General features: G+C 37.8%; 1 protein-coding gene across 2 annotated transcripts; it reads right to left on the bottom strand.

Annotated features, from left to right (window-relative positions):
• Positions 1-936: 936 nt before the first annotated feature.
• On the bottom strand, positions 937-120,856 carry COL5A3 (collagen type V alpha 3 chain). 2 transcript variants are annotated; one of them, XM_072399637.1, is made up of 66 exons: positions 120,619-120,856; positions 83,645-83,812; positions 82,555-82,768; positions 73,633-73,795; positions 55,076-55,207; positions 50,939-51,139; positions 47,431-47,574; positions 47,193-47,351; positions 45,397-45,438; positions 45,265-45,306; positions 43,439-43,501; positions 38,196-38,270; positions 36,558-36,638; positions 36,239-36,295; positions 35,724-35,777; positions 35,204-35,257; positions 34,865-34,918; positions 33,979-34,032; positions 33,762-33,815; positions 33,072-33,116; positions 32,350-32,448; positions 31,578-31,631; positions 30,562-30,606; positions 29,830-29,883; positions 27,344-27,388; positions 26,781-26,834; positions 25,680-25,724; positions 24,329-24,382; positions 23,835-23,942; positions 23,702-23,755; positions 23,560-23,613; positions 23,131-23,175; positions 22,720-22,773; positions 22,376-22,420; positions 21,526-21,579; positions 21,106-21,159; positions 20,611-20,664; positions 19,997-20,104; positions 18,800-18,889; positions 18,651-18,704; positions 17,942-18,049; positions 17,197-17,304; positions 17,050-17,103; positions 16,458-16,511; positions 15,677-15,784; positions 15,279-15,332; positions 15,129-15,182; positions 14,997-15,050; positions 14,401-14,454; positions 12,973-13,080; positions 12,615-12,668; positions 12,468-12,521; positions 11,571-11,624; positions 11,434-11,487; positions 11,242-11,349; positions 10,430-10,483; positions 9,377-9,430; positions 9,025-9,132; positions 8,886-8,939; positions 8,138-8,173; positions 7,149-7,202; positions 6,688-6,943; positions 6,475-6,587; positions 5,873-5,941; positions 4,967-5,200; positions 937-4,248 (listed from the first exon to the last, which is right to left on the bottom strand). In XM_072399637.1, exons 1-66 carry the CDS (start codon positions 120,701-120,703, stop codon positions 4,102-4,104), a joined length of 5,424 nt encoding a protein of 1,807 aa, XP_072255738.1. In that variant the 5' UTR covers positions 120,704-120,856; the 3' UTR covers positions 937-4,101. The 2 variants fall into 2 exon arrangements, with proteins under 2 accessions (XP_072255738.1, XP_072255739.1); XM_072399638.1 differs by lacking the exon at positions 50,939-51,139.
• Between the last annotated feature and the right edge of the window lie 23,323 nt (positions 120,857-144,179).

Consider the following 144,179-nt stretch of genomic DNA (forward strand, 5'->3'; position numbering starts at 1 on the left):
TAAAAGAGAATCATAAAGATGTATTAATATTATTGTTATTATTAATAATAAACAGGATTTTTATAGCCCCAACATATCACGCAGCACTGTACATTAAATAGGGGTTGAAAATGACAGGCAGTGACACAGTAGGAGAGTACCCTGCCTTCAAGAGCTTACAATCTAGGAGGTGGGGTAAGTAACACACAATGGGGGGGTATGGAGTGGTGGAAAGTAGTGAGGGTTTTAAAATACAGAATAAGATGGGTAGGTGAGTATTAAAAGATGGATTTTGAGTGCCGTTTTAAATGAGCAGAAAGTAGTAAAGAAGGAGAAAGTCTTGGAGCTGTGCCTGTGATGAGGTTATTAGTGAGGAAGTCATTAGTAGGCCATTGAAGGAGCAAAGAAAACGGCTAGGGGAGAATTTTTTTAATTATATGATATAAACAAGTGTAAGTTAGGGAGTGAGATTTTTTCTATTATCCTTGTGTAATCAAAAGCATGGAATCAAGATCCATTTACTGGCAATGAAACCTGCATTGTATCCGAAGCATCAAGTTGTTTTCTTCACTTATATTTCAGATTTTTATAATGCAAAGAATCCTGATTCAAAGATCTAGCTCCATACACATTGCATTGTTTCCTTACCTACACTGTATAGATAACTGGAGAAGAATCCATGGCATTGGTGGCTCAGTGGCTAGCATTCTAACCTTTGCAGCATTATTGTCCCAGCTTTGAACCTCCATCATGCTGCTATCTGGCATTTGTATGCATTTTTTTCTAGGCATTCTGGTTTCCCATCACATCCCCAAAATATGCTTTTAGGGTAATAATAATACCCCCCAGTCCAGGTACTGTTTCTAAGTGTAGCATGGCCATTGGAGACAACCTTACTCTTGTAAAGCAAGATATCTAGCAAATTCATAAAATTCACACAATGACAGAAAGACACACTTTAGTTTAAAATCTTATTTATTCTTATAATACAGATTTGGTATAATCGTTCTAGCACCATATAAAACATTTGTTTTATTTATAAAAAATAAACAACCAAAAAAGTTGTGTTTTGGTCAGTAATTAGTAGCAACATGGAACAAAAGAAAACAGTGGTCAATGTTCTGTTCAGTAAAAGTCAGCAGAACCAATCACAGTGCTAGCTTTTAGAATCATGTGACCTATAGACAGTAACTATACAAGACTGGGTCCTACTTAAACGTAAATTTTATTATCTCCAGCAAACTTGGAAGCAAACTTTCTTAAACATCTTTTGCAATTAGTTAGTAAATGGTTTCAGTCCTAGATCAGATCCATTCCAGGTTTGCTAGGATACCCAGGTTACCCAAAGATAGTCCATTTCTCCAGTCTTGGAGATCTTTATTAAATCAGGCCCAATCATTCAATACTTTTAACAAATTAAAGAAGTATTTTGGGCGTGGTTGAGTGGATCTGAAGACAAGCTAAGTTTGTCAAACAGCCATAAAATAATTATTTTTGATATGTTGGGTCATCTATTCATCTTTTTCAATAAAATCAGACTTGTAATGTCACTGTGATAGGTCAACAGGAAGAAAAACTATAGCTAAAACATATTTCTGTATGAAACAGTCTTGTTTTTAAAAAATCTATGTAGTTTGAGGCATTTATTTGTATCCCATAGCCTATTGCACTTGGTCATCATCATTGGGCATCAAATGTAATGAAGTCAGAGGGGTCATTTCAATATTTAGTCCTTCATACTTTTTAAAAAAGTTTTAAGAAAAATGTTTTATATTCCTGTACACAAAACTAAGCTCTTATTTCTGTTTTCAAGCTGATCAAGCAAGAACAGCAAACCATACGTTTGTTCATAATGGTACAAACACCTTTTCAGAAATTGGATTTTGGGGGGTTGTTGGCAGTTTGGAGTTGCACTTTTTTCTTTTCTGGGCAAACGACCTTAAAAAAAAGATAAAAACCTTTCAGGGGGTGGCTGTAAAAATTAAATATACAAGGGAAAATATTTCCACTATAGTTTTTCAATTCCAAAAGCTAGGGTTCTGTCCTATGTAAGCACCATTGATGGGGACAAAACTCGAAAGTAGTATAGTGGTCATCCGTAGTTCTGCCTCACCTCTTGTTGCATATATTGCATTTATTCACACCCCGCTTCATAAATTATTTCAGTTAAAGTGACCCGTAACATATATACCGCTGGGGCAACCACATCATTCTGCTCTATATTGATGCCAATTTTTTCACTTCCTCCACAGGCTGCGGTTGACAGGCACATCATTTTCTATGGAAGAAGCCTTGATGTTAAATATAGATTTTCTACTACGCATTTTAAAGATGGTTTTAAACAGTTTCTGATTACCTTTATCAGTAGTGTGTACCATACAATGTCCACAGGTTGGGCACCATTTAATAACATATATAATTCAACCGATGAACACAAATGACATGAAAATAAAAATGTAAAACTGCGATCATGAACACTTAATCCTGTCCTCCATCAATTTGATATCTCTCTGGACATTTTTGTTCTTCTATTTGGTTAATTTGAAAATACAAACATTACATTTTCATGGTCTGTAGAGATGCCTCCTTTAAAAGTTGCATAGGCAAAAATAACATTGAACAAAGGCTTTACCTTGGTATGAATATTTATCTTTACAATGCCCTCTGGTTTGGCTAATGATAGTTTATTCCAATCCTAGCATATTACATCGAAGAATAATATACACTGAGCCATAACTTGTTCAGTGTTATGAGCACCTAAAGTCCAAATTATTGAAGGGGGAGGATTATAACAATGTAACCAAGTATACAATTTCTTACTTTACACAAACCAACTTTTGGGAAAGAGTCTCTAACTTTTTAACCAACTTCCTACCCATAACATTTCTTCTCAGTTCTTCTAAGTTGTCTCCTAAACCTTCTGCCATTTTTCTTGTTAAGGTTTCTTGTTAAAGTTACAAAAAGTTTGTGGGTGTCTGTTGGGTAGCTGACGTAGCCCCCAAAAAATGGAAGGCAGAAATGTATTCTTTGCATGATGGCAGTAGACAACCTTTCAACCACAAATGATGAAGTATACAAAGATGAAGCTTTGGATTGCCAATGACAGCAAACATGGCCATTCACGGAAGGCATCTGTGTATTAATGCAATTTTTTTGGTGCAAAGAACATAGTTGATGGGCTAAAATATCAGTATTATGAGTCTTTTAATATTTCAGTAGAAAATATAATGAAAAAAGATTTATATAGGACAAGTTATAGCGAAAAAAGATCAGATCTGGGTTGCAGATAAAAGTTTGACACTTAATAGGAGCATGAAAAAGAAAATATTTAATAGTCGTAATAGTTTTCCTTTACCTTAATACACAGAGCCCATTTTTATGATTTAAGGGAATTTAGAAAGTTATTTATATATACACAATATACAATAAATTTACTTTTTGATCAGGAGTTTCATCTCAGCCTAATGCATTTGGTGTTATTCTCAGCCATCTACAGACCGGGGTCTCAAAATAAAATAACATGATGGATATTTGACATTAATAAAAGAATATATCCAGTATCTGAAGAAGAGACAGTGTTCAGTGTATGACTGACAATGGCCTGAGCCATTTGGAAAACTTTCCATGGAAAGGGTGCCATAAGAAACATCCTGTTTGATCGATGATGTTCCAGTGCAAAACCAGGAATGCTTCATATTTCGGGGACAGAATATCCTAAATACTGAGCAGAAATGATCCATATGAGCTCTTTCAGCAATTGCGCAGTGACCGTTGTACTGTAGACCTTTTCTCACTTTCAGTGTGATGGCTTGTCCACTAACAGCCATGGTCGCCCAAGGGCCAAACTTATCCTCTTTTATTTTTTATTATTTGGTTTAAATGAAACCCTGCAAGGGTGAGGAACACAGATCTAGCATCCCCTGCGTTAAAAAATAACAACAAAAATATATAACACAAAATTTAAAAATAAAACAAAAGCACATAAGATAAATCTTTGCCAGTGGCGACCAGTGGAAGTGTCTTAGTTAGTTGGCCATGAAATGTAAAAGTTCTTCTTTCTTGGGCTGCAAGATGTTTAAGGAGTTTTTTTATGTTTTTCATTTTTTTTATTCATTTGTTTTCCTAGCCATTAAAGCAGACTGGCCCGAGCTCAAACCCAAATTTCTGGTTGCTGTCTCCAAAGTCGCTGACAGCAACGTCCCTGAGGGGTAGATGTTCCACCTTGTAGGTGTTGATCTCGAGTACTGTTCGTTCTACACCTTTACGAAGCTGTGACAATGGAAAGGAAAACAAAAATGGTTACAGTGATTGCCATGCAAGACTCCCACTCAATTTTTCTTAGCAGATCAGCTTTTTCTTTCTAGGTAGTTGACTAGTTTGTATCTTCGGGGTATTTTCCGGTTAGTCTAACCCTTTTCCCAACCAGGGTTCCACAGAACCCTTGGGTTCCTCCAAAGGTTGCCAGGGGTTCTATGAGCATGGAGCAGATTGTTCCTTTTATGTAGTTTACCATTGCTTACACTATTAATATTATAACTACTTGCAGGGGTGACATGCGCTCTACTGGCTAGCAATATAAGATGCATTGTTCCCAATGACCACCATGTTGTGAGCTGTGGCTATAATAATTATAACAGGGGTTCCCTGAAGACATAAAAGTTTTTTCAAGGGTTCCCCAATAGGGTGGTCTAACCCTTTTAAGTTTGAATATGCTGTGTTGTATTACCCTGCCTTCAGCTGTTTACTGGTAATGTTCTAAAATTTGATGAGCTGATGGTAGGCCTTCTGATCCAGTCGAGATCCAATCCTGATTTAGTCTTCCACATTCTAATGCTTAAATAGGCTATTTTTTGGTGTTGTAATTTAAATATTTTGATATCTTGCATGGCTATGTAAATAGTATAATGTTCAAAGAACAAGGTATTAACCAAACTAAATTTTTGCCCCCACATCTTGATTTTAAATATCCATCATCCCAGATACTTACTTGGCACCCATCATATAAAGCCTGTATTTGTGGTGTGCGGATGTGACTAAGCTCCTCCTCATTGTCGGCTCTCAGCTTTATTGACCGGTCGTAATTTCCCTTTGACATGTCGTACCACCCCACAGACTGCTGGCAGTTATAAGTTAAATTTTGCCGGCCTACTGCACTTAGTAGCTTGAGGAATGTCATTTGTACCACATGGACGGGGTTGCCATCAGCGTCAATGTACTGGAACTGTTCAGAAAACAATAAGAAATTGTGTGAAATTTTGGCCACTTAGGCGCAAATAAATTATAATATTGGTAATAGGAGCAAATCTAACAATAATACTATGACGCAAAAGAAATTTCTTCACTTGTGACCACCATGTCACACATGTAGTGGCCTCAGTTTGTGCTGTTCTGTGCTAAATAAAGTGTTACTGAAGTAGAATGATAGTGATCTAACAATTTAAGGAAGTGGATTAAAAAAAAAGCATGTGTGACTTGTAGAGGGGGGGATGTGGTGAACATTTAAGCCAAACTAAAGTTCTATTTCTATGAATACATGATCAGGCAGATCATTTTTGCATAAAGGTCATGCAATGTCCCTTCTGCAATAAACTCTCCAACTTGCTGGATCGCCAGAGTTTCACATGCGTAGCGTCAGCTATGGTTGCCAGCTATGGTTGCTTTTCCTGCAGATTCATCATGCCAGCCCAACCAATCATTATGGCCGAAGATCCTTTAACAAAAGAGAAGAAATAAGAAGATGCTGGCGCCCTGCAAGGGAATGGGGTCTGGTGACTAACGTGGGTTTAGTTCTGCTTTGAAACAGACCTGTTGCTTTGCCCTGCAAGGTTTTTCGGTAAAGTTGCACTTTAGCAATTAGCATACAATAGCAATTGACTTAAAAAAGCAAATGTACCTTTTTTCCTCGTTTAAAGGTGCTGTACCACTCTCCCGGGGTCTCTTTATTCCAAGCTGCAACTTTCACCTAAAAGAACAAGTCAAGATGTCCATTAGTAAAACCTCCATCAACCAAACATTCTAAGGCCTCAACCTATAAAACAAAAAATCTGACATTGCTTTAGACATTCCCTGATGGGAATCAGTTACTGCCATTGAAACACATGGACCTGGAAGGTTCTTATCAGGAAATGTTTGAGAGAATGCTTAATTCACTGCTTTATAATAAGAGTCCCAATTATCATAAAGTGAACATTCTCATATTAAATATACTGCATTTTTTTGCACAAACTAACTCGCTCATAGTGGAAATGTAAAAATTGCTTTGATCTATAAGATCAAATAAGATTTAGGGATGACTGTGAACCATAGGAATTTCTCAGGATCCCAGTTTGGGTATTTCAATTAGTCTCTATTCCTCCTCCGATTGTGGATTACAACCCACATTTAGTTTATTTCTATCAAAGATGCTGTTTTATCTCTAAAACTGATCTATTTCTGGGAATGTCTTCTTGAACTGCTGTGAAGGCTGCAAATACAATTTTGTATATTTCTACTAACCGATTCAAACTTCTTATCTGGGTGTAGACACGTCTCTCCACCAGCTGTGAAATTGCAGAACACTTTGAAGGCATCTCTGTTACATCCCTGGTTTGGATCAATCCAGTATTCACCTGTGAGATATAGCAAGATTTATCAACCTCCTAAATAGTAACTTTCATACATTCATACAACTCATATGTCTTGCATAGGGATGCATACAGTCTCACTCACCATCTTTATAATCGGGGTGACACATCTGCAGCTCTTTACAGGTTCTTGCTGGGCTGTCTTTGGTGCCTACAGGCCACCTCATCTGTTCAATTTCCGTTTTAAGTGATCCGAGTGTAGCATAGATTTCTTCCATGCCATCAGCCATGTAATCGATTTCTCCTTCATCATTTTGCTGACCTTCAGAATGTCGTCTTCTTTTCTTGGTTGTCTGGTATGCTTCATATGGGAGAGGCTGGATAGTTTGTGCTGGTTGACCCTGTTAATGAGATCAACAAGCTTTGCATGATTTTATTCCCTGACATGTGACGGGTACCATATTGTGGGTGAAAAGGACAGCTGCTTCTATGAACAGCCCATGTTTGGCTTAATGGAGTTGTTTTATTTGTTTAGCGGCTTTACTTTTGTTTAAACAAAGTATTTACTAAAGGTGTGACCAAGGAAATGAAATCCACATTACTTACTGGTGGGCCGGGAGGACCTGGCAGTCCGGGATCTCCTCTCATGCCAATTGGTCCCTGAAAAGAGAAGAGTGATGAGCAGTGGTGTTTCAAAGTTTTCTGAATGAGATGAACGGGACTACATATACAATAAGCTAATGCTACCGGATCGTTATGGCTTTTATCAGCTTATTACTTATTAAAATAATAATAAAAAAATTAATTGAATGTACACTTCCTTGCTTAAAATGGCAAAAAACAACCATTTGGAGCAGTAAACCCAATATTAGGCTTAGATGGGCCCCAAGTATGTTGGAAAATCCTGCATGGAGTTTGCAGGTTCTCCCCATGTCTGCGTGGGTTTCCTCCGGGTACTCTGGTTTCCTCCCACATCCCAAAAACCATGCAGTGAGGTTAATTGTCTTCCCCCCAAAATTGACCTTAGACTACATTAATGACATATGACCATGGTAGGGACTTTAGATTGTGAGCTCTTTTGAGGGACAGCTAGTGACATGACTATGGAATTTGTACAGCGCTGCATAATATGATGGAGCTATATAAATACTGGGTAATAATATTAATAATAATAATAATAATAATAATAATAATAAAATGGGTCTGTTTTGCTTTTCAAATAAAAAACTAAAGCATTTCCAACCCTACTATTACAGTCGAAGTTGTGAATAGGGATGGGAGGGTATTTCCAATACCAGAATTCTCTTTTGTTGAAGTATATGCCTATGTATGGGTTACTTTATTTTGCAGACAAAAAAAAAAGGTTTACAATTCACCATAAATGGACGGTCTGTAGGTCGAAATCCCCATCTATTAGTTTTTGGATTCTCAGATATGCCGGACATTATAGTTATGTTATTATTGCATTTGTCTGGCAAAGAAAAAATGAGCCCCCTGAAATTGATATGGTAAAAGTCTGTTCATTTCCTCCGTGAGAACCATTGTAGTACAAGATATAGAGATCTAATGTAAATTATCTTTTTCACAGTACTTACTGGAGCTCCTTTTGAACCTTTTTGTCCTACAGATCCCTGCAAAAGAAAAAGCAAAATCATTTACCAGAAGTGTTCTGAACTTTGACACCCTTAACCATGTCCAACAGCTTTAAGGACAAAGAACCAATATGACATTTGATTTTGATAGGCAGATAGATATTGGACAGCAAGTGCCCACTTTTTTTGGTATCAACCACCTAAAGCTGTGACTTTAAACCTATTTCTCCAAATTTCAAATGTAAATTCCAATCTATGTGAAAGGTCAAGATTTGGATATAAATTCAGCTACCTGTGAATCTGGACCCAACTGTCATTTTCACATAAGGGGTTCACATGAACAATTTTTTCACTATAGGTTTACTTTGTATTTTTGGTTTACTTAATAAGTTTGTTTCTAAGATCTTCACCCAGAACTGCTTAAGGATACGTTCTGTTGTTGGAGAAAAACCATTCAACCATGGTTGCTGTAACATGGAAAAAAATGGAGGGGGCTTAGTTTAGGTTTGGTTTGTAGGCAACAGGGCCAATGTGCACTTTTCCTTTAAAATTCCAACAGTGTGGATGTTTAACATGATTGAGATGCATCCCTCACTTTAGAAGTGGTAACCTAGAGAACTTTTAACCATCATGTGACTCTTAAGTTGTATTATATATTAAGATGACTGCTGAAGCAGGTATCTTTCTTTGCCCAGCATCCAGATCCTTAATAATGGCATGATAATGTCTCAATAAAATAATGAGTGATTACCCCCAAGCCATTGGGTCCAGGTGGTCCATTTGGTCCAGGTGGTCCAACCGGTCCCTTAAAGACAGAAGAATTATACGTTATAATTATTTTCCATACAGATAGTAATGTGACTTCATAGTCATCACCATGGGGTACTTACAGAGTCTCCTTTGGGTCCCTGTACACCCTGATTTCCAGGGGGTCCTCTGTCTCCTTTCTCACCCATTTCTCCTGGAGGTCCAATTAAGCCAATAAGACCAGCATGGCCCTGCAATAAAGAAAGCATTTACCATTCAGTGATATGAATTCTCACATACACTTTCTTTCCCTATATTCTCTTATATTAGTTTAGCAAATTATCAATAAAATGATCATCCAGGTTATGCTGATACATAGAACAAATTCCACCAAGCAAAACAAAAAGAATGGATTATGGAAGTTCAACTTGCTTCCAACTGTTTAGCCATGCTAAGATAACAAACAGATAATTAAAAATAAGATGGAGATCTTACCTTATCACCCTTAGTTCCAGGATCACCTTTAAGGCCGGGTAGTCCAGCAGGACCCTTTACAAAGAAAGTACAGTCAGTACAACAAATAAACTACATAGGCCATGTAACAAGCCCAAGTGACTCTTCCCAACTTAAAATACATTAATATTTGTCCAAGACTTGTGGCACAAAAATATAGTTTTTAGAGATTATTCATCATAAGACCTCCCTGTAAATCACTGTTTCATATACAAGCACACCTTTTCATATGATATCATCCAACTGGCATGTCTTCAACAGGATCACACAGGCTATTAGCACTCTTTAAGTTTAGCTGTCTTTTTTTGCCTTAGTACCCTGCCACATTCATTCACCACTCCATGTATTTCAGATGTACCTTGACAATCATAAAATGCACAACTGGCAGTTCATCATCATCACTGCTCTGGTTAATCCAAACCCATGCCAGTGCCCATAATCAGTTCTGCAACCTTTCTTGCGGTGATTATTTTTAGAGAAATTAAACAATAAACAAGAAAGCTGCCTTCTCATAGGCCTCCTTGGCCTTTGCTGGTCTTTCCCTTGGCCAACATATTAAAATATCAGAAAAATAATTCCCCAGTTTTCTTATTTCCACTGTTTGCTTCTTAGATAGTTGCCTTTCTCTAATAATCCACTCACGGATGTACTCTGCTCATGAATTACTGGTATCTAAGTCCTTCTCTTCTGCTGAACTTTCTTCCTGTTTTCTAGTTGTCTCCCAATGTCTGGATTTTCCCATGCGTTTTGTTCAGGTGTGTTTGACGGGTAACATTTGCACAGTCACTCTGGTGAAGACCTGAAACACTGGCATTGTGCCCCAGTGAGAATTCCATGGCCGTACTGTTACAGTCCACCCAAACCTGTGACGCATTAATTACCATAACTGAAGAAAAGCCATAAAGATTGGTAAATCAAAAACCTTGTCGACTAACCTTACTCTTCTCCAACACATGGCAGCAGTCAATAATTTCACAACACACTCCTTAGGTAAACAATTGTATGTTCAAAACTTTACTTTATATGTGCACTTACCATGGGCCCAGGAGGTCCAGTCTGACCAGGTGGTCCAAGTAAGCCAGGTTCTCCCTATAATTGCAAATACAATGTTTGAATACATGATAAATCTCTGATTATAATATAGCCCCACTTTTACTGATAAGAAATGGATAAGTAATTCATTGTTCTAGTGAATATGTCAACCCAAATGTTACTTTACTGCAAGCAAAGAAAGTGATCAACAGATTACACAACACGTGTGTGGGTCTCCCTTCCTCCATTCTCCTAAACCGATAAGCAGTGTTGAACCATCCAGAAGACAATCTTTGCAGCAGTCTTGGGCCCATTGGTGCCCAGTGGGACCAGTTAGAGCCAACATGCTCTTGAAGTAAGTTTAGAGAGAATGGCTTAAATGGTCAAAGTTGTGTATTTGTCTATCTGTCTATCACTAATTCAAATGTAATGGGACTGTGCTAGTACAGACAATGAAAATGGGTAGATTCTTTGCTCCTTACAAATGTCAATTGAATGAATGGAGGAAAGGAAAGGGGTTATCAAAAAAAGCAAAATCTCCTTAGATCCCTTCTTCAGGGTTTATACAACCCTAATCCATCTTTGCTCTCACGCATCTAAATTGCTCCTATTATAGCAAACAATTTTCCAGAAAAGGGATTGTGGGAATTTTAGATTAAGTAAGTACATTCTATAATGTCTATTGCCAGTTTTAAAGATACCTAGGTTTTATATTTCCACTGTGGATCTGACCACCTAACAACCTAACTAGGTTTCTAAATACTAAAATTCCACAGTAAATTGCCATTTAATTTTGTCCCTGAGAGGCTACTTACAGCAGGTCCTGGAATGCCTCTCATACCCTCGGGTCCAGGTTTGCCAGGCGATCCTTGTGGCCCCACTGGTCCTGTCTTTCCAGGAGGTCCATCAGTTCCACGTTCACCCTATTACACAGGAAGCATTGCAAATATTTATTAAGTGTTCTACCTAGGTTAAGGACACTATGCTTATTGTTTAGTGTAACACACCTTTGTTCCTTTTTCTCCTTGACGACCTTCTTTACCAGCAGGCCCCAGTTGTCCCTGAATATAGGAGAAATATATTGTTTAAACAGCATTCCAACCAGGGGCTTAGAAAGACAGGCAACACAGACACTGGAACTCACTCTTCGTCCAGGTGGACCGGTTGGGCCAGGCTCTCCTGAAGGTCCAGGTGGTCCCTATAAAAATCAAACATACGATTGCTTTCCATCACTGATAATCACTTATGCTAACATTCAACAAAGAGTTTTTTAAAGTACCACTAACCAGAAACATTAAACTTAAACAAAACATTACAAACCACCAGAATAACATTTCAGGGCCCATCTTTTCCCAACATCATAATCATCATCTTCTTCAGACCTTCTATAGTGCGTATTAAACTATCCAAATGTGAATCCCAACAATGGCTTATCGCTGTACATACATTAGTTATTTATTGAGCATTGCTCACAGGAGAATTTTGGTGATCTAGCAAACCTGCAATGAATTTCTTAAAAATTATTTGCTAATAGTTGGCAAATGTTTTCAGTCTATTCTAGGTTTGCTAATTCACCTAGGTTTTTCCATGCTAGTTTATCTTCATCAGTCTTGGAGAACTTTAATAAATCAGGCCCAAATAAGTCACTAAAGTTGGAAATCTAGCCAACTTTTGGCCAACATTTTTTAGCTTTTAAGTGAGGAAGCAGTAGACCCTCTGTTCATTTCTTATTTCCATCCATAGATCTGTTGCTGAGATGTACCATCACTTCCTGTCATGGTGACCATTCACAGGGACAACAACTAAGATGTAACAAATACTCAATCAAGCCGTAGAGTAGCAGGAACTACTAAAAATGTTTTACTTGCTGTCTGCCTCTCCACTGGAGAGATTTCTTCCTTGATTCTTACTAAAGTTTTATATTAAGAAATTAGGGAAAATGCCCCAGTGGTATGTAGGATAACTTCATCCCACTTCCTTTTATATATACCCCTCGTCAAATAGACACTCCCATGTACACAGGGAGGAATGCGTAACTCACCGGATTCCCACTTTCTCCAGCATCACCCTTCTCTCCAGGAACACCATCAAGTCCCTATGTATCGGAAAAGACAATTATTACCATGACAAAAAAAAACTCAAAAAGTGTATTAAATAACTGTCCTGTATCAAGAAAAAAAAATCATACCGCTGGTCCAGCTTCTCCCTGTGGTCCTGGGTCTCCTGGAAAACCTATAGGGCCCTGGAAGAGGAATATACATTTATTAAAATAAAAATATCTGTGTTATTAGTCAGCTATAGTTAATAGAAAACGTTCATCTCACTTTCGAGTTTCTATTTAAATGTACATCTTAGGATGAATGATCATTCAGCAACACATTAAAAGAGCAAAAAAAAAGTCTAAGAGAAATGCACTATGGATAGTAAAGAAAAGTGTATTGAGGATACTTTATTGCCTCTAGTTCAGCCCATTTAGCATAGTCAATATTAGCATTAACATGTGTACAATAAGTTTTGTAGGCTTTGTATGTAATATTAAAACTCACCATGTTTCCTTTGGGTCCATCTTCTCCCGGACGTCCCTTCTTCCCAGGAGGTCCAGCTGCACCTGAAGCTCCAGATTCACCTTTTTCACCAAAATCACCTTTGGGTCCCTGAAATAAACCCCAGTATTTAGTTCTGAAAATATTGTTATTTATCCATGTTTGCTGCCAAGTTCTACATACACATATGGATCCCTTAGTACCTAAATTATGTAGCTGCTGCAAACTTTGCATTCCGAAACATATTCGCTGGATATCAAACAACTTGAATTGATAAAATGACTTTACAAGGGTCACACTCTCTGTTCTGGGTGCTTCTGTCCATACTTCAACACAAACACTTACGTCATATCTGACATGAAAAGTGTCAGGTGTCTTAATCATCCCAAATGATGATAACTTTACACAAGATGTATTCTGATCTGAACTTTAAATGTGTAGAGCTAATTTGATTTAGGCTACTAGCATCAAACCCAATACTGTAATGTATGGAAATAATGATACAATTATTGGTTTTAATAGGTTTGCACTCAACGGTGACAACAGAGGGAGAATTTGAATCAAAGTTTATAATAATTAGATCATTCATTTTGCCAGATTTCTGTTCATTATTAGGCATCTATTCATATTAGGTGCCAATCATGTCATGGGGAACCTGAATACTTTAATTGTTATATATATTTCAAAAGAAAGTAAGAGTCTTATACTGTGGTAACCATTGGGTAACACAGAACATTCCAAGTTTGGGGTGTAAGCTAAATGTGTAAGCTTTGGGATCCCTAGGATCCTTTCTTCAAACTTTATACCCTTGTATAAACCCTGAAGAAGGGATCTAAGGGGTCCCAAATGCATGAATATGGAACATATTCCCTATTTTGAATAAAAGAAAAAAAGGTTTAAAAGAATCTTCAGGTTTTTATTGTAGTTTTGTTTCTTTTGTGAAGATTTCATTTACCATGCTAGTGTGAGTGTTTATTACAGAGGGGAACCTTGAGTGTTTATTGGTCTTGAAGACATAAAATGTATGAGAACATCCCACCACCAATACTAGTCTTATGCCTCCTGTATTTTTATTTAGGTCCTATGTCCTATGTTTCTACGTGGAATACAAAGTAGGGCTTCTGATACCTATTACAGATACTCAGAACTAAGCATTAGGACACCGTAATGAGCATTGAGTTGTGGGCTGCCAACACATTAAAATAGATCAAAATATGCACACCACCATTTTTTATGGCAGTGCAGCATACTATATAGAAGAATCACACATTACTGTATAGTGTGTTGGGGGTGGCTTTACAATGAACGGCACCAAACTTTACAAAGAGCGTTGCCATACTTTCCAGGAATGTGCATAGCCTCAACCCACAAGGATAATATTCATTAATGTAACAGTTATATTGCCCCATTTTCTTTAGACCACATACTCACAGGTGGACCAGGTTCTCCTGGTGGTCCTGGATCTCCGGCCTCTCCTGACTCTCCCTGTAGACACAACAAAGAATCATTCAATAAAACATACATATAACCTGGATCACACAACTAAATTAAACATAACTGTAACTAATTTATATCTTTTTAACTTTTGAAGAAGATAGAGAAAATGTTGACTGTTTTTTTACTTTTTTTCTGCCTATCCTGTTAGGAAAATTTCTTCCAAATAAGGAAAGACAATTATTAGACATTTGGATATATTTCCTCACACATTTCTCTCCAAGTAAAAAAAGAATTTAGATAATTGTCTAGTTAGTTATACTCTAATACCAATAATGATGATAATATATTAAAATAATAAACAACATAATAAAAACCAAAATACCAATATTTAATCAACTTAAAAATTATATTTTTTAGGAAGATTATGCAAAAACTGAGCCCAAAGTGTTAAAAAAGGCCTAGTGACCAAGGCCCTTGAGTACATTGAGATGCACTAATTCCATAAAAAGATTTTCACCAACTCTACATTCTGTTACTACTTCACAGAAATGTAAAACAATCAAGCAAATGTTCAAATGAACCTCTATTACCTTTTCTCCAACAGCTCCGGGCTGGCCCAATCCACCTGGTTGTCCGAGGGATCCCTGAAACAACAAAAGTGAGTGGTCAGAGGTGGTCTAATCCTGGCCTTCTGTTCTAAAACAGTTCCTCAACTTACTTACATCACCACCGCTGGGCCCCATGGGACCTCTAGGACCTAATGTACCCGGGGGACCCTGCAATTAAAACATGTTTTTTTATTAAACTCGAACTTGTTTATTTATATCATTTTTTCTTTTTTTTGTATTACAGACAATACATGGAGTACATACCATTGGTCCAACATGACCACTTTCTCCCTTTTCTCCAGGAGGTCCAGGCATACCCTATGATGGGACAGAGTAATGTTATTTTTAAGGTAATATATAACAAATCAGTATTAAATGAATACTATAAAAACTGATATATAAATGCTATATATACATTGCAAAGAGTTTGCTTCAAAATATAGAACAATCCATGAAGTTACATTATAATAAAAGTGAAAACTAAAGGATTAGGTTAAGAAAATCATTATTCAACTATGACTCAGATAATGTGATAAAAAAGGAGAAATTATAAAACTGTAGCAATGTAAATAACTTATAACAAAAGATAAATGTAAAATGTGCTTCCCTTTAATGATATAAGAAACTGACCAAAAACTGCCATTCATAACTCTATGACACACCTGAAGTCCCCTGGGACCTGATACACCAGGAAAGCCTCGAATTCCTTCATCTCCCTTTTGTCCTTGCATTCCTGATTGACCTCTACGACCAGGTTCTCCATCTTGACCCTGCATGGGAAAAAAAAATAAATGTCAGCACAGATGAGGAAACATTTTCAGTTTTGAGGTTGGGGAGTTCGCCATATAAAAAAATAGTTCTGATATGGCCCAGTGCAGTCTGCTGTATTACCGGGAAAATGCCAAACAGATAAAACAGCCAGCTGCTAACTGAGGTTAGAACTTCATAGGCAACAATCACCCAGGGAAGTGTATAGATCACAGAGCAGCAATGCATAACAATGCAGAGTTCAAAATATGTACAAAACCAAAGAAATGATTGATCATTATTGGTCTGCTGTTGAACTGACTGCAGATTCCTCGGCAATCATATTGGTGGATTGGAATAGCAAAATGCGTACTAGGCTTTACATAGTGTCTCCCATCTTCAGGAATTGTCACTTCATGTGAATGTTTCAAAAAATATAAGGAAAGACTTATAAAATAACAAAGGAGTTCATACACTAATTATTAGTATACATGTGTTAACTGCCCTTTGTCATTGTACTATTTTTTGCTATTATTATTCACAGCTAGAGTTTTGATGCTATCTTGATGCAAAATCTTTTCAAAGCTGTAACTTCAACTGTTTGTTAGTTGAAGAAATGGATGTACAGAAAGAAATGGTTGTACTTGCAGCAAGCCAAGGTAAATGGGCTGGCAGCTAGTTTTTTGCAATACTTACGGCTTGACCTGGAACTCCAAGAGGACCTTGTATGCCAATAGGCCCGGGTGGACCCTATGAAAAAGTAAATAAGAACATATTACTTATCTTTAAAATCACAAATTGATATGTTGTCTGCATTGCTTATCACCCAGAGACTCTCAGGGATCTATGACTCAGGTTTTCTCAGATTTCCTACAGTCTTCTTGTTTCATTTTTGACTCATCTACGATTCATCTACGATAAGTTCCCCATGCAGTTTTTATGGTCAATTGTAACCACCCTTCCCGAGAAAAAATAAAAATAAATAATACTAGAAATATAATACATATTGAAATTACCTCTAGTGAGGCAGGGTGCTTTTAAAGAAGCTACATACAGCACCCTGCCAGCCCCTCTCACCAGCCATATTCTGTTTGTGTTGCATAGGAAAGCCCAGATACCCAACGATGAGGTCACTGGGTCCAAATTAGGGCATGGAATGAAGTTGCATTTAATAATTTTATTAGCATTTTGATGAAATGAGAAAAGGAGAAACAAGGGAACCTGAATTAAGGGAAGGTTCAACTTTTGTTTTTTCCCCTGGGTTTAGAAGAAGGCATTGCGTTCTTACTCTGTCTCCTTTGTCGCCTTTGCTTCCCTTCTGCCCAGGACCTCCAACTTCTCCCTAAAATAAGGGATAAAAGTAAAAGAAAAGATTAAAAGAATTATATCAGTCAGAAGACCCAGAACTTGATCCCTTGTCTACCATATGTATTACCTTGTCTCCATCATCTCCAGCTGGTCCGGGAGGTCCAGCAGGTCCTGGTGGTCCAATGCTACCTTGGGAACCATCTTGTCCAGCAACTCCAACAGGTCCTTTTTCACCCTGTTTATTTATGGAAACAGTATTTTTTACAGGGATTATTAAATATTACACTATATCCATTAAAAATATCTGTCAAACATGCAATCAAGTCTTAGCTAACTAGATGACTACTTTAGGGTTGGAAATCTATTGATTATTTAGCAACTAGTGAGAGCATCAAGATAACACATATTGTAAGTTATAGACCACAGTAATAGCATTTACTCCTTATTTGTGTATAGCATTACCAGTACTAATACCAGTCTACAACCCACAATGGTTTCCACAATGTGTGGCTGATGAGAACTTGTATACTGTACAACAACAGCAAAGCAGTGAAATGCATAGTTGTCCTTTTTCTTAATCGTACCCCATCTTCTATATGGATGAGCTCCTAGTACAGGAGCCTAACTTCACCGGACTGGATTTGTGACTTAATAGTCTCTTGTAGACAGTCAAGAACACTAACAGCTGAAGACCAGAGAATGCAGAAAGGTAATGTGTTGATCACACCTTAACCATCACTATGCTGCAATATGAATGGCTGCCCAATAAACTTAAGTTCAAGGCAGTTCAATTGCAATATTTGCTTCGATATCTTGACAGTTAATTATGGTTGCAAAACTATGTATGAATTTTGTGCTACTTTTTTACTTACAGGATTTCCCTTCTCCCCTGTTGGTCCAGGAGGTCCTTGTGACCCAGGACGTCCTGGAAGACCAATTCCTCCAGCTGATCCAGGAGGACCTCTCTCTCCTGTAGGCCCCTGTAAAAATGTAAAGCAACATTTTAAAAAAATCTTGTAATACATGGAGTAATTCTAGAACAGAATGGCAATGGGAAGTATACAAATGTACAGTTATCTAGAAATTAATACAATATAGCTTGTAAAAGTCATATTAATGTATGGTCAACCTAAACAGCATGTTGACATACATGTCGGTTAAAATACTGTTGTTGATCCAAGTATTGGGATTGGGAGATGTTTGGTCTCACCAAATTTAATTGTGGAATATCGTAGAAACAGCTGACCTTCATAGTTCACAGAGAATGTTGCAAACAAAACAAAAAACCATTTGGGGAAAAGACTTAGATACCTAAAGAGGTCAAATTTTGTCCACTAAACAAAGACAAGACATAAAAGAAACTTTAGAGAAAATTTTAGGAACCTAAAGAACATATAGACATGATCAAATGTAGACATAGGAACAAAAAAGTCATAAGTAATTAACAGAAAAAGATGATGTATGGTTCTGTAAAACAACTAATTAGACTTTTGTAGTAAGTTTAGATACTGTAGGTGACCTCTATTCTTCTTTTATATTATTATATAACATACATTAAAACATCAGTTTAGGAATACATACTGTGGCTCCTGCTGGACCGATTGGACCTTCTCCACCTTTTAACCCAGCTGGACCCTATAATGACAAGAACATTTTTTGTATAGCCTATATTGTGTTCTCTACGTTATTCTAATTTTTTACCTTAGGACTGATATTTAAGTGGGACTTACTGCTTCTCCAGGAATTCCTCTTGCACCTGGAAATCCTCGAAGCCCTTGAGGCCCAGGTTTTCCGGAAATGCCAGCTGGACCAGGATCTCCCTGTCATATAGATTAACATTTACAATTTTACTCACACATAAAAATTATCATCTTTTAACAAAAATCAATAAAAAGAAATACATCAAAACATTAGATCTACAAATCCATAAAGTATAACATAAAAGCATGCCACATTTTTATGGTAAAGGATGGTCTGAGAGTAGAAACAACCAATGTGAACTAAAAGTATCTCAAACCTTACTGAATGTCATCTGTTGGAATAAAAGGAACTAATGGGTGTGAAGAGGGCAATAGACCTATAGATACAACATGGTTTGGCAACCATTTTGGGGAATGACTTTAAGGGATAATAGGGAGGACTATTTTCAAAATAAGTTTACTTCAAAATTTTACTACTTCTGCAGTTGGTAGCTTAGATATATTTTCTATTTTTATGGCCACTATAACCACTTCTATGGCCATGTCAAATTGGCCATCTTGTTGCTGGTGACTTTCCTTACATCAATGTCTATTGAATCATTCCCCTCATTTGCTAATGTCGGTTTTCACACAACAAACTAAACTTTTCATGGTAGGGAGAGATTTCTGTGAACCAAAGCTCAGTGCACATAGGCAGACTTTTTACCTTTGACTAATATATATTATGATAAAACATTCAGAGGTGAATCTGAAGTTGACCAACTTCATAACCAACTAATTTTCTTCTTTTCAATTGATTATTAGGCAGTTAAAGGGATACAAAGGAAGCTCATGCTGGAGTAAATTTAATGTTCAACATGGGCCACTAGTCCATCATTTAAATATTAGGCTAGGAGATGAAAATCCTCCTCCCCTCAGTGCAGTTCTCATTATTGTCCATTAGACAGAAAGAAAAGCAATTAAAAAGTTTTTCAATATAATTTTTTAGAACTTCAGGGGACATCAGTATTTGGCATTCTTAGAAGAAAGAGTTTTGGATCATTAAACCAAGAACTTATCTTTAGGTTTTATTAGGGTCTTTGGCATCTATACAGGTAAAGTTGCTGTATGTTGTATTTCTCCAGTCAGTTTACAAAATGGAAAATTTCATCACCTACTACACCACTGTATTTACATTTTATCTATAGAATACTATGGTAAATTACAGACCAATACATTGAACCATACCTTAGCTCCTTCCCGACCAGCTGCTCCTGGCAATCCTTGTTCACCTGGAGATCCTGGTGACCCTGGATGACCTCTTTCTCCCATAGGCCCGGTTTCACCTGATTTGCCCTATACAAGATTAAAAAAAGTTCTTAGATCAAGATCTTTCACAAGACCACCAAAAGCAGTTGACAATTTATTGTGCTTTGCTTCCTGTCTCTAAAAACAGACAAAGCACTGTAGAAAGACTTTTGTCAGGTCTAATTATGTAAAACATTGCAAAGATTACTGTACATATAACTCACAATACCTAATAAAATGTAACTGACTGGTACTGAAATTGATTAGGTACTACAGATTGCCCATCAGTGCTCTTTATGCTGTTGATAAACTTGATAAACTTTATCTACTTCTAAAACAAATTCTCCATCCCAAACCCACAGCCTCTCTTTAGGTTGATGAGACATCACTGTTTTTTCTACCAATATTTGCTAAAATTTCCCTTCTGACCCTGATATTAGAGAAATGCACATCTATTAGGCTCAAAAATAGTTGAAATAGGAATATTTTTTTTACTACAATATTTTTGAGACAGACCAAAACACTAATATTTATTTACAAAATGACATACATACCTGTGGTCCAACAACCCCAGTTGGCCCTGGAAGACCTGTCTTTCCTTGGAAACCCTAAAATGTACAAACAGTTGTCAGTTTTACAAATAGAATTCAGGAAGAGTTCAACAAGTGATCTTTCTGTGTCAAATCTTATGTAAGAGCCTTGAATGCCATTTGTGTTTAGTGCCAGGCCTGATCCAAGTGCCATAGAGCAATGCGTTTACAATGGCTGGCCTGACACCACAGCCATGGAAATTGCATGTGTTCAAAGGCTGACCTGACCCCAGAGCCATGAAAGACATCTGGGTTTAGTGCCAGGCCTGACACAGGATCTTTGAAAAACATGTATGGTCAATGCCAGTCTGGACACAAAAGTCCTGCAAGACATGTGTGTTTAGTTCCAGAGCTGACACAAGAGCCATGGAAAACATGGAATAGGGTCCCAGATCCTAAAGGGCTTTTGGCCATTCATAGCTATGCCCCAGACTACTATATATGAAACAACAAACTTACTGGTTCTCCTCGTGCACCTGCATGCCCAGGTAACCCGTCCTTTCCTGAGGGTCCCTGTTATGCAATAAACAATCAAAATATATTGATAGACATTAGTAAAGCAACATAAAAACTTGTGAAGGATTTTATAGTCATCATAATGATACATTTCAGTTGTGCAGTTGAACAGTTGATTACACTGCACTGCATGGTACCATGTACCTATAGACTAACAATAATCACAGTGTATCATTTAATGATATTGGGTATCTATACATTAATAGATGGAACGCTGTATAATACCTGAATACCTGAACATTAATACTAAAAAAGATAGTACATGTACCATATAATGACGTGATGTTATTAGCACTTGGGATAATCGTAACAGATAAGCTATGAGTTAGAGTCAAACTTCATTCAGTGCACTTATTAACTTACATTAGGTCCTTTGGGTCCTGCAAATCCAACTGGTCCAGGGGGGCCCATTGGTCCCTGAAAGCAAAGATAAAAAACTAGATTTGTGACCTCTGTAAAATAAAAGAGCTGTTGGAGGGAGCTATATAAAGAACAGAAAATCAAAAATATTAAGTGAATAAGATAATGAAACGAGATGTTATATGATGCGAAACAATTATTATTACTTAATAAGTTAAAACAATTTAGATTGGGAGACAATTACATGTCTGTGGGCAGTCGCTGACCGGTGCAGATACACTACCCCAGCCAGTAGCCAACCATGCAAACCTATTCTAGAACTTGTCTTTTTAAAGGATCCTGTAGAGTTCAGAGCTGCTGACCTCCTTTTAATGCATTTGGGTTTCTTTAAGCTGAGTGTTTCAAAAAATTTAAAAACAGAATGAGACTTCTAGGTAATGGGTAAAAATGATAAAGATGGACATTATATTTGTTCCTTTAATTGGTTCTTATAATAAATCTTGGAATGTTTTATCTCTGTATGTTAATCTGCTAAAAATCCAATCAGCCCCCAACTTCTTGTCATCCTTGACCTGATCTCTTCTTCTAGACCTCACAACATTTCCCTTAATTTAATTCCCTGTAACACAAGAGGAATGGTTGTTTGTTTTCCAACACAAGGGAACTGGCCAGGGCTTAAAACAACTGACTGTGGGAGCACACATGCTTTTGGCCATATAGTGATTGTAATATTTTACTAATCCCATACAAAAGATTTTATTATTTTTTTTTATTAGATATATTGTTCCCTTTTATTATAAATCATTATCAATATTGCTACAGTAACAGCAAGACTGTATAGGAAATTACCAACCTTATCTCCAGCAGGTCCAGCAACACCATCATTACCAGAATCTCCCTGAAAAATGGAAAACAATTAAATACTGTATATATACTTAAAAAATCAAAACCATGCCTTTACCAGGATAACTGCCTCTAAAAGACAGAACAAGATATGGTAAATCACAATGGGGAATTATCAGCTGCAGGGAAATCACAGTACTTGTAGTAGTAATGGTTAGTACCACTGCCTCTGCTTTTTTGGCCACAGCTTACACATTGAGTTCTACTTTAAATGATATGCATTTTTGAAAGTAAGGAAATTCATAGCAAACCTACATGACAAAAAACAATATATAAAAGAAAATGATATGTCACCTTTTGTCCAGGCTTTCCAGTTGGCCCCCTTTGACCTCTTTCACCTCTTGTACCCTAAAACCAAAAGGAAAAGAAAGTGATTGTAATTTAAATGGTGGGTGACGTTGGCAGGTATTCTTTGGGGCAGCAAAAAAAAAAACATTGGAAGGGCATCTTAGTGGCAGAGCAGTATCCACTCTATTTTTCAATGTAATACCTTTAGTATATCTTGCATTTATCATTTTAAAAAACTTTTGTAATCCCATATGGACTAGATATATTAGTTATCTAATATAATACTGTTATATCATCTACTAATTAGTATTTTGATACTTGGTTATCAATATTCATTGACCTGTAAGCACTACAACAGAGTATAGTAAACTTTATTGATTTTGTTGTTAAAAAATATTTCATAATAAATTTACTTACGGAAGGGCCCCGCTGTCCTGGTGCTCCAGGTTGTCCACCTCTTCCCTAAAAATGAAAGTAAAAAATAACATAAATGAAATGTAAATATATGTATAATATATGTGAAAAGAAGAGTTTTTTGATAGATAAAATACAGATAAAAAGATAAAAGCCGAGAGTGACTGTAAATAAAGACTTATTCAAGTCACTTATCACTTAAAATTATCACTTGAATCACTTAAAAAAGATCTTTTTCTACTGATTCTTCCCACTTTAGACTTTTGAACACACACAATATTGAAATGACCAAGTTTTCCCAAAACTGATTATTTCACTTTCCAAGGTTTCTCTGGGTTCTCTAAAGAAGACTTAACCATTATCAGACAGCCAAAAGTAGTTTGGGTAAAATGAACTTTATAGAACAGAACTCTGTGTGGACTGAAAACTCACCCTCTTGCCCTTCTCTCCAGCCAAACCAACTGGCCCGGCAAATCCCGTGGAACCCTGGAATAAGACACATCTAATCAATGCTGTCCCAAAGCAAAATTCCATGTTGTCAAGGTTGAATGTAGTAACTATCAAATGGGCTTACCTTTGTACCTTGACGTCCTGGGTACCCTGGAAGGCCAGGAACACCCAACTTTCCCTGGTGATACAAAGGCAGATCTATGTAATATCAAGAATGAAATAAACATGTAAAACATCCAATTATCTGGAGGTGCTACCTTTTCTCCAGGGATTCCTGATGCTCCTATTTCTCCTAATGGTCCAGATTGTCCTTTTGGCCCTTCAGGACCATCCTCTCCACGTACTCCTACAGGCCCTGGATCCCCCTACAATGGCACAATGAAACATAAAGACATGGATAAAACTTTGTGTAAGACACTGAAAACTGAGCAACCAAAAGAAATTCCGTTACTGGATCACATTTCCCGTCTTAACTGTCCTGATAATAGCAGGATAGTCACAATTGTCTGGTTTTCTAAGAAGTTTGTGAAATGTATGTGCTATGTATGGCGGCAACTACTGAGTTTGCAAAGGTCAGAGGAAGGGTTTTAAAGTTTTGATAATCTCAATGCCTAATACTCAATGTTTAGAATGATTCTAATGAATGAAGGATGTTTTTAGGCTTATGAGATTTAAAGACAACCAAGATTAATTTAAAATTAATAAAAAACTGAACATTTTTTTCACTATTGTTATAGTTTGTTGGACTTACTCTGTCTCCTTTGAGTCCCATGTCTCCTTTTGTACCTGGAAAACCGTCTTCTCCCTGTTAAAGATTGCAAAAGAGTAATAGTGAGTAACACAATTGTATGGTGCTTGTAATCTCATTTAGGTATTTCTCTGACAATCAAGAATATACTGGTAAGGTATAACAGACCTAAATCAAATACATTACTAGCCTTTAGGCTAGTTTTAGGAACTTAACATCCTTCAGTTGTCCACTACTTCCTGGCTACTGCTATGGCAATAAGTAGGCTCATTAAGGATGTTGGGATGGAGGGGGACAGAGAAGCCAGACGATGGTTTTGTTTAAGTTAAATGGATGTTAACCAAGTAATTTACTATGCTCCGCTACCCCCTTCCCTTAATATTCAGCAACCCCACATACTTTTCTATTATCAGGATTCACCCAGACTAGTTTATAGATGACCACATTTTTTCTGCCATGGAATAAGCTAGAATCTGTGTAAGAGGGTAGAGGGGGTCAGAGGAGCAAGGGGATGGAGGTATTGGTCCTCGACCTGGCTATGCTTCATTACAACAGTTTTTACAGCACAAAGTAAGCAAAAATATAAATCATATGCCAAATAAAGTAAATCGATGCGTATTTCAGCTATGTGTTTATTTCTGTGAAACTCAGTTTTAATATTTAGCAGGGCAGCATTAAAATGGCCACAAAAGATCCAGATAGGTGTCCGTATCTGTTTGTATGCCATTTCACAGATATCAGTGAGATTCTGTCTTTCAATACAAAACATGTTTTTGTTTGATTCATTTTCAATTTGATGGTCTTTCTTCATATAAAATGTAACTATTGGTTGTATGAAAATGGGTTCTACTTGAAAATTTCTGTAAAAATGGATGAGCAATCCTTTTGTATCAATTCATTGTAACAATCAAAATGTAAAATAAATCAATATCCTTCCTCCTGATCAAGAGGTCTTCATAACTCATCAGATATTTATTAAGACCTGACAATGATCTTTTGGATTCTAAACTCCATGTTGATTGCTTTAGGTTGATTACATTTGGGAGTAAAGAATCAGTTCATGACTAAAACATTTTATGGTTGAAACAATTGAATACTAGTATGCTCAATGGAATAGGAAAATGAGTCTGTGAATAATCAGCTTAAAGCTGCATACGCATGTGCCATTATAGTCGTAGCTCTGCACGATGCATGAACTAGGGCTGTACAGGGCTGTGCCAGATTCTCGTCCGATATCGGCCCTGAGCCGATTATTGGGCAGGAACCATTGGACATGTGTACGTAGCTTAAAGAAAGTGCTAGATAAACATCTCCTAGACATCTGTCTTCTACATCAGAATATGTATTTGCTTACCTTTTCTCCTTTGCTCCCTTTTGGTCCTCTAACGCCAAAGGCTCCCTAAAAAATAATTAAAGATAAATTAAAATGTATTACATTTAAAAAAAATGATTGCCTAATTCTAGGCCTTTGGCTTGTTTTGACTAATTAGAAATTACCATGCTAATGATAGATACAAGACATTAAACACAAAAGGATGTGATTGAATGATATGAGTATGGCAGAAAGAGGGGACATTTTACATATAAAATCATCTATGGCTGGACATTCAACAAATGAGAGATACATAGTTTTGGATTTCCCACTGCCACTTCTGAAAATGCTAGCTATGGATGTACCTGTGATACTTTAAATTACTGATCCGGAGTAAGTAGGAAAGTCAGAAATCCTGATTACCATACTTATTTTGGGCAAGACAATTACCATTTTCAGGTGGATTAACAATGCAAGACTACATCTATGTCTAGTTGATGCTTTCTTCAAGGCGCCAAACTTTGATTTATGTGGGCTACAGAAGTGTAAATTCAGCTTGGCTCAAAGTTAAAGCACATTGGTACAAGCATTGGTAATTAATATATTACCACTGCGCCGCCAAACGCAGACGGGATAACACATGGCCCAGGATCTCTCTTTACTTCCTGGACTCCCAGTTTGGAGTGTTATACAATCTTTCTGATTTTATCAAACACTAAACACTGGCATATCAGCAGAGAATTGAAAGCCAGCTCTAGAACCAACCTGACAGTGCTAAAAAGAGAATGCAGCAGCAAAGTGGCCATGTAGAAGAGGGCAATGTAAAATTAGAAGGTCATGTAAGTGTATTTAGTGTGGACAACACAGCAAAAGGTAACAATTTTTTTTGGAAATGGTATGGAAGTTACTCTTTCACATACTTTTTGTCCTTAGTTAATATTTCTTCTCCACCATACAGTATGGTGAATACGTGTTGTCATCCTTGGACATTAAGTGTGTTGCTAGCATGTTCACCAGGAAAATACAGTATTATGGGTTGCTGTACTGGGTTTAATTATTGGTGTAATCTTAACTTGTAGTCACCAACATGAGCACCCTTCTCCAATTTGTCGTATCCGTAGCAATGATGCATTTTTAACCTACCTTCACTCCTCGAGAGCCAGGATATCCAATTGGACCAGGTGAGCCAGGAGGTCCCTAGTGATCAAAATTATTTTTTTGAGTGAAGCAACAAAGAAAAGATTGTTCAACAGACAAATCTATCCTCATAAAATAACTGTAAGAATGAGATGTGAATAATCCCATTACTCTAAAGACTACCCATGATCCCATTACCGTAGACTGGGGACTGTTCAGAGGAAATTTCATTTGGGTGGCCTATACATAAATAAACAAACCCTTTAATGATACGTTGAGAAGTTCTGCCAATGCCCTTCTCCCTCTTTTATGATAATTTCCAGTTGGATAAGAGTGATAGATGAATGAACAAGGGTTGTACCTAACCATTTGTATTGGGCAAAAATCATCTCATGTGTGTACATAGCCTAACATATGATGGAATGAGAGGAGCAGTTAGAACAATGTGTATACAAAAAATTCCTATAATCATCCTTAATAAAATCATTATAGGTCTTGCCTCAATTTCAAATTAGCCACCTTAGATATTTTTAATTTTGGATAATAAATTGAACTCATTGAACACTTACCTGATTTCCCTTCTCTCCAGCAGGTCCCTCTCTGCCTGGATGTCCCTGAAAACAAAGAAGGAAATAATATTTTTAGGGTCAAACAGACATCAATCATAGAAATACTGTGGGATTTTGATTATATTGCACAAAGATCACAATGTTTTGTGTCTATATATAATGCTTCTTGCGCTAATGCTGGTAGATGGCCCTCAAACTGATTTATTGTTGGGTCCCATTTATCATGGTCTGGCATTGACAAGAATGCACACCCATTTACAAAGTATTTTATATTTAGCTGCTTCTCGTATTAAAACAACCATTACAGTTGAAGCCAAATGAAGTTATACTGGCACAGATTGTGGAAGGAACTCCTGTAGATTTAATAAAACCAGAACATCAGCCAAATTGGCAAGTCCATTTCAGTGCCGTGTACCAAGAAACTAATCCCTCAGTTATTCCCATTAGATCAGTCTGGGTGTTCCCCAGTGTCCTCATTATATAAAGATGTATAAAAATATTGGCTACATAAGCTTTAGATTTCTTTTTTTTTTTTCAAGGCGAGTGAACATATGGTCTCATTTCCTGGTGCTGACGGATCACAAAACCGGAGACTGAATTTATTACAAATAATGCTAATTACATTGAGACTAAAACAAATCTGTCAAATGGACTCATGGACAAGTTACTGGATTTCCAATTATGTTTTTTAGTATAGCCTGTGTGAAAAAATTCTATTACATATTGGGGGTTCTTGATATATATACAAGCAGCTATGTTAAAGAAATACAGATTTTTTCACCAAAGTATGACTGGTGAAAAAACTAAAAATTGTTCCAAGGTATTTCTCAAAATTAATCTGAATTCAGAAAAAAACACAATCAGTGCTCTGACTCTTGCATTTATCTATGCTGGACAACCTTGTATAGCAGACAAGGCCTCTATTAGGGCAACAATCATCATTTAATGAACAGTAGCAAAACATGGGATGGAAGAGGGACTTCTGCTTGGACCAAAAACCATTGATGTTTGTTGTACTCAGAATTTTGTTTTCATATACTTCTCAACTGTCTTTAGATAAGAATGGCATTAACAAAATGTCTATAGTGATGTTTGAGGATGAACAGTGGACAGGGCTATATGGACAGTGGATAGTATAGACAGACCAAAGTTGGTTTGTGCATAAAACATGATTTTAATTATGAAATAGTGTGAAAAACTGGGGGTAGCATATTAAGTAGTTCTCTTTCCTAATATGTTTTGTCTTCTATTAGCATACACTAGCTAACCAGTTTCTAGAAGAAAAAGCCTTGGAAGGAAGGAGGGAAAATACTGGAATCCACCTCAATGTAAACCTAAAACAGATAATGTCAAAGGAAAAGAAATGAATGGTTTTTGTTTTTTTTACAAACATTTAGGTGATATTGATTTCCCAAAGTCCATCATAGGTCTAGCCCAGAAAGAACAAATCAACTTTCCTTGACATGTCTACAGGCAATGAGAATGTCCACTAAATAGTTCAGTTAAAGCGTACCTATACTCAGAATTTTCACTTTACATAAAAGGATACAGAACCCTTTGTTTAGGTGCAACACCTTTTTTTTAAAAAAAAAAAAAGGGTGCAGCACTACCCCCCTAATCCTTAGCCGCCTAGGCAATTGAGAATGAATGGGAGAGCAAAGCCTCCCAGGATACCTACGTCAGGTATCCCGGGAGGCTCTTGGGCGCTCCTTCTACTCATGCCCGAGCATCCCAGGCATGCACAGAAGGAGCCTTTTTTGCTCACTGCTCCTTTGCAGTGAGATCTGCAAATTTTTTTTCATCCTTTGTCACCCGATCTCGCGCCTGGGTCGGGTGATGTAGGATTAAGAACCCGAAAGAGAAGACGAAAATGGATGCTCGGAGCGCCGGCTGGGTGACGGTTGCCATGACTACGAGGGACCAGATGCTGGACCCCCCGGAGTAAACAGTCTGCCCTGTGACATTGAAGGTAAGTCTGTTTTTTGTTTTTTTTTGTGTTTTTAGTATAGTTCCTCTTTAAGAGAAGATCATCTGTAGGTCTTTCTTGATACCTTCAAAAACTGGCTCATCCATTTGGAGGGGACAAAATGTTCATCTAATAACTTTTTATTTCTCTCTGACATATCATGGGGCCCCTTTCCTCTATGGATCAAAGCATGCACGTTTTTTAATGTGATTATGTTTGTATATTGATATTTTATCTTCTGGTCAACAAAATAACTGAACAATGCTGCACAACCAGCCACCAGTAGATGTCTTTTGATTGCAATGCTGTTCAACATTTTATTTTGTATGGCCATGCCTTGCATCATGTAAAGATCAAGCAGAATGCTTGGTTCAAGAAAATTTAGAAAGAACAGGGCAACCTTTTCTCACTTCATCGTCTTTAAAGCCTTCTTCTAATTATCTATATTTTTGGTTGGCTAATATACACTACACACTTTATCTCTGTATAATATACAATATTGTTCTCAATTATTACTTACCGGAGGGCCATCAGATCCAGGAATCCCAGGTATGCCTTGCTTTCCCAGTGGTCCCTATGGGGAAAGAAAATTTAAAATAAAATATGGTACCTGTCAATGGTTTAAACAAGGTATTGAACAAACCCTTTTTATGGCAATATGAATGAGACCTCAAAGCCATCAGGACCACACATGTACATATTTTTGTCAGTTGGTCATTGGTCACAAATGAGGGCTTGAAAACGTATTGACAGAATGGAGACTGATTAGTATGATTATAAACAAGAGAATCTTGTTCTCTGCAATTGGCAATTTAATACAATTTATTAAATTACATCTGTATACACAAAAAAGGGTAAATGGGTAATCCCCATTATAAACAGAGTATAGGTATTTATTGTATATGTCTGGCTCAAACCTTTTATCTTGAGCTTTGGATAGTATGGGACACCCTGTTGGGGTTTTACTGTTCTCCGGGGGAAGGTTACAGCAAAACTCAGTTCATTAAAAGACAAAATACCAAAACCATGTAATATCTGTAAATCTGCAATATCTAACATAAATAACATAAATCCAAAAAGTATCTTTCACAGTATCTTTTTGGATCTCTAAAGATCTCCTTAGTCTGATGGTCAGCATCACTCAACACATAATGCAATTCTTCCCTATTCTATCACAAAACCCTGTAACCAAACTATATATATTTAGCAAGTTAGCTTCCATGGACATATTTTTATGGAAGGTTGGAGTTACCTTTTCTCCTGGCATTCCAATAGGACCCTGAGGTCCAGGTAATCCCTGTAGAAAGAAAGAGACGGTATCATTAATGCACTTCCAGTTAAAAAGATATATCAAACAATTTCTCTACTGGGTCTACATTTCTTCACACACACACACATATATAAGATATGATTGTAGTGGTTATACTGGTACCCCCAAGACAGCATTTCTTACTTCTTTTAGAAGTACTGGACTGGATTTCTTACTTCTTTTACACATTTACTTGCACAGTTCTTGGTTCTAATACTTCATAATATATATGGTTTCAATAAACAGACACTCCTTAAGTGTCTATTCATGGAACAAAAAAAAAGAGAAATCTCAAATGCTGACACGTTTCGCAATTTGACTTCTTCAGAGGATAGCAAACTATTTAGCCATCAATTTTCCAGCAATATTCACAGGGCTTTGGTGAAAATGTGCTTTTAGAACTGGAGGAAGGTTTTCACAGTGGACCATTGGTTGAAGCTGCAGGGCCGCTGAAAGGATTCCACGTTGCTTGAAGCAGCTTCTCCACACAAACATAAACTTTTTCAATTGTAACAGTTGAACTACGTATAGAGCATTTTTGCAACATTGAATAAATCTTCTTTTGTGCCAAGAAACAGCTAGTCCACACCCATCCATGATAAGGGTTCAAACACCTCTAGGGGTTGGCCAAATCAAAAGCTTCCTTTACTATTCACTTAGACACTCCTTAAGTTTTGAGCAATCACTGTGCAGAAATGCTCATATGATAGGACTTTTACAGCCTCATGAGTTTCCCTGTAATCAGAGAAGTTCATAGATATAAAAAGGTAGGTCCAAAATTTAAATAAGTGATCATGTCAGGTCAGCTCTGATACTAATACTACTAAACCCTCTTAGCAGGTCCCTATTAGATATAAAAGAAACAGAAGAAAGTGGCACCCCTTTTGTTAAGGCTATGATAGGTGGGAAAAACAGGGAACATAATCTTAAAAATATGAAAATGGTGGGAAAATTCTTACATGAGGTCCTGGGTTTCCTTGTTGTCCATTTGGTCCAGTCTCTCCTTGGATACCCTATTGGATTTGAAGGTAACAAATTATAAGAAGGTATTCAAAGCAAGAAGTTAAGCCACCAGCAAACTTTTAATAATAATATTAAAAATAATAGTAATAATAATAATAATAGTAGTAATAATAATAGCAAACACAAAAAATAATAATAATAATAACATAAAACAGACACAAAGACCTGGTTACTGAATGATCATTTTGTAGAGTTTTGGCATAAACATGCACAGTCCTATGACAGAACAAATGAAGCTGGCATCCCTGGTAATTTTCCAAGGTTTCCCACCTTCCTTGACATAGGAACGCTGCATATCTAAAAGAATGCTGAAGGTGAATTAAATGGGTATTTTTAGGACAGACCCTTTGACTTTGTGGTGAATTTAAACAATTAGAGCATGTAAATTAGAATGATACTGGGATCCCCACATCAGAAGTAAGCAAGGATCTTCAATAGACTTTACAAAAATTCTTGTGCTTTATATACAGTATGGATGGCCTTGGTGGTATTTTTTTTCCATCAAAAGTGAAGGTAGGCATCCGGAGATTATAAATTTATGTCTGGAGTCACTTTCACATAAAAAGGTAATAATACACTGAAATCGAGCACAATTTGCCACCCACACAGACCCTTATGACTCAGAAATGGCCAACGGTAAATCCCAAATTCCATATTTAACAAAAACCAGCAAGAAACACTTACATGTGTCATAGGCAATTTACTTACTTGGTTTCCTTTTGAACCTGGGGCTCCATCAATACCATTTACACCTTGCTGACCTGGTGGGCCAGGAGGACCTCGTGGACCAACCAAGCCACGTGCTCCCTGTAAGAAGAAACATAATGCTTTTGTACCTAGTATGAGATAAATTTGGGTTACACTACATGTAAGTTTTTACATGTAGTAAATTTGCCCTTTAATAAAATAAATACAATTTGCACCCATTGCTATTGAAATTTAGGGGCAGCACAGATGCTCAGATGTTAGCACTCTGACCTTTGCAGTGTGGGTCCCAGGTTTGAATCTCAGCCAGGAGAATATGCATGGAGTCTGCAGGTTCTTCCTATGTTTGCGTGGGTTTCCTCCCATATTCCAATACCACACAGTTAGTTTAATTGGCTTCCCCCAAATTGACCTTAGACTGCATTAAAGACTTATGACTATGGTAGGGACATTAGATTGTGAGCTCCTTTGAGGGACAGCTAGTGACATGACTATGGACTTTGTGCTGGTTTGGTCTAAAACTGTGCCTCATTCTCATTGTGCCATAGTATAGGCATTAGTGGAGACTAGTCCATTGGTGGGCCCTCCTGTCTATCCTAGACCATAGCTGAGAATATTTGTGATCTGTATGGTTAGGCATATTTTTTGAGATTCTCTGTAGTTCAGGATAAGGTAGGTTATAGATTATTGCAAATGCATTGGTAAGTGGAGATTAAGATACTTACAGCTTCTCCGGAAGAACCAGCAGGGCCAGGAGGTCCAGAAGAACCCTGAAAGAAATTGATATTTATTACAAACCTAACACTATAACCAAAACATATACTTGTGTATAATATATATAAGTGTGGTGTTATATATTCTTTATTGCTAATTAGGACTAAAATGTTTTGAGAAAACCTGGCTCGTAGTCATCATTTCAGTTCATCCTAAATGTGTTTGGAGAGTTGAGGCCAGGGTTCTATAGACGTCACCATAATTCCTCCGATTCAAACTTTGGTGCAGTCATTTTAAAACACTAAAAGGCCATACCTTAGTTTGAGGCAATACATTGTCTAAAATTAATTTTTGCTATTTCCTCTTTGTTATTACCTGTTATTAAATTCTTAACCCTCACATCAGTGTAACTGAAACCTTACTTGGTGTATGTTAAGAAAATGCAACACTTTTTCCAGGCAGATTGTGTAAATCTACCTAAATACTTTCAGGGCACCATAAATTAATCACTCTTTCTTACCCTTTCTGTAGGGCATTGTCAGGCCCATACTGCTGTTAGGGTGATTTAGATAATCAGGCCTTTAACTGTAATTGAGTTCCAACTATATCAAATATGTTCATGATACATGAATGCCACAGTTGCAGCTGAATTGGTGTATACATAACATTATTTAAGTTATTTTTACTCTAATCCAGCTTACCTTCTCTCCATTTCTTCCAGGTGGCCCAGGAAGGCCATGGCTCCCCACATCTCCCTGTAGCAGAAAAAAAAAACAACATTGTCATCATGGAGGCCAGGTTGACATTGTTGCTTCCATATTTCAAGCCAGAAAAACTCATATAATGAGCTTAGCCATCACAATAAAATGTAATATAATTTAATTAATATATATTTATATAATAAGCTCCTGTACTTACTTTGTGACCTTTCTGTCCTGGAAGTCCTGGCAAGCCATCAAATCCACGATCTCCCTATATGAAAAAACAAATATTACTGAGATGTATACAGATAAACCAAGCTTAGAATTAGAAATGTCAAACACTAGAGCAATCTCCGACAGATGTGTCATATACACATATCACCAAATATACTTGTAGACTGCCTGGCAAAAAAAATAAAAAAGAAGAAAAAACTTGCCACCTGGATCTAACTTACTAACTAACTAATATTATCTGCCCACAAATGAGGTCAGCTGACTAGCTGAATATACTAAATTATCAGATTTTCCCATCAATGGATTATTTCCACTTGGAAATGGCATGGACGTATTCCCAAAAGACAATGCCAAGATTCATCGGGCTCAAATTGTGAAATAGTGGTTCAGAGATCATCATTTTCACACATGGATTGGCCACCAGACTCTAACCCTATTAAGAATCTTTGGGATGTGCTGGAGAAATTTTTCAGAATAGTCAGAACCATCATCAATACAAAATAAAAAATCTGGATGGAATAAATGTTGGGACGTTGCACAAGGCTATTGAAATGAAACCACAGTGAATTTGTGTGTGACTTTATTTTTGCCCAGGCTGTGTATAATCTGGTCTTCATCACTCCTCAAAATCCCTACCAAATGCAGATCAGGGCTGGCATGATCTGCTTGTACGGGATAGGGAAGCTAGGAGACTCAAATTATGGCATACCTAGGCATAAAACAAGGTAAATAACAAAAAAATGATTTTTTTTTTATTTTAAAAGGCATAATAGGTGGGAAATGAGAAACCAGGAAGGGAAAATATACCAGATTAAACTTTAGAAAACCGAAAATTCTCAGTACAATTACAGAAATTATTCTGGTCTCACCTTAACTCCTGTTTCTCCAGGCACACCACGGCCACCATCTGCTCCACTACGACCCTGAGACAAAAACATTTTTTTTTCATCACTCACACAGAAAAATAAATTTTATAGGATAAAATAAAAAATTGGCTTAAAAAAGGCACTGTGACAAGTAGATAAAAAACATGATGTGAGAAAATGGATAAAAGTGGGGATAAGATGAACTAATACATATGTTAGATGAACAAAATGGGAACAAAGGGGATAACATGTAAGTCATGCAACATGACACAACAAAGAGATAACAAAACCTTTAAGTTAGGCATTATAAAACAGAGGTCATGCACCTTGTCTAATACTCACTCTTTTACCAAGCTTTCCTGGAGGACCTGGAATTCCTTGAAAGCCACGCGGACCCTGTAAATATTTATTGATTGAATAGAATCAATATTCAAATTGACATACTTATTGGTATAGTCAAGTCAAACCCTGTGCAATAGCATTGTACTGGGGGAAGGAACTATATGGCATGTAGTCTATCTTCCACCCGCAGGGTGAAAAAGACAGGAAGAACTTTATGATATGGAATCCGTACCTTCCACCATAGGAAGAGATAGAAAGGAGGAGCGTTGTGATATGAAATCTGGCCTTTCTACCACAGGGTGACACAAAAAGGAGGAACTATGAAATAAATTATGTGCCCCTATCTACTGGGTAACACAAGAGCAGCTATGTATCATTGATTCTGTCTTAGACCACAGGGCGACACAGAATGGTCCTATTAAAAGCACATGCACCTGGAAGATTCACTTGCACTTGTTTCTGAATAGCAAAAAAACTGCTTTACAATTACGCCTTAAAAAATAAGTATGGAAGAACTTACCGGAGGACCAGATTCACCAAAATCACCCTTTAGACCTTGTGGCCCAGGGGGACCCTAGAAAAAAAAAGAAATAACACTTATTTTAGGCTAATAATCCAAGTTTTCACAGCCATTTAACATATTGTTCTGAGAACATTTACAAACTGTAATACATAAGGAAAAGATGAAATGTTGTGTAATAATTGTATAATTAGGTATGTTCACATCAGACACTTTCAGGGTGGATCAGTGTTTCTCCAGAGGTTGCTAGGGATCTCTGAGCAATGGGAAATTTGTAGCTCTCAGGTCAATTTAACTGACACCAATGAACTTTTTGGTTATTTGTATGGGAGACATTCTACCCACTAGCTAATAAGCAAATACAATGTGATCTGTGGATATAGTAATTATAGAAGTGGTTCCCGGAAGACCTAAAATTTATTTCAAGGGTTCCCCAATGGTAAAGGCTGAAAATCTTTTATTTTTTTTTATGCTTACAATATTTATCAGTGGAAATAGATCTGGAAGATACTTACAAGGGGACCAGACCGTCCTGTCAGACCAACTGGGCCAGGTGGACCTTTCATAGCCAGCTGAAATGAGAAATAATAAACAATGCTGTAAAAGAAATAACCGGAGTCCTACATGCTACACCATACTACCCTCTTGTAGTAAAATACAATTAGTGTTGAGTAAGATTAAGACATTTTGGATATTTAATCCTTTGTGTCTTTGCTCTGTAACCAAAGACAATATTTAAACCTAAAAGCTAATTGGAATGTAATTGAAACATTCAATAGATCCTAATAAACTGAATGTGTTCTATATAGATCAAAATAAATCTTAATACTGTACCTTAGCCTGCTGCAAGATGGATTGTGCCTGAGCTTCCTGAAAGGACACAGTGTGTGACCTGTAATCACCACCATACTGGAACTGTGTAGGAAAGAATTGTGAAATAATATTTAAAACTTATAATCAATATTAAGTCAGTCACTTATCACCCCGTCTCTACTGGGGTTCCTGCAGAGGTCGGTAAGGGTTTCTAGAGCAATGGCAGATTGACCTCCTGGTTCGGGGGCCTGCATAAGTAAAGGATCAATGATGCTTAGCAATTGGAGCTTCCTTGTCCGTCTCGTAGGTGTGTAGCCACTGAGTATATATTTATTTTTAAGAGCTATTATCTCTTCAGTATTCTTTATGGGGACTTTTTTTTACTACTGACAATCAAGGAGAAACTATAATGACCAACAATAAAACAGTTTGTCTCTTACTGACCACCATTCTAAGAGGGTGTTTCTTCCACTGACCACCAATGTTAGGAGGACCTTCTCCCTTTTACCACCAATGAAGGAGTCCTTCTCCACTGACCATTAAGGAAAAAGGTTCATCCTTTACTGACCACACTGTAAAGGGGCCCCTATTCATGGTCACCAATGTAAGGGGGTCCTTCTACCTTTAACTGAAAACTCAAAAGCTCTTCCCCACTGACCCCTAATGTAGGGACGCACTTCCACCAAGGGTCCATCTCCATTGACCACCAAGGACAGTGGGTTCCTCTTTACTCACTACAATGTAAAGGGACCCCTCTTCGTGGTCACCAATGTATGGCGGACCTTTAACTACCAAGGTCCCAATAGCTCTTCCCCACTGACCTCAAATGCAAGCAAGGCCTTCTCTATGGACCATCACATTGTTTATTCTTTTGCTATAACTACAGCTTAATTATAATGGTAATGCACAGTGATCTGAAGCTATAAACATTTTTTGAAAGGACCCTGAAACCAATGGACTGCTATATCTATATTGTTAACTTTACTTGAACATGTTCTCTTTATTCACTGACCCAACACTGCTAACCCCATTCACTGGGGCTCATGCTATTACCCCATAAACAGTGTACTGTATTCCCATACTTTTTGTTTCTACAATTTTTTTTTGTTGAGATTGTACAAGCAAAGCTTTTTCTAATATTGTTTAGCTATGCATTTTATATACTGTTCATATTTGACGTCTCTAATATTTTTTTTTTTTTAAATAATATCATAATTCTATTTAAAAATATTTTTTCAGTCATCATTTGTTGCTGCAAATATTGCTTCAATTTGTATTGCCATTCTTTCCTTTGTGATTTTTTTTTTTTGGAGGAATCAGTTCCTAGTTTCCATATATTACTAGCAGCTCCTCCTACACCCCAAAAAAATGAACTATAATGCAGTTGTGTTCGAGGTATTGCACAATAATAAGCCCATATTTTCAATGACATAAAAAACAGATGTGCAACTAATTTATTTTACAAATAGCAAGACATTGGTTCTAACATCCCTATGGACTCCTATGTAAATCACTAATAAAATAAATATATAATCTCAACAGGATGAATCATAGGTTCAATGGGAGATGAGTAATGCTAATCATATAAAGTTCTTCCATGTGTCTACAAGGCCAGTTGTCCGGTTCCCCAGAATCCCATAAGATGTGACAGGTACTCACAGGAAGCATCACTGTATTCCCAGGAGGTCCAGGTATACCGTCAGCACCATTAAGCCCAGGTCTTCCTGGGGGACCCTGTCAGAGAAATAGAAAGAAGGAGGAATGTCATTCATAGAAGGGATGCTGAAGAATCCAAGTTGTCGTGTATTGACACGCAGTGAACGGTGCATTGCTGGAGGGGAGGAAAGAAAGATTAAAATGGATTCTCTGGCGAACATATATTACATTACATCACAGCGCTGATACTGATCTCTCAGCTGAAAGTCATACATCACTCATATACCCCAGATCAAAGCCTTCTTACAACAACGGTGACTTACTGGTCTTCTAATCTTCAATAATTAAGTTTTTAGCATGTAATAAAACTTTTTAAAGACAGAGCTGTTTAGATCTTTGCGTTGAAAGTATTACCGACTGTCAATTTCTGAATCTGGAAGCGCTTTTAATATGGTAATCAGCCAATCTCATAAAACAGACACCCATGATAATTAGTTATCCATGCCCATTCTCAATATCAATCATCCAAAGTCAATTGAAACCATGCTGCGTGTGTGTACCACCAAACTATCCCTGACACATGAAGTATAGGAAATCAAATACCTATAAGGTAATAAGAATAGAACTTGTCTTTGCTCAGTGATGACATACTAAGGACATGAAGTTCTCTTCCTATACCTTTCAAGGGACTCTGTCTTTGTGATGATTTCAAGATAGCTTGGAATTATATATGAACATGGGGCAGTCATATTTGCACACTAGCTTTGCAAGATCTTCTTTATTTTGCTGTCCTTGTCTCCATTGAAGACACTTCCACTCACCTTCCATTCCTCCATCCTGCCCAGTAAGTAATAGGTTCTCATCTTTTCCCACTTCTTTCCCAATACTAAAACAATGAAACCTTGGAAGGTTTGCTACTGGGTAGGCGCAGTGATAAATGTGATAATAAAAACAATAAACTCTAGACAAGAATCATAATCATGGGACGTTATTTTTATAGTATTGTTCTGTTGCATCATAAAAATCTTGAAGCAACATAAAAACCATAAAAACATCTTGTTTAAACAGTCATCCCAAACAAAACATGGACTTCCCTTGTGGGTAGATGTTGGCGAGGTGAATCACACAGTGCTTACTTACTATCTCTTGGGGCTTTAATCTTTGCTTCCGAATTTGTGAATTTGCATCAACTCCCATCTGCTACACTCATTAGGGGTAGGGCATCCTAATCTGTTAAAGCTGAACTTCAGGCAAACAGCTAAATAAGTGAAATACATGTTTTGGAGATATTTTACCTGTCAAAGGATTTGTTCTTCAGTTTTGGGATTTACACAGCTCTGCCACACCACAGCGCTCTGTCTCACATGGAAGGAGCCCTGATTCTTCCCCATCACAACTCACTAATACTTACAGGACTAATTCCAAACCAGGGGTGGACATAGGGAGGTGCAAATTGTCCCCGAGTCAGTTCTGCACAGGGGCCCACTTTTAGCTATGTCCACCACTGTTCGAAACCAAGAGCCTTTGGTTGGGCAGTGAGAAGGGAAGCAGCTGAATAATGAGCTCTTCTTGCTGTCTCTTTGCTCGCTTTTTGCACTTAAGCATACTGGCTCCTAGTGCTGCTTCTCCCTCCCCCAGTCTTACATTTCTAGTACATGGACTGAAAGAGGCTAATATCAGCTCAAATTTTGCAAAAATAAAAAAAGATCAAATGATTAAAGAATGTAATAATGCATGCAAAGTTGTGTTTGTTTCTTTTATATCATTTTTATATCAAGCATTTCATATATCATTTCTTATATCAGCTTTCATTTCTTATTTTATGTTATGTTACAGAGAATGCTGCTTGAGGAGTAAGAGTCTGTGATTGTTGGGTCAAGTGTTACAAATTCTAGGTTCCCTAGCTAGAGATCTCCCTAGCACACATAGCAATCTAATAAACAAGGTGTGAGGAGGGTGGCTTGCAAGACTTACCTTCCCCACTTGACATCTCCAGAAAATCCATATGAGCATGATAGATATAAAAAGTAACTATACCATATGTGGATACATGACTAGCTCACCCTACCCATAGACTGGACAACTCCAAGATCAATTTAAGGTAAAGAAATGACCAGCCATGCTGGATATGAAAATCCACAAAATAATTTTCTCCTATATTTTAAAGGCAGTTTTTGGGGGAATTCAAAAATCCAATGAATTTTGAATTGAAAAATGAATTTGTGTCCCTAAACTGCCTTTGGAGTATGAGAGAAAATGATTTTGTTGTTTATCAATAGTATGATGGCAATGGGATTGGGCCAGGAGTCCTAATTAAAATATTGTGGATTGTATATTTCAGAAAACCCTTGTACCCCCTAAATAAAAAAGTCATGCTGTATATGATATATTGATCTTGTGATTTTCCCCAAACTTCAGCCAGCATGGGAAGCAACTATTCTTCTCCTCTCTGCTCCATAGGCGTAGACATGCGGAGTTATTAGGATCACGCATGCCTATATGGTTTCTCACACAAAAAGTATCTTCCTGCTTGGTTGTTCTAAACCTGCACATTTAGCCACCCATTATGGCCAACTTGGGAAATAGTTACACCTCATTAGGACTAGTAAATCTCTTTTTTCACAGAAGCTGTCCTTTGTATATGCAATGCAATCACATGTCCACTTTTATGTTTACATAAATAGAATATGTATTAAATAAAAGTAGATCTTACTATAACACTTGCCTTCTTCTGGGCACTGTCTTTTACATACTTACCCTCTCCGTAATTTAACATCATTCTTCCACTAAGTTTATTGAATCCCAGCGTCCGCAAGAAGAAATGAGCACCATACATCCTCAGCAGCCTATGGGAATACTTTGTGCCTTCCCTACAATATCTGTAGTCTAAGTCGGTCTTTTAGTGATCCAGCATGACAGATCATTAAATACCAGAAGATGGTTGTACTACCACTAGATTGTCATCTGATATAATCAATAATTGTCTCAGGCAAAAAAAAATCTAGGTGTTTGTTTTTCGACCAGGGACAAGTATGCAAATCAGAAGTGCTAATTTCTTTTTCAGTTTTGCATTCAATATTATTCAAAATTAAGGTATGGACATCACAGCTAGCATTGTCAGAAGAAGGCATAAGACTCAGCCTCCATATTTCTTTCAGTGGTGGCTCCCTTTAAGAAACCTATTTCTGCTAAAATGTGTGATTTTTTTTTGTGGTTGGGGAAAGATCTATCGGGAAAGTATAAAGAAGACAAAATATATATAAAGCCAAAACTTTAAAAAATGTTTTTGTGATAAATTATTCATGGACTTGTATGCATTATATTCACCAACATATAGGAGTTGGGTGCCAGTCATTTTAATAAAAGGATCCAATAATATTTGCAATATATCTTTGCCGCAATCATTGCACAATGGTCACGTTGTGATAGGCCTCCACATTTTTCCTCTACAGATAACATTACAACACATATTGTGACAATGTTCTTATAATTGTTTTCATGTGACTGCTATGTCCCTAAAGAGACTCGTGTATTATCATGTCCAAATGTTAGTGAAGTGTTTTATTGTTTGGTCTGAGTTCTTTCAGCCAAATATCCTAAAATCAGCGTTTGTTTCAATCGATCTTTAGCCACGAGGGGGAGCCGCGTCACTGAGCCCTCATAATATGCAACAGCTGTTGTGATTTGAGTCAAAGTCCCTTAAAGTACAAGTTTATGCCTAACCTGAAACTCATAAACTATCCGCCGTCTTCTAACCTAATTTAACCTATAGCTCTCCCCTCCACGACATGTACCATTGGTAATTACCTCTACATGACTGATTGCTCCAGTAATATAATCTCTGGCACTGGCTGCACCTATACATTGAGTTCCCATAAACCTGAATGGGACTATACTCCATCACTAGGGGCCCTATTCAAGTCTATAGGGAGTTACCGCACAGGCATAATGTTAAATATAGAAAGGTAAGTGTGAATCCGGATAGTGGTTGTAGGGTAGGGTTGGCGTCTGGGTTTAAACTGAAAATGTATTTGTCCTTTAAATCTAGCCAAAATGTTTCTTTTTTCTTTTAGATAGAATTGAAAGAGATTGATCATCTGGTGGGCTGTTAACACTGAAAAGGGATAGAACCTCCCATAAAAGCCAACATGGATAGTTTTAAACACCTAAGGAATAAAGCACCTGTAGAATAGAGCCAGAGTATTGACCCGTATTACCTATATTACTGTGAATTCACCATCCAGATAATTCCTGCAACTCATCCTGTAAAGCTCATATTTAAAATCTGGAATTCATAAAAATTATCCAGGTTTGTAGACTCCCCCGGGTGCTCACGAGGTTTACCACCAGTAACAGCTTTTAATGGATATCTGAGCAATATGTTAAAGCTATACTCTATTGTGAATGATTTACCTAATATAAGGTTTAATCTTCTGTTCAGCCACCACTGACTACACATCTGATTCATTATCCAGAACATCTCAAAGTCCTACTACTTCTTCCTGCACAAAATTTCCAAAATATATCCTATCCTATACCTAGAAACCACCACACCTGATACACACTCTCATTGTCTCACTTTGACTATTGCAATATCTTTTTATCTGGTATTGCATTAAATAGACTTTACAACCCACTATAGTTATTGCAGCTAAACTTATTTCAAATCAATATCAATCAATATTAAATTCAAGCTATTAAATCATCCCAATGCTTCTGCCCCGTTTACATTCTGATCTTGTATTATGGATATTGGATAATAATACTGTATAGTGTATAGCTGAGCTGCATAGCCAAGAAGAATACTTTTGCATGCTTGGTGCAACCTAAAATCTTTCTAAACTGCCTATTCATTGGGCAAGGAATTCATTTGGTGTGATGGTGATTATTTATTGGGGAATAAACTGGCAGGAGGTAGAGAAGATATACAGGAAACTACAAAGCTGAACCAGAAGATGGATGGATTGGATACAAATATATATATATATATATATATATTACCATTGTAATTCTGGTTGAGTAGCCTGTAAAAGAGTTTGGTATTATTGGGAAGTAAACAAACTCCAGACAAATGGAATCTTTCTCTAGTTCTCTGCAGAATCATCTCCAAACAGTTATGTCTGACATCCCTAACTACACCACAACCAAATTCCCTAGAGCTGCCTCAGTAACAGGAAAATTAAAACTAATTTTACCACAGTCAGAAGATGAAATCCATATAAATATGAATTTAGGTGGATTCTTACCCTTTCACCTGGATCTCCAGGTGGTCCAGAAGGTCCTATAGGTCCAGGTGGTCCTGGTTCTCCCTAGACAGGAGACAAAAATGGATATAAGTTACAAAGTGATGTGTTGAATATGTAAAATCCAAGTAGAGAGTCAATAATATAATCACAGAACAAAGAATGTTATAGCCCTTTATCATGTATCACTAGGAATGCAATATTCTAGTTTCAGTTGAGAGAGTTGGCCGTCCCTTCACCAATTTCTGCAAACTTGTACCTTTTTGAAATGTTTATAATTAAAAGTACTGCTTAAGAAAAGGTATCACTATTGCTATTATAAGCCAAAAAGCTCTAAGCATGGCTCCTACACCTAAACCTTCTCATACATTTTGAGGTCTCCATATATACAGATAAAGCTATACTGAGATCTTTAAAAAATCACTTTATGATGTCTCTACTGGAGACTCCACTTACGGTTTAAACATACCTTTGTGTAACTGTGTGTTGTGATAACATGTCCATTAATATAACACACAAAAATGTCAAAGTGTGAATTGCCCTGAAGGGCTGTGCGTGGCTTGTTACAGCAATACTGGGGATTTTGGAAGACTTCCCACTAAGGTATACAAATAGCTGGACAAGCTTGTTTCACTCAAAGTGAAAAAGTAAATGTGACAATAGTCACAATAGTTTCTTGTGAGCCAAGATTAGGCCATATTTTGAAGTATATCACCTGAACCCCGTATGTATACATAGAGAACTTTTTATTGACCTATCACTACCCCTGAGGAAGCCCACTATGGCGAAACGCGTAGGGTACTACGGTTGATTTGAATGGGTTCATATATACTTAACCATTCTATGGTGATGTATATTTGTTCAATATTCGCTGAAACCTGTATAGTGCCACAGCAGGCCTCAACAAAACCTTGTATGTATCGCAAGAAACTATTGTGACATACAGAGAAAAGGTTGTAATTGTTTTTTGTAACTGTATGTGAAAATTGATCAAATGCATAAAGACCATAAGAGAATTTTGGGACTTATGGGTAAAAAGGATATAATTCTTTCATAATTTTGTATGTAAACTTGTACTACAAATTATATTTTCTAAATTTATGTTGAAAACTCTGTCTTTCTCTGTCTTTTATTTAATTACCTTTATATAAACCAGAGTTAGGCACAATCAAAATATATAGATATCTAACACACACTACTCTAATGATATAAAAAAATTATTTAAATAGGTTCCCATGCTTTTGGTAAATACACAGAATATAAAGCACATCATAATACATTTAAATAGTCTAGTATAAAATAATGTTCATGCTTTTCTGGGATGTATACAGTTTGATCACCAACATCATTTTATGTGATAATTGTGACTCCTATTGTATGAAAGTGTCTCCTCTGTGATGTTTGTGTAGTAATGTCTTCTATCTCATAGAGATGATTGAGTTGGGGTCCATGTGCTGATTATTGCATTTCATATCTCACATGGATGAGTGAGTTGGGGGCTGTCTGTACATGAAATTGCATTTCATGTCTCATTTGGATGATTGAATTGGGGGACAGTCCATATGTGCTGGTTATTGGCATAGCGGGTCCGAAACTGCATTTATTTGGCAAATTGTATGCATATGTGAACATTTCGATGGAAAAAGAATAAACAGATTTTATTTACTATAAATTCTCAGAAAAAATATACTATCCTATACATGGAATAGTTCTTATTTATGGCCCTGATGAATGAAATGTTCATGTAGCAGAACTGTATAAAATGTAATAAATTGATATTTTTCAAAAATGAATATTTTTAATGACAGTTCCAGTTTTTTTATACATACCGGGTGCCCAGGATTTCCAATTGGACCTTCAATCAAGGTTCCCTGTAATAAACATAAAAAAAAAAATCACCATGACTTATATTCAGCATGGAAATTCAGAAGCCATGGTGCGAGGGGTAAAACTCTACTTACAGGCTCAAGTATAGCAGGCTCTCCTTTCTGTCCCTTCAAGCTCTAAGCAAAAAACAGCAAAAATAAGATATGAGACCATAAAAGCAAATACATCCCTATGCATGTATCTAGCATGAAACATTTTCTAAATGATAATACATTACATTTTGATTTTCGATGGTGGTAATATGGAATCTCTGTATTAACAACCAAGCCTTTGGTTCTAGAGGATAAGTTAGCCATGGGGAAATATTCTGCATACTTGAACCCATTACTCAACTGTCTGGTTTATGCATCATAGAGGGAAAGATTCTAACTTTTAGATTTCTTATGAAAGTATTTTACTTGAGGTTGATTGCTCACCAGAGGTTGTTGAGTTTTGTTTTTTCCAAGTGTCTACGCCACAGAAGCCATGGCCTTCAAATCTTTCACGGAATAGAAATTACAAAAAGGTATAACCCAATATATTATGGTGAGATGGATCAGAAGAACCTAAAAAGTCCTTTAAGGAATACATGTAAGGAATCCTGACACTATCTTAACTTCTATCACAAATTCCCGTTGGCCCACTTCTCCATAACATGTTGGGTTTTACCTTCTAATAACTGTTCATGTCCTACACTGGGGCAGAAAGGATTGATTTACTTAGTTCTGTTCACCTTTACTATAAGTGAGATCTGCAAATATCTTCCATCTTAAAAGGTCTACACATTGGGCCTAATTTATTAAAGTTATCCAATACTGAAGAAGATAGACTATCATGGGTGAACATGGGTGATCCAACAAACCATCAGTTTGGTAGATCACCCAGTGTCACCCATTATAGTCTATCTTCCCCTGTCTTGGAAAGTTTAAATAAATCAGGCCCAATGATTCACACCAATAACAATGAGAAGATTTGAAAGCTCTGTGTGCATGTTGGATAAATTACCCTATATAAAGACTGTAATGGTGCAACAATTCAGTAGTCCTGGATATATAGCTAGCTTTGGGAACATAAAGAACAATTAACATGACTCCACCAACATATTTATGAATATGTTATAGAAGCAATGGTGTCAATATTAACTTCTGCTTTGAGAAGGCAATACTATATCCTACTCTGTCTGCAGAAATACATATTAGCCTTATAGAAGACTTTATAGAAAACATGTATAGCCTTGCTTCTCTTTCAAATAGACTTTCATTGGATATTTAAAAAATTCTGGATAACCAAGGAGACCCAGGGTATTTATATTGACCTATCCAGCTTACTGAGGGTACTGAAGGGGCGCATGGAGTTACACAGTAGTATGATATATATATATATATATATATATATATATATATATATATATATATATATATATATATATAGATGTATAGCCTTGCTTCTCTTTCAAATAGACTTTCATTGGATATTTAAAAAATTCTGGATAACCAAGGAGACCCAGGGTATTTATATTGACCTATTATATATATATATATATATAGATATATAGAACAAACCCTTGAAATAAATCCAAGGAAACAAAAAGTGAATAAGCTTAGGTTCAGACTTTTCAAAAAGAGGGGTCTTTTTGGTTCATACTAGAGCAGTGCAAAAAATTAACAATTTTATTTTTTCTATATACGATGAGGTACAACTAATACAGAAGAGTTATACATACATTGATTTGCACTACTCTAGTATGAACCAAAAGGAACTCTTTTTTTTAATAGACAGAAACCCCGAATTCTATCCAATCCTTATTTTCTTATCCAGCATACTGACAACTTGAATTAGGAATTTTATAATGTCCTGGAAAAGACTTAAAATGTACCGTAAATACCATTACCTCTGGTCCAGTCTCTTGGGTCTGCACTGTACCACGCTCCTGAGGACCATATCTGTTCTGTTCTTCGTCAAAGTCCTCATCGTCATACTCCCTTATTTCATAGTCTTGTTCTCTTCGGTTGTCTTCCTCTCTTTCGGTCACATATTCTTCTGTCATTTCCTATTAGGCACGTAAATGATAGAATCATCAGACTGATGGTAAATAAGTCACAGCACATAGAGGTATGTCTATACCTTACCTCATAGTCAGTTGCGTTGATGCTGACGGTTACGGTGGAAACATCAATGTCTTCTTCGGGAGCCGGTGTGTAGTAATAATCTGGAAACTCGTATTCTGATACAAGGGGGTCTTCTGTAGGCTGCACCTTTGGTTTTGTTTCTGTCTTTGGTGATTTAACAAGAAGAAAAGTTATTTTTATTGAGTATGAAAAGATGGAGGCTAAACAGTTTCAGGCTGGAGCGCAGCTTGTGTATCAAGGTGACCTCAGCAACAAATGATGAGACAGTTGGAGTGACTGGATGTAGAATGTGTGCTACCTGTCTGTTGCATCTGTGCTACACTCTGCATTTCAGATCCTCCTAAAAAGAATGCTTGCAGTGATGTTGACCCCTAGTTGAACCCTATGAGAATCGAAATAGTTGTTTCTGTTATAACTCCAGTCTATCGATTTAACGTTCTTGGATCACCTTCTACTGTTGATTATGACTTGATATTAGCTGTTTACTGGAGACTACTCAGCACACCCCATTGGGTGGCTCATGTTACCTTCCCTTTGTAGATAATGTTATTATATAGTCCAAAAAGATTAGATTGTGGCCCCACAACAACAACAATTTGACTATGAGTATAAAATGTTTTTTCCCCAAGAATGCAAATGCTTGGCCAGACCGGTAATCACTGTGTGCCAGAAGAGCGGAACTATATCTAAAGCCAAAATCTTTTTCTACTTTATCCAAAGCAAAAACGGAAAACAGTTACTTTAGATACACTTTGATGAACTCGGTCCACCCCTGGCTCACTTTTAATGGGTGCTTAATGAGCACTAATACATTTCTTTTAGGCAATGCAATGCACCACAAGACACAGGGTATTTAAGTATTTGAATTGCAGTGTATTGTTGTAATGGAGAATTTGTTTTTGCCACAGTATTTGTGCTGGAGTGCCATTTAGAATGAATGGTAATTAAAGTAACAGATGATTAGGACTCCTATATCTATAGCCATATACCAACAATAAGCCATGTTCTGCTTGTTAATACATAAAGTGCAATATGTATGCATAGTGGGGTATTTTTATGCAAAGTCAAGAAGTATTTAATCTCCAAAGTTAAAGGAAGTATATAAATGAGCCCAATTGTGTGCATTAATCTTTATTTTAATAATATCATAAAATAAAATTATAGCCACTCCAGCCAATCCTATAGTAATTTTGGCAGACCTAAATGCCAATGCCGACTGTTTGTTTTTGGGCTCACCACTGTGTTCCCTTAGCTCTAGATTTTATAAACAGGTCATCTCCTGGTGGGAAGTTTATATTCCATGGCATTCTTCATGAATGTGTCAGTATGAGTGTCACTTTACTGCTGTGCAATAGAAAGAATTACTGTACTTGCTATGGTAACATCTGTGTCTTTCTAATTTTTCCCCATTTAGGAAAAGGTTTATTGCAGTGGAAAATGATCAGCTGCCAGTTGTTGCAGAGGTGACCAGAGTCTTGTCACAACATGCTCCTTGCAGAAACGGCCCAGCCCAAGACGCGGGACACAGATAGATCAATGGGTGTCATGAGCACAAGGATGAAATGAGATGAGGTTTTAGCTAATGACATGGGAATTCACAAGCTTTTCGGGAGCAGTTAGTGCCAGGATGAGAGGGTGGAAAACAGATGTCACATGTTGTGAAAAAGCAATGTTATGGATGTAACCTGGCACAAACTGCGATCATAAATCCTGGATTGGTCATCTTAGTCTGCCAACCCCCGTTTAACTCTTTGCAGGTGGTCTGCTAATGAAAAGCTGGCCTTAAATATAAGCATTACACCTAAGGTCAATTAGTCAATCCCATTTATGGTCAAGATACCTGGAGGGAAGCTGGAGAAACTTTTTCTCCTTTGGCCTATTACTATTTAGCAAATTGATTAGCATGATTTTAATTTATGGGTATTATATTGGTTATTGTAGATATCTTTTCTGCACCTGAAAGTTTTTGGTTTTTGGTGTTAGCAGGAAACAGAATTTTCCATAGGAATAACATAAGATACATCTTAACATACTACCTATGTTAGTAGAAACTATACTACCATCAAAAACAGTTGGGTGACATCATCTCGCCATGTCCATATTAGTTACACCATTCCTTGGAACTTTGGACACTTTTTTATGATGTCCCTGTTAAATTGATTCCTAATTTAATCTTGAAGCTAAGAGAAAGTTTTTCCACTGAGATGTCTTATTCTTTTTGAGCAGGATGCCTAAGTATTTAATGTGCAAATTACAATGCTAGGCTGGTTTGCCAGTTTTACCGGTGCCATGCACTTGGACATGGATGTGCACTGTCTAGCCAAAGGTCTATGAGTACATTAGATGAGGTCCAAAACACTCCTGTTTTTTTGGAGTGTATAAAGTAGGGCAGATATGCCTGAAGCCTATACAACCTCATTTTTAGTTCCACTTTTTTTGATCCTGAAGGTAGCTTATCATGTTGACCCGTTGCTGAGAGTTGTGAGCAATCTGCACATGGTCTACAGCTTACTCCTCCTCCCTTGGCTTCTTATTTGCTTTCATATCTGACCTTTTAATTTAAACTTGACTTGGCATTAGTCTTACGCTTTGGCTAAAGCTAACTTCCTCTAATATCCCAATTTTTCATGTACCTGACTACACATGGCCTGCCAATTGGGAGCCATACATTTTATGGATGATACTTTCCTAAAGGCTAAGCTTTTTTTCCTGGCTACACCTAGATGTGCCACACCTGCACCAACACACCTGCTGTTTCTTACCTTTAAAAAAAAATCACACATTTCCTGAATCTCTCCTAAATTGGCCCCATTTAGAAGGCTAAATGTAGTATCACATCAAGAGCATCAATTATAGTAACCAGCGGCATATCGACTCAATATATCAGTACAATCAAAACTGAATAAGAAAAATTGTCACTCCGTTCTGCTATCAGTTTTTGTTCTGTCTGTATAAATGTGGGCCATCTCAAGAAGCCCTATGCAAAGACCTATACAGAAATCTGCTCATATACACTGACACAACATCTTTCCATAGACATGAATGTAACCGCTATTCTCCCATGACAAGTAAAATCTCTTTACAATCTGATATTTCCAGACACAAAAGTGCCTGAAAAGGCATACAAAAGGAAGTGAATTATTAAATACCAAGGTTTTAGTTTAAAATAATAATATAAAATTTAACTCAGAACTAAAATTTAATTTTTACATGCCCTAACTTCTACACTACCAGTATGATTACTTCAAAATCACAATTCTCAAGTCACTTTGGCCTGGTTACAAAAACATTATTGAAAGCAATTTCTAATGACATAAACACAGCATTCCAGAATGTCAGAACATTTCTTTAGATGATGTTAGTTCTGGATGAGATCATGGAAAATGTTTTGCTAGCTGTATGTTGTTAATGAATTATATCAGGGACAGTGATGGATTGCTGACAGTCTCTAGAGGCACAATGGAGACTGGCAAGTATGTTGGCATCATGCGGGCATAGAGGTGGTTACCATAAAGACAGTCAGTGGCTCGGTAACAGTTGAGGTAGTAAATCCTTGTGTTGTGCTTATGACAGTAGTGGGCACCAGCTCTGTCTGCTCAACTATAGACTTTTTCCTCTTCTTTTTGCCCTTACGGTCCTTCTTTTTACCTTTCCCCTTGCCCTTTTTGCGAGGGACAGGCTCTGGAGTGGACTGTTGGGCCAAGAGAAGCTTGAATAAAAGGAATGTGAAAGGGAGACACCGGAAAAAGAAATTGAATATAAACCAAGAAAATTACATACAATATACACCAAAAAAGAATAGCATAGACCCAACCACAAAACAAAAGAATATATAAAAGATGCAGATACAAGGATTTAAAGGTAGACCGAAAATAGAAGAGAAGTGGTCAGAAAAAAAATTAACTTTAGGAGGAGCCATTGAATAATTTGCAATTAAAACTACCTTTAGTTCCATACCCATTGATGGACCACAAAATTTTTAATAAACTTTAAAATTAGGACTATGAAATGGACATTTGTTACAGATTTTTTTTATAATGATACAGTGATATTGACTCCTTTATTCTATGCAGGTAAATGTATGGAATTCCTGAACAGTTTAATTGTGGATACATTGGAAGGCAAATGTTGGGGAGCAAGTTTACAAATCTGCCCTCTGACTGCACAGGAACTTCTACAACCAGCCACAGATCATCAACCTGAAAAAACGTCTATGATTGAGACTGAAAGTTGACTACCCATCCTAACAACTAGTTTTGCAGAGCAATAGGAGGGCTGAGAGAAATGCAAGAAGTTAATGGTAGGTGGCTAATGATCCTAGAATTGAATTTTATTGTTCATTGAAAAAATCCATTCTTTTCCAGTGGGTACCTGTTTAGTTCTAGCCTGGACTTACTGTTTTCTACTTTCACTTTATTTTGAAGGTTTACCCTCAGCCAAGTTTTTTATCTGATCTTAAATAGAGTGTGGAATGGGTATTTTTTTTATTTTCAGAAATTAAAGAGCAATCTTCCCAGTGGAGATGAATGCAGCCATACAAAGCCAACAAAGTCCTAACCTTTTTCCACTTTATCCAAAGCCAACAAAAAGTTGTGGTTGTAGTCTCACTTTACCTGTCCTGACACCAGTTCATTTAGCAGTACAGAGGAGACAAATATATTTAGAAATAAAATATACCATGGTTACAGTGGAAAGTATAACAGTAAACGAAGCAACAAAATGATAAGTGTCTATGATCCACAGGAGCTGAACAGAGGGAACAAGGCTGGCTCAGCTCTGATCTGGGATATTTCATACATAATTCTTGGCAGGGATGATTCCCCAGTGCATATCTAAAGGCGTGCTAAGCTGAGATCCAGAGAAACCCTTTCCTTCATGGCCTGTACCCAGCAGGTGCAGCCGCGAGATTGACGGTGTCAGCATGTGAACGACATCCTGGCTTAGCTATACATTCTACAAGGGTGACTTCTACTCTCTCAATACAGCTTATATACTGTGCTTGTATGACAGGAGTAATGATATAGCTCCTCATACATCATAATTCTGTTTACAATGGACTCAGTTGCTCAGATTTGTTGAGGCCTAAATCCAAGAGGCAATGAGTACCACACAGGGTTATCCTTTGGGTTAAAACAATATGGGAGCTCACTTTAGGTCTCTAAATTGAAAATTTAAGGTTGTGCCTTCCCTGGCCTTTAAAATCTGATTTGATCAGAACTTCTACTGTGTGTGTAAAGCAACATAGGTTTCCAGTGTCCCCATTGGGAAGATTTCACTTGATTCTTTTTCTTGTCTAACACCTGTCAAATAGACAAGACATTGGTAAAGATTTGACAATCGCTGCATGCAAACTGTGTGCCAGAACTATTTAAAGCGTACCTAGGCTCAAAATTTTTACTTTACATAAAAGGGTAGACAACCTTTTAATGTAAAGTAAAAAATTCTGTTTGTCTTTTTTTAAATGCATTTAAAAAAAAAAGGGTTAGTCACTGCCCCCTTATTTTTGATCGCCTAGGCCAGAGGTCCGCAAACTTTTTCTGGCACTGGGCCATTTATGGGGTGGGCAGGAGCACACTAGTCCCGCCCTAATGGCTCCACCTCACACCAGGAACGCCTTCTGAAGGGTAAATCCTTCTCCTCTGTATGCATTGCGTAGGAGATGGATTTCCCGTCAGGGGGCTTTCCTATTTACATAGTGAAGAGAGTCACAGCAAGAGGAGGCTCAAGAGCGACATGCGGCTCCGGTAGTTTGTTCTGGCCTAATCCCAGCCGGCATCCCGCGGCTCCGGAGCTGCGCGTTGCCAGCTGGCATTAGGCTGGATCGGCCAGGGGGAATTAGGTCAGAACAATCTACTGGCTAGGAACAGTAGGAAGATGGCGGAGCCTGGCGCACCGGCCCGAAGACGATGCAGGACCCGATGGAATAACCCTCCAGGCGGATTGACTGCTCTGCAGGATTGAAGATAAGAGTATTTTTTTTTGTTTTTGGGTTTACCTCCTCTTTAAGTGGCAGAATCAGTATAATATTAGGCTTAAGAAGAGCTATGTCCCATGTTTGTAATAATAATGTTCATGTGTTTATCTGCACATTGACTGGTTAAAATACCATCACAGATCATACTTTTATATCTGCAGGAATTCATTCCCCATTTTTCTTATACATCCTAGTTTCCCCATCCCCATTTTAGCAACTGGAGCGGGGGTCATGTTAACAAGGGAAAGCCAAGTGCCCCAAAAACTGACCCAACTTGTCCCTATTTGATTTTCTTTTTGGAATTGAAACCAGAGATTAATACAAAGATATTTGTGAAAGTTCACTTTCTAGGGTTATTGAACCCTACTAATGCTATCTTAATCCTGCATTAATCTGTTTTTCCATTTATGAATGTTTGTTGTTTTTGCAGCACTGACCCAGTTTTGTGTGAATTCATCACTGTGATGGATAGACCATAGGGCCTGAATAGTGCTGAGCTATGAGAAGATGGGGTTTGTTCCCCAGGGGTGCTGATGACACATCTGCCAGGCCTGGTTTTCCTTGCTGCCTCCACAGCCGTACATGCCAGTGCTGTGAGTCACGCTCATGTGAATGATACACAGCTAGACCCAGCCCTTTGGCCCAGCTGTTACTCTTCCAGCTGTGGCGGCCCGGACATCCCATCTGCTGAATGAAAATCCTGGCGCAGAGCAAGGGGTTCACCCCTGCCAAGAACCTTTTCCATTTCACGCCTGCACTGCCTGGTGGGAACCTTGCTGCTTAACCGGGCGTATGTTGGCTGCCGATTGCACGCTTGCTTTTTTTTTTGTGTGTGTTGTCCACTGTTTCCATGTCAGTCGATGTTTTTATTTACCAAGTACACATGTCTATGTTTTTTCTAAAAGGACTATACATCAAAATTAATACTTATTAAATCTTAACTCAAACCATTTATTATACTGTACATATTCGGCCAAATTATGTGCAATTCTGTTCAGCCAGTTGTGTGAATTGTATATCTGTGTTAGACAGCATAGTACGGAGAGTGACAACACTTTTTGTGTTGCCTCTCCACCTGCAGCCTACTGATTGGACAATGAAGAAGAAGCAATTCTATGTTAAATGAATCTATCTGTTCACATAAAGTAAGCTATCCCCTTTAAGGTATATAGAACTTAGTAAATAGAATGAAATTGGGCATTCTTTGAAAATTGAAATCACCACATTCACTTAGCTAAATTAAATATTTCTTGCAGAATGATAATTCACCCCAATTAGTGAACAGAATTACTTTAATAAAATACCCCCAATAGATTGACAAAGTCATTGGGGTTGATTTACTAAACAAATTCTCTAGCAAGGGATTATTCACACTTAACCTAGTGAAACGTATAAATGTGGCTCAAATGTGGGAGTTTAGTTGGAACTGAATGTTGTATGTGCAAAAGTTTCAGAAGGTTTCAGATTTATTTACAGAGGTACACAAGCTCAACCATATATTCATTCCATGGGGCATATGTATGAAAAGTGTGCCAACAAGAACAGTTTTAGCTGCTAGTTATAGTTGAGACATAAAGTCAATATTATTACAGTTATCAAAATGTAGCAGTGCAACAGAAATCCACGGTAGGAATGTTATGAACGTTGTGACCTTGTGAGGGTATATCTTACCTGTTCAGGGAATATTGGGTCTTGTGCTTGTAAGCCATACAGTAGCGCAGATTCACAGCTAGGCATATATGTGCTACAGTATTCACTGGCAGCCCTGGGGTCAGGGACTATCATCAGCTGCTGGATGTCACCCTGCAGAAAAAGAAGACGATTAGTATATGATTATAGAATTGTATACCTTTTAACTCAATTATGTAATATGCTTCATCAGTTACTGTATTTTTATGTTATGGAGCCGTTAACTTTTCCAATAAAAACAATATCAAGATAAAAAGAAATGGAGTGTGCAGAAAATGAGGAGACAAGGGAACAGAGAAAAGGAGAAGAGGATAGCGGAGGTGTAAAGGGGAAGGGAGGAGTGATTATAGAAGTATATGGGGAAAAAGAGGAAAGGTGATTAAAGTGCACAGTAAAAGGGAGAGGAGAAAGTATGAGAAAAGTGACTAAAGGAGAGGAGAAGAGAAAGTGAAGAAAAAGAGAAGAGAAAGAAGAAAAAGAAAGTGTATAAGGGAAGGGAAAGAAGAACAGATTTAATGAGGAATTATTAGGCACGGAGAGGAAAAAAAGGAGTTGGCAGGTATAAAAATAGGTGGAGAGGTGAAAAAAGGAGAAGAGAGTAAATAGGAGAAGAGAGAGGTGGGGATTGGCGGATAGGGGAGTATATAGTTGGGGGAAGGATATAGAGAAGAGAAATGGTAAAAATTGCAAAAAAGAAAAGGTGCCAATGGCAGGAAAAAAGTGGAAAAGGTATAGAGAGTAGAAGGAAAAAGTAAGGAAACGATCGAAAAGGATGTAGAAAGTAGGTGTGGAGGGTAGATGGAAGAAATGAAGAAACAGGTCAGGAGAGAAGAGAACAGAGTGCACACAAGAAGTCCGAAAAATGGTGAATAGGGGAGGAGAGTAGAGAAAATAGTGAAAAGCAGTATTGCGTTGAAGAAATTCATCAATGCTCTCCTGATTGCATATTCTTTGTAGGAGCTGAAGTACAGGAGAATCCCAGGTGATATTAGCTGGGAGGTGTAGGGAGAAAGGTAAATAGGAGAATGGAATGATTGTATAGGGTAAGGAGAGATTAATAGGAAAGGAGAAGAAGGATGCAAATATTGAAGTTTCTAACCTGCATTAGATATATTGGGAGTGGCTGAGTAAAGAGGACGTGTTTCATGAAAGGTGTTTGCGACTATACAAATTATTTCCCTGATTATCCCATACAAATGTCAAAGATAAAAAATCCTAAATGGTTTCTTTTCCCACCTGGTAAAAGTGAACTTGGGACAGATCATGAACTGACATGCTTATGAACTGTGAGTGAATCCCAATCATCTTTAATTTGAGAGTTTGACATGTTTTATATACATACAGTTACAGTTCACCTTCACCAGACCCTTCCCCAACTTTTGGCATTACAAAAAATGGCCTAATTCCAGTTTTATAATTGCCTTTTCCATGTACATAAACAACCCTCCATGAGAAAGGTACAATGTATATATCTTCATTAACAAGGACAAGCAAAGTTCCTGGGCTGATTTCACAGGCACTCATCATGTCTCCCCCCAGTATCTTCTATCATCTGCTCTGGGTCTCATTCAGCCTGATGTGCTGTTCCCATACAACACAGCTGCAGATGACAAACACGTCTGATTCGCCGTGGGCATTAAATAAAATAAAATAAAAAAGAGGAAGGGAGGGGGGGTCTGGAAATTTGGAGATTAAGCCAGAGCTGGAAGGAACAACTGAGACACAGTCATTAACCCCACTTGCAGCAAAATTAGCTAGTTTGTTCACTTGTAGTTCTGCCAGTCAAAAAGATGAGCGACAAAATTGATTGTTGTATGATTGCGTCCTTCTTCAGAAGGAGGGAACACCTCTATAATACTTAAAGCAACAAATACAATTCCAGCTCCCACTCCTCCTGAATAAAGTTACAGCAGTGGTGCTAAATCTCGTTAAGTCGTTGGTAAGATGGAATCTCACTGTTGGATCATCCAAGACATAATTCAAGAAACCCACCTGGCTTACTTATAAGTAAAATATCACTTTTACATAGACTAATATTTTACCAAAAGTATTTTTTGCAGGTGCTAGAAAAGAATAAAACCTTTGTCCTATGGTGTATACCAGCCTTTTTCAAACATTTTATGCTTGGGGAACCATTGAAAAATGTTCAGATGAAAACAAAAAATTTCAATTTATTGGGGATTAGTGTGAATAGACTCTTCCATTATTAACCCGTGGAAAGAATGCCCACCTCTCCACCAATACCCTAATTGGAGTCATGCAGCTGCTCAGGCTTCATAAACTGGGAGGTCAATCAGCCGCAGAACAAGGAACACCTAGCAACATCTTGAGGAACCCTGGTTAGGAATCTCACAAGAGCAATAACTTTGCCATTTATATACAACCATTCTAGAAATTAACTTCTCTTGTCTACTCCTGTCAACACAACCCAACTCTGCATCCAGGACTTTGCATGTGCCTGGCCTTTTGTATAGAATGCCCTTCAAAAATCCATGAAGCACCCAACATCCCTCAAGACCTAAAAACATACCTCTTCAAGCAAGAATATCATTTTGCCTGGGAAACTTGGCAAGCTATAGACACAAGGTCAAGATGGATCATGTTTGGCCTTGTCCTCTATTACCTAAGCAGGATTCTGCTACCAACTTGTATGCAACCCACCAAATACTTTTACCGGGGTTTTATCTCTTATTTTAGACTGTACACTGTCCTTGGACTAATCCGTGCTTGTATTGTTCTACATAAGGGAATTATATGTATTGCTCTAGTTTGTACCATGTAAGTAAATGAATAAATGTACCATATATATATATATATATATATATATATATATATATATATATATATATATCATATGAATATACAAAGCACCATAGAAGGTGCTGGTGCCATGGTGCTAATAATCTATATAATAATAACAACAAATTCTTTGTATGTATGGTCAGCTGCAGGACAAAAAATGTAAACTATGCATCAAAATGAAGCAAGATTTTTTCAGCTCCTTGTAAATTATCTGTGCATTTTGTGCAGACATCTGATTTAGAAGAAAGTAAAAACACATAAAACTAACATATAAAAATATGTCCGCATTTGGAAAAAAAACAAAATACTGAAATTTCCCCAGTGGGCAGTACTGAAAAATATGAAAAATGATATCGTTGGGAGAACAGCTATGACTGCAGTGATTTAGAGCCTGTGAGCGATTAGAGTGAATATTACTTCGACCCGGAATACGCTGCAGAGTAACTGGACAGCCAAAAAATGTAATTTGGTTTCTATCCTATATTCTCTGGGCTCTGATCCCTTCTTTCTGGCAAAAACAACTTTTTTCTCTGAGCATAAATAAAATAATGCAAAATGAACACAAGAGATAGTAAAATAAATAGTGGAACATCCATTCCTTTCATTTGGGTTTTGGAAAAGTGAGATTTTTTAAAGAGGCAAAGAACAATCTTAGGGGAATCCCTACTGACTTCATAGCTCTTCTTCACTCCAATGCTGCCATACCAACTAATGGATCCTGTTCTGTATTGGCTGCAGTGGCCAACCACAAGGTATTTCACAGCAGGAGTCCTCCTGTGTCCGACAGCCATCTATCCAATGGGAATGTGCAAATATCAGGTATTTGTAATTCCTAAAACTGTTTTTTCTATTGGTGAGAAGCTGTGACGGCAGAGGCACAAGCAAGTTTCACCTCGTTGGAGTTATGGACCGTCATGAAGTTTTTGTTTCTCCAGGGAAAGGAAGGACACTTCTCCCCCAGTGTTTGTGACATCTCAGTGTGAATGTCCTTTGCTGACTTTCCCTGGAGAAACAAAAACTTCCTAACTCCAACGATGTGAAACTTGCTTGTGCCTCGGCCATCACAGCTTCTCAATTATTACCAATTGTAATAATGGTGGGGGAACTAAAAATGCAAACCTTCCATGGGGAAAAAAATGCATTTTTTATATATTTTTGTATACATGAGACTAGAAAAACATCCAAGGAAAAAGACGAAGATATGAATTCAGTTCCAAAAGAAAAACAAGTGTTCCACATGAGAGACCGTTGGAAACTATACATGTGGCAGTGGAGCAATGGTGATGTAACCCAATGTAAGCAAAACAAGAAGATATATCATATTGTGTTTGTAAACCTTTACAATAAATTTCTCTTATTTGCTCCATTGTGCTCTGATAAATACGTCTTTAAAATATATTAGAATATCTAGAAAGGATAGCAAAAAAGCAGTTGAAGTCTAACCTAGGGTAGTTCTCCTCTACTGGATTACAGAACAACAAATGTGCATTACTTCTAGGGGCAAATAAGGAATGATTACCATGGCTTCACCCAATATTGAATAAGGAGGAATAAACTCAATGGGGTTGATTTACTAAAGGCATATAGGCTGGTAACCCATTACCATGGCTGGCAAAGTAGATTATTTCCTTGCTGATTTCAGCAAATGATCGTGTATTTTTGCAAAGTGAATTCTCACTTCATTCACTAAGGAAAGTGAATTATCATTTGCAAGATGATACTTTGTAATGCGTAATGGAAATGTAGATATCTTCTTTTCTAAGAAGGCCCTACTGTGCATCACACTAGTTCAGGAATGTTTTTTTTATTCCTTGTTAAGAAAGCATTAAAATGTAACCAAGCATTTCAATGTAATTAAAAAGAACCTATAAAACCATCTTTATACATATGGCTCAGAATTGTATCCTGTTTCTGGTTTAGTGGACCCTTAAATCACAGAAAAAAGATTTTTCTACATTGTAGGAGTGACATCACAAGACATTACCGCCAAGCTGCACTGACATAGAACATATCAGTACAGAGAGACCCAGAACAGGATGCTGGGAAACAGTCGACATATTTATTTTACTGTCATGTACATGTAATGTGAAAAATACTCAGCTCATTACATCAATCAAAAAGAACAATCACTTATCGGCCTGCGGAGGAAATCCAGGGAAAGGTTCTCTTAATTGCACTATAGTTAAATCAGAGCTCTCGTCCACTCTCCACGCCCTGCAAGCTGGCTACAGTCCTACAGAGGCGTACAAAAACTCAGATGCCAGAAAGAGTTTTGTTTCTCCCTGGTGAACCCAAGTATTTAGAAAAGTGGGTCAGGGAGGGAGGGGAGGGGGAGAAGATGGAGTGGACAGTGACTAGCTTAATATTTTTTTCATGGGTTGAGTTTGTATTCTGTTTCTATGGAAAGTTTCCCAGCAAAGACAGATTTTCTTTAGCATTGCAATGCATAGGAGTCTCATGTAGAGATGACTGTCTGGTCACTTTATTAGGTACCCAGAAAGACCATTATAAAAACAAAATCCTAACTCTTCTATTGGACACGATATGGTTACATTCAGGCCTTGCTTGGTGGATTTTATTGGCAGAATAAATAAGTCAGAATTTAAGTCAGACCGGGTTTTAGCAAATTACACACCCAAGAGTTATATTGTTCCCAGACCACCACTGAGGCCATCATGGAGACCACCATGGTTGTACCTTCAATATTCACTATTTAACACAATAACTCATTTATACTATTTTCTTTTACATTTACATAATATATAGCAAACTTCTATATCAATGTCTGAAAGTAGACCATATCCATCCACACAATACAGTAAAGTATCTGGATTCTATATAGAGGAAATATAACATCCTATGGTATAATGTACCCCAATAGGTGGACTGTCCATAGACATGAATAGACTAGGCAGCCACTATGTTTGCCTAAGCTTCAATTTCAGCACAGACTGCCACGTTGCCCTGTGTCAAAGCTGAGTTTCCTTGTGTTACTCTATATGTTCTGTAATTAAAAAAAGCTAATGCATGTCATGTTTTCCTTGTTACACAGCCCTAGACTTGCTGAGAACAGACCTGAGTGACCTGTCCTTCTCCACTCATCTGATTCCCATTCAAATTTTCTACCCAGACATAATTGTGCAAATTTTAAAATTCCTAGGTCATTAGCTTGTGGTTTGGTTAACTACCAAGTCTTATATAGTCAATGTCCCTGCACTAAGGTCTCACGTCTTTTGCTTTGCCACTTAACTCAAGGGAACATATCTCGGATGATTGGCTTGTTGAGGAACAACAATGGAGACCAAGTGTAGGAGATACACAATTGGTTCACCTATGAATGTCTATCTTCTCCAGTCTTGGAGAGCTTTATAAAATCAGACCTAATATGTTTAGTGAAGATTGTAAAATAAAGTGACAGCATTTACTGTGTGGTGAGAATTCAAAACTTGACACAAGGCAACAATTATTAGGCTGACTCATAATAACTAACATGACTAAGCTATTTCCCAGAGGAACCAAACATACTACATCAGCAAATGATTGGAATGAATCAGGAAATGTCATCCCTGGGCTAACTGACCTTGGGAAATAAAACTGGTTAGCTAGAATGAACTTTCCCATCCTAAAATGCTGCAAAGTCATTATGGCTCTGCTCTATCCATCATTCTGCCATGATTCCAGGGTGGGGGCATCCTATACTCACAGTAGGTGAGTTTAATAAAAATGAGTGTCAATTACTCCAAGAAAAAGAGCGGCACAACATTTTTGTATTGGTAAGTCTTTGAAGACAGTATCAGAAAATTGTTTAGAGCATTTTTACTGATTTGCGGAAGAATCACCTTTTAGTATTTTCAAGGAAGAATTGGGATTTACGAGAGTATTCAGTTGTATTTTACAGCATGCCACTGCAACGTACATGTTTTATCACACTACAATGAGTAAATCTGAGTCATCTGGTTATTGTGGTTTGCTGAAATGGTATAGGTATGTTCTTTAATTAATTGTGCTGCCAACCCAATCATAATGAAGCTATGAGCTTCCATAATGCAGCACGCCTCAATATTGGAAAACATGTTAATACAAAGCATGGCATGAATGGGCTGTAAAATGGAAGCCCCACGTTTCTGCTTTAGTTTCACTTATCAAATAGATTTAACAAAACAATTTCAATTATTTAAAGTCCAAACCGCTCCCTACCCTTCCCACGATCCCCACAAAAAAGTTTTGCCTTTAGAAACACTTTATTATTCCATTTCTATTCATATCTCCAAAAGGTTTAATATATACAATACATATATATTTATATATAATACAGCATCAGAAGACATAAATAGGATGTAAAGTGCCCAAGGCGTCATTCTAGTGCTGAATTATGTTTTCTTTTGTGATGTTGGATATAAAATGTTTTAGATATGGAATCTAAAAAAGCTCCTTCTACTTTAACTGGTCTAATGAAATTAGCTCACAGATGTTTTCTTTGGCTCAAGTATTGGATTGTAAAATGTCTACAAAAACGGCCTCTAAAATATTCTTAAAGGAGGCTTGTTTGCAGAAAGGATTCTGATGGATGATGGATTCTTAAAAGAAAACAAGTCACCTGGCTGTCTTTGGCTTCAGTACATTGAGACAATCCCGTCTGGGAACAAACATGATGATCAGGAAAGTCAGAACTCCTGATCTGTATACTTCTTCTAGGTCAATAATTATTTTATATATCAATATAATCATTTTTTTATTCTCTCTAATAAATATTACACTGAAAGTAATATCATTTAAATGAATTTAAAAAAATGGTTGGAAATTTGGTGCTCTCCTGTGCACACTTGCTGTGCTATGCCAAGGAACCCTTTCGGCCCTCCGGTTTTTGGAGTAGGTAGAGATGATGATGTGGCTTTATCAATTGACTTTTCCAAAAACGTCAAAATCAACATATCAGTGACCCAATTGTGTAATATGCACCTTTAGAGAATATATGAGTAGGTTGATACCACATTTGGTACAATTTTTACATGAATGTAGTGATTGGAAAGAGTCACATCAAAGAAAACTCATCATAGGGGGTATGTAGGCTGCCATCAAGGAAGTAACTAAACAACTAAAAAACTTGGGATTTACCAACTTTCCAGCATATTAGAGATCTTTCCCTGCAGCACCTAGCATTCTGCATTAGCAGCCAGTGGCCTATATTGCATACTTAAAAATTGTACTTTTTATGGAGTATTACCCCCTCATAAAATCCCCATAAACATAGGTAGGTAATTATTTCCACAGCACCCCTAATTAAGTTATCAGTCTAAAACTTGATGAAAAATCCACATATAGCAGCAAGCTGGAACTAAACTGATATAGGTTGGTGGTCTGATACAATAAAAGCAGTCCTAATACTCAAATCCATCTTTTAACAATGGAAAGGTGGTTGGAAACAAAGTAGAAGATCTTACCATGGCCCCTTTCCCCAGCTATAGTTATGGCCTTGGCTGCCATTGCTAACCTCATTTGGACAATGCTAGTTGGCCATCTCTGGCTTCAGCATTTTGTAGAATCATTTCAGACTTGTGGTTGACTGTACCTTTATACCGTAGGCTCACCCATGTTCCAATGAACCATTTCATGCTTGCACTTGCATTCACTTGCTTTGCCTTTGCAACGCAATTCCTGAAAGGCAGACATCATTCTGGCCATGCAGAATGGAGGAAAATCTACACAACCAGTACAAACACAAATACAATATGTGCAAACATATGCAGTGAGTCAAGTTTGAAAGCAATAACAATAAAACCAGATGTTTGGCATGACAACATTTTTCAGAAGGAGAGGTCCACAATGGCAGCCCATATATCTCTCTCATGGCAGGTTCCTTTCAAATGTACATTTAATGGACTTTCTGACCCCTAGTAAGGCCATGTTTCCTGGATAATAATAACAATTAACCGATGAAGGTCACATATTTCCTGCAGCTGCACATTGAGTTGTTTTGTGGTACTGGAAAGATTCATCACTAAGCGAGCTGTTACTAAATTTCGTACATAACATAACTGGGCTGATAAGCCTGAGAGGAGATTTCGGCTTCACAAATCATCAGAAAATACCCAAATGTCGTTAACTTTCACCATCCATGTGCTGAAGATAAGCAGTAATGCTGTAGATTTGCAACGTAAGCCAAGAAAAACTATTAATTTTATACTGTACATTTTTAAGATGGCTTTTAAACACACGGAGGATTAATGTAGGTATTACCGAGTCAAGCTTGACAAAATGAATGTCCAAAAGTCCAAAACCACTAATTACCATAGGGAAGAATTCCAAATAAATGTTTAATATATATGTGGGTGGTCTAGAATTGGTGCCAAGCATTTCTGTCTGCACGCTCAGTTGCTTTTCCGCATATACCCAGAACTTGGGCTGGCAGATAAAATAGGTGGCATGTCTGCAGGAAATTGGGCTGAACAGAACTTTTTGGACCTTCCTACAAAATACAGATAATACATTATTATTATGCATTTTTTTCATATAGAAATACCTGAATGTATTAGTGTAGAGGGCAATTGCTCCTCAGCATCTGAAGGTTTAGTAAATTTCAACTAAAAGGCCTACAAGGAACATTTCCTTACATTATTCCTGCAAGGACTCCATGTTTCATGTATCACTTTATATGTTATTGATTATTATTGGAAACAACATTTTTGGATTTTGGTAGATGTTATACCATAATATGTATTGTCTAATATGTATTGAAGACATTGGTTACATAGTTACATATTAGATCAAGTTGAAAAAAGACATAAGTCCATCAAGTTCAACCATTAGGGAAATAAAAATATCCCAGATAAAAAACTCTATTGGCATAGTTGGTCCAGAGGAAGGCAAAAATACTCCTGGTACAATTTGCTTCACCATTGGTGATATCTCTGTACTTGATTCCCTTGATCTGCTCAACTCTTGTATCCATTATGAGGCTATTCTACTTAACCTTGTAGGGTTTTTTTTATAATTTGGTATAGTCAATGTAACAGTAGATTTTGGAACATAGAAAAGTGGGCAATAACTCCCATAACTATGAACAGATGAACATGAGCTGGGTTAGGAATAATAAGAATAGGATCCTGGTGTTATATGTAAATGTCCAAGACATATAAGTTGCCAGGGTCTGACTTAGTTTTCAAGGCTCTACGTATAACTAAAATATTATGCTATTTTAAAAAGGGGTAAGATAACTTGTTCCTTTCCCACCTCCATTATTTTATATCATATGCTCAAGCTTGGAGATTGACCCAGGACTGTCACATGGGAGCCAGAAGAGTGTCCTGTTCAATTTGTGACTTGGAGCTTACACAGGGTTGTCAATCTTTGTTTTCAACAAAGCAACATTGGGGTCAAGGACTAAAAAAAACTAAAGATTAAAAAAATACTTGCACTTGATTAAATATAAAATATTTCATATGAACAAAAAGGAGCACTTATGACACAATATAAGTTTTCTAAAGGAAGAGCATGGCAGAAGCTGTTTTCTTTCAGACCATCCCTTTTGTTAAAACTCTGTTTGATCCGGTACTGAAAAGGGAGAGGGGTAAATAAGTCACTCCTCTGATTTATGTAACTGTGTATTTAAAATCACGTTGATCATTTATATAAGTAGGCAACAGGTGTTTTTAAGCAAAACAGGTAATGATTAAATAAATATATGTGAGTTTGTTTTTCTGAACATCAAGATTTATACATATGCTACACTGCCCAATGAAGACCTCCCACACTGCCCAATGAAGATTTTTCTCTGCTGCAGTTCAGTAACACTTACTTCCCCCAATGTGTATCTGGACAGTAAGAGACAACACACTGATGAACTCAACTCTGTGCTGATAAAGAAACAAAAGTTCAATCTTTGCTCTCCCCTGCTATAATTATCTCCTTGTATTTCAACACAACTGACTCGCTCCTTGTGTTGCCCCCTCCCTCCCATTACCTCACCTGAGTTCTATTCTAAAGAAAATTAATTCAGAACTGCAATTTATGCCTTTCTTATGTCTTTTACAGTTAAACTGATCTAAAAGTCATGAATCATTGCTCAGGGAACCCTTAGCAATCTCTGGAGGAACCCTAGCGTTCCACAAAACCATGGTTTTGAAACATTGTACTATGAAAAGGGGAAGGCCAGCGGGAGTTGTCCCAGCTGCGTCCTCTCCAAAGGAAACAGCAACATTTATTAACTGTCAGTTCTTTAGGGCAGATCACTGGGTGACATCGGTAAACAGTTATACAGATGCTGGACAATCACAAACATTTATCTTAGGCACTGGAAGAAGTGTCTAAACAAAGCTTAATATGTAAATTGAATGCCGCTAGCTAGTTGTAAATCATTAAACAGAAATACTCATATAAGTGTTTCATGTTTTACATAAGCAAAACTAAAGTTTTATTTTTAGTACTGAGCATGACAAAGTTCAATGTGTGTACTTTTAATTACAATAGAACAATTCCGACACACTTCACAACTTTCAAGCTAGCTCTCCATTCTGATCATCTCCAATCTGCTCACCCAGCAACATGAATCGGGCAGTTTATTTACAGATGTCATTTTAGCCTAAAACCAAATAAATGGTTCTTTAGTTAAGTTGTGCAAGAACAATACCTGTCCTGTGAGCGTGGATTTGAAAGCTCGGTACGGCACAATATATTTGGCTTTACTGGGCAATTTAAAATGTCAGTGGATGTGGAACAAAAGGGAAGGTTCCATCTTGTTTGCCTGCAATGCTAGGGACTGCTATGCTGAAAAGAAATTCCTGTTGTGCTTGCAGAGTGAATTGTTTGGAGGGGGAGCCCCATGGCCAGCTGGAGCTCTGACCCCTGACCACAAGGGAGATTTAGGATCTCAGCCAGAAAGAGTTCCTGCCAACATCAACAGAGCTTGAGAAGAATCAGACACAGGAAGATCTGAATTTTATAGTGAATTATATGGACCAAGAAGTGAATAACACAAGATCAGATACACACAGTAATGCTTTTTCACTTATGCATTCTTTATAATTTATGCATACACATTTTAACTGTGAAGACAACAAAAAGACCAAAAGCAGAATGTAGTAAACTAAAAATCTTTATTGCAGATTCTTACCTGCTTTTGTACTTCCTATAAAGACTTTTCTACTAACTACTTCCTTAAAAATGAAGGACAAAGTTGGGTTTGCCTGCTATAATGTAGTAATCAGTGCCAATGCTGGTGAAAAACATTTGCCAATCATATGGGAAACTGAGTTTAAAAACAGAAAGGGAGCTATTTATAAACGTTCTCACTCATGATTCATCCAACATGTACACATACTTTTAATTGGATTCAATAGGAAAAACATATAAATGTTCAAACATTTGGTAATTGAATTAAAGTATAGAGTTATTGATAGGCTCCTTAAGCTACGTACACACTTCCAATTATTATCGTTGGAAAACGAACGACGAACGTTCATGCACGATATATACGAACGATCGTATAGCACCGATCCTGCACATAGAGTTAACGACACGATCGTTCGTAGATATTGTACACACAATAGATACGATCGTTTGAGCGATAGAGGAACTATGTGCACGACAGGAAAGTGAACGGACGTTCGTTCATCACGCATGCTCTGAACACGGACGATCAACGAACGACCGTACACACGAACGATGTTCAACGATCGTCGTCCAATCCGATCCGTCAGTCCGGTCGTTCGTTTCCAGCGACTTTCCTCGTTCGTCGGCGTCGTTGGTTACTTTTTTACGAACGATTTTTTGCCCAATCGATCGTTCGTCGTTCGATTGGAACGATAAAAATTGGAAGTGTGTACGCACCTTAACACTCTCATCCTTATCCAGAAAGTATATGAATGGCTCCACATTTCAGGGTCTGACCCCTTGTGTCTTGGAGTGTTTAGACCACCATCACCACACCTTCATTGAATTAACACTTGCTAGGTAGAAGAAGTATCAAACACTTCATCGGTACAAGCGGGAGGAAACCACAATAGTTCCTGGTCAGTCATTTAGTGATCAAGCATGCCGGAACACTAAGGCTGTATTCAGACTGGCAATGGGGTTGTGTTGTGTTTAACGCTTCCTCCCACCAGCAAACGCTGCTGCTTGGCTAGCCCCATACAGAATGAATAGGGGCGACTAGTACCGCTCACTGCCTCAGCTGCCAAATGTGCAGGTGCTGATTCTTTTTGAACCAGCGCAGCCATACAAGTGCTTGAGCGGCTGGGAAGATACCAACTGAAGGGAAATTAGTAAAATTGCATGACTCAAAGGCAAGTGTGAACCTGGCCTAAGTGACATTTTGGGAACCCACTACAACCATGAATTTGATAAATATTGCCTGTATTATTCAATACTAAAAAGCACTTTTGCATGGCTTAAGCTGCATCTGTGCACTGCCTATATAAAGCAAAGCAACAAGTAAAGTTTACTCTATGAGCCATACATTTATTTTCTTTGTGTTCTCTTCTATGCTGCTCAGTCCACCACTGGTGGAACCAGGAAACATTTGGGGAACATTTAACACTCCCTGATTCCTTCCAAAGCATCACAGAACAATCATTTGCCAGGCCGAAGAGCTGCCACATACCAATGGAGAGTGTGCAAAGTCCCTTTGTTCCTTTTTGCATGTCATGCATCTCAGACTCATTGCTCAGACTCAGCAAAGTCTTGAAATCCTTATAGTGGGTTAATGGAAGATTGACACATCCAGGTAGCAAGCAGGAGGTAAGTACATGTACTATATTCTTCATGAAGTAGGATGAACGCGTTCCTTTGCCCAAGTTGGGCGGACAACATGTCCACCTAAACCAGGGGTCAGCAAACGTTTTTGGCTACTAGGCCATTTAAGGAGATCAAGAAGGCACACTATGCTGGACTGTCTCTCGAGTCCCGCGCTGATGGCTCCGCCCCCCACCCGGAACACCCCTAAAGCAAAATACCTCTCCTCTGCAATGCATACAGAGGAGATGGGAACCGCCCTGAAAATAAATCCCTCTCCTCCGCAATGCATATGGAGCAGAGGGAGTGTCCCCTTACCCAGGCGGAGGAGGTGTTAAGGCCAGCCGTGGTAAATAGGTAAGGGAGGCATAACAAGGAGGCTCAAGAGCCGTGGGTTGCCGACCCCTGCCGACTGGGATTAGGCTTGATCGACCAGGGGAGTGTTAGGCAGGATCGGAGTACTGGCTAGGCTGTATATGGCCTAACTCATGGGCCATTGATGACTTAAAATAATTTAATACAAAGAAGAATTGTAATAATATTGCATTCTATCATTGAACATAACAATGTCTAGCTACATAGGTTTGCATGCTTCCACAAGTCTGGTAAACTCTAAACATTTCCCAGTCATTAGTCTGCTCATTCTAAGCTCCCTGTCCAAAAACATCCAAATTTCATGTATTTGGCCTGCTAACCACGGAAGAAAAATAGAAATTATCTGCCCTTTCCAAGATAAGATGCAAAAAAGAAGCACAAAAAGGAGCCAACAGATAAAGAAATATGTTTTTTCAAAACCAACAAAAGAATATTTACAAGGCCATAAATAACATTAATGCACGGCTATTAAAGGATTTATCTACAATTGTGAAATGTAGAGGTTTCATGCTTGTTAAAACGGCTGCCTAAAGCGGGAACACCATCAATTAAAAACCGTAGCTAAAATATTATTCATTTGTAAAGAACTTGGCCCATTCCCAGCTGATTTTTCAGTATTTTTGTAAATGTAACCATTTTCTAATCTGCTAATTTTTTATGGCTCATAAATTAGAGAGGATCATGAAGATTTGTGGTCTGTCATAAATTGAGAAGAACTCGGCCAACCAAATTTCGGTTTCAATGGAATCTTGTGTGCTGTTTAACATGCTCTGTGCTCATGCAATGCTATCAAATAGAATTCATGAATTGTGTGGATATTTAATGTAAGTATAAAACTGAAATTTTCATGGAAAGTGTCTGAGTTTCTCAAATTGTTGTAAACTGGTTGTAACAGAAAACTCACCTAAAACATGTATTTAACTTTTAAAGTTGACCCCCCCCCCCCCCCCAGCACCAGCCTAATACCAGGTGGTTTAGCACATAACTGTATCAGGGGTCAGGTTTGATGTTCCCTACTGTATGAGTTTTCCCTTCCACTGTATTATAGTATTTTTGTATTGTACATCAAATGTTCTTTTCAGAGAATAAAAGAGATGAAGTGGGACAGCATGAGCTGGTGGTGGCAGGTAAAATATTCATATGACGTGCCAACATTTTATGCAGAGTTATACATTACATAGGTGTTAAAATTGACAGACACATACAAATAATGACACAGGAGGAGGAGAGGTCCCTGACAAAAAAAAAGCTTACAAAAGGGGGATATGGATTGGTGGGTAAGTAGTGATGGGTTAGGAGACAGTAGAAAGGAAGGCAAGTTTGAAAAAATGGATTTTAAGGGCTCTTGGATTTTAAGGTTATGAGTGGGGAAGTCATTAGTAGGTTATTAGAGGAGTGAATCTAGTGGATAGGGGTGTATTTGGGTATTAGGTCATAAAGGTAGGAGGGACAAGACCTGTGGAAGGATTTAAAATTAAAGCACAGGGGCTTGAATTTGATTTTTAGGTGAAATGGAAGCCAGAGTCGAAGTTGGCAAAGAGAGGCAGCAGAGGAAAAGGAGGGAAGGGAATGATAGATATCTATCTTGACCCTGTAAATTAAAGTACCACGGATACTTAATTTTTTTTACTTTTACTTTACTTTTTTAATTCTTTGTCCAAGAAAACAGATCCTAATTTGAAGGTTTGTATGCTGTTGGTGTAGTGTATTGAGATTTTGAAAATAATTGATGTTCATGTATGGGGAAAGAATTGGTTTGAAAGACAGAAGAAGGAAGATAATTGTAGGAACCTTGTAGAGAAAGACCCTTACATTCTCTTCTGAACATCGAATAAGGGGTCCCACTTTATACTGATGGTGGGCAAAGAAACGCCTAAATTTACACTGTTTTACTTCCTCACATGCCACAATATTTGTTTGGGGTGCATTTCTTTCTTATTTTTGTAGGTTTCATTGCATGACCCATTTCATGACCCAGGACAATGCTTAGGGGTTGCATATGGCAAAGGACTCCACAGTCCCCCCCTTAAAGGGCAGCTAATGACATGAATAGTCCAATTTGCCTTTAGCATTGCTATACATACTAGTGCTTCATATTAAATAAAATATTAAATACATAAATCTATTATAAGTGGGTATGGCTTGAGATGTGCTTCACAATGCTTATTTTTTAGTAGAGACAATGCTTTATTTTTTAGTAGAGACTTTCTAAAGTTCATCTAAACTGCTATGTGACCTCTGTGTTTGTGTGTGCCTTCTCGTGTACTACATCTCACTCCTTTTTTTTCCATTCCTCACCTCTTTACTAAGTTATAAAAATGTAGAAGTTTAGTCCAGGCAGATGGTAATTCCCATCCCACGCCTTTCCCTAGTGAGACACCCCCCAGAACATTGTCTACACCACAACAAAACATACAGTGCATGGGAAACGAGGAACAGTGCTCTGCATTGCTCCATCTCACTGGGGATTCCACAAGGCACAATGCTGATACTGAACATCTTTCCCTAGCAGAGATGTTAACAAAAACTGCTGATCGCTCTGGATTAAATGTTCTAATTTTGATTTGTGGTGAAAAATTGATTTCTCACAGAGGCTCGTCCAACCAGTCCAATACAAAACTACATAAACACTGTACAGCTTGTGGGTTATAAACCACTTAAAAGTAAACTAATTTTGGGAAACAGAATATTGTCCTCTAAAAATCCCAAATGTTCTCAAAGCCCAACTCTAGGCAATATTGTCTTCTGGATAGAGTGGGTAAAGATTAGAGTTTGTTGTTAGGTTTTTATTACTAGCTTTGTTCTTTCAGTCCCAACACAAAATCTCTATAACAGTGTTTCTCAACCAGGGTTCCTCCAGAGGTTCCTTTAGCAATGAGCAATTTCTGACTCTTAAGTCAGTTTAACTGATGCCAATGATCTTTTTGTCTGCAAGGGTGAATGGCCAGCAATTAAAAAGGCATTCTTCCCAAGTACCACCATACTAATGTTTTTTAACCCGTGGATATAATATTTATAAAAGTGGTTCCCCAATGGTAAAAAACTGGAAACCCTGCAGACAACAACACATTTTTATATAAAAAAAAGGTTTAGAACTTCTGATAATGTTTTCATTGCTTTCTGTTTATTTCTGTACCATCGTCAACTACACCTCCAATTTCTTGTGTGGACATCAAAGGGACAGGAAGTGAGGAAAACTCTTCTTTACAGGGAAGGGTGACAGGGTAAATGGTGGGCATAAATAAAAGTCTTATGGAAATTTAACTCTTACTCAATTAGTTTAAAAAACATCATTGTAGGCTTACAAGAAGTAAGTTTGGCGGGACATTCAAGGTTCATCTGCCTATTTAGTAAGGTAAGGGCTACAAGAACCATTACCAACAGCCATTTGTAAGGTTGTGAGCATAGTATGTGCAGATATTTAGAATAAGAACCCCTTAAAAAATATAGTCACAGCCACTGGGAATGACCAGTTCCTGCATTCAGTCTGACTTTACATAGCTGGCACCAGGGTCATGCCAGTTTCTGATAATAGGTAACTAGCCATATGCATATATCATAGATAAATTCTATTGTAGTTGATGCTGGCATTCTGTTTTAAAGGGTCAGTCCATATAAAGTGGATATTTCAGTAGATTTTGAGAAGTTGAACCTGCTAAGCGTTTTCTGTAGCTCTATGGGGAGCGGTGTGTAAGGTCTCTACTCCTATATTCCTAGGCTCTTTGCTTTTAGAAGGATGTCCTGCTGTCCCTGATGGAACATTTACTTTTTTTTTTTCTAATATTGAGAATGTAATAGAAGTCAGGGGCAACATGCAAAGGGAGGACAGGAACACTAAACTTTAAAATGACAGGAACAGGGCAGGACACGACAAAACTGAGATCTTAAAAGATCCGAAGGCCAGGCTTCGTATAACTAAATTATATTTTTCTTTTTTATTACAGGCTGCATAATATTCTGAAAGTTTAAAAATTATAATTATTATTAATGAAAAGTGACCTCAGAGCAGTGAAAATGTATTGCATCAAAACAGGTAGCCTTCTTCCCTGGTGTTCCTGAGATGTTTGTGGGCCCTAGACATCTTCACATACAATGCAGGACCACTGCTCCTGCATTGTACGTGATGACATCAGGGATTGCGACTAGCTGAGTGTTGAAAAAAGCAGCTTTTAGGGACCTTTGGGTGTACAACAGAGAGAAGCATACAAGGCCAATGATCACTATATGTATAGCTGCATTTTTCTCTACCCATAACAATTGTTTTCTGCTTGAGTTCAGCTTTATCTGCCGTAAAAACTCACCACCCTTCAAATTCATGAAACGTATCCAAAACCCATAAAAGTAAATTCCCTTATTCAGAGTGCATGTCAAGCCATAACTTTCTTTGGATTAGATAGCATGGGGAAGGATTACAACCCACGTCTGGTAAACTGTAGTCACGTTGATACGGAATAAAGGGAAATCTCGCTGATGGAATGCCAAATAGTAGCCTTCCCACACTGTATCCAAATCTAAAAAAAACACTTTTGGCTGGATATACACTACTGGTGTTTGGTTTCTCTTTGAAAGATGAGCACTGATAACCAGGAGTGAAAATAGGAGATGAAAGTGTAAGCACAGCTTACTAGTCCTACCTCAAAGACCTCCTCGTCAAGTAGTCGTGTCCCAAACAACGTAACACCTTCTGTGCTAATAGCGGCATCGTCCCCACGGTCTAGGAACTGGGTCTGCTTCTTCTCACAGTCCACATACATGGTCACATTTTTTCCTTCAATGCTCAGTGCAATCCGATGCCACCTGCCAGAGATCATCAGACACAGGTCATGGTTTGCATTATAGGGTGTTTATTACATATAAAACCATACAAGCTATAGATGACAAATCAGCACTAGGAACTGTTATTATCTTAATACAATTTTGTACTAATATATATCATTGAAAAATTACACAGTACTTTACAGATTCATGTCACTAACTGTCCGTTTGAGGGAACATTTACAATCTAGTGTAGTGTAAAACCAAACCCCATGCAGTGTCATGGCTGGAATTCCAACCTGGGACTTTAGCAGAGCAAGGTGAAAGTGCTAGCTACCTAAGATAGCCATGTATGAATTGACTTTAATTCAATAGATTTTTAAGTAAATTAATATAAATGTCAAACATTAAAAGAAAAGTAACTGATTGTATTACCACATACTGCAACTGATGCTACTTTAGTATTGATTCTTTGGGCCTGGAGAAGATAAACTATATTAGGAGAAGCTACGTGATCCAGAAAATCTGGAATGGATTTTCAGACATTTTTAATGTTTTTCAATCCCAGTCCAGATCTATTGTAGATTTGCTGGATTGCCCAAGTCTTCCCATGAAAGTCTATCTTCTCCAGTTTTGGAGAGCTTTAATAAATTGGGCCTGTTTGATCAAAATGCAAACAGATCATTATATTTTCACTCAATCTATCTCCCAATGAATGACGGTAAGTCTATGTGTGAATGTTAAATAATTAGTTTGAACAGAAATTGATCTAAAGCTCTTAAACCCCATCAGATATTTCAACGATCAATGGAAAGGTTCAGATCTGACCACTTAATGTTTTTTCAAGTCTGAGCTGGATATCAATGATTTTTGGTCAATCAATATGAGTAACAAATGAGTTTTAGTCAGTTCTTTGAAAGATTAAATGGACTGATAAGTGTGCGTCCAATATAAAGAGATACTAAAGCTCACAATGTCCTGGCTCACAAATAATTGGTATGCACAGCCAAGGTCAACATGATACTTTAAGGACACCTAATACATGAAATCACTTTGAAAGCTTGTGACAGATTTATAAGCCAACAAAAAGTAACTTTAAAACATTTTTTGGAAATGATTTGGTAAGGGTTATTGCTATCCATGACCTTACTGTGGAGATTTCCTGTACAATAACAATGTCTTGCTCTACAACTTCTACAAAACATTTTGACCAAGGACTACGTTAAGGTACCGGGGAATATTGAATAGCGGCACACTTGCTTGGGCCACCATCATGTAAAGTTGCACATTTTTGCCTATGGAGAAGAAAAGCATTGTAGAGGGTCTGGCCTGTCTCGGAGGAAAAAAAATGATGGACCAAGAAAGTCCCGTCCCAGTGATTTAACTTTCTCACACCCAAGGGACTTGACTGCAGGATTGAAGAAATGTTCTCCAAGGTCAGCAGTAACTTTTACTTAAAGTAGAATGACCCTGGTTAATGCACTTTTATAATTTATTCACAGTGTGTCAATAAAGTGTAGTTTATGAACAAATCTAAAGCCAAAACTGTTTTTGTTTTACAAGGGAATAGTTAAAGCCATTCAGTTTGTTTTTCCATCTGCATTCCACTGGTGGGATTTATATATACAGAATATAATAATTATTATTGGCCACAGTGACAGCTTTCCATCCCAGAAGTTTTATACACAAGGCTGTTAAGTACTATTACATTTCTGAGATTTTAGTTTTCTCTATGGATTTTCTATAGTAATACATGAAGACCACACTTTAGTAAATAACAATGGAGAGGCCATGGTCAGTGTTTAGTAATGGTCCCTTCAAAATAAGTTTTGGTTTATCTGTAAGGCACCCAATGCTGGACTGTGCCTGGCAGACTACACAGGGACCAATAGTCTCTTTATCTAGTACAGAACACATTGTAGTATTGCTAAATGCACACTTTTAGGGCCAAGTGTAAATATTCATTCAATACAAAGAATAATCATAGGTCACTACAATGCCAACATTTGCTCCATGCGGTTACTCTTCTTCACTGAATAGGAAGCATAGATGAGATATCTCCCCTGACTCGCTCACTCCACTTTCTAAGATATAAAATTAAAAAAAAGGTCATGAAGTTTGGGGCCTAAGAGCTGAAACCATAACACCCTAATTGGGCCCCCTGCTTTTTCTACACCCCACTTTTCTACACCTATTGACCACAATCCCTTCAGACACACTTCATCTGGTTAACTTTGTAAGCTTAAACCAACGATCTCATTACCCTAGACTCCTAATATTTCACATCCAATAAATCAATGTCACCTGCTGATTGCAGGGGGGGGGGGGGGGGTCGGCTGCAGCTCAAAGTGTGAGGGTAGGGGGATGGCAGAGAAACAAATTGTGATACAATAGGCCTGATTTCTTAAGGTTCACCAAGACTGGTGAATGACAGACTATCATTGGAGAACCTGTGTGATCTAGCAAATCTTCACTGGATTTCTTAAAAATCATTTGCTCTTAGTTGTTCAATGTTTTACTCCTAGGCCATTGCAGGTTTGCTGGATCACCCAGTTTCTTCAATGGAGATTTTTAATAAAGCAGACCAGTTGCATACAACCTACATACATCTTCTCAATATTCTTCTCTGGAAACAACCCTGGTTATGACCAAAACAATTGTCTTCATCCAAACATTTCCCTATTATTTTTGGTCTAGTAACAATGCAAAATTTGGGATTTTCCAAATATATGAAGTAGATCTTTTCAGTGGAGGCACAGACAGCAGTAAAAACTTGTAAACTTCTAATATTTTACTTTATCCAAAGCTAAAATATATATAACTTAAAACTAACCAGTAATAGACAATATGCCTATTTCCTGAGAAAATGTAATAATTCGTCCAATTTAGAAAATTCTTACAAATATATTAAATCTCTATGGGATTAATGGGCAGGAAATGTAATTATTTCCAAATGTTTATGATTTTATAATAATATGCTTGGACGTTAAATGATACATTTCAGGGGCCTAAGTCTAATCAAAATTGTATTTTTAGCTTTAGATAAAGTAGGGGAGGGTTACCTTGCGGCCTGTCATCATTTGGAAAATTTCCAGTCCTCCCTTTCTTTTTGTTGGGTGTCAGGAGAAGTGAAATCTCCTCTATGGGGACACAGCAGAATTAAAACCAGACGGGAGTTTTTTTAGCCCGTTCAATGTAAATAAAATGTTTTGGCTTTGACAAATGGTGGGTAGAGCCATATAAATGACTCCGTGACCCCAGTGCATTCAGATCTGCTGGTTTACAGAATTGCTAACAGGTCGTTTACCTATTAAAGCTTCATATAAGAAACTTCTGTTAGTGATCACTGATATTTGGGTTCAGGTTTGTTTTTATTTCTGATCCCACTGCTGAATGTACTGCACTGGGTTTTAGGTAGCAAAAACTGCCATGGTTTCAGGACCCACATAGGATCCATTGTCCTTAGAAGCTTTGGGATTAAAAAACAGTGTTTTTCATTGGACTGCAAACTGGCTTAACAATTTACAATTTCTTTTTTCATTCGCTCTTCTATTCTGATTAGAAGATACTTTCTCTTTAGTACAACTCCAGCCAATTGAATTCCCCAATTAAAATCTTTATGAGCAGATTCCCATACAAAATGTGACTTATTGAAGCCCAATTGCCATAATATATAAAAACTGGCTCTTGTAAGCGATAGCAGACACGCACAATAAATGAGTTCACATTTTTAAGTTGGAAGGTATACAGTCATAGAATTCATCTTTTTTCTCTATAGTTACTTGTCTCGGAACTCTGTGGGAAAGTTGTGCCAGATGCAGAAAACTATTGGCCAGATTTGTCATCTTCTATCATCGCTGACATTTGACCATCAGTTTTGGATACTATTTTAATAATGGTAGACATTCATCCATGCAACATTTGAAATATTTTATGTACTGTGTTCAATATAAAGGGCAGAAATTGCTGAAACAGTGCAGCTGTATCAATGATTTATAATACAGCTGTTGGACTCAATAAAAATGTAAAGTGTGGAGACATAAAATTTCATTTGTGAGTAATAACTTACAGAAATCATAAACACAGATTTTGATTATGTATCCTTGCTTTGCAATAACCACTTGAACTACAAAGGCAGTTAAAAAAAACTAATGCCAACTTACCGACATTTAGAAATGTATAAGAAGGACATCTTACCCACATTGGCCTCCAAAATAACCCCCAGCATTTGTGTCAGTAGCTATATTAAGATTCTGCAGCAATGGTGTCTGTGGATGCAATAGTAAGCCCCAGCATTGGTCTCAATGTTAATTACCAGAAATAATATATGTGGCAGTAATATTACCCCCAGCACTGGTATCAGTAGCAGTAATAGTAAGGTCCCTGCCAGCATTGGTGTCAGTGGACAATAATAACCCCCTTAGCATTATAAGGATGAATATAGTCAGTATAAGGAAGAATAACCCCATCTACATAAAATGATCAGAAGAATAAATACTGAATTCACCTTTATAGTTATCATTGGTAACAACACTAATCCCCCCCCCCCCCCCACACACACAGATATTGGTGGACTATATATAAACCTTCTTCACTGCTGGTCAGTGGGAGTACTACAACGCCGTGCCATATCCGTATGCATGGGTTTCATCTACCTGACCACCCTGCAATGCTACCTCTCTCCCTGTTAATGTTGGATTAGGACTATTTTTTCCTTGTTGGCACTATCAGGTGGAAATTACTCCACCACTGTCATTACCAGCATTATTTAGGCGTTCAGCACGCCATGGTTTCTATGCATTGTTGCCTATAGTCATGGATTTTCCATACCAGCCCATTTGCCTTGGACATTGCAAGAAAGTCTCTGAAGTTCCCGGACTGTTTTGCAGGATTCAGAACACTTGGTAACTACTTCTTACCCTAACTTCTATGCTTCAGCTGTGGTCTACACTCATCCTCGGGGAATAGCCCTAGCAAGTCTATGAGGGTCCATGTTGCAGGTACAGCCGATATGCTGTATAGACAGCATGTTCTCTTCCAGTACATATGGACTGCAGAAGTATCCTATTAGCTCTTGTGCTTTCCATCCCTCTCACTGACAAGACTTGATTTAAAGACAAACATAATTTTTGCATGTGGAACCAGCTGAATACTCAAGTGTGTATGCAAAAATATTGCAAGCAAATTTACGGTCATAGCAAAAAGTATGTACATTTCTTGGAATGAGTAATAAATGAGTAAACAGATAATAAACTATTATAAACTACTATGAAAAATTGTGACCACTCATCTATGAAAAATTCCTACGGTCTATGAACTGCCAGTTTTAAATCCTCCCTATAATTTTATAGAAATCTAAATAAGGGTTTTAACTTGTCCAGTCCTTAACCCTCAATTTCTTTTTTTTGAGCTGGTTGTTGGTGGATTAGCTAATTTACTTCCCATCATTATTGTGTTAAAAAGAATTTCATCTTTGATCCTTGGGAAGGTGGCCTCTCATTCTTATCAGTCCCAACAGACTTTAGTATATTGAGGAATTCATAGTAGGTTTGATGACTGCTAGACCCTAAAGCTGCAAAGCAACTCCAAGCATTACCACCATCATGCTTCTAAGTTGGTATAGGACTTTTCCTTTGGGATGTTGTCTGTTACCGCTGACAAATACCATTGATTCATCAGTCCATAGCAATTTGTTCCAGAAGGCTTGGACTTTGCTTATATGTTTTAAGGCAACTGTTACCATTTTCTCTTGTTCGTTTTGGACAGAGAGGTTTTTTCCCCGCGCATTTTTAATGCAGTTTTAATTGGTTTGATCTTCTAATTGTGGATGCATGTACTCCAACTGTTGAAAAATTTCAGATTCCACTATTAGTTTTGGAGTTTTTGGAGATGGCTTTCAGCATGAAACAATTTAACTGGACTGGCCAGTCCTGGATTATTTAGTAACTTTTTTAAGCTTACTCCAATTGTAGAATATGTTCCATACAAATGGAAGAAGTTAAAATACAAAAATTGAGATCAACATTTGTTTTGTGTCCTTAGAAAGCTCTTTTGATGTTGGCATGATGACCCCACACACATCAATCAGTGCACCAGACGCTCAATTGGTGATATTTTAATATTGGCTCCAATTTGGAACACTTGATTCAAGTTGAATTGATTTACGGTGGTGGTAAATGTAGGGGGGTATTAATTTTTTCAACAACATTTTTTATTACAAACTTACTTTTTCCCATGACTGTATAGTTACAATAGGTTCTTTTGTGGTATGTAAAAATATTTGGTCACATGATGGTCAAAACTCCTAATTTTCCTAGTAAATCCTGTATACCGTAAATAAATGGGGAAGTAGAAATCACTTTGAAGTGTAAAGATAAAACACCCGGTTACCAGCTGGTCTGTCACTTCTTCTGCCATTATTAATATCCTATTACCATCCTACATGCATGACACTGAGCAGACAGACAGCTGGCATGCTGCTTCTTGTCTGACCGCTGTCCTACCAGAGAAAACATTTACCTAGCATCATTCTCACAAATCCTTTTAGTGAAACAATTGCCTCTATTGAGTCATTTTTGGTGTAGCAGACTTGTATTTATATTGGATTTAAATTCCAAAACAGAATTTGGTGATATTTAAGCTTTCAGAACAGATTAGCTCAATTTCTACCTGCAGTGCAAGAACAGACACTGGAAATACTGGAGAGGACTGAAGCATATCAGGGCAGATGCATATCTAATATATTTTAGAAAGTTACATTTCCTTTTAGATATGCAGGACATATGGAATATATAAGCTTTACGTAATTGTTCTTATCGAGAAGAAGGGCTGCTAAGAATGGTTTCTCTCATAGTTTTAAAGATGCAATGAATTCTGGAGATAAATATCTTGTATCACAACTCACTGTCCTGGAACAAATATGAAGGTCATATCTCCCCACACTCCTCCAGCTGAAGCCATGTTCCAGCCCAGTGACTCATAATTATTCTGATAGCTGTGTGTGGTTTCAGATTTGGTATGAAAATATTATAAAAATCATTAAAAAAATGTTTTTACCTGGCCTTACTTGTTATTTTCTCTATGACCATGCTGCCCTGTAGAAGTGAGAGGTGATGGGCCATACCATATGATTCTACCAGGGGGTATTACAAAGCGGAACTAATATTTTAATTTTTTTTAATAGCTTCTTTGTCTCAAACTACCCCCGAGAAAACCATTAGGTGAAATGTGTCGGGAACTTTGAGACTAGGAATACTTTCTCCCATCATGACCCTTAACCCCTCTATTGGGGACTTTAATGAACTTACTAAACAGGAATATTATTGTCTAGCAAATACACACTGAGATACTGACAATTCCTGCTATTGGTTTCCTTTATCCCCTGAGGAAGCCCTCTGAGCAAAACGCGTTGGGGAAGGAAACCATTTTCTTTTCTATACAAACATAGCAATATCAATCAAAGTGTGATTTTATCTATTTGTACTGTATGTTTTTTGCAAGTTATGATGTTTTATTCATGTACCAATAATAATTAATAAAGCTATGTTTTTATTAAATTATAATTTTGAATAATGGGTGCCTTTCAAATAACCTTCCCTTTCCTTCAAATATTTTGCAACCAATCAATTATTATTATTATTATTATTATTATTATTAATATTAATATTATTAAAAATAATATTATTCTCATCTGATCAATGTATCACACAATCTTGTTGATTTTGTATCACTTTTCAATGATATATTTTCCAACAAACACTCTGTTGTTTCTCTTTATCTTTTTTACCAATAATTTTTTTATGGTACTACCTCCTTAAAAACTAATAATAAAAACTACTACCTCCTTAATAAACTATCTATTTATATAGACTTATATATATCTTCCATGTTTTATTCTCCTCTTTTTCAATCCCAATAGCCATATCTATAAAAGCAGGAAGTTCTTGATCTCAAAAGTAGCTTACTCCTACACATAATCACACATGAATGGTGATCTGAAGCTCTATTCACTTGGGGTAACTGGTCTTCATAATTGAAAGTAATATACGTTGCTCTTTCACTTTCATTGGCCAGTTTTTGGGATCACAGTGCTTAGAAGAAACACCAATTATCTTTACAATTTGTTATAGTAATTGCCATGTTCAAAGTGGTGATCTCCATAGACCCAAAGAGAATGCCAGAAGTAAAAGTGCCAATAAATTGTAAGATCTACCGTTGATTCATATACTGGTGATTATTAATAAAAGTGATGATAAGATGATTGTGTCAACTGGTTACCCCTCCCTTTAAAAAGGGAAACCGAAAAATGCCATTATTTTTTATAAAATAACAGAAATATTAAAATGATCTGCTGGATCACCATCTAACAGCCTAAACTATTTTAGTAACTCAACTTCATTGTGCTTTTTTTTGTCTGTGCATTTTGCTGCATAATGCATGAGGATGCATGTGAAGATGGACATAGAACTGGACTGACATTGATGGACAGACATACTTGGATAACATTAGGCACTATTTACTCCACAAATAGCTGTCCCCAGCCTATATGGTTTCTACATCCTCCCCTGATAATCTAGGGGAAGATGTAGTTTTAATTGTAGTGGGAGAACTCTAATCTGAGAGGCATCAATTTATAATGCAATATATATTGATATTTACTGATCACACTGTGCTATTTGTACTTATCTAATTTCCACAAAAATGCTCCACATTCATAATAAATGGGATATTCACTTATAGTTAATCAATAATTCAACAATAGATATATGCAGCATGACTTTTGTATTTACAATACTACTTACTTGCCATCGGCCAGGTTGATCTTCTTGAAGAAGGGGTAGTTCTCCGGGGTTGGGTTTCCATACTGATCTTCATACACAAAGACTGGGGATCGGCCAATCTCCACACCCAGCTGCTGTACACCCTTTTCATTGTAAATGGAGAAAAGAAAGAACTGTGCTCCTTTCCTTACTTTCAGAGTAATGAGGATGGAGAAGTCATCTGGGAAAGGTTCATCTGTATTATGGGCATCAAGAGAATAAAGTTACAGCAGTCCCTAATATCAGGCAATGGGATTATTATTACAAGACCGTGAGTACTGGTTTGCATTACCAATTACTACGTATCTGTAGTAATATGTTTTATATATTTAATCTACTATGTGTGTTATCATAATGTTTTTCCAAAGTTCAGAATGTTACCCACCAGTAATAGATGTAATCCAGGTAAACAATCAATATTACTTGGCAATCAATATCAGTTGGTAAGTGGCCATTTTTGGACAGGGGTCACTACTCTAAACATCAATGTCTGAGGGGAATTCTCAATGGAATGGGAACCATTGGAATGACCACCAGTGTAAAGTACCACTTCACTGACTACCAATGTAATGTAGTAATATACTGACAGCTAATGTGAAGGACTAATAAACCAACAACCATGTAAAGGGGAACTAAACTGATAACCCAAAAAAAAAGGGTAAAATCCAGTCGTGTAAACTCATGGAAACTCATGTAAAGTGTGTGTGTGGGCGGTTGAGGTCTAGGTGTTCAAAAGTAATCTTCACTGGGTATCAAATATGCTAGGTTCTAGATTCCTTATCTTTCTATTCCTATATTTACAACTTACTGATCACATGTACCATATGCTATCGATCTAATAGCCTTTATAAGGAGTTTCCTAGACCTGAAAATTATTTCAAAAATTCTTTGGTAGCACAAAGGTTGAGTATGACAGGCCTAGGTACACTGCACAAGTTTTACAAACATGATATTCAGATTCTTGCACAAGGCTAAGCTCTTTATAACTGTTTCTGCTAGAACCTAATTACTGAGCACTTGCTGACTCTCATCTCGTGCACTTGTGGAAAAATTATAACGTTAATAAACCCACCTGGAAACAATTGTTTGGTTGGAGCACTAAAATGAGTTCTGTTCTCCAATCGGAAAGCAATATCTGTCTCTTCAATTCCTTGCCGGTGTGTACATAATCCAGCTGCTAACGTTACTCCTTCAATGGATTCGCTGAGTTCCAGAGCTTCTAAAATGTTAACTGGCGTGGCTGGGAATGCAAAGAACATGTTTCCAATGAGTTGACGCAAGGAATAATTGAAGCATGTACTCATCAAGACAAGTCAATTACTGTATACACATCATTGCACTAGAAGAAATAAAAGATCAACCAGATCTAATAACAAAATTATAGCATAAAATTTACACCAATGACTGGATGACAGATTTGGAATTTCAGCACAGGAGTTCAGTGTCAAAGCAACATTTTATAATTTCCAGTTCTGTCTTTGATTTTACATTTCAGCTTGTCATGCTTTTATTCTTTGCAGTATGATTCACAAACTATACACCTGTGATTGTTTATGTTGGCAATATGCCTCTTACATTGTAATTACATTAATGCATATGTAACCCCAATCAATGAAAGTTTAAAAGACTTTAAAAAGCATTTGTTTATTAGAAGTGCATTAGGACAAAATGAGACCATGAAAAGCTGCAGGAGATCAGTAGCAGTGACATGTAACATAGAAAATGGATTTGATTAAAAAAAACAGAGCTTTCACATGCAGCACCACATCTACTTCTTAGCAAATAGATTACCAATACATCAGCTAACTTTGGTTACAAAGGTGCAATTCCTAACAGGAATATTTTTGTTGATCTTTGGAAGAGTAAAGGTGAAGAGCTGGAAGACATTAGTGCACTGGGTGATTTAACCAGCAATAATGACCAGCTGGAAAAATCGAGCACAATCCATTAAGTCCCCTGAAAAGCCTTGCAAAGGGTGTCTGAAGAAGTTGAACAATACCTGTATTTCAGTCCTTGCAGCAATTTCTTATTTTAGGACTTGCTACAAAGTTACAATGTTGCAGTTTAATTACTTAAATGGAGAAAAATGATGACTGGAGAATGAGAATGTGCCAGAATAATATCATCTAAGCCTAGAAAAAAGTCAGTGATCAGAGCTTGATGAGGGCTTTTTAAAGCAAGACTCCGCTCCTGAAATTGCTTATTCTGGTTTCACTGTAGGTTACTGATAATGTGCATTAGAATCTAAGACAAGTCAAAGAGAGTCTGCTTAATTTCCAGCCATTAGGATGTCCGGCATCATCAAGTCCTTACCCACCCTACTGACTGTTTCTGGCTGACCCATTTCATGTATTAGATTTTAGTTCTTTTAATCAGGGTGGCTCTGTATAGAAGCATTACCTATGGTGGTCTGACTGCAAATACCGCCTTCCTAGGGATGCCCACACTAATTAGAGTATCAATACCTACTACTGCAAAAAAAAAGTTAAATGGTTAGTTATTTCTATGAAAAATTTCTTCAACTATAAACTATTTTTGTTAGTCCTTCTGCTTGCAGATCAGGGAATTCTGATTTGCATCTTTACACTCCCAGTAGTATGCCTTATTTTCCTATCCCAACAGGGTCTCTAGCACACACGGGCAATCATATTGTGCTTGTGACATGACCCTGTAGAGCAGTGCATTCCTTTTGATTATTTCTTTATTTTTAAACATCTCAAACTGATCTCAGAATGCCAGCCGTTTTTCCTTTGCCAGCATCTACGCATGACACCAGCTTCTGTACATGAACCCGGTGATAAAAGTTGACAATCTGATCAGGTCAAACGTCAATGGTTGGGAAATCCATTTCTACGAGCAGTAGAAAAAAAAACTCATCAAATGTTTCAAAACTTTTGCATGGGTTATTATAACATTGGTTGTACAAATATTATGGTGAATGTTACAATGACCTGGAGTTCTCTGCAAAGCAAGGGAAATCTAGATATTGGTTCAGTGTATCTGGATCTGGTGAACACCTTTTTATTCCATTATTTGCCTTTTATAGAAGGAACACTTACTACATCAGCATTTATAGACCTCTACCCCCTTTGATGCTGGATATGACGACATTCACCAACCATACAGAAAACAATTCGGAAACACTTGCACAGTGTTGATAGTCTCCTTACAATCTCCTAGCAGATCTCATCAAAGTAGAACATTCTGTGGTTTTCTAAAAAACAAATACATGTATTGCCTTTTCTTGTGCCAATGACCTTGTTGAAAAAAAAGACTGCTTTCCCACACCAAGAGACCAAGAACACTGGAGACAATGATCGTCATGCATTGTTTATATCAAATGTCAAAATAAATGAATCTCTACGGACGGATGAATGAAGAATTCCAGCAATAAAATCTCAGCAATTACTGATGAAGGAAAAAAACCCTACAAGCAGAATTGTAAAATATAAGACAATAAGGGAGCTTTTTGCTAGATATGTCAACTTTTTACCATGCTGTGTCCACGTTGTATTTTTCACATTTGTACAAATAAATGCCTGCCATTGTTCCAAATCCTAGAGCAAAATAATGTGAAATGTAAATAAAATACACAAAATAATGAAGAAAAGAAATGTGATCACCTGGCCTTTGTAGTGATTCAGTCCTAGGGGCATCTTTATTAAATAGACCAGTGGTTCTCCACCAGGGTTCCCCAGAGTTTACTTTGAAGGGTTTAGAAGTTATTTCAAATGGTTCCCTCATGTTAAAAGGTCAAGAAAAACTGAAATATATAGTACCTGAAAAATATTCTTCACTCGTTGTTCTACTTTATCTGACTGGCACTTTTATAACTAAATATTTTTAAATGGGCACAGGTTTGGTGTCTGTCAGAAGAGCCACTCACCTAAATGGTTTAAACAGATTTATAGTTCAGATGCTGCAGCTCATGACAGAATAAATCAAAGGAAATTTACTTGTCCATAATAATAATAGACTAACCCTAACCTTGCGAACTCACAATTTTCTGGCAAAATGCCCCATGTTTCCTTGCTTTTTCTTGGCTTTGCTATGAAGTAGTAAAAGTTGCTAGCTTTAACTCTGTCAAATTAATCTCCCGTTAGCCCTTAGTAAATACCTCCGCTCATACTTGGCACGTACTTAAGATGCTTCAGGATTCAGTAATAGGCCAGGGTTTATGAGATTTTGCTAAACCTCTGGGATAGTTTTAGCTCGGTATAGTTTATCGAGGGGCCACAGAACAGCAATGAAAAGGTCTATGATGAACTACAAAGTTAAATACAACAACTAGTCAGATGTTTGACTAATGAAATTAGATCCATGAGAGGGTATTTCTGCTTGGTTTTGAGTTATTGCATTTTTAGTCTATAGCAGTCAAGTATACTGCAGGGCTTGGGACTGTCCCGGGAATGTTGACAAGTATGTACCTGTCTTGCTTCAGGGAAAAGAAGACACTAGACATCTATAGGAACACATTTATAAACTAGTGAATGAGACATTCACTGCAAGTGACTCAATCACTGTAATTTAAAGTGCACTGAAAGCTTGGTGAATGTCCCATCACTGGACTTTCATAGAATTTTATGCTTAGGATTTAAAGATTTTCAATGGTTCCTGTAAGAAGAGAAGAAGTCCTGTTTATACATAGTGACGGTCACTGCGCTCACGTAGAATTCTTTGCTTACTTTATGAAGACTTTTATTAGCTCTTGTAAGAAGTGAAGAAGTCCCACTATACATGTAGTAAAATCCCACCAAGGTGCACGCACAATGATAAAATATCCTTGTTGTTGTTCTCTACTTTCCCTGAGCTGCTGCTACCGAACTACCGAACATGTCAGAAAAATGGTCATTTTATTGGGTTTATACCCAAAATTTCTATTTCTAAGTCATGAACCAAACTCAATAGCCTCTATTTATAAAACATTGAATCAGACCCCCCCCCCCCCCCGCCACAAGCATTCCCTTGTATGAATATTCCAGGTCCATGTGTTTCAATAGCAAGAATTCCAATTCAATTCCAGCAAGGGAATGTTTGAAGGAATGTCTGATTTCCTGATTTATAAATAGAGCCCAATAACTTGATTTGTAGGGTCCACTTGATACCTTTCCATAACAAACATGAAGAACATAAGTATTTTGTTTCACTGTAATCTGACAACTGATGTTTGTATTAGTTTGTAAAGGGCAGGATAGACTTAGTACTCAGAAAAGATTAGTGACTAGAGATTTACACCTATTACTGGGATTAAAGGCTTTAAGATTAGACTTCTGTCATAATGTGTTTTTTTATTCACGGTTTCCATTACAACCAATCTGAAGTTGAACTAAATAATAATGAATGAGGCATCAAAAATGCTTCTATCTAAAATGTAGACCAGTTATGAATGGCGTACATAAGAAGGCTCTGGATTGCTCCATTAGGGACCCAGGATTAAATCCTGGTCGAGGCATTATCTAAATGGATTTTAAATGTTCTTCCCTTGTTTGTGTGGGTTTCCTCTGGGCTTTCCCTCAAATTGGCCCCAGACTGTCACATGTAACCCATTACTGAGTTGCACAGAGATGAGCTCTGGCCTTGCCTGCACCCACCAGCTTTGACACTTCATATTGGGCTTTTGGAGCAGGGACATCTAGGTTTGACCATAAAGCAGGGTTCCTCCAGAGGTTGCCAGGGTTCCTTGAGCAATAAGCAATTTGTGGGAACTCTGTGCCCAGTACCTTAAGTTGTTCTCTAAAAAAAGGTGTCCTCTGTGTTCAGGTATGGGAGTCTCCAGTGATGAAGTGGGTCTTAGTATCCCAAGATCAGGGTCTCTTTTTGGCTATCTCTAATGGTGGCATTCTTTCTTTTGGCCAGCAATATAAGAGGCATTCTTTCCCATTGACCACCACACCAATATACTGTGAGCTGTGGATATAGTAATTATATAGAAGGGGTTCCCTTAAGACCTGAGAGTTATTTCAAGAATTCTCCCATGGTAAAACGTTCAAGGAACACTGCCCTAAAGAATGTAAATTAAAAATGTCTATGGTACAGATATTAGAATGTGACCTTCTCAGACAGTTACTGACTATGCAAAGCACTGTAGATGATGTCAGCAGTACACAAAGGGATACATAAGCTGCCTCTGGGACTTAGGTAACTAGTAGTAGTGGCAGTTATCTTACATTTCTCTGATCTAGAAGAGAGCAGCCCAAACACATTTAGTGAATACATTATTTGTTTCAACTCCCCTACTCCACAACTGCAGACAAATAGATTTGTACACAATGGAATCACAAATATTGGAGCTGTTTGCTAAAGGATTTGTAATTTTGTTCAGCCAGTCCTGTGATGGCCCTTCCGAACATCAACCAAGTCCTTAACTCTATTGTAGTAGTACAATGTATGGAAGAGCACAAGGCCAACCAGCTGGTAGACCAATGAAGAAGAGGCAGAACAGGTTGAGTTTATTCGTCACTCTCTATTCCTGATATCGTTTTTATTGTCAGCACATTTATACATAGCAGAGACTGATTGGCTTCTAGTGCTGTCCCTCCTGTTTTACTATAAAGGCTCATGTGCATGTGGTCTAACAAATTAGTGTGCTGCCCCTTTCCCAGATTCCCAGCCATAAAATTACGAAGCTTGCCAGGCTTGGTAAGTCAGTACATACACAGCCTATGGTAAATGCATTCAACACAACATTTTAAATCTAAAGGACGGGGTTCAGTGGATTGGGATTTAGAACCCAGTGCTGCAACTGTTGGTATTCTTCCCAACAGCATGTGTACAGTTCCATCAAAATAAGCAAGCATTAGCTCACTAATCACTCAACTATGTATTTCCAACTAACACCAATATGTACTCCAAATTATATCAAAGTACTAAAGTTTTCCCCACACACTTCCCCCTATTGGCACCATTTAATTTTTTCTTTTCCTCATTGACTTCCATCATCACTAATGCCAGGGCATTTCCTCCTTTCAATAACCACCATCACACCAATTCATTCTTCCTCCCATGGACACTAACTCCAGCTGGAGTTCTGCCTTTATTTTCAGCTGTAGAAGTTAACATTTTATAAATCCACAAATTCAAATTTAGAACTTTTCAGTACTGTATTTGGAAACATGATATCAATAACTGACACAAGAATGAGCTAAGCTCTCCAAGGCCCTATTTAAATGCAGCTTCAGCCACAGCCTTTTTGAAGGAGCTATGAAAGATTAGAAGGCCATGTAAGTTTTTAATTAGGTCTTTGTTGTCATTGGTGAGATTTCCCAACCCTTCCTGTCCCAGGAACTGCAAAGGAAGTAAGGGAAATATCTAAATGAACAAATGTGCAGCAATAAAACCCCTCAGAGGCTGTGACCCATTATAAAAAATGATAGTTTTGGTTTATTTTACCAGCTAGCCCACTTTTCCATCAATCCTGAGTTCATTACAAAGCAGAGCTCCATGAAAATGAGATTTTGCCACAGAAAGTTTCCATACCATCATCACATAATCCTGATCTCAGCCCTCTTTGTACCCCACCCTTCTGTATGATATCATAGATCTGCAGATTCTGAAGATAATGCAAGCCATGAGACATACAGGAAGGGGTTAACTGCTGTGCAGAGAAAGCTCATCCCCGTTATTCTTTTTGTGTTTTCAGCACAGAACATGTTGTGACTCCTCTGAACCCTGACCCATAACAAAATGCTTTTGTATCTTTGGAGAAATTAAGAAATAACTTAATAAGGATAGAATTTTCTGGCAGCACACAGAATGTATTGTTCCTGATTTCAGTTACCGCCTGCAGTCATACAGCCCCAATGACAGAGCACAGTTTATTGTTTCATGGCAATGATGTTCTTATTAGATCCACCAATGGTATAGCGGTATCAACAAACATCTTGGCTGGGATGACCAATGGAAAGGTTGCTTAAAGACCAAATCCAGTTCCACTTTTTTATTCACCCCATCTCCAGCACTCTGTACAACAAAAAATGCAGATCCTCTTTCAGGTTATGTGTTGGTCAGTGGCATTCAACCCACTTTCTCCAAGCCTTTGGCATTTGACCAATCACTTGCATCCTAAACTTACAGCCAACAAGTATTGCACTGGCATTATTATGTTCACATTGCCTTGTGCATTATTCAGCACTTCCCATTGCTGGACAAGAAAATAAGACCCTGCATGGCCCATGGCCAATAAAACACCCGGAAGCCGAGTCTTAATTAAGATGTCACAGTGTACAAAGCTGTGAAGAGATGGCCATAATCTCATTCCATTAACAGTAGATCTGTGCTGAGCTGATTCGTATCAGCTGGGTCGACACTTGGGAACGCCATTGGGATGCCCATGGAAATATATATGACAGCACATGCTACCAGCTGGTCTGACTAGCACTAAAATGAATTTCCAGCTGAACTGGAAACTGTGATAATGATTACTTACTCTGTTCATTTTAATTGAAACATGTAAAAATCCATGAAAGCAAGACTATGGCACTTATATTGGAATAAAAAATTGGCCCCTTATTGAAGGATTAGCTCATTTTTTTTTATCAATCACACAATAAATTGAGAATGTTTCCTATCTGTGACCAGATCATTCATATCAACAAACACCTTCACATAAAACAACATTGCATATTAAACACATTCTATATGTGTTATTTAGTTTTGCTAACCTTTTTGTGTAGACTTCCAAAAGCCCCAAGATTGCCGGTGGATGTGAAGTCAGCAGCCCCAGCTGACACAGAGCTGTCACTCCAGTGACATTCTTTAATATTTACTTTTGATCCCCCACCACCTGTTACATAAAAGTATATATAGGTTGGTGTGGGCAGGAGTGAATGAACTGGGTCAACATGGAGAATGATTGGACAATCCCAGAAGAAGAGACTCGTGCTAGGGAACTGACTTTTCTTTTGATTAAGCCATATATACAGAGCATGGCTTAGTATTGATATTAAGAGCAATTGGCCTTCAATGTGATGGGCAAGGATGGTAAAAATGGATGAATTTCACTAAAGTTATTAATACAGAACAACTCTGAAAAGTAAGATTAAATGTAAAAATTATAACTTGTCTTGCTGGCATGCTATCTCATTTTACATCCCTGGCATATTTCAGTGTCACCAGCCCGTAGGTTTCCTTCTGGATTTGCTCTCTATACATCTACTATTTATTAGCTATTATTATTTTGCACTAAACCTCCATCTAGCTTCTAAATGTTTGTTATACTGAAATGTAAAGGACATTTATTAGTAGGTATTAAAAAAGGATGTTATCAATATAACTGAAATTTTTTTAATTCATTCATTTTTTGGCTTGGCAAACTGTAAGGAATGGCTTTGCCCAATGATACATACTTTGAGCTAATAAGTGCCCACTTCCCTATCTCCAAAAGGGAAAAAGTATGGGGTATTACATCAGTACGAAAAAGATGTTAAGAGCATACATATTCCATACATGATTTTAGGATCACCCCAGATTTTCAAAGTCATGCCTGCCATTTAGGAAAATAAGCTGAAGCAGCCAACTAATAAATAATTAATGTTTGTCTGAATTGATACAGGGAACAATCTCACCCAAATGTTGTTTCCAACATGGAAATTCTGAGCTGCAGCCCAAGCATCTATTACAGGCAGGAGACAGACATGTGTATGAAGAAATGTCCGTCAAGTTGACTTTGCATTTCTGTTTTTCTTTATTTATTATTTTGCACCTTTACTTTTTTAAGTGAAGTTTTTAATAAAATAACCTACACTACTGATGAATCCAATGGTGTCTTGTACCATCCTACCATTACAGGTCACTTGCTTCTATCATTGATGTCTCTTCTGGATTGCTCTGTTGACAAGTCACCATCTGTGGTCTTTGGAATAATCAAAGGGCCCAGTGCCAGATCTTGCCCTGTGCTCGTGCTGGGTCATTAAATTTTATGGAAAGCCATAGGATGACGTGACACCTGACACATCATAGGTTGCAACTTGTATCACCCTGAAATATGTGACACGTGGATCCCAAAAAGCTGTGATATACAGCCATCAATCATCCTTGCTATCTTGATGAATAATTGAAAGGGTCAATAAAGGTAAGGTTAGGTAAAAGAGCTGATTTAGTTATTTTGGGTAAACTGACTTTCTAATGTTGTTTTTAGACAAGCCAGCTTCTATTGTGATGTATTGGCCCTGTCACACAATAATGCAGCTTTCTAGAAACTCCCACATATCAGAATTTCCAGGGTTTTCTCCAAAATTGATTAAATAAACCAAACAGTTTGTATTTTAGATGGAAATTTTCCTGCCATCTTCACATTTCATATGTTTACATCTTGCATCCCAACAATTCATCCGTTGCCAGAAGTGTTGGCCCACACCCTATGTACAGTATGACATCCACTGCAAATTGTCTAATATGGGAAGGATGATGGGTGACAAATGGAAGCACATGTGAAATATATAACAGACCGCTTACAGAGCACCAGAGAATTTTTTTTCATATTGAGAAACAAAAGGGAAACTCAGGAAATAATGTTGACATAATTTGCCTGTGTATAACCCCAGCATCACATTTTTCATTTCTGTCTTTTGGGCATCTTTACTGTAGCAGTTCTATTTATAATCGGTTGAATTTCAGATTTACTGAAGATTCCCCTCACATTCTCTAAAGATTTGCTAGAATTTTAGAGCACATATGCAACTGTCATCATTCACTAACACCTTCACTCCTTCAAAAATGATTCACCAACATCTGGGTTTGTTAATACTTTTATATTAAAGCTAAAATCTAGTCTTCTCTTCAGTCTGGCATGGTTGTAAGTCTCCTCTTCTGTATTGAAATAACTTACTCTGATTATACTGCATACCATGAGATTCTCACAATGGGCCTCCAAGACTGGAGAGGATACACTTTCATCAGAGAAGCGACATGGCAAAACTGGAATGGATCTGGTCCAGGATTGAGACATTTCCCAACAATTAGAAGAAATACATTCCAGGTTTCCTGTATCACCCAGCTTCACTGATAAAAGGGTATCCTCTCCAGCCTTGGAGAGCTTTAATAAATCAGGCCCAATGTTCTGGCTGGAGGGCATTTAGTATCATCCAATGTATTCCTATTCAACCTAAATGTCCTTATCCTGGCCCTTCCATTCATCAGATTGGATGGAAGGGCCATGCTGAGCCTTCCTTTCAATCACGGAGGCTCAGCATGGCATTACATATTACATATGACATTAGAGTTTACTCTGCTGAGGAACACCCACCCCTCCACCCACCCCTCACAGCATTTTGATATTTGCATATTATTTGCAGGGGATGCTGAGAAAGGTGGAAACTTTATGGCTAAAGGGAGGCTGGTGATGCTGCAGGTTGCTAAACAGACAATCTGCAGGAAAAGTGGTAACAAAAAGGCTGGACGCTTTAAGCCCTAACATGCATGCAAAAAGCTTTTGTACCTACGTTCTCCTCCACCAGCTCATTTCACTTCTTTTTCCTTCAATGTGGTGACCTTCCTACTTTGAATGCATGTACTTTTTTACTTTTAGGATGATTTGTGTGTTATGTCTGGGTATACAATATTACAGATACTCTTTAACTTCTCATCCTAGTGCCCTCCAGATCACGGGCACAGACTAGCTTCTATAATGAACACAGACATTGTCCTCTCATTTTTTTAAATGACAATTGTCATATAGATTAGAGGATGGGATATATGATAGAATGACGACTCGCTGGCTGGAAAAATGTTATACAATAGCTGCAATGTAATTTCCAACTGGACAGCTTCCAGCCCCGCTGCATAGAAAATGCCAGCGTGTGTAAAAAATGTGACATCCTTGCCGTGACATCATCCCTGACATTTGTACTGGGTGTAATGGGTCACTGAGCTGACCAATGTACAATGGAAAGAATCAGAGGTGGGAAAGGGATGCAGAAGAGGGGCAAAAAGGAAATACAGTGACATTAAATGATAATAAATGTGATATATGAATGGGTTTAACTGAGAACTATGTCAAAGCAAAATGTCCTTTTTCCCCGAAAAAAAAATCACACATATATACTGTATATTTATTGTGTGTTGCTCTTTTACCCACTATTAGAGAGTGTTTGCTTATTGTATGATTGTCTTTCACTGAGCTATTTATGTATTTGCTTCTTCCATAGAGAAAATGTATTTCGCTCTTGAAAAAGCCCCTTCAAGCACAGGGGACCTATTATCTGCCAAAAAAGCTCTTAGCTCCTAATATCTTCTTGCGGCTGACGGCACTTTTGTAGACTGGTGTCAGTCCTGCCTTCTTTCTTATACTTTTGCTAAACTACACAACCACACCCAGTGTCTTTATTTCCAAGGCATAGGTACTAATTGCTTTACAAGATAAGAATTGGTTGGGCTACATAGACAGGGGTTTGAGATAACAAAGAATGTGTGGGGAAGACACAGGAAACCTCAGCCTGCAGAGGAGCTGATTATAATAATATTACTAATTGATACCAAGTGCCCTCCAGCCAGAACATGAGCTTTAACTGACTCATTTATCACATTCATTATCATTTAATGTAACTGTCTGTTCTCTTGCATCTCTTTCCTACCTCTGATTCCTTCCATTGCATATTGGCCTGATCAGTGACCCATTTGTTCTAGTAACAATGTCCCCATGTAAGCTAAACAAAACAAAACTTGGGTCTATTTATAAAACAGTGAATTTGACGTTCCTCAAAAGTTCTGTAGTGGAGAATTATTCACTTCCATTGAAAACACCTGGAAGATTCGTAATTGTATTACTTGATTGAATTACATCACCAAGGGCCGACTGGTCAGTCAAGATAGTTACCCATGTTAAATATGGTGGAAGCCCAGGCAAAGATGTCAGTGGGGAAAATGGAACTTGTGGAAACCAAAAAACTGGAGAGAAGGTAGGGAAAGCTGACTTTAGTTCCCCTTTGAAGAGTAACCTAAAGCACACATGTGTCAAGACTATTGACATTAAAGTATTTAGGTATGTTTTACAAAGAATGGGCTTTAACACCTATCTTTGACCCCTTTAGCTGCTATCACAAGGAAGTAATTCACAAAACCCTCAAAAGTCACATCAAAGTCTCTAAAGTTGTGTTTCAAACATTAAATTACCCTTGGATAGTTTACATTAGAAGAAGGCTGGTATGTTGCTAGGATTCTGCTTTCATAATGCCTCTTTTGTGAATTTTAAAAAATAATTTCTCTACAATAGCTTCAGCTACAGAGGTGAATGAAATGCTTCCAAGAACTTTGACTAAAGGTTGGATCATGGGAGAATTGCATACCCCAATTCTCACAACAAGATGTTCCTTTACAATTCTTCTGCAAGATCCTGTAGTGAGACTGTGTGACATCTGCTTGCCATGCAAGGTCTACTGGCTGTGTGTCTAAACCCCAAAACTGGAAGAACAATCTACTTGTTCCGCAGTGTCATCCAATATTGAAACAGTCAACCCCACTATCCCTCCTTGTAATACAGAACTTTTCCAAAACACACAATTTATAGGTTCCTTGCTGTCTTAAAATGCTACCTATGAGATTAAAAACTGCCTATAAAATGGAATAAAATTGGTTATAAATAAAATAAAGACAGAGGTTATACAACCTAATAAACTTCCAGTGCCTTGTGAGGTGCTTTCTGGGTGCAATTACAAAAAATGCTATGGGTGGGTATTGCAATGCAATATGTCAGGGATCTTTTATGTATCCACGGTCATAGCTGTTGTTACCATTCCGAGGCTAGACATTCTCTTTTTGGATAATCATGTGATGTACAAAGGTTACAAAGGGTATGTCCATCTGTCCCTTCTAGTTCTTTCACCCATAAAGATTTAAGGTCTACATGATCATGCTAATTGCAACGTTTCCTGGTTTTCATATATTTTCTTGTATGCTTCATAAATAACCTCACACATCTCCCAGTAATACTCAACTTTATTTCTACCCCTTCCCAACTTTTTTAGGACTGCCCACAGAAAGAGCTCAGGAGTGGCAATTGGTAACTCATCATGTAAGCCAACTTTATTAGTTGTACTGTCATTGGATAGCTCTAATTGACCACTTATGGTTTTATTTGTTGCTTGGAGCTGTTTTATAAAGTCTATGTTCATCTGAAGAAGCATTTGAACAATGCCAAGAATGCATGGTTTGCTTTTCTGTACTACCCAAACAAACAAGAAAACAGCATCCAGAATACCACAATGCCATGTCCTATTATATCTAAACCTTGCTTACTGCTAGACTGTGACGAGTCCCAACCTGCTGCAGACTACAAGATGCAAGAAAAGTCTTTTTTAAAGATCAAACCTCCTGTCTTTTCTTAAAACCATCTTTTCTTCTCGGAAATTCCTCTTTCAGCTCTCCCACCCCATATTTTACATGGTAATCCTCTTAATTCCGGAGGAATATCAATTGCCAATGTTTAATATGCGGTTGTCAAAAATGTTGTTTGGAAGCTGGAAGCCAAAGTTTTTATAGAAACATTCAGGAAATGATGGGATGGATTTCCCTGGCAATGGGTGTATGGAGAAAAATAGATATACACAATAGCGTGAGCTGAACCAAATATCACCCAGGTTCATCATGATCTTCTCCAGTCTTAAAGAGCTTTAATAAATTAGGCCCATGGTGAGAATGGAAGGTGAAAAACTGGCACCTTCACATCACAACCTTCACAACCCTCTGTGCCCCTCACCTGCCCCTGTCATGTATTGGGGGTTATGCTACCAAACTTTGTACTTATCATGGCCCGTTGACTTTAAATTACAAGCACAGCTTTAGGTTGGAAACAAAGATCACCATAGTCATGTTAAGATTCAAGCAAAACTTTCTACAGCATTGTGTAGTTAGGGAAGGCATGGTACCATAATGACGCATCATCATGACCCCCTTGGCTCACAAGACGTGGGCTGAATGATGTCAGGCAATTTTTCACCCTAGAAGGTTGACACTTTTTTTATTTGCACAACAGCCTGGTATATGTTTACTGCAAAGCAGCTTTAAATGTATCTTGTTTGTTGATCTACATGTATGTTATTGTAGATTTAAGTTGGTAAAGTTGAAGAGGGCACCATTTTTTATGAGTTACCCCCATAGGATAATGGAAGGAAATATAACCCTTTCTCTTTTTTTTCTTAATTGTAATTTAGAAATTTAGGTAGGATGGGATGCCTTTATGGAACATTGAAATTATTTGAGCATCCTGACCCCAACTAAAAAATGAGAAGGATCAAAAAAAAGACAGGGATCCTCTATAAGTGTGATCAATTCATTTATGACTGACACCCAAGATAACATTTGGATACCAGTCATACATGAAGAGATCACACAATAAAGAAGTATTGAACCATTCATCCTTGTCGGACTGGTTGGTCTTTGGTGGACTTTTGTAAAAATTTGGTTTGTATATTTTCCTAGGTTTTAGTAACTTTGTTATGTTTTTGATGTTGAAACTAATAATTAAAGACCACTACCATTTTTAGCTAATTTAAAGCTGGACACATATAAAAGATACACATTATTGAAGCTCTGTATTCGTTCATATATCATTAAAAGTATTTCTAAATGCAAGTAATGTAAATAATTGTGTTGCATAATGAATCTGAAAATTTGGGTAAGAAACTGGGCATGTGTGGACTATTGCAGGTAGCTGTCCTAATTTATTCACATTTTCAGCTCCCCCCTCCCTCCATACACACCCATTAATGCAGAAGCATAATATCAAGACACACATAGCTGTATCCAGCGTTAGGCTTCACCTGCAGTCATTTTTTTATTAAAGCACATGCTATAACTTCTTACTTTATATCCATAGCTCACAGTATATTAACATGGTCGTCAGTAAGAAGAATGCTTCTTACGTTTCTGGTCAGTTGAAAGAATGTCACCCTTACAGGTTAAAGAACTATTCAGGACAAAGTAACAAAAGTCACCTACTAGCTCACCCCCTTTATTACTGATATTTTTTACTTTCCCTGAAGTCCCCCATTGTCCTGTTTGCTAGACCTTAAATACCCAAACCTTAGCCAAAGCATTCAACCTTATATCCTACAATTTATGAGAAGGGGTAAATCACCATACCTGGGGGCTTTTGAAGATAGCTGAGCCTACTTGTCTGCCTGCCTGTCTATCTTTGGGGAGAAGGGGGGATCAGTCATACGGGTGTTATTGATAAGGATATACCAATTCTAATGAAAGGAATATTTTACCAATAACAAGTATCTTACAATGAGGTGGAGGTACGAGGCGGTGCTGAGAAGTTCCTGGCTTTGCTCCCTTCCAGATGAAATAGAAAAATGAGTGTGGGGCATATGACAGCCTATTATCTGAGTATGTAACTGTGCAAATATCAGGACTATGTGATTCCTAAAACTGTTTTTTCTTTTAGTGAGAAGTTGTGATGGCAGAGGCACAAGCAAGTTTCACGTCGTTGGAGTTACGGGCCGTCATGAAGTTTTGAAAACGAAAACTTCATGACGACCCGTAACTCCAAGTTACATACTAAGATATTAGGCTGTCGTATGCCCCCACACTCATTTTTCTATTTCACCTGGAAAGGGGCAAAGCCAGGAACTTCTCAGCACCTCCTCTTACTCCCATAAACAGGTAAATATAAATGACATTTAGATATTACCAGCTAAATGAAAACATGAAAATAAGATTGAGGACAGGCAAAAATCAATGACAAGCAGATATTACCAAAAAATGGGAAACATGAAACATAGTACACACAATAGGAATAAGGACAGATAGATATCAGCAACTCCTTAACACACAAACCTGCATGCTTGCTAGAGATAATCCAGCCATGAAAATAGTTTGGTGTCACCTTTATAAATCAGCTTCAATGTATGGCATGTCCCAAAGCAATCCAATGCATAAACGGTAAACTTTGGCACCCAACTCTGTTTTCTCTACATGGAAAATTTTTTTTAATTGTTGTCCCCTGGCTGGCCTGCTGATGTCACAAAGTCTTTGTCTTCTCTTCTCATGGTGGCAGTCAACACCTTTGGACAGAATGGCCTTCACATATTGACCTGCGCACTTCCAAGAAACCCTAGAGTTTCTTCAGAGGTTGCTAGAGGTTCATTTAGCAATGAGCAATTTGTGTCTTTCAGGTCACTTTAACTGACATTAATGATCTTTTTGGCTAACTGTAAGGGTGACATTATTCCCACTGGCCATCAATATAGGAAGCATTCTTCCTACTGACCACCACACTAATATACTGTGAGCGGTGGATGTAGCAATTATAGCAGTTGGTTCTGAAGAACGGTATTTTAGGAGTTCCCCTATATCAAAAAGTCAGAGAAACAATGACATAGATTGTAGTTATTAACAACATTTTCTCTTGGGTTTTTTATTTTTTGCTACTTTTAGTCTGCAGCTTCAATTCCATGGGCTGCCAAGTGTGGACATGACAGCTTGTAATTAAACCATTAGCTTCTGTTCTCTTATCTTTCGTGTGATCATACCTCCGAGACTGACAGTTGCAATTTTCTATCTGATATTGCCTAAGGACCACACATCAGGCTTTAGTTTTTTCCACGTGTTACTTGCAACTTTACTTTCCCAACTGGTAACTGTTTACTGTTTGTCTGGAATCCATAGTAGTTTTTATTTTACACCAGTTATTAGCTAATAAATTTAATTAGTAAACTGTTTTTTTAAAGCACCAACATATTACGTAGCGCTGTACATTAAATAAGGGTTGACAACGACAGACAGAGACAAACATTGACACAGGAGGAGGAGATGACCCCGCCAAGAAGAGCTTACGATCTAAAATAAAATCACATATATCTCCCTGTAATATTGTTTTTTTACCCATTGACCCTCCTGCTATTCTACCTCCTGTAATGGGCTGACAATACTTTGTTCTGCAGTGAAAACACACCGCAGTGTTATCAACCCTCGAATTCCTGTATTTTTTCCCTATTTTAGAACACAGGGTTTAATCCATAAACTGACCATTGTAATGCCCCCTGTCAATGCTATGGTATATCTCAACATTTGTAATTGCCACCCTTGCTGAATTGTTTGCTATGTTAACAAAGTAGAAAAAAGAGTGATGTCTTGCAAGGGGACTAAGGTCAACTTTTATGTCACCCACAGTTGCAGTTCAACAGATTATTCCATAGGACTAGCCATGACTGATTGTTTTCATTGAGGAGGTCTAATTTGGGGATTGTGTACTAACATTTATTACCCCCAGGCTGAATCATGTACTGCTATTTAGTCCCTTCTGCTAATAAAAGGATTATTTATGAATTCATGCTGACTTAAAAAAACATAATTATATAGGGTGCATTATTTTAATATCAAATAGTAGTTACATCTGTATTATATCATTCAGTAATACCTTTTACAGCATTTCTCAATCTTTTAACATGGGGAAACCCTATACTAATATTAACAATATTTATAGACCATAGTACATTATCATGGTGGTCATTGGGAAGAATGGCTCCTACATTGCTGGCCAGGGGGAAACACTTTATTAGGATGGAGACACTTTTGGTATTATTGGAATTATCTCCTTGTACAACTTTTTAATGTGAGGAACCCTTGAAAGATCTTGCATATCTTCAGGGAACCCATTACTATAGCCACAGCCCACAATACATTAGTATAGTAGTCACTGGGAAGAATGTTTCTTCCATTGCTGGCCAGTGGTGAGAATCCTTACAAATGTCCAGAACGATCATTGGTGTCAGTGGTAGGTGTCCTGGGAGGTACAAATTGCTCAGTGCTCAAAGAACCCCTAGCAACTTCTTGAAGGACCCTGGTTGGGAAACTATAAGATATTCATAGAGCAATGAAGATCTTTCTGTTCAAACTGGTCTCTACCAACTACCTCTAGGCTAGAATGCAGTTAAAACAGTTGGATGAAATACTTTTCTCATCATTCAGTAGAAGTGAATGGTATAAATAATTATATGTCTGATTGTACAATGTTTTAGATATGATCCTTTTAATTATAGTCATATCAGTTTAAACTTGCTATATTCAGGCAGATTTCTCTTCTGTTTGACGTAAAATTAGACGTTACATTCTTGTAATGACTGCTATGAACCCAACAATAAAGCTAATATGTAATAGTATCTGGCCAGCATTTTATCCCCTACATAATTGTACCCATCTATTACTTTACCCTTTGCTTACCATACAGTTTTCATTCCTTGAAAAACAAACAAGCTATAAAAAATGCTAGAGGTTGGGTGTCCTGGTAGAAGATCACTTGGTACGTCCTTTGTGTCAAAGTTTAAAACTACATACCTTTTTCATTAATTTTGTTTGTGCTCAGGTCCAGATTTATACTTTTTGTTCCCCTAGGCCAGTTTTCCCTTTCTCAACCAATAACAGCCCGTGACACACACAATACACAGCAAACGAGAACGAAAGGAGAGAAAGAGGGGCGGGGGAGCAGAGTAGTTGAACAGAGGAAGCAACATACAAGAGGGAGACAGGATCGGGGAGAAAGATGAAGAGAGAGGATGGAGATGGCAAAGATAGAGAGGGGAGCGAGAGAGATAGATTAGGGAAAGAGTGAAAGACAGGGAGGGAATGTTGAGAGAGGATAGAACAAAAGGCAAGTAGAAGAAAGAGAAAAAGAGAGAAAGGTGAGAGAGAGCCGGTTTAGAGAAGGAGAATTGAATGAACAGAGAGGATCAATACCTTCAATACAGATGTCACCCGGCACAGATATCTGCCTGTATGTGACCTCAATATAATCATGTTCACTTTGTTACTGTAGATCTTGTCTGCCAGTTCCAGTTCCACATGGAGATGTTGTATCACAACCCCCTAGGGGTTCTGCAGCCCTAGGCCAAGGACTATGTGGGCTTTTTGGGAAATCTTGCCCTTCTTTTGGTGCAACCACAGCCCAATGATCAAAATGTTGGGCCCATTATCTCTATCAGATTAGAAAATACAGAGTTCTTTGGAGAAAGGAACTGGAAACAGAAAAAAAGGTGAAATAAGGCAACTGTCCTGCTGAATTTGTCTTTTGGTCACAATTGTGTGCTTAGGGGACAGCACAGAGAAGCTGTCCAAGAGGATATTGAGGCTGCTATATTTCAAGGTTAAAACACAGAAATTGACCCACAATGTGGAAAGAACAAAGGGAAATACTACTTTAGAGTACAAGTTAATTGACAGCTTTGAGTCTGCTAAGGCTGCTAATATCACATCCAAGTTGACAGCATTTCCAGACCATTTGGATGTCTATACAAGTGTGAAGTTTAAATAAAGCGAGGCAAAATGTTAAGGGGGTAAAAAATATACCTCTAATATATTAAACTACTCTCATAGGAAGATTGATTATGAAACAATAGTCCGGAGAGAAGTCACTTTATGGTTTAGGAGTCCTGACTGGCAGAGTTTACTCTCTTGTATCGGGGTCAGTTTGTTGGGATGTTGTTTTGTCTTCCCAATGTACTTACAAGTACATCTCCATTGCTTTCCTTGCTATATTGGCCTGCATAAACCAAGGTACTTTGCATGAGTTCTGGTGTTCAACGTAAAATCTTCTGCATTATTTTTTGAGTTGAAGTCACATTTATAATGTCTATATAACTTGATGAGTTCTGCTTCACCCCTCTATTACATACAAGGTTTGCACATCTCTACCCCTTCTATTCAACAAGCAACATTCAGTAATTTATCTTAAACAACTAAAACCCATTACAGGGTTCTCTGCACCAAAAAATCCAATGATGCCGCTAAAATAGGGTGGCTTCACAAACTTTTTTCACCTCCTATCTCATTCTTGAACCATCAAAATTTACCATGACACATTGTATTGTAATAGTTTGATGTGTTATCTGCAGGAACATAAATATGGGGTATTTTCTTATACTTCAGATCAGAAATGAAGAAGTTTAATAGGTTGTGAAAGGTCTCCAGCATTACAGAACAAGTCGAGGTTAATATGAATATCTACTAGTAGTTATGTCATGACCTGGATAAAATATGAATTTTAATGAATATATAATGCTTTAGGTTATTACAACTACCCACCAGTGACCGGTTCTCTTTAAGTCATATCTCAGCAATATCCTTTTCTCTCCTATAGTTCTAATTTATCCCAATGTATATTGTTACATAATCTCGAACTGTAAACTGAGTAGAAATGTAATTTAGGTTTAAGGTTGCATCTAAAAAATGTGTTTTACATATTTTTGTGTTGCTTGGACCTGCAAGCCACAGAGGTATTTCCAGCCTGGAGCTCTAAATGTTACATTAGGACTGACAGCTCTGGTGTTAACCCTCCAAGACATACCATTGAGTAAACAATATGACAGCCGGCGATTCTCCTTCTTTACATTTATCTGTCCGTGTTGGAATCAAAACCACTTAGAGATTCTCTGGAGAGTCATTGAACTCATGAAACATCAAGGAAAAAGAAAAGTAGGATTTTTCTTTGTAAGCTCTCGTGTATTCCAAGGGAATTTGTGATTGTGAGCAAGCAAAGAAAAGCCATTTTTATCATTCATAAAATTATTTCACAAATGTGCATTATCTGCTTACTGTTTCATGTACATTTTTACAAATGGTTCACATTATGGGAGTTAAAATAACTCTGGACATGTGTGCTTTGCATGCTGTTGTGAGAATGGCCGCCATTAATTATACAATAATTGTTAGTATTACACATGTCTACTACTAGAAATGCTGTATTTAAAATATCTAATGCAATAATGCGAAAGTAAAAAGAAAGTTTTTTTCAATAAACTTTTGAGATTAAAAGTACTTTAGGTTACATAGAAAACTTTTCGGGTCTTTAGAGAACCCCTATTATAGTTACTACATAGACAACTCAACTACATTAGAATGGTGATAATTGGAAAGCGTGCATCTTTCATTTCTGGCCATTGGGATGAATGTCACCCTTACAGATGGCCAAAAAGATCATTGGTGTCAGTAAAACTAACCTGAAAGGCATTCACTTCTCTTGGCTCAAAGGAATCCCTTGCAACCTCTGGAGGAACCCTAAGGTTCCACAGTACTCTGGTTGAGAAACACTACTCTAGAAGTGCAAATGAGAACAAATGATGGACAAATGTGAAGCGGTTCCAAAAGACATTCAGTCCTTCTAAATGAAGAACAGTTGGGAGCCATGGTTGGTGTTTAGCTTCTGGAAAGACCTTGAGCTTTAAAGATCTTGAAGCTCAATCCAGACATTTAGTTTTAGTTATTTGAAGTGATTGTTACTGATCGTTTCAAGCTGCAGAAGAACAAATAAGTGCTGTACAGACAGTACTGTTCTCCTCCAAGGGAAGGGCAGGTGTAAGACCAGCATGATAATTTATTCCAAAAGACATCCAGACTCTCCAAAATGAAGGACCCTTGAGAGCTATGTTTGATGTATAAACCCTGGAAAGACTCATCCTAAAGCTGCACACAAATGCTCAAATATACTCGCTGGGGATCAGAAATATTCTTGGGGATCATTTTCAGGAATGGAAGAAAAAATGAGATTTGTACTGAATATGCTGTTCTATCCAGAGAGTAAAGGAGAACTAGTAAGAGGAATTCTGCTCTGTCCTCTTAAATAGTGCACAGTAATGGTCATTAGTGGGTGGTCAATTGGTCATCGGTGGCTTCAGGGCCATTTCAGACTTGTGGTTGACAAAACTGCACTCCCAACCATTACCTTTCAACTGACAAGTTGCTTCTGGATGCACACATGCTTTTCCTCTGCTGGAAAAAGAATATCATTTATGATATCACCTTAACATGAACTAAAGCCAACTGGTTGTCAAACTTCAGTTGACAATAGAAAACTGTATAGTATCTTAAAGGGGTGGTTGGAAGTGGCTACCAGTGTTGGTCTTCACTTGGAGTGATCTTGAATGGACATCTTGGAGTGATCATGAATGGACATCTTGGAGTGATCATGAATGGACATCTTGGAGTGATCATGAATGGACATCTTGGAGTGATCATGAATGGACATCTTGGACCACAATAATCAGGTGCCTGCACAAGGCCTTATAGGTCAGCTGGAGACACGGCTCACACTTTTCTCCCCAGGCTACAGACTGACCTCACACAAAGGCCACTGTCATTTGTAAATTCTGAAACATGAAGACGTCTTGGTCCTTTTATTTTCTTTGACTGATCTTTGAACTTTGCTGTCAAACATCAAATGCACTCTGGCTATGGCAGTAAACCTACAATGAATTAGGAGCTACAGTCTAGGCAAAGAACTTTACTCCTCGAGACGTTTTTACAAAGCAGTCTTATTGGAGCCTCTGACTAGTATTTTAGCCTATAGGTACAAACATGTCTGTACAGAACATAGGACGGAAAATGAAGGCCAGCAGTAACATAGTATAGCTGCAGGAAATTGTAATTCATAAAGATTTTGTGCATATACTTCAACAACAAAAACTCTTTACACTATTCTGTTTTTTTTTTTAAGTAAAAAAAATAGAAAGTGTCAGTAAAATATTGCAGAGACTTGCCTTCTAATTTTTTGAGATTGTAAAATGAGACATCTTTTAACCACAAAGACTATAGACAAAGGACACTAGGCATAGGTTCTGTCACAACCCCCACTTCTAGGGACAAAAACAATGTTTATGTAAAAAATGAATGGTGAAAATTTCAATAGTTCTTTGTGCTATGCAACTACTCCTTTTGGTTGTAATGACTGCATGTTAAAATGAGAGGTCATATTCCTCTATTTATAAGATAGGTAGATCTTTCAAACGCTGTAAGTAACGATGAGGATCTGCCTAGGTTCAGTTTTTTTAGAGTTCGGCAAACATTCGTAGTTTGGCAAACCACAGTTCCTGGGAACCTGAATTTGAAAATCCAGCAGACAAATGCTTCCTACCCAACCTTCAGCAATGGGCTGATGATTACCTCCATAACTGCAAATTGGTTGGCCTAGTAAACCTCAACGTGGACAATGGTTGTCTGCTCAAATCCTATATATCTTGTGGAAATAGAGAATGGATAAAGCTGGACTGGACTCATAGACGTATAAAACTTGAACCTCATCCCTAGTTGTAAGTTCCAGCCTTCCAGCAGCAAAATGGGTTTTTCTTTTGTTTGTCTTTCATTTAGTAAGTTTTTAGTCTGCAACAGCTGGAACCCTTAAACATTTTAAAACCCAACTTCAGTGTAAATACCTTGGTCAAGCTGTCTGTGACCACACTGGGAGATTTAATCTCACTTCCTATCCATGAAACAGCAGGATAAAAAGTAGGAGAGCATCAGGGCAGGCAGAAAAAGACAGCAACAATCTGATAAAGGTTCAAACCCTTCACTAGTTTTTTTTTTTTGCAGTCTGTAGCACCACTTGAAAAAGTGCATCTTCAGGTCAAAACTTTTAAAAAGTAAACCAATGAATAAGCATATAAGTATTATACAATAAGCCTGATTAATTAAAGACTGGGAAAGAATGACTATCATGGGAGAACCTGGGTGATCTAACAATCATAGAGTGGATTTCTTAAAAATCATTTGTTATTAGCTGGCAAATCTTTTCAGTCCTTGACCAAATCCATATCAGGTTTGCTAGGGCATAAAAATCCTGGGCTCCATCTCCAGCCTGGGTCAGCTAAAGTCATGGTAATGTACCACTTTAAAATCAGCCAACAAATACAGAACAGAAACTTAGATGGTCATCAGATTTGGATGATTTTGGCCGCATCCAACAATAGTCTTGTGCCCTAAAAGCTTGGGATATTTCATTGGACTTAAGGCAATAGCCCTGCCTACATGCACAATCTCCCTATTTCTGTAAGCAATTCGAAAAATGATTAAACAAACATTTACTGTTAAGCAGTATTTTTGTAAGTTTCATTACACCAACTTTACCAGAGACCAGGTATAGTGTCCTTCACCTGAGTGAATTTATTGTAGGTGATAGTCATAGGATTGTGCCAAACAAAGTCTTGCCAAAACCACAACATTTTTGTCAATATTTTACACAATGCAGATGTTATTGTGTGTAAGCCGTGATTGAAGTAAATCCTCAACTTTTCCTGGACTGGAAGAAATGGTACATGATCTATCATCAAACAAAATCCAATTCTGCAAAGTTTACATCAAAAAAAGCATTTTACATCAATATAAAAACCAAAAGCAAACAGAAAAATACCATAAAAATGCAAATGAAATCCCAATCAATTTGAAAGTATGGGACGGCAAGTTATAGTGCATTTCTTTTTTATATGGTTATAATTTAAGTATACTTTCCACTTAATGTAGTTTAAGTTGCTTTCTGTAAAATACTGTTGTTGTTTTTTTCATTATATACAATGAATATTGTTTTTTCTCTGTATTACACATACATTCTTGTGGCGTCTTTTAGCTCTTTTGTCTTGGAATTTCCTATGTTTTTTTAATTTGTCCTTGGTTTTGTAATGTCTGACCTTCTGGCACTGTCCTCTCTGTCACCCCTTTTTTTCTTTTCCTTTGTCATTCTTTGTGTCATCAAAAAAAGACCATTCCACAGAGGCTCTTGTCTGTTCTCACGGGTGATCTTTCAGAGAACACTCACCAATTTGAGTCAACCCTACAGAATGTGGCTATAGAAGCTAGGCAAGGAGCCAGCTTCTAGACAAGCCCTTCAGGGAGGAACCATGACATATGTGGAAGGCAGGGGTGACGTTGGAAGGATTAAGACAGAAATGAGAGAATGTGCTACAAAAATACAGAGAGCAAGGAAGGGCACTGGGTTAGTAGAGTGTTTCCCAAGCTTTGGTCTGTAGTTTGCCAGCACCATAATCATTGCAATGTCTAAGTATTAGCTGTACTTGGAAGAGTTACCACCTAATCAAAGTATTACATGTTTACTAGATTAGTAATATGTGCATAGGCTCCTCCGCCAATATGCATATAAACTTCATATTCCATCTCTTCGTGAATTACAAGCTTCTATCATCTTCACTTTCATCTCAGGTGAGTCAATACTACCTAGCCTGGGAGATCCAACATCCAGGTGGAATTCTTACAACATAAATGTGTACACATCTAACATACTGATTATTTTTGCACTGTAGCCATCATAAATTTTAGCAAAATAACTCATAAGGCTGATTTCTGGCTGACCAGCACAGGCTCAACAGCACACCTGGCCACTTCTATTGGCCTACTCCTCCCCTTTAACTAAATGGGAACAATTTAGAACCTTTTTGTGCATGTGTTTGCATACAACTTCAGTTGCAGTGGATTTTGGTCTTTTGGTCTAGTTCCTTAAAGGTGGAAACAGCTTCTGACCATGTGGTTGCTTTTCCTCCTCTGAAATAAAAAACAAACCTCAACCCATGACAAAGATCTTGTCAAACATTTGCAAAGTATAATAGCTCTCTGGATTTTAAATTTTGATGGGCACCATCACACATTTAGCGGTATAGTCTTTGGACCAGTGAATAATTTGAAGTAATTTAAAATTGTCCAACAAAGTCCGAAATTGAGGTACAGTGGTAAAGCCCAAATTCTGCCAGGTGGATGAATTAAAATTGGGTATTTTAGGTTCACAAAAGCCCAGGGGAAATGGGATGATGAAATCCAAACCATGAGGGTCCCCAAGGATTCTCATGCCGCAACTGTATTTAGGATCAAAGAGTAGTTTGGGGCTCTAATAAAGGATCTATGGACTTGGCAAACCAAATGGTGAGAAAGAGTTTCAGTTTTGACCCAGTATTTATCAGCCTCTATACAAAGGCAATGATCACAGTGGTCCGGTACAGATTCTGTATAATAAAATAAATATTTTTAATACACATTTAACACAATTTGGGGATCATTGATCATATGAACATAGTACAGCAACATTATTATGCCAGGAAAGACAGAGGGTAGTAATACTGCCAATACTACTACTAATTCATACTGCTATGTAGAATAGATCAGATGTCATAGAGAAAAAAGCAGAAGAGTACAAATTCCATTTAGGAAACCAGGAAATATTGTTTTGAACCACTTGCTGCTTTGACTACAATATGTTCACATGCTCTGAGACTTTGTTTAGTGTCAATGACATGAATGTAGGGCTGTAGTTCCAATGGACACAGTTTGCAAGATCACACACCTGCATGAGCACTCAGTGGGACCAATTCCAGCACTGATTAGTGAATGTGAGTATATGCTCCCCAAGCTTTCATATAGTCTGCATGGGTCATGTAGTAAATGCAATGAATTGTTTCATAACTTTTTTTATTTCTTTAACATTTATAATTCCTTTATTATAAAAATCATATGAATGTAATAGTGTAAATAAAATGTATTGTTAGCTAACGCTTCCTAACCCTAACTCCCTATTAACTACTTCTTTCTCTTCCCCCTTAGCTGTTTTTGTTTTACCATTGGCTAACCCTTTTATACAATTAAAAATGTCTTTATTGTAGTTATTTTTTTTTTAATAAAATGTATTGTTAGCTAACCCTTCTTAACCCTTAAAAGTTGTCCCTTTTTACCTATCTGTTTTTCTTCCCCCTAGCTGTTTTTATTTTAGCATTGGTTAAAGGTATTATATCATGAAAAAAATTCTTTTTTTTACAGTTAAAAAAAAATACTTGTGCCCTTTTTTTTTTTTTGGGAAAGACCCATTCCCCTCTGTCTTTACCGCTGCGGCAATAAAGACTGAATGGGAAACCCAAAGCCACCTGGGAAACATTTATCACAAATACCAGGAAGCTTTGGGCTGCTCCTTTTGCATATGCCCGGTCTCAGGCATGTGAAGACGGGGCTTTCCCAGAATGTAAAAAAAAAAAGTCCCAAACTCATTCATGTGCAGTGAGATCGGCACTTTTTGTTTTTTTTACATTTTCAGGAAGAAACATCACCCAATCCCGAGCCTGTGCAGGATTGGGTGATGTCAGAAGAACCTGGAAGAAGATAATGGATCCTTCCTGCCGCATCCATGAGCAACCGAGAATGAACGACGGCAATAGAAGTGAAGGGAGGAGAGCACAGCGGGGCTCCACTGGCTTGTCTCCCCTCCCCCCCCCATCTCCATAGAACAGAACAGTTGTTTTCATCGACAAATATTGAACGATTGTATGCAGCCTTAGATTACAGGACTACACGTCCAGTCTTCTAAGGCCAGAATCTGTGAATATTTTATTATTACTTTAAAAGGTTTACAAAAAATGACTGTTTATACCAAAATCCATCCTGTATGTGACCCTCGAGGACTGGAGTTGGGGACCCCTGTTTTAGATCCTATTTATTTAACATTTATGTAAACAGGATGCTGAACAAGAACATTTTGTGGTCATTCCTGATGATTTATACTTATTTAAACAAATGTTAAGACACGGGACACATGACAGATATGAAGGTAGGGCACTTGTTGCCCCCTCCTATTTATCTCTGTTCCAAATATTTGCTTTCATCCAATTCTCACACTTGGCGACGTCTGAGTTTACAACCAGAAGCAGACGAGTATGGTGGATCAGGCAGTGACCCCTGTGAATATGAACATCGCGATTAGTGCTTGTACAAGGACTGCATTTTCCGGGGGTCTCCATGGGGACAGAGGGGTACGTGGGTCACCCCAGTCCAAGCTTTTATTATAAAGCCGCCATTCTGCCTAGCAACATGGAACTCAAGCAAGTGTTCAAAAGCTCCCAGTCATGTAACGTGGTTGTAAAAAGTGAAGTATACAAGCCATGAGAAGATTGCATGTAATTATAACCATTTATTCACAATTCCAAGAGTTATGTACATGTATCCTCTACAACATGAAGCCTTTGTTGTAAAGAAATCCAAAAAAAGATTCAAAGGGTCTTTCAAAGTTTTATACAACTAGAGCAGTCTTTCTCTACCTTTTTAACATAGGGGAACCCTTGAAATAACTTCAGGGGACCCTTTCTATAATTATACTCACAGCTCTTACATTGCTGGCCAGTGGGGGAAATCCCATCCATACAGATAGCCAAAAGGTTCTTTAGAGGTCACCTAAACTAATTTGGGAATCACAAATTACTTACCCCTAGCAAACTCTGGAGGAACCCTGATTTAAAAGCACTGCTCAAGGGGGTCTATTTATAAAGCAGTGATTCTGATATTCACCAAATTGGAAACACATCACCTGGAAGATTCTCCGCCAGAAAACTTCTGGAGGCTGTCAGGTCCACTACTAAGAGAAGTTATATGTAGTAATCCAAAGCAACTGCAGTTGGCAATGGTCCTTGATATCCAGGTGCAGTCTCTGGTTATACAAGCCTGTTCCTGAAGGACTTAGCTAGTTATAAATTGGCCGAGAAACTGTTATTTTATCATTTTTTATTTTGCTTATGATACAGACATGACAGGCCTTCAGCTGCCGTGTTGCTAGACTATCCATCTCCAATATAAGCTTGTTTCCAAGCTATACAATACATTGATATATGATATTAGTGATAATCTCAGAGATTTAATTGAAGCAAAAATCATTTTTTGGGTGGAAGAATGAGCGTGACAACCAACGTCACTGGGAATGAAAGTGATGAGTAAATCCGAAATTTTGTGATGTCATCAGAACAGGAAAGAAGGAGAAATCTTCCAATGGGGTCTTGTTCATGTCACAACTCCATAAGTGCTGGTTCACAAGGGGCAGATTTTTACTTCCAATCCGAAATCTAGTCTAGGGAAATCTGAAAGGATTTCAGTATTTGAACAAAATGGCCTATTTTTGGATTCTGATCAGTTGTGGACATGTGGTTATTATCAAACAAAGGAACAGAAGTTGTATTGTGCATACAAACAATCAAATACATCCAACTCGAATTTTGGACATTTGTATCTGGGAAAGAGGATCAAACGAGGAATCTAATACATAGTTTGAATTTTCCAACCAATCAATTACCGATCAGAATAGCGAACAGGTCAGGCAGTTGAGCACAAAATTGGTAGCAGATCTGCTTATCTGTACTTGGCCTTAAAGATGCCTTTTATCACATTGGAAAGATATTCTCCAATGTTCAGTTAAATCTACATAAAGCACTGCCCAGGCTCCAGATCGGGTGATGTTTCCTCATGTAAATGTAATAAAAAGGTGCCGATCTCACGCATGCCCATGCATACTTTTTTTACATTGCGGTAAAAGCCCCTTCTGTGTATGCTTTAGATTGTTATCTTCCCTAAAGTGTGGTGATAAGTCCGCTTTAAGAGAAAATATTGCATATGTACAGAGGTCCCCCAGCACTAGGGATCCAGCATGATGGATCTCCAAATGACTGAGCAGGAGAGACCGCTGTCATTTCCTATGGGAGAGGATGCAGCGAGGTGCCTCCTGCTTGTCTTCCCCACTCCAAAGTGCACACAAAGCCCATTCATTCTAATGTCACTCCAAACAATCATGAAATATCATTTCCAGCAACATAGCTCCTTTCAGATATGTTCACATGATACATATTCATACAAGGATCATAATACAGTGTTCTCCCCTGCCCCTTTTAGCCGGGCGTACCACCCGTCATTTTTCAGTAACCACCCGGCTGTTTTTGGATGGTTACTGAAAAGTTGGGTCAGAATACAGGGGCCACCACCAATCAGTTTTGTCCCACCCATCTGAAAAAATACCTGGGGAGAATACAGTAATATAAAAAAAGCTTAAAAAAAAAGCACAAGTTAACCAGTGGTATGTACCCCTTGACAGCTCTCCTCTATGTTTGATCATAAAGCAACACACTGAGACCCCAGGGGGATGTTATGTTTCAGCTCTGTGCCATTTCAATGCAAGAATCCCACTGCAGGAGGCATATAGAAATATTTACTACTCAATGCCAACAATGACACAGACAGCCTGCGGACTCTTACCAAATGACATAAAGCAGAATACAAATCCAACTCCAGAATATAATAAATCAAAATGCAACACTATGGTATCACCATCCAGACATTTTTTTTACAGAAGTTTTACTACAATATGTCAAACCTTCTCAATCACAGATTATTGCATGAATTATACATGACGTTCCCAGCTAATCTTTGGGTAGTTATATAGCTGTAAAGCCAGCGCTAATTGTCACACAGACAGCTCAGATGTGTAAATGAATGTATGTAAGTAACACCTGCACCTGGCTCACATTAGCACATATAATCAATCAGGAATTAGCATTAAACGCTGACAACTTTGCTGCTTTTATTAGACGGTGAGGATCTGTCTACACCTCTGCTTCTGGTAGAACTCCACAAATGTCCCCCAAGGAGGTGCCGTCAGGCTTCATTTCTGGGAGAGGACCTGCAGCACATGAATATACAGTGACCACATCTAATTAAAGAGGATGTAACAGTCTGTCACAGGAACAATGAAAAATGGGAATAGGTAAACATTATGGTAATCATAACAGTGGCCATAAGTGAAACCACGTTGGTGGGCTGCCAAGGAATTCATTCTTTATGGTAGGCCGATGTATCTACATCGCAGGGAACCAAACTGTCATGCGTTGTGGTGCAATGCCTTACAAAAATTATCCATGCAACTTTTTTTGGTGCATTTTGACATTTTGGGTACTTTATTTCAATAAATGGACTGTCCTAATTTAATGCATGACTTAATGTACAATACAAGGTGCAACAGTGTGAACCCAATATTAAGCTCTCCCAAAATCCAAGACAGTGTTTCTCCTTTTTAACAATGGGGGGAACCCCTTGAAATAACTTTCAGGTCTTCAGAGAACCTCTAATATAATTACTATATCCACAGCTCACTGAATATTAGAGTAGGAAGAATGCCTCTTACATTGCTGGGCAGTGGGAAGAATGTCACCCTTACAGATAGCCAAAAAGATCATTGGTGTCAGTTAAACTGTCCTGAGAGGCGCAAACTGCTCAAGGAACCCCCAGCAAAATCTGGAGGAACTCTGGTTGAGAAACACTGCTCTAAGGTCTGTTAAAGTGCATTAAATGCATGCAAGTCCCCAATTAGCATTAAGTCAATCCTATACCATTAACATTTTAGTTGCCTAAATCTCTAAAACAGACCAAAACTTGAGCATGTATCATTATTTCCAGAACAATGCATGGGAATACACATTAGTGCTCATTGCAATGCAGGTATGTTGGTAAGGTCCATTATGTTGATGTTTAGAATTAATGGCAATATTTTGCACCATTGAGAATCATTACCCCAAGTGGTGTGAATTGTCCCCAAAGCTAAACTTTAAAATGCTATTTTGTTCAGAAAGCTGTTAATCTTATCGGTATTCCATTGTAACTTCCTGTGTGCTAAATATATAAATACTAAATAAAAATAATATTATATAAACATATAATAATATAATAATAATATAATATAATAATAATGTATTTTGCTTAACCCTCCAGTATAACCATTTAACCGTAACCTCTATGCCCTGACCCTAAACCAACCTTAACCTAACCTTTCCTCATACCACTAGCCCCTATGTCTTGCCAACCTGCCCATACTCTATTGGGTATTTCATTTATTGGTGCTAAAGCTCTCTGTCTAATGTCTAATGAGCAGCATACTATATTGGCTGCAGGTGGATGTCCCTGTAAATAAAATGTAACATCTTGGGGCCTCAAAACTATTGCTGTCAATGTGTTTTATATAGATGGCTGTAAATCTGTCATGTACATGTTAGCATGCTGATTTCATTATAAAATGATTTAATACAGTCCTAAAATACATTAAACCCAGAGGGGGTCTTTATATAGAATTTGGAAGGGGGGGGCAATAAAACATTTCTTACAAAAATCTATTCTTGGAATTTAAAGTAATCTTTCTCGACCTTTTTAGAGAAAGCTTACATTTAATACAAATACATTTATTTTTTATACAAAGTATGTAAAACTGTGAGGTCTAAATATTTTTTGAAAGAAAAAAATGTTTCAACATGTTTGTGCAGGTTGAAGTACAGAGCAGGCAAGCACAGCCTGCAAAAGTCTTCCCTGTCAAGTATCCCCTGTGTAACCTCTAGACTCGTGACAGTGACCTGTAACCTTTCTTTTATATCCCCAGGGCAGTGGTGTCAGCTTCTTGTGTTCTCTGCAGGAACCTTACCCTGGTGCTGGGAAAGAAGTAAGTACCTTACACCTTGCTACTGTATAGCTCGTCATACCACACATATGAATATAATGTAATGTCCTACTGACAACCGCAAGGGCCCCCATCCATCAGAATAATTTCCCCACCCTTTTAATGCCTATTCTAACTACAGCATGGCATGGGTCCCCACCCAGTGCTCCCCATATTACTTTCCTCTCCATTTTGCTACCAATATCAACTACAGCATTGGTCCACCTCCAGTGACCCTTGGATTACTTTTTTCTCTTTTTTAATGACAATGCAAACTACAGCATGGCACGGATCCCCACCCAGTGGCCCTTGGGTTACTTCTTCTCCCTTTAAATGCCAATTCTTACTACGACATGGTATGAGTCCCCATCCAGTGGCTCTTATAATATTTCCCTCTCCCTTTTCATACCAATATCAAGTACAGCATGGGTCCTCACCCAGTGGACCTTGGATTACTTTCCTCTCTATTTTATTACCAATACCAAGTACAGCATTGGTCCACACCCAGTGGCCTTTGGATTACTTTCTTCCCTTTTTTAATGCCAATGCAAACTACAGCATGGCACAGATCCCCACCCAGTGGCCCTTGGGTTACTTCTTCTCCCTTTTAATGCCAATTCTAACTACGACATGGCATGAGTCCCCACCCAGTGGCCCTTATATTATTTCCCTCTCCCTTTTCATACTAATACCAACTACAGCATGGGTCCTCACCCAGTGGATCTTGGATTACTTTCCTCTCTCTTTTAATGCAAATGCTAACTACAGCATGGCATGGATCTCCCTCCATTGGCCCCAGGTTACTTTCACCTCCCTTTTATTACCTTATTCTCCCCCCCAGCTTCTCCTTCCCCATATTTATCTATACTAATGTGATCGAAATTTAAAATTAATAGCAACGCATTGCTATAAATAAATCATCATAACACAGTCATTTCCACAAAGCAAAGATCTATGAAGCCCTCTGATCTCTGTGTTGAGTTCCTGGATCTGTCCATCTGCTGTAGTCGTTACTATTGACGTCCATGCTTCCTGCTGGACTTTCCATTAATTCTATAACAACGGGAGGAGGTCCCAGGAGCTTTAAAAAGCCGGAAGGTGACTGACAGCTGATAATACAAAACCTTGGATTTCTGAACTGGTGCCATAGCAATGTTTCCAAATGTCCTGTTATATATTTAACACCTTTCACTTAACAGCCCCATCCACTTTAAGGATACTTAAGTAAGCCAATGTTTGCACATTTATCTGCAGATGGTTCTCAGCTACTCACTAATGCCCCCATTCATTATTTTTGGGAGGCTGCATGTCAGGTTCTACATGTAGAGTCTCGAGTGTGGTCAAGGTTCACGGACATTAGAAAGCCATAGCCACATAGCAGTCTCTCCAGCCTTAGACCTCTGTGAATTCAGCTCTGCTATAGTCTTTTATTCTCTTCTACCAGCAGGAATTTGCAGGTGTGTAGGGATGCTGAGTTCTGCCATATAACCCCGTTGTTCTGCACTTTGGAATTCAAAACATATACAACCAGATGTCAAATAACAACTCATCAGACCTTACCACCACATAGTTTACTGCCCAAAACCTGGTAATAGCTTCCTATTTCCAGCATTCATCACAGCTTGGTGGACTCATTATTGTATTGCCATTCATTTTGCTGTATTTTCCAGCACAGACAAGTTGCACCGTTAGGGTTTTAGCCCAGCTATGTGATGCACTACACTGATATGTGAATACAGCACTCTGCGATACATTCCAGTACAAAGCAATTATTGTATCTGTTACCATCACTTGCAGCTTGTGTCTGCTATCAAACAAGATGTCCTTACTGTCTTATGGGAAGGTATAAAACTGAATGTATAATAGAAAGAACATGTTGCAATAGAAATAAGAAAACAAATAAATACATTTTGGAGCTAAGCAAGTAGAAGTGCTTCTACATGACAGAATGAAAAGTCAGCAGAATGTCTCTTCATTCACTAAACTAAATGGAAATTCCATTAATAAGGTAACTTTTCAAAGCAAACATGCTTTAATCCTGCTAGCAACATATTGGTGATCACCACCAAATCTGAGCTAAGACTGGCCATACAACAGTCAATTGTCCCATTTCATCAATCAGTCCATTGGATTACTTATGGTCATCAAATTCACCATTAATACATTTTAAATTCTAAACTTGATTGACCAAATGTGATCAATATTGAGTGGAGAAAAGTATTTAAAGGATTTTTGAGACCATTCAATAGGTAATATGTTGGCTGGATTTTGGAGAATGCATATGTACATTTATATCATTATTGATGGAGTGAAAATATAATGTTGGATTTGCAGTGTTCTCCCCAGAATTTTGGGTGGGAGTAGGCTGTAGGCAAGCCGTGGCCCTTGTACCGTGACCCAACTTTTTAGCAATCACCCAAAAACTGAAACTGGTGATTACTGAAATGTGCTGGGTGGTGTGTCTGGCAAAAAGATGCTGGTAGAACACTGGATTTGCATATCAACCAAAAAAATTATACTAAAAAATCAACTGCAATATGTTATTGATTGATTTTATAATTGATGGTCATCTTTATTATTGAACAAGTTGATAGAATTGAAAACTGACCAAATTAAAGCTGATTTATGTATTATTAGTTTAAATAAACAGAATCTTTTATAATTATAAAAGTTGCACTTTATAAAGTTCAGGATAAGCCACAAAGCTCCATACAGAATATTTGTATTGAAATATAGAAGCAAATCTACTATGAAAAAAAAGGTTGCATGGCTGATTTTCTGCTGAAAATTCTTGCACTGGCTGACCTGTAAAATGCACTCAGATTAAGACAGTCAGAAGTCCCCATATTTGTTCCAGGACACTGATAACATTGAAGCAAGAGATATGGGAGTCTATTTATAAATCTGACATTCAGCCAACATTCACCGGAGGGGAATCTTCTTAGTCCATATGTTTTTATTGGCAGTGATTGATTCTTCACCATAAAATGGTGAATGTGAGCTTTATAAATAGAGAGCTGGTGAAATAGAGACTGTATAGGAGAACTGGCTCAGAGCAGCTTCCATATTTTTCCAGTTTCCATAAGGCTTTTGCACTCTAGTAATTGGACTTGATCAAGGAGACATATCCTGCTACTAATTTCAACTAATTTTCAACTAATTTCAGACCTACCATCCCACAGACACATACATGCTTCCCAAAAAACCCATTATCGCCTTAAATTTAGAACTGACCACCCAAATGTGTGAGTGTAGAGATCAGTAACTTAAAAGGATCAAAACCATTAGGGACAGAGTAGTTTAGATAGGACCTGGAAAATCATGAAATCTTAATTATGGATATGACGAGTTACCCTACATTGCTATGATTTCCATTCTAGCTTTCAGTGACTCATATAGTTAGCTCATATAGTTATCTCCGCATCTGAAATCCTCCCTCAAACATTCCCAGCACAATTTATTCTACATTACAGAGATTGCAAAAGGAGGAATGAGATGCCCACTGGTGCCAAGAGGAGGAGTTGGATATTAGAAGTGGAGAGTCAAGGATTCTGCTCATACTGCAATATATATAAGAAGTCATTCAGTGTGTAGCTATAGTAAAAACTTCAGGTCTGGGTGAAATGACCCTTTGGGAACATTTGGTGTAGTTTATCGTAATTATTTTGTATATTTAATATATATCACACAAGATATATATTGTCCATTGTTTTTTAATTTGACAGATATATAATAAAAAAAAAAAAAAAAAAATATATATATATATATATATATATATATATATATATACCAACTGAGGTTAATATAAAGGTATATTGTGTAAAATATGATATAATCTGTGCAAAATATTAAATTTCACTTTTTGGAATATATAGGATTAGGTGTTAGTTGCATTTTTTTGGAGCTACATGTTTTAACATGACTTTACATCTAGAGAATTATCAGTGGTATGGATGTGCTGAATTTACAAGGCTTAAGCTATGCTGGGATACAATTGTGGTGTAAATATAAGAAGCTTTCCAAGAACTGTTACTTCAGACTGCAAGCTGAACCATGTCTAGCTCCATGATTGCAGCTCCTGGGTTCCCAACTCCACCCCCTACAAGGAGCTTGTACCCCCCATGTTGGCACTGCCTTAAAGGCAAACCTGATAGAAATACGCAGACTACCTATTGCTGACCACTCCTTCTGAAAAACCTACACGCCTGGCTGTTATGCTGACATGCTGATCCAATGGGATTGATTTACTATAGGAATTTATGTTGTCCATCCAGCAAAGTAAATTATCGCTCTGCAAGGAATAATTTACCTAGTTTGGTGAATAAAGTAAAAATCCACTTAGCAAAGAATACCCCATCACATAAAAACATGATTTGGCATGCACATAATTGGATGAGCAAGGCTTCTATTCATTCAGTAAGCTAAGTGAAAATTTCCTTGAAGAATAAGAATTCAATTTACTAAATGGACAAACTATATTCCTTAAATCAACCTCAATTGCTTGATTTGATTTGATCACTAACTAAAATATACAGATCAGAGTTCTGACTTTACTCAATGCATGCTTGTTCCAGGTGAATGATTTAAAGCCAGAGACAGCCAAGCAACTAGTAGTTATAGGGGAAGGTCAGCAATGGTAATCTACATAACTTAAACAGAAAAGTCTGAAACTATAAAAGTGAGACTCAATTTGGTATACCAGTTGGGTCACCAATGGAATCCCTAATATTAGGTTAATGCATCTAGCTTTTTGTAGCAAAACATTGAGTGGACTGGCCCTTTAAGTAACATTGCACTGAATACCCAACCATTCATATAAACATAAAATAAATTTCTGGTAACAACAAACTAATGAGATTTGGAAGAACTCAAATCCAACCGAATTACCAAACCGAGCCAATCGCTGCTTCATCCAGCCAAAGTTTCTAGATGTCTTTTGGCATTTTGATGATGAACAGTAAATTGCATCGTAGTATTAACTCATCAATAATTCATAGGGTGGCATGAATGCCAAAAATTCCTTACTCCTGTTGACGGAATAATGGCAAGAATTGGGACTGTACCTGTTCTGGCTGTGTGGAATCCCTGCAGGAACAGAAGTAGTATGGACACCTTCCAGCAATCCCAGGATAGAATCCACCTGGCCATAGTGCAGAATATGTTGGTACCTCTGTCTGATAGTTGTAGTTGTACACACACTGGACATAGGACTATAATCCAAAGTCACACCACTATGTATCCATGTGTGTGGAAGGGACAGAGAGGATTGTAGGGCTTGGACTTGGTTCTCTCTCTCTGTGGTATCAGTTTTCTCCCAGTAAGTGCTGTCTGGCTGTGTGTCCTATTCTGTCTTTCCCTCCCTCCCACTCTTTTCGTTCTCACCCCCTCCTCCCTTTTCTTCTCTTTTCTATTCATTAAAAGCAGCTTTCTCCAGTACCCCCACCCACCCATTACTTATACTCTAGCACCCTATTCTCCAGTGTCTCCCCCTCACTTCTCAGTCTGTGTCCCCCACCTTTCACCTTCAATGTGTCACCTCATCCTATACCTTCCTCATCCTTATCCAAAATCCCTGCATTCCCTTTTGTAGCTGGAACTTGGAACAATCAGGTTTACGTTACTTAAAGCGATTCCAACCTTCATAGCTGCACCAGCTGATAGGACAATAGGGGTAATTTGGGTCCCCATGTACCCCGCTGAGCACCATGTCACCTGCTACTGTGTACCTTCTAAGATGTAATGACTAGAGGTGCTCCGAACACAAAAATTCTGACCTGGATCAAATTGGTTGGATTCGTCAAAGAATCTGATCAGAGTTGAAATTTTATAGTCAGAATTGGAATTTTAAAATGAGCCATATATTACCTGTCAGTGACAGGTACAGTAGGGCTCAGCCAATTACCCCGATAATAACAGCCTTCATTGACAGGTATAGTAATGTCAGATTGGAACTAAATTCTGGGTTCTGATCCAAGGTCAGAATAGCTCTGATTTAAGTTGAAATTGATTCTGATCAGAAATATCTGAATACCACTAGGCGCAACATATTGGCTGGTGGGGGAAACCACCGTGTAAATCAGGGGACTTGTGATACACCTGGAAGTTTGGATGAGATAGGCGCTGTACCTATGCAAAAAAGAAAAACGGGGGGAAGAGGAGGATTTCAGGAGAGCAGTTTCCTATATATATATATATATATATATATATATATATATATATATATATGTGTGTGTGTGTATATACATATATATGCAAATATAGAATTGTGTCTTTTGTATTGCTCTTAATATTGGTAACACCAAATCCCCATGTTCCCTTTTATTCCTCATCTGTCCCATTTTTTTGGTTTGGGTGTAAAAACCTCTATTAAATATATACAGTAAAAATGACCTATTATGGGAATTTTTAACAATATAAAAAGGAAGGCTATCCCTAATATATAGTGAAAAAATTTATTTTGTTTTTCATTTTTGGGGGGGAACCCTATCCTGCTTTCTTCACTGCAATGGCAGCAAAGACTGAATGGGAAACCGTAGGTTTTAAGCTGACTTCTTTTGCGCATGCCCAATATCAGGCATGCGCAGATTAGGCTTTGCCAGAAATGTAAAAAATGTAAAAAAGCTGGAATGTGTAAAATGTAAAAAAAAAACAATCTCACTCATGGGCAGATCGGCACCTTTTTACATTTTCAGCAAGAAAAATCACCCGATCCCACCTGTGCAGTGCAAGATCATGTGGCTTAAGAAGACACGTAAGAGAATGCCAGCACCCATTGCGGTCCCATTCACTTCAAAAAGAAGAAAAAATCTGGGATGGTGGAAGACCTACTGGAATTGGATTGAGGCCAGATCCAGGGTGTTTATTTTTCATTCATTTTTTTTTGAAAAATGTAGTAATGTAGTTGCATTTTTGGGTTGAACCAATTATTCCTTGCAAATGAATTCCTTATGGTGCCTAATATTGTTCTCTGCATTATTGCTTTGTGGTAAAAGTTGTCCCATATTAAAAAGTTGAGAGATATTTCAGTGTAGTCATTTGGTTCTGAATAATCAGAATCTGTATATGAATGGAGAGAATAAACCATTCTAGAAAGAAAGAAACCTTGCCAATGTTTATAGAAAATGATGCCAAATACAAACTTTTCTTCCTATGAACTATTTATCAGTGCATATAAAAATTGCTGCAGACTGCTGCAGATCCAGTTATTTCCCATTAGTGATTGGCGAATTCCTCCTTGTTTAGTTCACTACAAGTTTGGAAAATGTTCTGCAATATTTGCTAACCTAGTTGCTGCATGCCCATGTAAGTACTGGCAAAGCTTCTTCACACACAACAGGGAACATTTCCACACCCGAGCGACATTATCTCATGTAATGCTCCTTGATATGTACCTTGTATCCACAGGGTTCTCTGATTAGGGTACACAGCTGGGAACATTTGGCTGATGGCTGTCAGAGGGCAGGAATGCTTTCCAATGTGTAACGCCTTGTAATAAATGATGAAATGATGACAAGCAGGGCGAAGGTGGGGCTCTCCAAATCTAAGCTCTCCTGCCTTCTACATCCTAATTTCTTAAGCTCTACCCCTTAGAGAGAAAAGCTTTTTTTACAAGCAAAAAATACATTTTTAATGCTACACTTAGATTTTATCTAAAAGGTATGTGGGGGAACTGGAGATGTTCAAAATGAATGTGAAGCCAACAACTGATGGGATTCTGTCCTGTCAATGGATCGAAATCCCTGATGAGCATTACAAACATGAGACACATGGTCCTCGTCTTTCTCCACTTACAGCTAAAGGGAGTGGGGAGGAAGGCAGTGAGGCTGCTGTACCACCACCTTTCTCCCCGCATTCTAAGTCCACAGCTGTCTTTTCTAGCAGCTGAAAAGGGCAGTGAGGAAGGCGGTGTTACCGAAGCCTCACTCCCGCCCCCTTTAGCTGTCAGTGGAGAAAGCTGTGGACTTAAGCTACGTACACACGTCAGATTTTTATCGCCCGATAATCGGCATCGGCCAATTATCGGGCGAAAATCTGCCGTGTGTACAGTCGGTGTCGTCCATCATCTGGACGACCGACCTGCCGGATCCGCGAACGATGGACGACAGCCGATCGTAATGAAAGGGAAGGGGAGAGCGCGCAGCAGGGTGCCGCTCCGTCGCTCTCCCCCTCCCCTCTCCATAGAGCATGAACGGTGCTGTATGTACAGCACCGTTCATGCATCGTGCACTCCCTTGTCGTTGGAAAGGATCGTGAAAGATCCTTTCCAACGACAAAAATTGCAAGTGTGTACGCAGCTTTAGAATGCGATCCTGTGATCCTGTGCTCAAGAACAGGATCGGAGTTCTGTTTCCATATGCAGACAGGTCAGTGAGGCACAGATCTATGTGTCTCATCTTTTTAATGCTCATTGTCTTGCAGGGGATGGAACAATACCAACAGCGCAACAATACCAGTGCCCCGTCCCCTGCAAGACAATGAGCATCACAAAGATGAGACACAAAGAACTGTGCCTCACTGACTGTCCTCATATGGAAACATATGGATTCTAAGTCCACAGCTTTCTCCGCTGACAGCTGAAGGGGTTGAAGGGCGCCCCCTTTAGCTGTCAGAGGAGAACTCCAAACATTCAAAAGCTGGCTTCTCAAAAGCAACTGCAGACATCCTTATAATAAAATGAGCACTAAATGGTGCAGAAGTTCTTGATATGTCATTTCTTTTATTTGGTGCTTGTATGTTACTGTAACCCGGCCCGCGAGTTTAATCTCAATGTCAAATGTGGCCCCCCGATGAAAAAAGATTGGGCACACTGTGGGCAAAAAGGGGTCTAACCTGGTACTAGCAAGATTGACCTAATAAAGTGGCCAGTGAATGTATAGCAATGCACAACAAAGAGCAGACTCGCCTGGAAGAAACCAGAGGTATAGCAACAAACCAAACTTTTTATAATTATTGGTGCAAATTCTTTAAATCTTTGGCTGATTTCAAAAGCAGTGCCTGGGCATCTAGTTTGTTGCTGTACCTTTAAAACCCGTTCCAAACCCAAAACTTGATGTGGAAAATTCCAATAGTAATCAGGTAGATAGATGAAGGCAACCAGTTTATAGAATCTAAGTGATGGACAGAATACATGTTTTATAGGCTAAATGTATTTGCACACTGCACTGCAGCTCACTTCCTCACATTTCCTCAACCAATGCATGGGTCAGTCAGAAGTGACCATGTGAACAACAGAAATATTTGCAGCATCCCGGTAAAATAGTGGATACCATATGTTTACATGAGGAAGCAGCACTTGTAGTTAACCAGAAGTAGTTGAACAATTGTCTGAACTGCATCTGTCAACATGAACTTAGCCATGAGAGGACCTGGCCACATTAACAGTCACAGGTACACCCAAGCATAGCTACATAATAGGTTTTAGGATTTGTAAATTTCAATTTCAAAGGTATTTTTTTCACTAATCCACCTGATTGCTTTGAGAATTGGTCTTGTTGAATTAGGGATTTAGTTGGGATTTAAAGACTGCTTCCAGATGAACTAGCTTTTTGTTTTCATTCGTCCCATAGCTGGGAAGCTAGAGAACACACGGATCACAGAAAAACTGATATGCCGTTGTGGATATCTGGAAAGTCAGGAAATCCCCTTATGTATTGTTTACTATATTATCCTAAACACTTTACACACAATTCATAGACTTCTAAGACACATTTTATAATTTATTTATTTAATAAATAAAAGAATACTTTTTCATTATATATATATATCTAAATATATAAAATGCATCCAAATAATGCGTCTCAAATAATATTTAACACGTTTCACAGGATCTGCTTTCTCAGAGACTAAGAGACCGGTATCAAATTGTAATAGTATATTCCACATGTTAAAAGTAATAAATTCTTTCACTACCACATGTCCTTATAATGGTGAGCCCTAGAGTGATAGTTGATTGTGACAGATTAATAATAAAAGCAAATACCTTTTTATTGGGACACTCCTATTATACATAGGCCTAGACATATATATCTCCTGAGATGTCCCAACATTTATACTTCTGATTCATTTTCTTCTCCATAAAACTGAACAGTGTTATATGTACCGCAAGGCCACTAAGAAGGGGGTAAGGGGCACTTTTGTATTAGGCTTGAGTTTCCAATAATGGAACTTTTAGACATGAAAAGGAAGCCCATGTAGTTTACCTTGTATGATGGCCATAAATTTCTACAGGACTGAATTGGCAGCTCAGGTTTGTGACATCTGGAAATTTAGGAAAAAAATTCATGGACTTCTTATTTCGACACTCCTAATATACATAGTGTCCCAACATATTTCTGTCCCATATTTCTGATTCAAATATAACAATCCCTCCTGGGCTGCCTGCATATAGCTGTGCTGTGAGTCCGGTCCCGCTCTAGAACTCACCATTATAAGGATGTGAGGTAGTGAAAAAGTTCATTACTACAACATGGAATATACCATTTAAAATTTGATTCCAGTCTCTTCATTCTTAAGAAGCAGATCCTGCGAAACGTGTCAAATACTAATTGAAACTGAATGCATATCATATATATAATAAAAAGTGTATTTCTGTAAAAAGCGGTATTCCCCCTTTAATGATTAAATAAATAATGTTTTATATATCTAAAAAATATATGAGATATATTTGGATGGTAAATGCTTTAACAGTCAATTAATAGTGTGGAATGTGTTTTGGAACAAACTTTGCATATGGCATTTAATCCTATACCTATCCTTTGTTTTTAACAGGGGTGCCCACACTTTTTTGGCTTGCCAGCTACTTTTAAAAGTCAAAATGATCTACCAACAGTAAAAACTTGGACTTAATAACTCCTGTGCTCGGTAGAGTTTATTTTGGAAGGCAGGGCTTTGCTATCCACTCATGTTGCCTTTGCGATCTACCAGTAGATCGCAATCCACCTGTTGGGCACCCCTGGTTTATAAGATAGGAATGTACTATATTACAATACCATGTGCCCCATTTCTTTTAAATCATTTTAAACAGTGGTGGACTTTTTGGCCCCTTTGCTTGTTTTGGTTATGCATGTTTTTAGGCTTGCTGACGCATGGAGTGTTGGGATTGCCCACTTTTTTCAGTTGGCTCTTAATGTGTGTTCACTGGCCAAAGAAACAAATCTACTTCATTTTTTTCCAGGATACTACAAATAAATGCATTGATGTATATTGAAGGCTTCCCCATTGTTTCTCAACCAGGGTTCCTCCAGAAGTTTGCTGATGGGGTTCCTTGAGCAGTTTGTGACTCTCAGGTCAGTTACCACTAACAACATCGATCTTTTTGGCTATCTGTAAGGGTGACATTCTTGCCATTGACTGGCAATATAAGAGGCATTCTTACCATTGACCATCACAGTAATATATTATGAGCTGCGGGTATAATAATTATAGCATGGGTTCCCTGAAAGTTATAAAAAGGTTATGAAACACTGGCTTAATACATTTGTTTTGTCCTTGTATACACATTTACCGTTAAAAATGAATAGTATTGCACTGTAAAATGGTTACAAGCAATGTTCTTCATGATATTGCAAAATTTAAATAAACCCCCATGGTACACCTGTGGCATTTAAATGTATTATTAACTAATATTTACATAGTTAATAGTGTAGTACTAGTTAATAAAAAAAGTGCCTGAGAACAAATTCTAATTCTTCCAAAATTGCATAATAGAGCCTGATAGATTTCATAGTCCAGAAGTCCAAAGGTCTGACACCACATGCATGTCACCAAATATCACTTATAATATACTTACAAAAGCCTAAAAATCCCTGTAAAAAAATTATAACTTTGGATTCCTCTATAGTGATTCTTTAAGTAAAATGCCAAATCCATTAGGATTTAGGCTTTACTCCATCTTCAGCTTATCTTAAAAACATTGGAACTTGATTAGAACAAGGGGCCAAGCTCCAGAGCTTTACCAGCTCTTCTTTACAGTATGTCATTACAAGCTTACATTTGGCCCACCTTAGCATGATCTGATAGGCCGTAGTTCTGATTAATTGATTTGGCAGCATTTTATATTTTAAAATTGTTGACATTTAGTCCTTCTGGGATGGGTGTGAACAATGTTCAACTTGATAAATGAACCATTTTAAGCCTGAGATAAAGGGAAAAGTGTACTTTAAAAGTTGTTTTTAGGTTTCATACACATACTAGCTAATTGTCACCCAAGATGATTGATTCTGATCATTTCAAGAGAAAATCTAGCATGTGTACAGTGGTCCCCTACTATCATTTAGAAATCCACCATGGCCGATCACTAAACAACTGACCAAGATGACCACTGTCATTTTTTATCCGCTTTCTAAAAAATCTGAAAAGTGTTGTATGTATAGAAGGGCCACCATCAGGGAGGGGACAAGGGGTACTTTTGTAGTCAAGCCTGCTCACAAGAGCTTGAGCTTTAGACATGGGAAGGGGACCCAGGAAGTTTACATTGTATGGCGGTTTATCTCAACCAGGGTTTCTTCAGAGGTTGCCAGGGGTTCTTTGAGCGATGAGCAGTTTGTGACTCTCAGGTCAGTTATCACTGACACCAATGATCTTTTTGGCTAACTGTAAGGGGTGACATTCTTCCTGCTGGTCAGCAATGTAATCTTACGACTGACCACCACAGTAATAATTTGTACATTGTGAATGTAGTAAATATAGTAGTGGTTCCTTGAAGATCTGAAAGTTATTTCAGGGGGTTCCCTCATGATAAAAAGAGGGGAGGATGAGTGAGAGCAATCCCACTGTGTCTTCCCCCCCTAGGAAAAAACATTGGTCATTCCTGGTCAGGAAATTGCTGTACGCAAGATAGACTTTCACCCGAGACAAATAGTTTTGATCGTCTAATTTGTATAAGCATCTTTAGCTCTACAACGAAGCAAACTAGTGATCCTATAGCATCGCTGTTTCCATTTATGATCCTTTCAGTTGAAACAGGTAATCTTCAGACCAAGGTCAAACAAGAAACATATGTGGTCTGTTCTGTTAAGCCATCAAGAGTCTTATTCATTCTCCTTATTCCAGGAGGAAACACAGATCTGTGTTAGTAAGTTCAGTGTCCAAGTTATCCCATTCCCAAATGGCCACTTTAAAGATGTTTAAATGGCCAAATATATGAAGGCAGCAGCTGGTGTGGAAACACTCCATCAATCTTAAGGGATGCTTGTTTCCGTTTGACCTTGTGCCTTGCTTTGCTGTAAAAAATGTATTTCATTGTTTGTTGTTACCATGTAAGTTTGGTGCGGTCAAGGTTTCATCCACGCCAAAATTTGTGTGACACCTCCTTGACATGTAACACACAGTTCAGAATGGGCACTCATACCAAGAAATGGGTCACTTGTACATTAAAGTCCATAGGGATTCTACTCATGCATTTTGACTACCATCTCATCTGTGTGAGAAGCTTTCCTGTGGATTTCAGCCTCCAAGTCATCTCTATCATTGACATGTTACATAGTTACATAGTTACATAGTAGGTTAGGTTGAAAAAAGACATAAAGTGCATCAAGTTCAACCACTAGGGAAATAAACATATACCAGATATAAAACCCTATAAGACATAGTTGGTCCAGAGGAAAGGAAAAAAAAACCCTGGTAGAATTTGCTTCAACAGGGCAAAAAATTCCTTCCTGATTCCATGAGGGATCAGATGTTCCCTGGATCAACAGTCATTGTTAATTTTACTTTAAAGCCCTAATACCTATGTATATTCTGTGCTTCTAGAAATCATCAAGCTTTTTCCTAAAGCAATCTATAGTAGTTGCTGAAACTACTTCCTGAGGGAGCCGATTCCACATTTTCACAGACCTTACAGTGAAGAATCCCTTCCTTATATGGAGCTTAAACTTGTTTTCCTCCAGACGAAAAGAGGGCCCTCATGTAAAACACAGTCTAAAATGAGCAATTTATATTAGGTGGATCTTCTTGTCTGAACGTGTTGCTCTTTTCCACAAAATCAATGTGTCAACCGAAAGTTTGTACTCTTGAACCATGCAAGGTCACACGACAGTGTAAGTGCTGTGGAGACAATGCTCCAGCAAGAAGAACACTTAGAGGGTTTGGGTCATTCTCTTGCTGCTTCTGTACAGGGAACAGGAATGCTGTCACCCAAAGTCAAGTTGAGGGAGCTGCAGCCACAACACAGACTACTAACTAGGAAAGAGCAAGCGAGAATAATAAGTTCGATCTTGTGGCGAATCGGGCCTTTCTCGCTTACCAAAAATGTAAGTGAGGACCTGAGTGCCCTGGGGATCGCACACTCTTTTTAATGAATGCAGCCACAGCTGCAATCATTGAGAAGATGCCCAGCACAGGAGAACCTCCTGACATTGTAAAATAAGTATCTCTTACAAATGATACATTTGTATCTCCTTGTTCTCCTTTGCTGGGCATCTTCTGGTGCAGCTTCTGGTGCAGCTGTGGCTGCAATCATTGAGAAGATGGCGCAATCTCCGGGGCACTAGAGGTTAATTAACCTCTAGTGTCCCGGGGATCGCAAACAGGATTCCCAGGGAATCCTGTGAATCCCCTGTGAATCCTCCCGTTATAATTTCCTCGATCTTCCGATGGTTTCGCGTAATCAGTTCGACTAAATTTTGCGGACCCATTGGAAGATCGAGGAAATTTTTGCGAGAATGCCAGAGGAATTCTAGCTCATCCCTACTACTAACCACTATACGATCACAGCATAGTAAATAAGCCCAGTAGAAGTCGAACCTACAATCTTTCCTTATATGCAGGCAGCAGGTGGTGCAGAAAAACGTCCCCTCTTGAAGCATGCTTGTCTCAGTTTGACATAAATGGCCTCTTTAATTCTTAGTTGTCCTCTCTGTCCAAAGCATGTACCTCACATTGCTGTTAAAAATGTATTTCATCTCTCTGTTTGTTGTTAAATTTGAAATCTGGTATTGTCGAGTTCCATGCATCCTAAGTTTGTATGGCAGTAGGTGATGTTAGTCAAAACCCAGAAAGTGGTCTTTGTGAGTAGGTTTCTTGTAGACTTCAGTACCCAAGTCATTCCATTCCTTGACGTGTAACACACAATCCAAAATGGGCACTACTATCAAAGAAGGGGTAAGTTGGACATTGAAGTCTATGGGTTTGATTTATTAAAGCTTCCAATGTTGGAGAGGTTACACTTTCATTAGTAAAGCTGGATAATCCAGCTATTGCTAGCAAAGGTTTTAAATCCTGGGCCAGATCCATCCCAGGTTTGCTGGATCACCGAGCTTCACTGATGAAAGTGTATCCTCTCCAGCCTTGGAAAGCTTTATTAAATCAGGCCCAATTGGAAATCTACTACACAGACAATAATTTGCATTTAGACTCCTATCTCTCTGTATGAGTAGCATTCCTGTAGACTTCAACGTCCAAGTCATTCCCATCGTTGACATGTAATTCACATTCTAAAATGAACACTCCTATGAAGTAATGGGTAAGTTGGACATTGAAGTATATAGGATCTCTGCTCACAAAGATCATGATCTGCATTACAATTTGCTATCTTTTTGTTTGACTAGCTTTCCTGCAGACTTCAATGCCCAAGTCCAACGTCCAACATCCTTGCCATATAACACACAATCTATAAAGGAGACCCCTATCAAGGAGGGGTAAGTTGTACATTGAAATCTATGGTAATTCTGCATTATCTGCTTTTCTACTCCTATATCTTTGTGCTAGTGGTTTTCATGTAGACTTCAGTTTTCAAGTCATCACCATCCTTGTTATGTCACACATGGTGCAAAATGGTCACTCCTCTTAAGCTAGCAGTGAATTTAATATTGAATTATGTAGGAACTCTATTTATACACACCTGATTTTTTCTCCATGTCATCTCCTGCTGTGTGTTTTGGTTTCTTTTAGTCTTTAATATCTACGATAATAAGTTGAGTTAAGTTAAAATCTTTGACATTCCCTCATTTTGGACATATGTGTGTATTATGAACGCCATTACTTTCATAATATTTTCAATTTTACATTGAGAACCTCTAAATGTATAGCAATAAAACCTAAATTATAGCCTAATATTTCCAAACCGCCTGCAGCTTGGGGTTCAAACCTTAGTTTAAGATGCCACAACCCAATTAACTAATGATATAAATATTTGTAAAACCTGTTACAATTCCTAATAAAGTGCAGTGTAAGGATACCATGGCTCCATTGTGTTAAGGGTTTATGCCCAAGGACAACATATGACCCAAAAGGTTATGGTTAATAGGGAGTGAAAGAAACCCAAAGCACACCAGAGCCAGTGTGTATCATAGTTGGGATTTTTATGAGATAGATGAAACATGTCAGTGTGATACATTTTTGTGTGCCACAAGCTAAGTGGAGTTTAATTGTATTACTTCCTAATTATTACAACCTCATAGTTTATTCTTTTTGGCTATTAGGTTGAGTTTGGCGTATATGGTGGGTGTCATCATGAGTTGCCTGCACTTTTGGTTCTATATCCCAGTGTCGGCAGATATACCTGAACTGCAAAGCCAAGGCTTTACCCAGAATCCTACGGCAATGAATCACATGGAAAAGAATGCACTTGCATTTGTACTTTGCCTTTACCATTACACCACTAACACTACTTCGAGTTTATCCTTACAAGTTGCAGGTTAGAGAAAGGGGAATTTTATGAATGCAGCAGATGTCAAACTGTTCTGTCTTGAATAGGAATTTATCACCCAAGGCATAGAAAACAATTTACCCGCCAACAGCCACAAGGGAGCATCATGTCATTTGTTATTATGTTGCAGGCAATTTTTATCTTGATAGAACGTTTGAAAGATGTGAAGAGCAGTGTTGTATTTTGTACTGTTGTACTATTTCACAAATTTGGTTGTGCAGCTTCATGACTTCCATTGTGGTTGGACTGTCTTGTGGGCTGGAAGGAGTGCAGGCAAGGTCAGGGTTGGTGGGGGGAGAGACTCTATGGGTCCAATATATTAAAGCTCTTCAAGGCTGGAGAGAATACACTTTCATCAGCGAAACTGGGTGATCCAGCAAATCTGGATTGGATCTGGCCCAGGATTGAAAAGATTAGCTAACAAATAGCTTGATTTTAGGAAATCCATTCCAGGTTTGCTCAATTACTCGGCTTCACTGGTGAAAGTGTATTCACTCCAGCCTTGGAGAACTTTAATAAATCACGGCCTATGACTTTGTCCTGCATGGGAAAAGCAACATTGTCTCTTTAAATTAAATAGCTAAGCCCTTGTCATAAAATACACACAGCCCTCCTTCAGCTCTCGTCCATGTCCATGGATTTCACCTCCACAGCCATCTTTCCCACTGCTTCTGTTCACCCATCACATTGGGTGGCTACTAATGTAACTCTTTGGTTAACTGATTGTATGGATGGTTCCAATCAAGGCTGAATTTTGGACATACAGCATATATACCTCTTATTGGCGGATATAGTGCAGATTCCAGCATCCTGCAGACGTTGACAGCTGTCTTTTGTCATTGACAGATAAAAGATGTAGTATTGTTTTATTTATTTGTTTAAATTAGGAAATTAAAAATTAAACTCTCACCCTTTCTTGGGCTGGGGACCTTCCTGTATTGGAATTAATGAGCAGCAAATATGTGAGCATGGGGCATTATATTTACACCTATTGCCCAACCAAACTCATATTTCTATCTCCCCTGTAAGCAAAGTATAAAGTTACATAAATAATAAAAAAAGAAGAAAGTCTAGTTTATAGGCTCATTCATGCTATCTGGGTTGAAATAAGGTCCTAGAAAAATCAAAGACCTATAATTGGCTGCCATCCAGATGTCAGAGGAATATATTATTTATAAGCTATTTGATATCAATCGGGGACACGCTTGTAAAATGATTCCAAGTTCTTTTGAAGATATGTGTTATTCTAAGCTTCCCATCAGTAACTAGCCTTGGTATTACCTATTGCGCTAATAAGTCTTTAGGTAAAGACAGCTTAGTTCTTTTCGAAAGGTATTGCAGGAAGCAAAGTTAATGTTTTTATTACTGTATTCCACAGCAACAATCTAGGGAATAAAATTATTTACTAATCTGATATAAGCATGCTTTGGCCACTGTCATTGGTGTTTCTTTAAAGCAGAATAAAAGAACAATAGGCCTGTTACCTGGTGTATAATTAGATACTTTGTCCCTTCTTGGTGTAATAAAGACACAAACACCGAATAGATAGGAAGATCAAGGCCACAGCTTTATTTATTATAAATTATCAACTTCGGTAAAGAAAATTCTGAACGTAGGTTTCAGTTCCAACATCCCAAGCCTGAAATATAGAAATGCATACCTTTACCATATGTTCAGGAGGCTATCTAGCTAACCACATCTCAGCCTATTGAGGTATCATTTTGGTTGATGGTTTTTGGTTATGACAATATAGAATGAAGGTAGCAAAATCAGAGCAGGGCAGGATGGTGGTAATGTCCCTCCTAGGTGTAGATCATTACTAGAATTGACCACCTTCATCAAAGCCCTAATGGTAGCAAAACCAGGGGTGGCATAGAACTTTAAGCCAATAAAATAGACATTGTATAAAAACAACCCACCTACTTAACTCTAAGCTCTTAGAGGCAGGGTCCTCTCCTCCTGTATCACTGTCTGTATCCGTCTGTCATTTGCAACCCCTATTTATTGTACAGTGCTGCGTAATATGTTGGCGCTATATAAATCCTGTTAATTATTATTATTAATAATAATAATAATAATAATAATAATAAAAACATGGCTAAATATATTCAGCATCCCCAGTTTCTCTTTAGCTGTGAATGTTCTCTGGGCATCCCCTGTTTTGAGACTTTGTGCAGCAGAAAGAGATTTTGGAGTTTATGCTGCAGCCAATGAATGCATTAGTCCCTGGCTATGATCTTTTATTTAGCTAGTCTAATCTGCTGCTGGTGGAAATATTTTGTTGATTACCTGTTGCTAGTTTTTATTGCAGAAGGGACAGGTAATGTCCCTGCCTGTTCTCTTCTTTTCTGTGCATGCTAATGCTGTATGTATATGCTACATAATGGCACTCTAGGAATATAATTAAAAATACATTTGCAATTTACATACAAAGATACAAATATTCTATAAGATTTTTGTAATGGAGTTTAGATTCACATTAATAATAAGAACGATCAAGCCTCTTTGTTGGTACCATTTACAGGTTAGAAGGGAAGTCGTTACCCCTCCTATATTTCCATTGCTAGGTTTAGGCTTCCTTATCATTTATGCAAGTTTTAGAAAAAGAAGAATTTAAAAAATTCTGAAAAAATATCAATCCTGACAATATTTTCTGATAGGAAAGCATCTGGCAGAGTAATGACAGAGTTTCTGCTCTATGCACATCTGTCACCTGTTGGCCCTTGATGCCTTAGGGTCCCCAGGCGGGAAGAATCCGTACTATTTTCAGAGGGCTTCTAAGGCCTGCCTTACCTTGTTCTTGGGTAAGGAATGATGTACAGGAAATATATCACAGGAGAAAAGGGTGTGTAAGGCAGGTGGGATATCGGAGGTAATTCAGGTTTTGCGTAGTGCTGCACAATCCCATTCCTAGACACCCTGCCAAGGGAAAAATAGAGTAAAGCTACGTACACACTTCCAATTATTATCGTTGGTAAACGAACGACGAACGATCCTGCACGATATCTGCGAACGATCGTATAGCACGACACAATCGTTCGCAGATATTGTACACACGATAGATGCGATCGTTTGAACGATACAGGAAGTGACGTGCACCACAGGAAGTGAGCGAACGTTCGTTCACCGCGCATTCTCAGACCATGGACGATCAATGAACGACCGTACACACGATAGATGGTCAACGATCGTCGTCCAATCCGATCCGCCAGTCCGGTCGTTTATTTCCAACGACTATCCTCGTTCGTCGGCGTCGTTGGTTACTTTTTTTACAAACGATTTTTGCCCAATCGATCGTTCGTCGTTCATTTCCAACGATAAAAATTGGAAGTGTGTACGCAGCTTAACTCTGAACCTGTATATCTGGGGATGTATAAGTGCACAGAAAGTGTCATATAGTCCTTAGATTTCTGTGCTGGGCATCACATAAAGCAACTCTATCATACAAATGCATGTAAAGAATTCTCTATACATCTGAGAGGGATTACTGGATGAGCTTGTACTAAGGATTTACTTTTATATGTATGCTTTATTCTAGATGATCCGATGCAGCCTCAGGAAAGATCTGTCCACAGTATTGTGGAATGTACAATGTGGGGCTCCTACCTTACTGGAACTTGTGTTATTTCTAAGGCTGAGTGCCTTGGAGCAAAGCACAATCACATCTGCTGTGGATCTTTAGTTGGTCCTGTGTCTGAGTGTTACAAACTCCGAGGTTTGGAGGAAGGGTGGGAGAAATACACGTGTTCAAAAGTTTTTTCTTCAGTTCATAATATTTATATTTTAATTATTCTATATTTTCAGAGATATTTGTGGAGAAAAAAATGTGCTGATCTCTCTGCGAAGAGGTTCCAGAGGTTGCTGGGGGTTCCTTGAGCCAAGAGAAATTTGTGCCTTCCAGGTCAGTTTAGGTGACACCAATGATTTTATTTGCTATCTGTCAGGGTGACATTCTTCCCAATGACAATCATGGTTATATACTGTGAGCTGTGGATTTAATAAAAAAAGCAGGGGTTCTCTGAAGATCTGAAGACCTGAACATTTTTTCAAGGGTTCCCACTGTTTTGAAACAGTGGAGTAGACTGTAAGTTTTATTGAGCAGGATCCTCTTCTCCTCTTGTACAACCTGTGCCATTGTTTGTACTTTTTAGGTATGCAGGTTTACAATCTGCAGCCCCTATATCTCGTACAGCTATTTACATACTTCCTTAGTACGGAATGTTATGTCCTTCCAATGAGATCCCTGAAATTCTGACTTTCCTAAACCTTGCAAAAAATAAAAACCCTAGATCTATGCAGTGTTGTTTTCTCCCAAGACTTAAGATATTCAGTTTTCACTAGAATTATATTATAGGGATTGTAAAGTCTCCCATGTATAAGCAGAAGCTAGGGCTAAGTATAGTTTATAACTTTTGTCCCCTTTAAATGTATGATGTGAGAAAGGCATTGATAATTTAGAATACAGGGATATTTCACTTAGCTTGCTGACTTAAAGGGCCTGATTTATTAAAGCTCTCCAATGTTGGAGAAGATACACTTTCATCAGTTAGGCTGGGTGATCCAGCAAACCTGGAATGAATTTCTTAAAATCATTTGTTTTTTGTTAGCAAATGTTTCTAATTCTGGCTAGATCCATTCCAGGTTTGCTGGATCACCCAACTTCACTGATGAAAGTGTATCTTCTCCAGCCTTGGAGATCTGTAATAAATCAGGCCCAAAATGTCTAACCATGTGCAAGAGAAAATCCTTCTTTGTTTAAATTTCTTTGCATGATTGCGGTATTGTTTGCAAGAGAACTATCACCATAATCACTAAGTAAGGTGAATAAAAAAAGAACACACAACTATTATATTATATTGTTCAAGAGGCAGTGCTAATACCCCAGCAAGGGCTTTTGCAGCAGGCCCTAGAGATTTAGCAGAAGGTCTTATTGGAGATGCAGAATGATAATCACGTGCACAGGGAGTAGGGCTCTAAACCAGGGTTACTCTGGAAGCTTCTAGGGGTTCTTTTTTTTGCAATTTAGTCTCCCAAGTCAGTATAGCTGACACCAATGAACTTTTTTGGCTCTCTATAAGGGCAACATTTATCCCTATGGCAAGCAAGAGGCATTCTTCCCACTGACAATCATCCTAATGTACTGTGAGCTGTGTACATTATAATTATAGAATCAATAAATATAGAAAAGGTTCCCTGAAGACCCGAAAGTTATTTCAAAGGTCCCCCATGGTAAAAGTTGGAAGGGATTCTAACTCATCAGTTTTACCACTGTCTGAGCCTCCAATTATACAAATGTTCCCTCACTGACCACATATTTCCAGAAAGGAAGGGAGCAAATCAGAAATGGTCTCTGTACAACCCCCTATGCTAACTATGGCCAGACGCTCAAGCAGAAAAAATTTCCTCCAAGCTGGCCCTTATGTCAACTTTACCTTTCTTTACAACATCGTCCATCCCTTTTTTGTCTATCTACCCCCTACTCAAACATATATTTTTGATTCCCATCATGTTTATATAAAGTTATTGTAAAAATGTGCATCAAGGGACATAATAAATAGCTGATTTACTGCTGAGATAGAGAATGCTTGGACTGCGTGTGGGAAAGATACTTTGGGGTCATAAATATTTTAATAGGCAGAAGAAACGCTACATGGCAAAAGCTGACAATGAAGCCCTCTTTATCCAGACATGCTGAGACTCGGTTTTCTATTAAAGTTCCACATAGCAAGTATCTAGTCTTGCAGCAGTCTGTCTATACCTAAATAATTAGCTAGTCTACCTGCTAACGTGACTGCCCATAGATATTTGTTTTGTGCACTTATCCAAAATTCATAACTCAGAAAATAATATATGACAGCTCACAACCTACATAGATGTCTACCTTTGTATGTCTCGTGCGGAACTCGCCGTCTGGATTCTTCCTTTATTGCAGAGTGAAGGAGCACCGGGCACCGCCATCTTCTTCCTTCTTCTGCCTACGTCACCCGATCTTGCACTACATAGGCGCGGGAACGGGTGACCTATCCTGCTGTAACTATAAAGAAAAGAATGCCGATTTCACTATGCATGGATGAAACCAGCACTTTTTTTTACAATGCCTGCAAAAGCCTAAAACCTCCTGGGTAACGTGATGTATGCCATGGATGCCCTGGGCATCTCTCAGAGCAGGGGATGCTAAAAGAACATTAACTGCTAAAGGGAAGCTGGGGATGCTGCAAGCAGAAGACAGATAACTGCTTGATCTCTTCCGCGGCTGCAAGTGATGCCATTGAATAAACAGTATGCTCTGGACTGTGGAGCCTTACAGTGTGGGTTCGCCAATTAATAATACGTCTCCTAACATATTAATAAATTGACCTGTTGACTGAATTTGGACTATGCAGCAGAAAAGTACATGTTTTAGAAATATTTGTAATATTACTACTACTAATATTATTAATACAAATAAAATGAATATAATAATAATAAAAATAATAATACAAATAAAATTCTCCTGAGATAAGTGAAACAGAATTCTTTAAAATATTTGTACTAAGATCAAGAATATTCATATTATTATTATTATTATTATTATTAATAATAATAATAATCAGCATTCTTCAGTGATATAACCAACAGCTGAGCAGCTTAGATAATGTCTTTGGTTTCGGTCCTGCTCATACCTGGATTGGGTAATTATTGATGTCCTCTGGCCTATATGGCATTCATGGAATGTAGTGAAGAAGGTGGAGGTGAGCCCAGCAGGTATGTAGATGAGGGGCTGAACGGTTCAAGTTGCTGTCAAAACTAATAATTATTCTGTGAAGCACTGACGTGTTACACTTGAATTTATACCCGTGAAAAGGAAGAGCTACATTTATGGGAGGATTGTTAATTGAGCTCCCTCTAATTATTTTTTAGGAGCAGGAATTTTAAAGCAAAGACCACTTTCCAATAATGTTTCATCTATGGGACATATAGATTTAAAAGAGTATATCCTGATTTATTGGGAATGGCTAACATATTGGGTGTGATTTATTAAAACTTTCCAAAACTGGAGAAAATAGACTATCATAGGAGAACCTGGGTCATCCAGCATACCTGGAATGGATTTCTTAAAAATCATTTTGTTATAGCTGGCTTATATTCTCAATCTTGGGCCAAATCCTTTCTAGGTTTTCTGGATTACCCATGTTCTGCAATGACAATTAATCTACCCTAGGTTTGTAGATCTTTATTAGGTCAGGTCCATTGATCTTAATATAATATGCTGGCTTTCATTTACAACTTGCAGACATTTATACAGCTATTTATTCACCTAGCATACAGTTGTGCTGAAGGATCAGATGCTAAAATGTAATATTCATTATTTTAAGGTAACGGGTACTTTTGGGAAACTCATTATGGTTATGGTGTGGTAGGCTGGGGAAACTAAAAGCAAACCAACGTTTTCTTTTTAATAGAACATGGATTTTTGCAATGACAGTGGGGATTTAGAATAGAGATTCACCCACTTGTGGGAATTGTCATTGTTATTGAAAGTGAAGAAAGAATACGATTTATTTAGATATTAGCCTGTATGTACCTACAGGCCAAGTTAAGTGAAATATCAAATGGAACAACAAGGCCATCAAAATAAAAAAAATAATCATTCTGTGAAAAACTATTTTTGTCAAAAAACCTTTTATTTCAGTTTTGTATAGCAACATATATACCAAATGTCTATCTTTCTTTTTTTACTGTGAGCATATAAAGATAGCCCTCACCGCAATCTAACATATTATAATAACCTTAATCTTAGCATAACCCTAGCCCTAATGCTAACTTTAGTCCTAACCCCAGTCTAACGCTAGTAGTGACCCTACTTGTTATCCTAGTCCTGGCCTTAGCTCTAGTCTAATCCTAAAATCCTAACTCCTTATTTCCATGCATTCTGTTTCTTCCATCTTCCTTCCTTCCTTCTGACATCTTCTTTTGTTTTTTCTGCCCCTATTCTTCTTATTACTTACTCCTGTCTATCCTACCTAACTCCCTCCTTACCTTCCTCCTTGCTTCTTTCCTTCTCTCCCTTCCATTCCCTTCCTTTTTTCTTCATTCTGATCTTCCATACTAGGATTTAGGAGTGATTTAAAATTTGTTACACAGAATTTCTTTTGAATTTAGTTCTGGGCTCTAGCTGGGCAAATTAAAAAAAATTAACTGCTGGTTAAGCCATGCTTTTGTTTGCATTTTTTGCATAACCAAAAGAACTCCATCCCCAAAAAGCATGGTGGCAACCGTATTGTGCTTTGTGAATGGAATGAATGGAATAGAAGAGGATACGTTGCTTTTATAAATTGTAAAGTGAACATTCAATGGGTATTCAAGTGATAGAATGTTCCCTAAGACATCTTGGAGTTATACCCTCTGTTCCAACACTTAGACAAATGTGAAAGATGATTCTTTCTTTTTAAAGTTGCTAAGATCTTGAAATTCTCCTTTCTCCCAAAATAGAAAAATGTATTTTGTGTGTATATGACAAAAACGTTTTACGCATTACGTTAGTATGTGCAACATCTGTAACAAATATGAAAATATGGCAGACCTTTGACATCTTTTAAAGATCCCTTCCTATATGGCCAGCTTGGAATCAAGGTTTATTCTGTTCTGTGTTGGATGTTTATAGCTGACAGCAATATACCATGACATGAAATATGTCTCCTTTAAACTGGTACATGCTAGGACACTACCATGTTGAAAGGAATGTGTCTCCAGTGATATTAATGGTATGTTCTGTACTTAATTGACTGTCCTGAAGATCTCTTACAATCTCATCTATCTTCATTTATAGATCTATATATCCTGATGTTTTTTTTCTTGTCTGTCTGTGTAGCCGTCATTTATTCTCGGGTCTTTAATGATGATATCAGTCATGTCCCTTTAGCCTATGTCAGTCTTTGTGTTTCTCTTTCTTTGATGACCTATCCATCTTTATAAGGTATAGTTCTGTTTATAAAATATGTGACAACAGACAGTCTTTAAATTGTGCTGAAAGGGACCTAAAAAAATTTTTTTCAGGTGAACAAAAAGCATTTGAAAATGACCCCACCAAAAATCACAGTACTGTTCTTTTTACACCTTTTTATACCTAATACCTTTTACAAATAGGCAAAAGAGAAAATATTTTTATGCTAGCAGAAACATATTAAAGTAGAATTTACCTTTACAGGTGGAAAGCCATCGATCCCTCCTTGATCCTAGTCAAGTTGATCCTGTTCTTCTTCAATGTCCCGATGCAGGCTGGACACTGGGTTCCACCATCGTCTTCCTGGTTCTTCTTCCTAAGTCACCTGACCTTGCATTGCTCACATCCACAAGGGCGCTCCCCTTAAAATGTTAAAAAGAAAGTTTAAAAAAAAATTTAAAAAAAAATGCATTTTTTACTTTATATGGTTATCTAGGGTTATCTATACTTTTATACAAAGTAAAAAATAGATAGGTCCTTTTAAATTACATTTTACATTAGATTTTAAATTTTGGATCTTTGTCTACATTAATATCAATAGCCTTGTGTTGGAGGAAAAGGAATTGACAGAGGAGGAAATACTCAAGAATTATCCATCTAACCTGGCCTGTATGTAATATTGATGGTGGTTATGGATTGCAGAATTAGACCAAAATACGTATTTTCAAGGGTTGGGTCACCCAATTACATTATGTACAGAATTGATAAAATCTGGTGACCTGACTTCCTGGATTTTAATAATTGGGAAGGTCTCTTTGCCAAAATACCAGGTTCTATTCCTGTCTACTTGGGAGTTTTGGAAGTTCCTGCCCCATGTTGAAGTTCTTCAGCTTCTCCCCGTACTTTCTAAGGTGGGCAGGAACATTCAAAACTCCCACGTAGGCAGGAAAGATTCTATTCCTGTGTACCTGGGATCTTTGGATGTTCCTGCCCACCTTGGTGTGCTCCAACTCCTCTTCTTACTTTCAAATTCCAACAGGGAGAGTTAAACCTCTCATGATGGCCGTAACCCGTGTGTAGACCCAGGAAGACAAGAGAACGATCTCACCAGTTGGGTTCTCAGGAGATATAAGAAATGGTGTATTGGTCTAATTCTCCAGTTCTAAAACTTAAATATGAATTGTGACTTACTCTTTAAAAAGATTGTGTGTAGTAACTGCTTTCTAAAAATGAGAATGAGTGCAAGGAATGTTTCACACTGATAAATAGCATGTGGTACAAGACAATTTAGTACAGTTGGCTTAAAGTAGAAGTGATTAAAAACAGTTTTCTTACATGAGGGTTTGTAGAATGATGGGTGTGTCTCTCTAGTTTGGACCATGATTACTGTAGATCAGGGATGGAATCAAACTTTTCTTAGGAATGTTGGAAAGTTAACATTCCCATGTATCAGCATGTCACATGGTATCACCGTGATTTTACAACGCAGATCAGCTTTATGGCAATTCCAGGCAGCGCTGACATGCAACAATTCCTAACACAATCACTTTCAAAGTATTCTGGGTACAGATATATATATGTCGTTATTCTATATAATTATTTCTTGGCAAAATGTTATACTGCCATTCTATATTTCACATAACTCCCAGAACCTCTTAGCCTTTCTTCTGCCTTAAATAACAAGATTGGATATGTAATCCAAAGATACCCATGGGTACAGCTATTTCAAGCATAATCACTTCTTAATCACTTAGAGCTATATGTTGTTAAAGAGAACCTCTACTATAAGAAATATGAAGGTTTCTATTGCAAATCTGCTTCTAGTTGTCTGTTTGTCTATGTGAGTCAATGTTTAGGAGCAAGCATGCAGTCAGCAAAGTCCTCCTGATACTGCTGCCTGAAGAATCTTCCCACTGGTTCCCAAGTCATTTCATGATACAGACATGATGTAGGGGCACTATATTAAGCCAAAAATAAGCAGATTAAAATGTGGATTTTATCAACTAAATACATTCTAGATACAATAAAACAAAGGCTAGGGAACTTAGAAAAGTCTGTTCCTTATCAGTATGCTTCAGAGAATGATCCTTACTCTTTGTAGAAGCAGTGGTCTCTCTGAAGGGGGTTGACACGCCCCCTACTGAGTCTGACCTATAGACTGGTATCAGCAAAACATTTGCTGTCTTCTGATTGGAGATCTTTAGCTCTGACTCAGCAGGAGCAGGTCAGACCTCTGCAGAGCCCATTGCTTGTACATGGCAAAGATGCAGGTTTGATACACCTGGAATCTATTAATGAAATTATTATAAACTGAAAGGTCAAATGAGCTTTACATTACAAAATTATATTGAGAAACTAAATCTATTGAAAAACAAAAAAATCTTTGTATCATCATCATATCTGTGCATTATTTCCTTCTGTTTTGTTTATTTTTTTATATTTTCTACATCTATGTACCCTGACACTGGAAGATCCTTGCAAGGGTTAATTAAAACTTCAGGTAAGCTGGAAGAAAAGTCTTTTTTTTATAACATTCCCTAGTAGCCCCTGGGCTTTTTTGGCATGAAAATACTTCTGCTTGACAGGTGCCCCAGGTAGTCATAAGGTGAGCAGTGAAAGGCATAGCTGAGAATTTCACCCCCTCAGCAAAATGACCTTTGTACATTTTTTACATTTTTCTCGTATGTATTTTTCTCTAGATATATTTTTTCTTGTATGGCGTAATTTTTATTTTGAGCAGAGCTCATGTTCTTCTTTGTGGTACAATAAGGTCCTCATAAGGAACCAACAGAACATCAAAGGTAACCGCAAGTGTCAATGTGACCCCGACTGCTAGATACACCCGTAATCTAGGGCAGGGGCGTCAAACTTTGGCCCACGGGCCAAATCTGGCCCACAACGTCCATTTTTATGACCCCCAAAGAATTTCTAAACATAACCTGCAGCTGGGCCACTGCTGCATTGAAATAGCGCAACTACTACAATTCCTGGCATCACTCACGTCTATAGACCAGCGGGCTCTCTGCCTATACGTGGCCCCGCATTGGACTGTTTTA

The sequence above is a fragment of the Pyxicephalus adspersus genome, chromosome 2 (assembly GCF_032062135.1).
Source record: "Pyxicephalus adspersus chromosome 2, UCB_Pads_2.0, whole genome shotgun sequence".
Classification (NCBI taxonomy): domain Eukaryota; kingdom Metazoa; phylum Chordata; class Amphibia; order Anura; family Pyxicephalidae; genus Pyxicephalus; species Pyxicephalus adspersus.

Coding starts and splice junctions, on each gene's coding strand:
- COL5A3 (XM_072399637.1), bottom strand. CDS start 120,703: ATGGCCAGGTGGATTCTATCCTGGGATTGCTGGAAGGTGTCCATACTA. Junction 36,296..36,557: donor CCATCTTGCAGCAGGCTAAG/GTACAGTATTAA, acceptor TTCTCATTTCAG/CTGGCTATGAAAGGTCCACC. Junction 18,050..18,650: donor TCGGTCCAGCAGGAGCCACA/GTATGTATTCCT, acceptor ACATTTTTACAG/GGGCCTACAGGAGAGAGAGG.